The sequence below is a fragment of the Scleropages formosus genome, chromosome 19 (assembly GCF_900964775.1).
Source record: "Scleropages formosus chromosome 19, fSclFor1.1, whole genome shotgun sequence".
Taxonomy (NCBI): domain Eukaryota; kingdom Metazoa; phylum Chordata; class Actinopteri; order Osteoglossiformes; family Osteoglossidae; genus Scleropages; species Scleropages formosus.
Window position 1 is genome coordinate 25,053,911 of NC_041824.1, and position 112,219 is coordinate 25,166,129.

Below are 112,219 nucleotides of genomic sequence, written 5' to 3' on the forward strand. Positions count from 1 at the left end.
GGCCAAAACTGCTGACAAAGAAAGTGATGATTAATTGCCATGGCAACCTGCTTTTCCTAATAAGGGTAGAAGGATGAGGATATGTGAGACCCTTGGAGCAGGGAAGGACTTTAGAAAGGGCATTGCTGTTAATTAGCCGGCTTCATCCGCTATGGTAACAGAAGATCTGCATACTAACCAGTGGTTTAACCATGTCCCCAAAGTAATTACAATCGATTGTGGGCATAGTTAGTAATTAGTAGATTAACAGTAATGAGTCTTGTGTTGCCATGGCAACCACAATTGAAATGACAATTCACAAAGCCGAGCACGCAAGTGCCATGTAGGAAGGAAAGGTTCTGACTGTGGTGTTGAGCAACACAATAGGTTTTGGGTTTAATTGTATAAGTAATGACAGCCACACATTTCTCTTGCTCTGTCTGTTCTTCTAATTTTATTGAACTCAAACGAACATGGCAAGCAATTTACACTCCAGATCATTTTACTGGGAAAATGTCTACAGAATGGATATGAGAGCAGTATAGAGTTACGTGGGGATTTTTTTATAATGGTAAGTATACATACATGCTGTTTATGAATACATGCATTGTATTTACATTTATTAATTTAGTGGAACTTTCACTTTTCTCTAAAGTGCTGTTCAGCACAAAACAATGAATGGTGTATTTCACGAGTTTCCCCAAACAGTATCAAGCTGATGATCAGCCTGAAAAAACTGATCCAAATTCCTTAGAGCTGTCTTCCAGGGTTATTTTTTTTATACTTGCAGCGAAAAGATTATTTGTTAAAAAAAACAAGCCTTATGCTTTGCATGCCATTTCCTGGTTTAAAGCCAAAAATGTATATGAATAGCAAAATCCATGATGACAGTGGCAACCTGACAGCGGCCTGCATTTAATGAGTCAGGATGGGTTATTTCACATTTGCTGGAAATGAAATGAGTTAGGATGGTTATGAATGTGAATCAGTGCTGGGAAACATATTTACCTATATGGCAATAAGATCATATTATCAGGAAAATTAAAATGGTTTCAGGAAATTAAACAGCGCAGCCGTACTAACACAGTGAAACCATCGTATTTTCTATTGTAAAAAGTGGCAATGATAATACACTGCTATCTGTGCAAATAAAGGTGGTGAAAAAACCAAACGGTTATAGGAATATGGAGCGCTCCCTGTCTGTTCCTGCCTCTTTATTAAAAAGCCTGTGCAAATGGGATTGGAGGAGTCCAGGAATGATTTATGACAGCTTGCAGAGACAGCAGAGATTTATAAAGAGAAGCGCAGGGGGAAAAAACAGATTAGGTTGAAATCTTGGAAGATAAAGATGAGATGACTGTGGCTGAGGGCAGCAAGACAGCGCGTCTGAATGAGCACGCTCAGGGCCCTGTCACACAGTGCCAAGGCATCTCGGAGCAGACTGCGGTGGCTCACACAGACAGTGCGCACATGTTTTAGGGCTATGTCTTTTCGCAGCTCTCCCCTCATGTTGGATTTGTCCTGTTCCAGGACTTATGTTTAAATCCTTGGGAAGGACCGGTCACACTGTCACCACACAGCTCTGCCACACACCACATGAATACATGATTGTTTTGTGCAAAAATGGCACATTATGAAATCTGAATCGGACAGGACGCAAAAAGATTATGGGATATCTTTATGAGAGGATGCGCTGCATAATTATTTTTCACATGCGCCACAACCAAGGGTGGAGGGGGTGCTCTGAAAATACACACACACACACACACACACATTTTCGGAACTGCTCGTCCCATACAGGGTTGCGGGGAACCGGAACCTACCTGGCAACACAGGGCGTAAGGCCAGAGGGGGAGGGCACACACCCAGGAGGGGACGCCAGTCCGTCACAAGGCACCCCAAGCAGGACTCGAACCCCAGACCCACTGAAGAGCAGGACCCGGTCCAACCCACTGCGCCACTGCGCCACCGCGCCCCCCTGCTCTGGAAATATTTTTCTCCAAATTTTTCATGCCCAGATATTACAACCAGTCTGCCTAACTTCCTGGTTTGCTGAAACTCTCTCTCTTTGTCACATACATGCTCAACATACACTTTCAGACCATAATTCAACACTATTTTTTGTTAAACATCGTTGTCATGGATGTGGAAACACAGGGGAGAGGCACAACGTCCAGTCACAAAAGATTTAACTGTACATGCATCGGTATCTAATGGGATTCTGGGTTAAATTCCTTTACAGTGAGAGCGAGGTTGGGAGGGGTGATGTGAAAGGATAATTGTCAAAAAATGAAAAACAAGCGGTGGGTGAAATGAAGCCCAACTTGTTAAAAAAAAAAAATCACTTGATCAGGTGTACAGCTCTGAATACATAACATCAAAATATTTTTGAAAATGCAGAATTGGAAGGAATCCTCATATTCTTTGCACCAGCCTCCTCCCTCTCATTAGGACCACTGGTAATTGTTCTCATTAGTGATACGATACAGGCTGAAATGAAACACAAGGTGATAAAAAAAACCCCAGAAACTCTGATCTGATTTGAAGCAGAAACTTTAAAAAAAATCTCACAAATGACCCTCTGCCTCACCTGGTTACAACATTCTCTACACAACCTTTGAATAAAACCAAAATTTTGCCAAGGTGGTTGGGGGGGCATATCACCTTAGTTTCAAACGTGTACACACAGGATCACCCTGTCACATGGCACGTGAAAAAGAGAGTAACAACGGCACATACTGGGTTTAAAAGAGAAATCCATCACTGATGGGGGCATGCGATCCAAGGGAGGGATGCTTCCATAGTAGTGTGACCCCTGACCCAGGGTGTCCTAGTAATGAAATGAGGTTAGTTATCCAAGGAACCAGTTCTCGGGAAGACTGAATGCCAGCACTGGCAGTAATACTGTGGTATCTAATATGGATCAGAGCAACAGGTAACTGAGAAGATGTCTCGAAGATTCTTAAAAAAGAAAACAGGCTGGTAGATTAAACAACGTCATTTATTCATGCCTTTGCTCACTCTGATGGCAACGCGATCGTGTCACCAGGTGATCACAGGTGCTGAATCAGAGGTGTCATGATGTCAGTGTTTGCATCCTGCAAGTGTGGTTACTTTCGAACTGTACTAGAGTTTTGTAGTGTGTTTCACGTGTGGTGCTGGAGGAGCCTCTGATGGATGCCATGACTGGCAGGAAAACAAAGAGATGGACCTTGGTTCGAATAAGGCCAAAGTCTCAATGGAGGCTCTAATGACGAGACTGAGGTTGTCGTGATTTGGACGCATCATGGAAAGAGGGGTTCTGTGTAATGTTTGAGAAAGCTGAAGGAAAAAGGCGAAAAGGTTGAGGATCAACTAGACAGATGGACTCAGTTGCAGCGACAATGGACACAGCCCTTCCAACACTAAGGACAGAAGATTCTGGAAGCACTCTATCTATGTGGTTCAAACATCAAGTTGGAACAGCAAGAAGAACAACAGCACCAGCGTGTTGAGGCAGATATGCAAAAAGAAACCAGGACCCAGTGCAGTTTACACACAATTCTGTCGTGTCACGTCTACGCCCACAACACAAGCAACAACACCTGACTCTCCACTAGCTCCTGAGTAATCGCTCACCCTATAAAGACCCTCTTCAGCTCCCGTACCGTTGCGGAATCTCGTTTGGGACAACCACCTTTCCTCGTGTTACTCCAATCTCCGGTTTTCGACTCTTTGCTTCGTTTTCTCACCACGTCCATGGATCCTCGTTCCTGTCCAGTTCGCTGATCAACTAACCCTTCGCCTGTCCCTGGTTTTGAGAACTTGCCTCTTCCCTCAACTTCAGACAAACAACGTTGCACTTGGGTTCAGCCGTCCCGGCTCCCTGTGTTCCGCGTGACATGTCGAGGCCACTGACCACTGCCCTGATTTCTCTGAACGTTTTTAATAATCCTTTTTCACACCGGGCTCAAATAAAAATGGTCTCCGGCACAGAATCTGGTGTACCCACTTGCCCTGAGAAGACGTGTTTCTTTGCCACGTCTAAACAGCTGAGCCCAGGACTCTGGGTGACAGCGAACCTGGGAGAGATGCAAAGGCCTCCCCTAGGGCAAAGCGTGGAAGGAGCTGGGAGGGCAGCCTGGGGCCACAGAAAGCCCATTTGCAACAAGCACAGCTTGTTGCTTACATGAAAGCGGAGCAAACCGCTTTTCTTCACCGCACCTTGGTGCTTTCGACAGAAGGCTGAGGAAGCACCGTCGCAGCTCCTCCCCACCACAGAAGACTGAGGGGTTGTGCTGCACCTTCTTTCTCAAATGGCCTGCACATGGGCACCTGTCACGGTGCAGCACTGGCCATGGCCTCCGATCTCTGGCCGAGTCCCATCAGGTTCAATTAGGAGAGCTGCCATCTTCGCTCCAGCATGTTTGTCATAATCTATTGGGCAGAGAAAATTCCAGATATTGAGGGGAAGGACAGGAAATCGATAGTTACAATTGGGCTGCTGGGTCCAGAGGGAGAACTCCTCACCCCGGCGCTTCCATCCCAGCTCAAATCTCCTCCATCAGGACTTTATTTATTTATTTATTTATTTATTTATTTTTGTCCACTGTGAAATTCAATTTTGCTGTCCATTCTATAAAGTCCATTCCTTCCTCACTCTTCCAGTCTTCTTTCCTGCTTGGTGCCGATGCCAAGCTACAGCCTATTGTTTGTTACCCCATCATGCAGCACGGCTCCTACCTCTTTACACAGGGGAGTGTGCTTATCCTTGGACTGCACAAACATGCTTAGATTTGGCTGGGAACACAGAAGAGGTCCAGGCCATGTCCCAGCATCTGTGAAAACAAGCGCTTTCCTGAGCCATTCACACAAAATAGGGAAGAAGCACCGTCGAAGTTCAGCATCAGCTGCAGCAATGCTTTGGAATGGTTAAGTCTGCTTAGAATAACACATATAGTGTCTAACGGCCTTCATGGTACTGTTACTCTGTGCTTGGATTCATGATTAAATATTCACGGATTTGTTTACAAATCAACACACATTACATTGCACCATATTGTATTAGATATTATACTCGTTTTTATTCAAAAGGGACGAATAAGATATGTATGTTGTAAACACTTTTAATATTTTCAGAGGCCTTATCACATGAGAAAGGGGGTGTTACAGGTGAAGCTAGAGACTAACTTAAAGAGTGCTGGTTCAAAACCCATTCCCTGCTACTACGGTAACACCCTTACATTTATTTATTTAGCAAACTCTTTTCTCCAGAACGACTTCCAACAAACTAGGTAGTGTGATCAGCCCACACACCTTATTCAGCAAGGTGACTTACGCTGCTAAATACACTGCTTACAATGGGTCACTCATCCATACATCAGCGAAACACACTCTCTCTCAAACACACTATGGATGAACCTGAACAGCATGTCTTTGGACTGTGGGAGGAAACCAGAGCACCCGGAGGAAAACCAAGCAGATACAGGGAGAACATGCAAACGCCACACAGACTGAGCGAGGATCGAACCCTCGTCCTCTTGCACCACCAAGGCACCATGAGACAACAGCACTTCACACTGCGGCATGGCTACTTTGAATTGCTCTAGAACTGCCCATCTGTTTAAAAGGCTAAACATCTACAAGTCGCAGGATAAAAGGAGCCACAAATCAACAAAACTATAATAACACAAAAAAAGAATAAAAAGGACTTTATCTCTAAAGAATTTGCACAAATTACTGCGTGAAGAAGAAACACAGCACTGGACACACACTCGAATGTTTAAATCGCTGCAGAGCTTTAGTTATCATATTCCAGTAATTAGGGAGGGTGGTGTCCCTTGAAAATTTAAGGAAAAATAATATTGAACTAAAGTTACTAAGTAAAAATACAGGAAGAAATCACAAAGCTCTTTAAATGCTGCGCAAGATGAGCACTCCCTGCAAAATGGTCTGCATGTACCAGCAGGCTGTTACACACATGATATAGGGATTTATTTCATTCACTTGTATTATCATCTGGCGGCTACAGATCAAGCCCCGATTCTGGCTCGTACAGCGGGGAAAGTGACATCACCGCAGGAAAGGCCTCCATCCAATGAGGTGAAAAAGACAACAAGAAGAACAACACCACCATAAATCATATTTCAGCACAATGACATGCAACAACAAAATCAACACTTGCGATGCCAGTTTTTAAATGCATTTCAAAATTTAAATGCCCAGGAAGCTACATGGACAATTATAAATGTAGTGAAAAAAGTAATGCGTCCAGTTATGATGGAAATGAAAAGTTGATCTTAAGCCTCAGAGATGTCCGAGGTTCATAGCGTCAGAATTGTCCTTCTGTGGTGTCCACATTTTCGGTCTACTTTTTCTAGTCCATTTACTAGACTCAGAGAGGAGCCTTAATAGGCGTCCGTAACCTTGTCTGTGTCCAAAAAAGAACTTACGTTGGGCTGCTGAAAACCTCACTGGAGGTTTCTCACATCTGCCTCATGTTCCTTGAGGAGTCCGAAAAGTTGGGGTTTTCCCCAAGAACGTGACGTGTCAATTCCTGTGAAATTCAAACCTTTAGTTCAGAATGCTAAACCTGGAACACCAGCGAACCATGACGTTCTCCAGCAGTCCCAAACATGTGAGGATGAGAGGCAGTTTGTGCACAGTGTGGGCTTGGATTCGTACTGCATCATTTCTGAGAACATGACGCGTAGATCTGTGTCCGTCTGGATCGATGAGAAACACTCTGAGTAAATGATTGTAGTAGATGTAAAAATCAATGGCGGCCAACGGGGAGGAAACTTGACATGTAATTTTTAAAAAATAAATGTATCCCCCTTCTAAGTAAGATTCAAATGGGAGACATCGGGAGCCCTAAATAAGTGAGCAAGAGTGCAGAGTTGAAGAGGACACGGTGCTGCAGTTAGAGATCTCACGTTTACAATGAAAGGGAACATTGTCGTGTGTGTGGTAAAGACACAAATAAACCCCCCCCCAGCACCACACCCCTGCTGCCCTGTTGAGCTCTCCTTGTGCTGGGGGAGGAAAAAATAATGAAGCAAATGAAGGTCAGCGACTCCTTGACAACGGGCCCATCTGTGAGGTATTATCGTTGCATTAACAGTGTGTGTCGGCGACTGCTGCCGCTTTCTTTCAAACAAAATCTCCATAGTAACTATTGATTTGGGTTCGTAGGGCTGGTTGCTCCTGGACGATTAGCTCCTAATGGCACAATACGGCAAACAGCTGCTTGGTGTTTGTGTGTCGCTACCGGGCAGCCCTGACTGAACATGTTCGGTGGATGGCGTGACGAAAGCTGGAAAAGAGCTCAGATCCAAAGAGGCAAAGTGCAGTGGGGAGCCGTTCATTGTGAGGGAGCAGGGCGTGCGCTGGCTGTGGGTATGACAAGACCGTCCGCCATTCGGGAAGATGCACGAACCCTCACAGTTCTGCTTCTTAAGCTGTATTCCCGCTCCCGACACTGTTCTTCTCACAGGAGAAGCGTGGCAGTCCAATGCAGCCTTTCTCACCCTCCTCGTTGAATCCGATGAGTAGCATTCTCTTCACGTTCATGCCTCCAGTATAGACTCTGAGCCTCCAGCATCCTGCTTTGGGCAACTGGTTACCGATGGCTCTGAAAGAGACATGCTTTGAGACCCTTCTTGAATGCTGCAAGGGATTCAGCAGTTCTGAGTAAGAAAACAAGCTCACTGCACCACATTGGAGCCGAAACCAAGAGTCTAAATTTATTCATATAGTCAACACTTTTCTCTAAAGCAACTTGTAATGAATTATGCTTTAATACAGAGGGGTGATTTTTACTGCATCAATTCAGGGTACAGTAACTTCATCAAGGGTATCAAGGCAGGAGGTTTGAAGCGAACTAGTGATGTCGAAGACTGGGGGTAACAGCTCCAAACACTACGTCCCTTGTTGCCCCAGACTGTCCACAGACTTTCGTTTGAGTGGGACCACCAGGCAGCTCTTACCGTGGTGCAGATGGTGTCATGGAAGGTGTTGTGAGTCCATCTGAGTCCTGAGGAAAAAAGACTAAATCTCACACCACAACGAAGCATGGACAGCTCTGCCTTTGAAAACCGCATTCCTCATCTCTCCCCATAGCTGGATGACTGTGAAGTGGAATGTGGTGTGAAGAATGTCTTAATTGTACAGTGACCTGTGTGATGACCCAACGGACGTTGATGATAATGATGACAATGACAATTATGATGATGATGATGATGATGATGATAGGAGGGGGGCATGGTGGCGTGGCTGGTGCAGCCAGTGCCTGCTGTGTGTTCGAGGGTTCGAGCCCTCCTTGGGGTGCCTTGTAATGGACTGGCATTCTGTCCTGGTTGTGTCCCCTCCCCCTTCAGCCTTGCGCCCTGTGTTGCCAGGTAAGGCTCTGGCTCGCTGCAACCTGGGACAAGCAGTTGTTGACAATGGATGGATAATAATAATAATTATTATTATTATTATTAACCTCACATACACTGGGGGGTCTGTAACCCTTAAAACTTGTGTTATGTCAGTTATTTATTTGTCTGACACATTTCTACAAAGTGACTCACAACATTAAGCTGCTTACAATGATTTGCCATTTATGCAGCAGCGTAATTTTTACTGTAACAGTTCAGAGTAATTAACTTGATCAAGAGCACTACAATAAGAGATCGAGCTCCGGTCCGTCAAGTTCAAGGAAGCTCCTCTAACCACTACGCCTCCCGCTGCCCATTATGTGAAGATTTAAGCAACGGCCATTCGGCAGCGTTCACTCGGTGCCACTGGCATGAGCTGAGGGTATGAACCTGAGACAAAGCAGCAGTTAATATTCCCCCTCAACAACCAAAAAGGATTAACAAGCCATTTGATTTTCTGAAAGCACAGCACCGGGGGGATTTTACCAGAAAAAAGAGTGAAAAAGCTTAATTGGGAAGTGGAACGTAATGGACGGGCTGAAAACCAGACAGAGAGTCAGGAGGCTCAACGTGCCCCCAGGAACTTGGCCCATTAGATAAATATTTACCGTTTGCCTCTCTCATCACAACTACGGTTATTTATGGAGCAGAGGCAGTGCTGTCCTTTCATTCTGTGCTTGTGGCACCGCAGTGGCAGCTGGGCAGACACAGGTCCTGGCCATTGTGGGGCCAGTCAATAAATTAAGGGAATAATTGAGGTGCTAAGCCGAGTGACTGAAACCCACTCACTTTAATTACACCCTTGGCCGGGGTTGGGCCACGAGGAGGTCTTCGGCTCCGTGTTATTAATGGTTCCAGGTGTGTCTGCCAAGTGGGTTCAGGGCACATGGAGGGGTAGATGCTGTGAAGGAGAGGGGTGGCAGAACATGCACCAGGAGTCCACTGCTCGCATGGATTGCAATGGCAGCTCAGTGCAACTAGCAGCGCTGGGGGGACAATAAAAGAAGAATCAAACAAGAGAAGTGGAGAGAAATGAAAGAGAATTTTACAGGATGTGTGTTCTGTGGGAGTGAAGTATTTCGAACTTGGGGCACAGCGGTACACAGACCTGGGTGAGTGCGGCGAGATGTCGCCTGTGACATGTACTACGGCGTGCTGGTTGAATGTGCGGGGGGGGGGGGGGGGGGCAGGTCAGCCGAGGCCAAGGGTGACATGAGGACTGGTTATGAGATCTTTTGATGTGGCAGCCGGGGCGATGTGGGGTGGGGGTTGAGCCAGAGGAGCCCCAGGAGAGGCAAGGTGGGAGGGCACACGGTGTGACGCAGCAAGCGGGTGTGAGCTGATGACCAGGATAAAAGGTCAAGGGGGCGTTGAAGGGAGCGCAGCGGAAGGAGAGCGGCTCCATAGAGCAGAGCTTTACGAGGCCAGCAGCGGGGGGATTTTTGGCACACCTAGAAGGAGCTGAATCCGACCCCATAAGCTCCTGGGTCATTCGGGGAGAGCAGAGAAGCAATCGTCTGAGCTACATGTGGCCCCCGCCGACAGTCTGCTCACCCACCTCCAAACCCATGGCGATCGGGCCGAGTCCACTCTGATCCGACAGAGATACACGCAGACACACACTCACATCACATTTATTCACTCAGCTGACACCTTTTCTCCAAAGCAGCTTACACTGTTTTGTACTGCACTGCACCAAATCAGAGTTAGTATCTCGATCAACAGAACTACAGCAGGAGGTGGAATTCAAACCTGCAGCCTTCAAGTGCTAAACAGCAGTTCTAACCACTGCACCACCCACTGCCCTGAAGCATTTGTTCCTTTATAGAGCACTTAAAGTTAAATACTGTGTTACAGGGTGGTATAGCAGTAGTGAAAAGTGAGTTTTGAGCGGAATACATGTATGTATTAAATTGCTACATTGCCTGCTGCCACATGACATCCAAAGACACTAATAAAACACACACACACCACACACGCAACTCTGCAACCATTTACTACATAGACATGTAAGAATGCACAAATATGTACAGTTCGCTGCACATACCTGAATCTGGGGTCACCGGATTTTGGAATGATGGTAGAAAACCGTCAATGGATCTCCTCCATGATACATACAGAACCTCATCACTCACCACACCCCAACCCGACAGCTATGTCCCTCCACCTCTGGCTGCTTGTTGGTTCCACGCTCAAGAGGTCCAAAATCTAAAGTACAAAGGTTCTCAGTTCTATGTGTAGCTACTTGTGTAACGTGTGCCAGCAAAACAGTGGTACTCAACAAACTGAGTGCACTTTGAGAATCTCGTGTCTATATCTATATCTCTTTGCCTGCTGGTGAAATGCGCTTTTGTTCACTTGGAGTTGAACATCGCTTTGGAGATGTCATACCCACGCAGCACAACTACAAGCATCTGGTCACAATCAGCGCAGTTGGGTATAAAGAGCATCAGTCCACCGCTCCCCAGTTGCGGAATCTCTTTGAGACAACTGTCTCTCTCTCCTCTGTCCACAGCACCACCACGGCACCTTACTTGTCTTTTTCCATGTATCTCCCTTCTGGTTCCTGCACCCGTCTCCTTGTCCCTCTTCCTGTCCCCTAACCCTTGCTTCGCTTCATCAACCGGTTCTTTAGATTCTCCTCTCGAACAACGTTTCCACCTCAAATTGAACCCTGCTTGTCCCCGACTGCGAGTTTTGCTTTGCTCCTTGTACTTTTGCAATAAACAATCCCGCAACTGGGTCTGCAGCCGGGTCTCCAGTCCACTCTTTGCGACAGGAGAAAAGCATCTGCTAAACAAATCAATGTAAATGCAAACAATAAAATGACAATAGTGTGCAAATGATTTTAAAAATAATGCATATGACAGACTGGAACATCCGGTCAGTCGCAGATGAAAGAAGTGAAAAAACACACACTTGAGTCTGCTCCCACACACGGTAATTGGAACATGCACTCCCAGCAGCGAGATGTAAGTATGACACCAGAAGAGCGGCTGCAAAGTGGACCGAGCTTCATTGTTCCACACTACCATTTCACACGAGGTCACGTCAATTAAGACCCGAGCACGAACGGCCTCAAGTGGCGCCATAAATTACTACTAGACTCTGGACAATGGGAAGAAAGATCTTTGGTCCCTGGTCAGAACCTGTGGGCCACCCGACTGTGGGAGTGTGCTCTTTAAACCCCTCTAATTCTGTAAGAAAGGTCTGAGGTGAAGGGTGGAAGCTTTCGGAGGTCTTGGTCAGCTTGTTACCGCAAAGCCTTTAGACGAAGAAGTACGTGGTAAGACAGAAAAGAACCTTGACTGAAAAAGCTGACTGTGTGACACCCATGCTTCTCTTAAGGCCTCATAGGAGCCCCTGCTGATGCTGCGTGTGTCCTCCCCTCTTTTGAAGTTATGACTGACGCACAAAGACACCTCGGCAAGTGTCATGATTCTTGATCGAAAACAAATTGGCTCTACCTCTTCAAACACCATGATGAAAGGGAATTGTGTACCTGTGTCGCGGAGTTGGGGCTGGGGGGGTAAGGACACAGGTGACTTTCAGGTATAATTGGAAAACCAACCACTGTCTTATTTCCTCTAGAAAGCCTCTTCTTCGCTTCTCCAAGTTGATGTGCCTGTGTGAACATGTCAGGCCATCGTGTTGTTCTTCATTACACTTGTAGACAAAGACTTTGTTGTGGTTTTCTGCGCTCACCATTAGGATATGACAGTGTTTATTTGTTTGGGTTTGGTTGGTTGTTTTCACGTTTGTTTGTTCGTTTGTTTGTCACAGAAGCTTGATCCTGTTTGGAAAGCTGGGAACCCAGCAATCTAAGAGAGGCCCAGAAAGGCTGGAAATGAGGAAAAGCACTGTGTCCATTTTGTCTGTGGTCTTTCCAGACCACGTTGGCAGTGTGCAGAGCTCCTGGGAGCCCCGGAGGGAGATACACATATCGTCTCGTGCCCTTGCTCCAGGAAGGAAGGGTAATGATCCTGGCAAGTTTGCTCTATGCAAAGCTCCTCTTTACGCCTTATTTCCTGCCCATCTCCATGCTGCTTGGAAGTCAAATGAAAGTGGCACCCGGAACCACGTGCACCGGGAGGAGCCAGGTCCTGCACCGCGATGGAAGACAACGGCACCACATATGCAAAGGGCTTACAGTACATGAACCTCACATGCAACCTTTCTCGTGTAGTTAATGCTGCGATTAAAAGCCAAATACACACCGTTGGGTCTGTGTGAGTTTTCCGTCTCACGGCACTAGTTCTACGCGAAGCTTTGCCTCAACGTCCCTTTTCAGATTAGATATGAAACGTCCAGTCACTGTGTCCCTCTAGTATAAACTTCACCACACACACACATATAAGAATGAGGACCCTGCAATCGACTGTGTGTACCCTGACTGGCCTTGTGCCCCGTGCTTTTGGAATAGACTCCATATCAGCAGAGTGCTGACTTGGAAAAAGTCTTGTATGTAGAGCGTGAATCTGTGACTGTATGATCATTACAAACTCAGAGTTCTTGTTTATACAAGTTGTGGCCATTTTTCACCTTTATTAAGGTTTGTCACCTTTATTATTATTGGGACAGCTGGTACTGCCTTTGGATCCAAAGGCTGCAGGTTCAATACCCACCTCCAGCCGTAGTACCCTTGAGCAAGGTGCTTGCCCTAAATTGCTCCAGTAAAAATTACCCAGCCGTACAAATGGGTAAATAATTGTAACCTTAACATTGTAAGTGGCTTTAGAGAAAAGCATCAGCTAAATGAATAAATGTAAATGTAGGTCCCAAAGATTAGATTTGCAGACTTTACCTGTATTACACAACACATTGACAGTGAGTTTAATTTCCATTATAGTTCCTGTGTTTGGACTATAATGGAAAAGTTCTCTTTTTTACTAGGGAAAAAACATCTACTGTTATAGCAATGAGTTGTTCCTTCCACAGGGGTCTAGTTCCTCATCTCAGCCACCAGTGTACCTGCATACCGTGGTGTTCAGGCATCTAAAGATCTGGCGCTGGCAAGTTGGTGTGTTCATGCAAGAGGTCAGGACGACGAAGTGATCTCTCTTTGCAGGCTCCCAGGTGGACATGGCTCTTGACAGAAGCTCTGGGTTTAGACCCAATGACGACCTCAGGTCAGACACTTGGAGGGGTAACAAAGGACACTTTCATGTTTCCTATATGCTAGAACAAAACGGAACTAGCTGTGCTTTCAAACCTGAGCTGGACTGGACCGTTCCACCCGCAACAAATGTGTCCAGGTTTCCCTTCGACCTTCCTCAACCATCACACCTCCAGCAGTCCCTGAGAGTGCCCCTCAAAGCTTTTCTACTACCTTTTACCAGGAGCCAAGGCCAAGGCTACCTCGTTCTGTATGCGGTGTCCTTTCATTTCCTGTAACAGTTACATAAAGCAAGGAGAAATTAACACTGTGTAAAAATGGCAGTTTAAATGTAAAACATGTATTTCTCTGTGTAATAATACACAAGGATAAAATGTCAAGAGATTAATTTAGAAAAAAGGCCACTGACCCATGGAAATGGACCTATGAATCACACCAAAAAATCTAAATTTAATTAAGGGACTCTGAGCGCACGGTGTGACCTACACATATTTTTACCAGAGTATTAACTTTTTTCTGCCATGTGGATATTGACATTGAGAAACACTGCTCACCGGGGAGCAGGAAGGTTCAATCAATAACAGAACAATATGAAGTGTGTCTCTGGAGACCTTCACAGTAAGTGTTGCTTCTGGAGCGTCACCATAATAGGGCCTCCACAGGGGGGACCAGAGGCTCGAGGAGGCCATTGGGCACAACGATTCTGCTCCAATCCAGTGCAAAGGCCAGGGTGGGCGGCACGGCGGGGGCACAGACAGCATGATGTGCGGTCCCAGCACTGCGGCTCAGCTCCTCTGTAGGGTGTCCGGCATTGTTGCTTGACGGCCAGTGACGGCGCACCCTCCACCCCCAACGGTGGCATGTCTGGGGCCGCAAACATTTTCCTTGAGCTCAGCAGGGGTCCTTAGTAAAGGTGATCTTCCAACCAGGTTTCATTCCCTGTGGCCTCTAGCGCGTCTCAGTCTCTGCTCCTCGTCCTCCTACAGGTGACTCTCTTCAGGGGCTGCGATCCTCACCAAGCGTCTCCGCCATGGCTGGAAGTTCTCCCACTTCGCCAGAAATCCTCCTGCCTCAGTGCACCAAAAAACATCATGCACCACGGTTCCTTTAAGGGGAAGCGGCTTGGGGTTTTGGGCCCGTGGCGGCAATTAAGGAAAGAGATGCAGCCTTGTGTTAAAATGCGGTACCCCCATCAGGAGGGATTCCGGTTCACTTGAACACCTTCGACACAGAGGCCCTGCGTCTTCTTTTGCTTCACTGCTCCTGTCTGTTAGGATTTTTTTTTACTTTCAACAGCTTGAAACAGCTACAGAAGCACATACAGCCCTTTTCCTCCTTGCACTGCGCTACACGTGTAATCGGCTCCAGTAGAGGCCACTTCAAGGTGTGCTGGTGTCTTTCTCTGTGTGACACATCTGCAGAAATGTGTGAATCCGCTGCTCTCATTATACGTACAGCTCGGTTCGCCCCCGCTGTCCAAACTGGCTCACAACTTGTAGCTTTACGCGAGACTCTCCAAATCACTGGCCATCTCCAATGCTGATACCTCCCCAGAAAGGTGAGAAATCCTGGCTTTCCGAGACACTCACACAAGGCTCACTTACAGATTGCGCTATAAAGTGTGCAAAACGCAGAGAGCAGACAATTCAGCGGCAGCCTGCAGTCGATCAATCTGTCTCGCTTTCTGGTGACCTTGATTGATGCCCGGTTCTCAACTTCAAGGTGAAACGCAAGACAATACAGCTCCAGCTGCTCCCTGGTGGCTGTGAACAGAGGTTTATTTGGGAATATCTCACACCGGGGCTCTCAGCAATTGCCTATTTAAATTTAAAATTTCAAAATACACATTTGCCCTGCATGGTGGATTTTTTTTTTTGAGATATGACTTCTTTATACATGTGGTGGGGTTTTCTTTGCGCTTGTGGGTGGGACAAATCCTGTAAATAACTGCCCTTTGGCAATGAGAAAAATGAAAGTAGGTTTAAAGAATCAATAGCACTCAATGAATTGGTTTAACAGGCCGCCAATTACTTAGAGACAAATTTATAGAACAGAATGGATTTGTTTCCACTCGGAAAGCACGCTGCCAACAGCAATGCAAGTCAATCCAGCTCCTGGGCTCTGGACAATGACATGGCTTTGCTTTTAATTTCTAAATGGCGAAGGAGGCGTCTTTTCTGATCAGTCTGGTGCTGAGGGTGAGTCTCCTGTCCACGTGGGTTGTAGAGATGAAAGAAAGTCAAATAACAGCCAATCCTTTTCTTGCTCCATTAAAGCATTCGCAACACACAGTGTAACTGTATGCTGTGTTTGTTTGCTCACTGTTTTACAGTCTCAAGAATACATGATTCACGGCTCAATTTATTGCATATTTCTGTGTTTGGTATTTGACCTTTCTCAAGGGTACAGAGAGGATTGCAGTGATGGAAGGAGCTCTGCTCAGAGGATCCTACAAGGCAGGAGGTTTGAGCAGAAATGGTTAGCACAACAAAATAATTTCCCATCTTGGTATATTGACAGCATGTGTCTCAGCACAAGGAAGGCTGCGTCCAAACACTCGCCTGGTGATTATGACAGGTTTCCTGACACCATGTGCAACAGTCTGCCACCTCCGCTGCTTGCACAACAAAACTTTTCGCGACAAAGTTTCCAGCAAATGTTCTAAAATGTGGTAAAGCTCATGTAACATTCCATTATACCTTCTTGGGTTCATCTGGCCTGAATGTACATAGGAGAGCATGGATGTGGGGATCGAGCATTTGCGATTCCTTTGTCTCTGCTCCTTGATCCTTGGTCCGGCTTGTCGGTGTGCTGTGCAACGGTCAATCGCAGATAAAGGGAATCGATTCCGTTCCCTCAGGTCTCTTCATCTCTCGCCACAGAAGCTCCTAATTTCATGATGAAGGCCTGATACGGCATTCAGATCACTTTTCCAGGATACAGCCAGGCTAATGACACCTCAGTCTGTGCTGCTTCTGTGGAGGTGACCAAGACCTCAAAACCGCCAGTGTCCAAACCATGTTAACTTGTCCACTAAGTGTGAATTCACTTGCATTGTTTTCATTGATTTCTGTTGTCTTTACTGAATACAAACACTGAGTATCGTGTGTGTGTGTGTGTGTGTGTGTGTGTGTGTGTGTGTGTGTGTGTGTGTTTGATTCCAATCAGTGTGCACAGGAACACACACATTCAGTACTATGGAGTCATTCATAAAGAGAATCTAGTGTTATGTTAGAGTAATTACTAAGTAACTGTGCCTGTTTTCATGGTGTTTGGTGAAATTTTACCTCAACTGGGTGTTGTCACACCCACACCATCGAGCCAAGCGACCACACCTGTCGCAAATCAGACCAGCCAGGTATAAAAGGAGCACTGTCAACTCACCAGGTTGCGGAATGTTACAGAGCCTACCTGCTTGGCTTGTGATTCTGCACTACTTCTACCTCCTCTACATCCCTTGTGCCTCGTTCTTGGATTTTCCAGCTTCTGACCTCCTGCCCGTCCACTTGGTTTTGATTCTTGCCTCGCCCCTCAAAAAGACTTCCGCGCGTCAGGAGACCCACGCCCGCCCACAACCTCGATTTCTGTCTGTTCCCATGTCCCATTCTGAAATGAACAAACCCAGATTTGGGTCCAAACCTTACCTCTTGTCTCCCCATCTACATCTGTGACAGGTGTCAGTTTTGGGGCTCAGAAACACATAAAAATGTTTACCACTAAAACTAGTTACGTTATTATTGACCTTAAAAAGGCTTTTCCGGAATGATTTGTCTTTGTAATGTGGGGGAAGACTGTACATCCTATGTTGATGTTTTATAAGTTACAGGACGGATTCATGGCCTTCCTTTCTTGCCCCCATCTTTGTCCCCTATCATGTCTTTGTCCTCCACCAGTGCTGTCAGTGAATAATTTGTGCAGAAATACATGTCTTTGGGGTGTATATTTGACAGCATTCTCCAAAACTCTGTGGGCTCCTGCTGGACCAGTCCCCTTACCCACCCCCCAGTGAGTGCCTCCTCGAACAGGCCCCTGCTTTCCCATTGATTGGCACTTGCTGTGGTTCCATGAACGGGCCCTTCCTCTCCATTGATTGGAGCCGACTGTGGAGACAGCAAGACCACTCTTGCACTGGGGTGGCAGGGGCCAGATCAATAGTCCACCTGGTGCTGGGGACGGGGGAAGTTTACCAGGAGAGCATTCATCAACTGGAGCAGAAGACAAAGTCAACAAACCACCCAACAGCATCCAGATGAGCAAAAAAACAGTTGGGTGCCCCCACCTGATGCTGTTCTTGGCTGTCGTTCAGACTAACATGACAAATCAATTCAGACTTAAAAAGGAAAATTTCCTGCGAGGCACGATCAGGATGAGTGACCGAAAGAGGAAGCAGGTCGTTGGAGGTCGCTCTTCCTATGGATTGAGCTGTTGAGTAACGCAAATAACAAAAGTTGTTTGAGGAATATTGAGTGTTTTTTCTATATTTCTGCCTGATCTGGTCATCTCCAACTTCTGTGTACCCAGCTGTCCACAAAATACCACCTCCTAGCACTTCAGGAGGCCTCAAGGCAACAGGTACACACTCCATGGGTTCGAACCGGCTCTTCCTCCACACAATGAGCTACATAGCACTTTGCTTAACATCTAGAAGTTACTGAAGAGATGGCACTCATCTGAGCCCAGGTTCAGTGAGAGCTCCAGGTCAGTTGGCCAATTAAGCGGCCCAAACTCCAGCTGACCACAAGCTCCGTCCCAACATTCCATCATTTCAATGCCGAAACCCAGTCTTGTCTGAAAGATCAAGTGTTGCCTGTAACCTCTCTGGCCATAAACTCCCGTTTATTCCTATTTCATCCTTATGCACACTAACAATTAAACATGCAAATGTCACAGAACATTCTTGCACAAATCCAGAGCTTAGCACAAATTCCAGCAAAATGAGACGCAGCCGCATAAACACTCAGAAGAGTTCCTTTCTGGCCGTCTCCTTCTTTATTTACAAAAATCATTCTGGAGTGGAAGAAATATTTGAGCAGTGTGATTTAAGAGAAAGGTAGAGAGAAGAGCGGTTGAGAGACCAGAGGACGTTTACCACGCGAGAGCCACAAAGAGCTGGGTAATGAGATGTAGTCTAAGGAGAGGACATTCACCTTCACTTGAATTAAATGTCACAGAAAATTATAAGAAACTCCATTTTTATTCAATATTGATGCATTAAAAACCCTATTATTTTGCATTATGGAATAATTTGCATATTTTTTCTGGGCCTAATTAGTGGAGTGTAATGGGTTCTTTTGATCGGGGGTATATGTAAAACGTCTTTTTAAAACCTAGACATTGATTAAATTCAACTGGATATTTCACAATGCTGTTTAGGGGGGCTTCTCCTTTTCTGTTTGAGGTTTTTCTTCTACTTTCCTTTCATTTGGTTTTTTATGATTATTCAACATTTGAAAATAATGACTACACAAAGAAGAATACCTTTGATATAGCAATTACCAGGCTTCATATTTACACACAGGAAAAAGAAGGAATTAAATACATTTTCTCTTTGCATTCAGTCACTCAGCTGAATACATTTTGAGTGTATCTGAATTATAATTTTTACATAAATTTTAATTACTAGTAATATGCTAACATGTAAATGTTCTCCGCTAAAAGTCCTAAAAGCCACATAACAAAAATTACAGATTACATTGAGTTCTTGTGCCAAAGGAACCTAAAAAAGGAATAATGCCAAATCTAAAATGCTAAAAAGGGAGAGAGCAGAAAATAATTAGAGCAATTCTTTATTTGCTCAGGCCAATTTATGTAGTCTGTAGAAACTGGAATTTATTCTTTAGGCAATTAAAGACCTAAAGAGCATTTCTTTCCTGGACCTTGTGGTCGAACGTATCGAATAGAAAGTCTTGAAAGAAAAAAGCCAAGTGGACTGAAGAGCAAACCCTCTTTGTGGGACCTCCTCAGCACACAATGAGCTTTCCAAAGGATTGCCTTAACCTTCAAATCTGAATATGACTGTAGAAAGGGGCAAAAAATTCCCGTAATTCTCGTTCCTGGAAAATTCAAGATGTCAAAAACAAAGTGCACAAATGGGACCCATTCAGTCGCCTGGAATGTCTGTCATGTGTCATAAGTGTGTGTGTGTGTGGTGGGGGGGTCTGATTATTTCAATGAGTATATATAATTATATTTATCACATCTACGTTGGCATTATTTGAACAAGTTTTTCCATCAGTTCATCATATGATGATGGTGCGAGAGGATGTGGGTTCAATCCCTGCTCAGTCTGTGTGGAGTTTGTATGTTCTCCCCATGTCTGCGTGGGTTTCCTCCAGGTGCTCTGGTTTCCTCCCACAGTCCAAAGACATGCTGTTCAGGTTCACCCATAGTGTGTGTGAGAGAGAGTGTGTTCCACTGATGTATGGATGAGTGACCCATTGGAAGTAGTGTATCTAGCAGTGTAAGTCACCTTGGTGAATAAGGTGTGTGGGCTAATGACACTACATAGAGTGTATGAAAGTCACTTTGGAGAAAAGCATCTGCTAAATGAATAAATGTAAATGTAAATGATGGCCACCAAGGCAAGAAACATTAGCAGAGATCGCAGAAAATAACCATGTCATGCTGTTGACCTGTCAGTGTTTCATTCAGCTGTTGAATCTCCATAAATTGATCTTTTCTAATCTAATAGCAATAAGACATCTTCCCTTTGATTGACTTTTTCAGCACTATGGTCACAGGTCTAGAACAGTCAGACCCTGGGGACCACTCAGTGTAATACTGCATTTGTCCTGTCTTTTTACTCCTCTTTTCGACCTTAAAGCAGTGTGGAAGGTGCCGCAATGAAACAGCAAAGGAGATGAAACAAGATTGGTTTCCGCTGATTGGGACAGTTACTGTATGTCATCCAAAGTGTCACATCGTAGTTCCATTTCTTTCTTCCCCAAAGTTAACTGAAAAGATGAAGTGAACTGAGGGCAAAATGGGAGCTAAAACCCATGAAAGAGCAAAGACGCTCAAATCGCACCTGAGGAAGACAGCAAACCGGGACGTGTTTGGGGACGTGCCGCCGATGTTCTGCCAGCGGATTTCACATTTGAGATGTGTGTTACGCCGGGGGCCCTGACCTCGGAGGACACCACACGTGGAGCATGACAGGCTGGCCTCTGGGAATGCAGACCCGCTTCTACATCGAGTCAACACCCTGTCCACAGGAGAGAGACTGCACCGCCCCCCCCCCCCCAACCCCCCCAGTCCCCCGCACTGCATTGACACATCAAGTGAAGAGGAGCAGGCTAGACTGGCACATCAACGCTCATTACTGTGTCCTTCCCATGATGCCGCCAGGACGCTTGGCTTCAGGCTCTTCGTTTCTCATGGACCTTTTCGTACTAGCGTTCTTTACACGAAGGAACTTGGCATGCTCGGCTCCCCTTTTGCTGAGGCCCTTCCAAAATACCTAAATTTAACTTGTGTGTGTTTATTTGTGTGTGTGTTAAATAAGCAACACCACCCATAAAAATGGGCAACTTCACTGTGATATGATTTTTTTGAAGATTTTGCACATTTTCTAAATTACTCTTTTGATGAAGGCAGTTTGAAACGTTCAAGCTGAGGCTGACGTTAGGATGCCACACCCCCTCTTCGGCTGCGCAGGGCACTGATTTAAAGCTTGATCCTAATCAAATGACAACCGAGGCGAGGCCAGCAACGCTCTGTCAATTTATCATCTCTCGTCAGATAAGAGCCAGATTAATGCCTCTAATGCTATCAGCCATCGAGACTCTATCATCCGTTTCTGTTTCTCTGAAGGATGCACAAGGAAACACACTCACACACACACAAGAGGCGGAAAAATAATCACAGGGTGAAAATTTGCCCCATCACCAGTCCTCTCTGGATGTTCCTAGTCAAGGCTCCGGGGCACTCTGTGTATGTGTGTGTGTGTGTGTGTGTGTGTGTGTGTGTGTGTGTGTGTGTGTTCCTCATTGCACTTGTACTGATAACGGCAGAAGACCCCCAAGGCCCGACTGCAGCCCCCAGGTCCTCGCGAAGATCCCAATGGCAGATGGTCGGGGACTGGGGGTAAAACCTGACCTAAATGCCCAGCAAAATCAATCCCCCCCAACATTTGTCAAGATCCAGAAGAATCCCATCTGGGTCGGTTTGACGATATTGGCCCAGGCCACTGGGACCAGTCAGCACTGGTTTGGTGCTCACCAAGAAACAGGTCGTGTGCTCTCATCGCTTGTCCCATGATCGTATGAGCACAGCGCTCCAGGGCAAAGGTGCCAGATCACGCGTCATCGTCTCCAGCCACTTGCATGCTTTAATAAACCATCATCTATTCAGCTCACACATAATTGAACATGTTTCCTGCACACCCACCCCTTCCCCACAACTTGCACGTTCAATATCGAGCAGGAATGGAAATGATCAATTACCCCTGTGCGCCCCAACACTGTCAAGCAAGACACATCTGCAGCATTTTTTTCCATCATTTGCGTTTTATTACATGGTGAAGCAAGTCCAGGCACCACAAAGTCATAACCACAGCCTCAGAACACAGAGTGTGTGTGTGTGTGTGTGTGTGTGTGTGTGCGTGCGTGTGGTTTGCGAGGGCCACCTGGTAGGAAGCCCTGCGCAGCAGACCAGTGGGGACACATTTACAAACCACACGTCTTTATGTGTGGTTCCCCTTTGTCACACAGCACTGCGTGCAGAACACACACTTCCTGACTATGCAGAGAGGCCACAGGCTAATTTGCATGTACGCCATCACACTCTTTGTCTCATTCATATGTTCGAGCAGGGTCCAAGGAGGCTTTACTGGGAAAAATAAACAGTTACGCAGAAAGCTGTCAAGGCCAGAAGAAAAATGTGTTGTGAACACTTGGTAATTGTTTGTTTTTTTTCTTAACAGCAGAACAGAATTGGGTCAGAAACATAGAGGCAGAATGAACATAGTAAGAAAATGCAAATATGTACAGATACATGACAGAAGTGAAAGAGTTATCATAGTTGGTGTGTGGGGGGCATATGGCCCTGGAGATCAACTAATCTTAGAGTTCATTGAGGTCAATACTAACTTCTGCACTCAAGAAAATGACACCAGGGTCAACCACCTATTTAAGGAGGGAGATTCGGCTGCAGAGCACAGCAAAAAAACATGTTTCCAGGGCAAACATGTAGGAGTCATCAACCGACAATCCCAGAGTCATCAACAGACAATCCAAGAGTCATCAGTCTACAATCCAGCCGAAACAAGAACAGAATTGGTGGACAGGTACATGGAGGGTACAAATCAAATCAAACTTTGCTATTATCAGCGGTCGAGTGAACTGTACTGCGCTGAGTTTGTGTGCCACCTCATTCCCCTAAAAAAGGCGTCAAGGTGCCCACAATGGCTTTACATTTCAAACACAGATGAGATGTCCCCAGGAACAGCCTGTGAAACTGTACTGCGGTATGGTGGGTTCTGTGGATGGACATGGAGTACAGTGGGAATTCCAGATCATTACATTGGAAATACCTCTATTGCTAAAGCTGAGGGAAGAAAAGTACAACTGCAGTTACTAAAAAAATGAATGTGGACATCTGACATTTTTAAAATGTATAATGAAGGAAAACCATTTCACATCTGTCCATATTGCATAAACATCGAAGTGCCACTTCTAAGCCAAGGTCTTTCACTGCGTCGACTCTCTCTCTGTCTCTGTCACTCCCGAAGGCACAGACAATGTGTTATTGTCAACATACACTGAAGGTAGCATTCTTCCACAGGACCCTTGGATCTGCAGGGGTGGGGAGATGAGGAAGGTCACACTGAGGGCCCGCAAGGGAACGCCAGCGGGGACCCAAGTTGTAGGCCGGCCGCAACGCATCCATTGTACACATATGAATGGCAACTCTTTTGAGACCACAAATTGTGACACTTAAAGGCCCCTCCCTCCTCCCCTCCCACGTTGACCCCCTTCCTTTCCACGTTACCACATTCTACCACACAACTGATGAAGTTCATTCCTTTTGCATAAACCACAGGCCTCATCCCCAGAGAATACAATAGGAAGCTGGCAGGGTTTTGGGGGGGGGTTGCTTCTTTTTCTGTGCTTTGATTCAGTCCCTTTGTTGCCTTAACAGCTGGCATGAGACACCCTGCGGGGGGGTGATCGCATAGGTTCCAGCAGGGGCTCTGGTCGCTTTCAGAGGTGACTGCACAAACTTCATGCCATCACTATAAAGTTGACGGCATTGCTGAGCTGACCGCCGTCACTCCATTCACTCGGGTGCGGGAGGATGTGCACAGGGGGTGGAGCCGGTGGGGTCGCAGAAGGGGCCAGGACCGCCTGCCGTTCTAACCCCACCCCTAATTCCCTTGGCCTCACAGCTGAATGCAAACGATGTAAAGTGAAATTAATGAGTGACCCAGGCACGGACACTAGAGACTTGAACAAAACACAAAAAAAGGTTAAAAAACCAGAAAATCTAATTTTCCTGCTTATGTCACTGTTGTCTTTTGAACGGTGCACCGAGATGTGTTACTGACTTTAAATTGTAGGGGAATTTATGGTCATTTCACTGCAGATGTTGAAAAACAATATCCATATCCAAATGATATCTTCGTTCATTAGATGCAGGTTACCTTAAAGTATCCTGTGTTACAGTTACTGTCAGAAATGCCTTGTCTGTTTCTGTTTTCAAATCCCGACTAAAGACTTACATGTTCACTCAGGCATTCTACCTCGTAATGTAATTCGACCTGCCTTGGTTGTTTATCACCTTTATAAAAATGCATATTAAATTTACTTAAGTAACAAATTACTAACTCTGTCCTATCTTCTCGTTGAGCACTACCTCGCTACATAAGACCTGAGGAGGCCAGCCAGTGGTGACAGATGAATCCCGTGCTGACAGAGGATGATGTCCATCTGCCGTGACGATCGAGACGTTCCATGCCGAGCTGGGGATCCAAGATGCCATTTACCAACATTATCATTATTACTTGTTACATACTGGCTTACAAATTGTTATTTTCTAGAATGCCCAGGAGGGGTGGGCAACCACTGGCCCGTGGAACCCCAGAGGTTTTTTTCTCCCTCAACCTTCAGTTGGGAGTTTTTGTTCCTTTCCCCGGTGGCCAGTAGGTATACTTATAGCTCTATAATAAGTTCTTCATTATGGCAGCCATTAGTCGACTGTCTTCTTTGTTTGTATGTTTTTCTTGCTTTATGCCTGTGTTAAAGCGCTCTGTGTCACTGCGTGAGAAGAGTGCTCTATAAAAATAAACTGAATTGAATTGAATATCCCACCACTCTGCATTTAAACATGGTGCAGTTGCTAAACACCGTAATCTTTGTTCAAAATTAATTCTTCAAATGAATGAACATTTAATAATCCAGCTTTTCATCGTGAAAATTTAAAACTTAACAGGATATGAAATATATATTTATATTTCTGAAATATGAATACATATTTTTCAGGTGAACTTAAAAGAAAAGTATGGATTCCACACACATCGTCTGAACTGCTCGTGCCATATGGGGTCACGAAGTCTAACCCAGCAACACAGGGCGTAAGACTGGAGGGGGAGGGAACACACCCAGGACGGGACAACAGTCCATCGCAAGGCACCCCAAGTGGGACTCGAACCCCAGACCCAGCAGAGAGCAGGACCCGGTCCACCCCACTGTGCCACCACGCCCCCATATGGATTCCGGACATACAGATGTAGTATTTCCTATTTATATAGAATATATAGGAAAGTGGCATTGGGCTGTGTGGCATGGTGGCACAGCACCTGGGCTGTTTGGGCACAGGTTTGAATTCAGCTCGACAGCTAGAATAGCACTTGAGCTGGAAAGCATCTCTTTGGACTGTGGGAGGAAAGAGGGGGACGACGTGCAGATTTCACACAGACTGTGACAGATGGAAAGCCAGAGCCCCCCGCTGCGGGGCACCAGTGCAACTTGCTGTGCCTCCCACCTTCAACATACACATTGCTGAACATCCCAACGTGTCTTGCAGCTGTGATGTCCTAGCGTGTGCTTCTCTGGAGCGGGTCTCTTGTCCGCACGAGGTGGCAAAAATGGGTCACAGTCCAGGGCTGCCTCTACAACACGCATTTCACTGTTTCCAGCGCCTATCGATTTTCTGACCAAGATGATGAATTTATTAACATGAGCACACATCCACCATATCAGAAATTCTATTACTACTGCAGGTACCAAGGACCCGACAGCCAGGTACATCAAAGTGAAATTTCCAAACGTGCCCAATTTAAAATGCGGCTTTCCAATTTTAAAGTGGCAGCCGGCTTTTCGTCCTCTTTGTCGTTCAGTCTTAAATTTTCACTGATGAGGGTATGAGAACTGAACACATTGTGTAAACAAGTTACAAAAAGATTTTTTTTAAATTGTCATTGACTTATTTTATTATTATAATTATTACTCATTTAATGCAGGACATTAGCTTGGGCCCCCGCAAAGTAAAAGGGTGCTGCAGGAACACGTGGTAGAAAAAAGTAGCGAGCGAAGCTCTTTTGTAGACACAAAAGAAGAAGAAAGGCAGACGAAGGCGAAGGGGGAAAAGGAGCAGGATTTGAGATCTATGTTGCAACTGAAAATAGCTTTCGGAGATCAGTGACGGACAGAATGGGGCGACGGCAACAGGATATAGGAAGCCGAGCGCGAAGCCATGGCTCTGACAGCCATCAATGTCGACGACGAACAGGACACGCAGACGGCAACAAAAGCAGTGACACGTTCTTTTGAGGGATCATGAGGCCCTTTAATGAAACGCCGCATCACAGATTAAGAATTACACAGCAATATTCCAGCGCATTCCTGCTGTCACCAGTTCAAAGATGCTCCTTGGCAAACCACTTTACATACAGCGTCAGCAGGCACAATGGCAGGGTTTCCAAGTTTGCCGTTTCCGTCAGCTGGGTGTGATCCCATCGTGTGTCTGCTCGGCGCTCTGCTGGTTTCTTCTGATCCATTTGGTACCTATCAGCTGCTTGTCCTGAGTCTTCACCGTTAGCACCCGTTGCACTTTCTCTTTGGTGTCACATGTCCTCTCGAACCATGGCCCCTTTGTGGTGCGCAAAACAGCCAGGCAATATGTGATCAAGTAGTCTCCGTGCCATGCAGCACCCCTGCAGGCTCTGTTCATCCTACATACCTATATACACGTACATACACAATCAACCAACTTCAATAGCTGCTTGTCTCAAGCAGGGTCACGCCAAGCCAGAGCCTATGCAGGAGACACTGGACACAAGGCAGGGGGGAACCACCCTGGACAGGATGCCAGCCTACCACAGGGCCACAACTAGTTGCCCAGGCATACAGCTGGGCAAAGGTACTGGAGCAATCACAGGGCAAGCACCTTGATCAAGGGCACTACAGCTGGAGGCAGGGATTGAACCAGCAACTTTCAGAGCCAAAGGCAGCTGCTTCTGTCATGCCACCACCAGCCGTTCCTCCCATCTATATTTCTTTAAATAAAATAAAGGCCACAGGTGAAAAAGTACACAGTGATGTTTTCGGAGGCAGTTGATATGTGATCGTTGTGTTAATGGTGTTGTTCATGACCAAAACTGACACGATAAACGGATTTTAATGCCTCCTTCAGCAGGACAGAGGAGTCGATGCGAAGAGGCGACTTCAGCTGTCGAAGATCACGGGAGACGAAAGTCAAGGCAAAACAAGTGTGAAAAGAGCGGGACACGTCTATTGAAATCAGGCGATACTGGAGCCAGGGCTCCTGCACTCTACCCGAAGAGTTGGCGAATCGACCGTTTATCCAGGAAGTGGGGTTGAGGGTTCGAATACAGCCAGTCAAAGTAGCACCTGTGGCAGCCACAGCCACAGTCCTCCAGGGCTGCTGCAGCGCTCCGATCTCAGCGTTTGTTTTCTGCTTCATGGAAAAACATCCCTTCCGTGATTCGGCCCCGGTGCTCAGGGCCTCCAGGCAAACGAAACGCTTCGCTGAAACTCACTATATACACAGGCACTTCCGGATCCCACCAGTCTTCATCTTCCCATGGGCTGGGAGCGGTGTGTGGGGGGGTGAAATATGCAACTGTCCTCCAGCATAAATCAGGCCCTGCAGCCCGCCGCCGGGAAAGTGTGACGCGGTTGGACAGCGTGCTTTTCTGCGCCTCTCCCGCACCATAAATCACCGCCTTGTGGGGGGGTAAATCGGCCGGCGGCTGCACCAGCTGGCGCTGCCGTCATCTGACCGCCGAGGGCACCCCACGTGGCCGCGCGGCCACAGCACAGTAGAAACGGAGAAAAATGAGGGACGGAGGCAGAGTGCCGCCTCACTGCTCCCTCATCAGTCAACACCGCATTTCCCTTCCGTGAAGAACGGGTTGTCTTACCTCGGCTGCAAGGTACATACCTCAACTGCCAGCACCTTTACACCTTACTGTGAAATCCGGCAAAAGCTTTGAGACGTTTCATTCATTTTCCAGACGCTAGAGTGACTTACAGAGATTAGCGGCCGGTAGCGGGTTCGAATACCACCTCCAAATGCAGTACCCTTGAGCAAGATCCTCACCCTGCATTGCTCCAGTAGAAGTACCCAGCTGTATAAATGAGTAAATAACTGTAAGTAGCTTAACATAAGTGTAAGTGACTTCGGAGAAAAACGTCAGATAAATGAATAACTGTAAATGTAATTATTAATGTAGCAGCAGCATAAACAAAGAACGAGAGCGGAGGGAAAGAGTGGCACTCAGTGAACTTTATCTCACAACGCCAGAACTCACACACACACACACACACACACACACACACGCAGAGCCTACAGAGAGATCGACTCAGAGAAGTGTCTCTCTTGCTCGTACACTCTGTAAGCCACTCACACGCTTGGTGGAAAACGCCGACAGTTGCACTACACCAGTTGTTCACCATACTCTCCCACCAGTAGAGTTCGTAAACACAGCATCTACTCCGAGAGAAGGAGAAAACACCAGCATGTGACCCACGCCCAGTGCTGACCCCTTCACCTCCTCTGTTGTACCTCTGATCCTGGAGCAAAGGGACACGTGTGTGGTCCAGGACACTCTCGCTCAGCCGTGCTGTACATTCCACAGGTTCTTGTTTATTGGACAGAACAACCTTTAACCTCAGCAGCGCTTCACAATAATCAAAGAAAAATTATAAAACTGATTTTTCTCTCACATTAGCCAGTATTTACACACACTGGTTGAAACTGCTTGTCCCAAGCGGGGTTGCAGCAAGCCAGAGCCCAACCCAGCAACACAGGGCGAAAGGCTGGACAGTAAGGGGACACACCCAAGACCGGACGTCAGTCCATCACAAGGCACCCCAAACAGGACTCGAACCCCAGACCCACCAGAGAGCAGGTACAGGCCAAACCCACTGCAGCACCACACTGCTTAATTAGTATTTAGCAACACCGCTATCCAAGGTGACTTACAGTGCTCAATGCACTGCACAAACTCCATAATACCATCAACACCTCTGTAGAGCAGAGCAACATAACACACACACTATGGGTAATTTAGAATGACTGGTCCCACCGGAAACACACATCTTTGGACTGCCGTAGCATGGCCACACAAACACAGGGAAGACAAGCAAACTTTGCACAGACAGCTGGATTCAAACCCATGTCCACATGCACAGCCTATGAGAGTGCACCACCAGCACTACTCTCCAAACAGCTGTGGTAAAGCACCTTCCGTGACATCCCTTAATACGGACACCAGCAGAACAAACTCGTCTGGCGCCTGCAGCTCTGCGTCGACAGGACGGTGTTCTGGGTTGGCGTTGAGCCACAGTCCGTGTCATAGAAAACGACCCCACAAAGCAGATGCATTGTAACACCTTCACGTAACAAATAAGGCGGCAAACCTGCAGCTTTCTAATAAAACTCTCTCTTCGATATTAAGCAATGGTTTCTCATGGGTCAGCCCAGTGTAAGTAGTGTATCTAGCAGTGTAAGTCACCGTGGTGAATAAGGTGTGTGGGCTGATGACAATACATAGAGTTCATTGGCAGTCGCTTTGGAGTAAAGTGTCTGATAAATAAAAAAATGTAATATTTTTTCCTGATTACTATTTTTTAAAACATATTTATTTATCACGGGCACCCCCCAAATATTAGTGGCCCTGGGCGATTTCCTGCGTAGCACAGTCACCACCTGCACAATGCAGGTCAAGAATCTCAGAGAAAAAATAAATCAAAACAGCCATTGCTGTTGTTTGTGCACTGTCTTTTTACCAGGGCCCTTTCGTTGAAATTAACGGGTGCACCGGGACCTGGCTGTCCATGACGGGCAGCGAAAATTAGGTGATGAAGGCATTTTGGATTCGGCAGTGCCGTCGAGGGCCCGCTCAAAGCGGCGACCGTGGTGCTGTGGAGGAGATGTGGGCTGCGGATTCATCTGGAATGCGGCATGCAATTACAGAGGCAGGCCAACAAGAACATGACAGATGGCTGATGAAAGACTCGGTTTCCCTAAATCTGGATCGCCGAGGCCCACAGCCGTTCCGGAGAGCCACCCTGCCGTCCTACATCACCGGTCCCTCGGGCCGCAAGCGCCTGGTGGTGTGACTGCGGTGAATAACGGCTGGACGCCGGAACATCCAGGAAAGGAAAGCACCGATGGCGGCTTTAATCGCAGTCATTGTGGGAGTGGAGTGGTATTATTCCCCGTGACGGAAAAGGGCAATTATCTGCAATCCCCTTGCAGTTTTACCCTAATTTCATTACCGCTGCGTACGTCCTTCGGAACACCAAGTCCTTGCGGCCTTGCCGAATGGATTGGACTGCACCTTCCTGCGCTTCAGATAAATCTAAAGCATTGCGTCCTTGGCAAACGGCCCTGAGGAAGAGGAAGCTGACCCCAGGGGGGCCTCTGCCACACACGGTCGGGAAGGCAGCGGTCATCAGTGACCTGAGACCATTGTTTCATGAAATATTGCTGCGTTGTGTGGTTAGAGTTGTACGCTTGCAACGTACCTGAAATGTTTTTAAAAAGTTATTTTTCTTTCACCAGCTGTATTTCACTCACTGGGGAGAAAATTGCTGAGGGTCTCAATGAGAAGGAGGAAGAAATACAATGATTCTGCATTTACCAAATATGTTAACATTTACCTCATGCTTTTCTCCAAAGCAACTTACAGTGCTAATCTACTTACAGTTATTTACCATTTTATATAGCTGGGTAATTTTACTGGAGCAATTTTTTAGGGTAAATACCTTGCTCAAGGGTACTAAAGCTGAAGGTGGGAATCGAACCTGCAACCTCGAGTCTCGCCAGCTAGTAGTGTACTGGTTAGAGCTGCTGCCTTTGGACCCAAAATGCTTTTATGTATTCAGAGAATGTTTGGAAAATCGGTTTAAATATTTCATTTTTAATCTGGGTTTTATTCTTCTTGATTAACCAACCGTTTTTTAGATTTTTTAAGCCTGTAAAATATATGTAAAAAAATTCCACTGTGATGCCCTGGACAGTCCGGTCATTCCAATGTGCGGTCACCCACAGTCGGTCACGTGCGGACGAGCTCTACGAGGATGCTTGGGCCATGTAGCGCCCACTAGTGTCAGCGGAGTGGCAGAGCCCTAGGGAATAGTCATTGCCACTCACATCCACAGCTGTTGCTGTTTCCCCTTCACTACGACCATGTAACAGGGTAAATGTTGTGCAGCCAGGGGTTCCAGCTGAACATCACCTCCAGCTGTCAGAGTCCCTGAGTCGGCCACCTTGGGAAGGGGAGAGAGCTGTGATTTTCAGTTGTGCCATGTTGAGGGTGGGCTGTGCTGGGCTGGGGGGTACAGGGTACCCCATCAGAGTGTAACTCCAGTAAAGAGAACAAACCCCAGGTATGACAGCATTCACTAAGGGAAATAAATCAAGGTGACGGTTCTCCAACCACCTACTCATTTGGATGTGTGTGTCAGGGGGTGATGTAATGCGGGACAAGTTTTTCCACACTGCAGGTACCAGTACCTCGGAGACGTTCATAATTCACCATCTTCGATTTCTCACACCTTCCGCTGATTGTGCTGGAGGCCGCAGGGAGCAGGTCGCTAATGCGCCAGTGGGCATGCCAGCTCGCATCCTCCCACTGAGAGGACTGGGGGGGTCAGCAGCAGTCAGGAGCAGGAGTGTGTGTGTGTGGGGGGGGCACTCACACTGTGTAATGTGTAATTAGGAGCCATTCTGGAGCACCAGTTTTCCAAGACGGAAATTAGCGGCCTTTTATTAATCAAGTGCACCGACACAGCGGCACGTCGCCCCCCCACACCAACCCCCCCATGAGCCCGCCGTCACCGCTCACAGAATGCTGCTCTTAATTATGGGGCAGAGGAAAAAAGAAAAACGGCAGAGAACAACTGGCACAGAATGTAAAATTCCCATTTTCCTCAATTGTCAAGCCAATGTAACCCGTTACCGTCCCACCTCTTTGTCAGACATTGTCGATAATAACATAATAATCAACAAAATAATAAAACAATGAACAGTGGTCTTAGCAAGTATTTGTGCCCCATGCCATGGCTTTGCCCTGTTCTTCTTGAGCAGTAGCGTCAAAAGAAGAAGAGAAGGCAGCTGCTCCAAGCTCCGCACTGCTTGCTGCCCCATCAGACCTTCAAAACACCTACTGAGCACCTCTGCATTCGCACTTTATCTTCCCCTTTCATTCTTTATTTACAGCAGTCATTCACAAGCAGCCCTTTCGCACCCCTGCTTTCTCACAGGGTACACAGGGAGAGAAGTGGGAGGCATCTTCTGATGAGCTACTGTCAGACAAGGAGAAACATGGTGAGATCAGGGGGTCAGGACCCCGCTCGCCTCAATCTGACAGTCCACGGCAGGTCCCCGGCTGGACCCTGTCCTCCTCATTCCTCACTATATGCCTTGCCCAGGAGAACATCTCAAAGGGCATCGGTGTAGGCCGGTGGGGCACCGGGTTCGCCAGCTCAGGGATGCTGCTCCCCGCACAAACAGCACAGAAAATCCCTCATGTTCGTTAGCAGTAGTGTTTTTTTACACTATAATATTATTGTTATTACAATAATAACAATTATTTCTGTCTAGCCTGTGATGCCACACCCAACCCAGCCTCCCACCCCCTACAGCAGCGCAGGGACCCAAAATCTGACTTTTTTAGTGTTGAATTTATGTCCATATCTATGTGTGTCAACATACACCAAGTCTCCATTCTACAAACATTCCAGTTTTAAACCACATAAAAGATGAAATGGTCAACAATCGGCATCAAATAAGAACTTGTTGGGATGATGCGTTTTCAGTTGTTTCAGTTTTAATTTTAATTTGAAATGAAGTGAAAATGAAAAGTCTTAGAGGATAGTTCTATTACAGCTATATCTATGACTTCTGCAAAACCAACATGGTGAAGAATGAGGTATGTCCCTATTATTACGCTTTTATTGGTTTTACAGTTTAAAACGCAAACTAAAAGTGTCCAGACACTGACAAATGTTTACATTGTTTCAAGTTAATAAAAGATAATAAAAGTCCTGTGATGGACTGGCATCCTTCCTCAAGCCCTTTGTTTTCAGGAGAAGTTCTGAACCAATGCAAAACGGCATAATAAGAGTGGAGGATGAAAATGGAATACATAAAAGTCTTACAGTGAATTTTTGACTCATTACAGCTTGAGCTGAGTTTTTTTTTTTTTTTTTTTTTTTTTTACAAAAGCAGACCCGTGAATAAATTGAGGAATACCTAATATTATTGAGCTTTTAATGATTGTGGCATAACGGTGCGACTTACGAACAAATCAAATTATAAGGATCCCTCCGGTCCCAATAGCATTCGTATGTTGAGGGCCCAGTGTACAGCCTATTGCACGTAATGGTTTTCCCCAAACACCGAACTGACGCTCACATGACCCAAGGGCTGGACAGCTGAAAACTGAAAGCGGGATTTAACCAGCTTCCAATCCCCCCTCACTCCTCGTGACAAAATAAAAAGAAAGATTATTGACTCATTTTTGGTAATGCACTGATACCTCTTTAAAATAAAGTGGATACTGTATTTTCATGCCTTGTATGAATGCCTCTAGGAGGTACAATTGCAGTGGATGTATACAAAGACGGATGTTTAAGTCACTCCCCAAATGTATTATCCCATACCAAACTCTCCCGAGGCGCTGAGGCTTGAACCCAAGACTCTCTGACATATGACAGGGAGTCAGTTCTGCTAAGCCAAGGATAAAAGAGAGCAGGTTGGGGGAATGGCATGGGGTGGAAAGGGGTACAGTCTGCTTTCTAGTGCTGCCAGGTGCCCCGCAGGTTTGAGCACAAAAAGGATATTAACACAAGTGTCAGTTACACATAAATTTCTACTTAAATCACAGTACCATGTGAGAGCGGTTCGCAGATGCAACGAAGGCAGAAGAATTCAGCTTTATGAAGGACTCCGAGGCGAAGAGTGCTGGCGCTGCCCTCCTCCCCTTATCTTCCTACAGCGGTATTTCATCCCAGCTCCCTTGTGCCAGAGGGATCTGAATTGCTAAGCTGTGCTCACACTGTGCTGGACCAAAGTGTCATGGTGAGGCTGTGATATTGAGCATCACGATGCGGGTTTTTGTGGAGGCCGGAGCCCCACATTCTCCTGAGCGACAGCCTAGCTCATCTCCAGGAAGCGTGACAGGGCCAGGAGCGAGGAAGCGGCATTTTGTCATTCGGAGCCATCCGCCCTCCTTCTCCGCTGTCAAACGCTCCACGTGTCCCGTCGCAGGTCGACCCGCCCGCTCACTGGGTGTGACAGGGCCACTCAGATGGACACGAGTGCACGCTCTGAGCCATCCCCCACAGCACCACCTTCCACTTTCTCCCTGGAGGTTGTGGGCTCCGGCACTGAACGGCAACAGGAAAGGGTCGCGTCAGCTCCTGTGCATCACTGCGGTGCCACAGTGATGGGAAGGCCATCGTGCTGCTTAGCCAGAGAGGATGGCAAGCGGCGATTATTTATACTGAGATCGCTTAGGCTAAAGAGGACACCAATAATGGAAACCCATGGAAGAGAGCAGACTTTGTCTTACAGTGCCATTTACGAAAAAAGCGCTTTAATAAGTTGTAAGCCGCAGCCCCTCACTATGCCATGTGGATCACAGGTTCTCAGAGGAGCAGCTAGCCACACCATGGTAGCACTCATTATTTAAGCGGAGAAAAGGCAGCACCGGGCATGTTGAGTATGCAACAAGTAAGCAATCAAACACCGAGGCGAATGCAAATGGCACATATCCCCTCTGAACACCGCCGTGTGACGCAAAACAAATCAGCAAGGCATTTTTAAAAATCACCTGAAATATCAGACATCTGAAAAGTGGAAAAAAATGTGTCACCTTAAGTCTTGAGAAAAACCCTCTTGGCAAATTTTTATATATGAAAGGTTCCCTGGGAAATGATTACTAATCTATGCAAGAAGCAATCAGTGACTCATTCATAATGCATGAGCAAAGATAGCAATTTCAAATGCTTTTGGATTATTAGATGCTATCTCGAATACACAAGATGAAATATGAACACTCCTACCTGAACGGTAGTAATTACAAGGGAGAGGGAGCGAGAGGGAGGGCTCAGCATCACAGAAGACTCTTAGCCCAGCACCGCTCTGGTACCTGGGTTCGATTTGGCTGCCGTTCACAGTCAGACTCTTTGTTTCACTTTCAAGGTAAGCTTTCATCACAGAGACGGCAACAGCAGCTCAGTCTGAAGCTCGACTGTTTTATCTAAATTAATTCAGAGTGTAAGACTGAAATTACTCCAGGCGAGGATTCACAAAAAAGATGTCAAAGTGTAAAAAGAACTGATTTTTTCCTAAATGTTCAATGTTCAAAATATGCTAGAATAATTTAAAATACACACACTTTAAATGTTCCAGGGCATCAAAATGTTCAATACTTCATGATGTTTTTTATGACAGTCATGACAAGAAGTGCAGTGGTTAGCAATGCTGCCTTGCACCCGGAGGACCTGGGTTCAAATCCGACCTCCGACTGTAGGATACTTGACCAAGTTACTTAGCCTAGAATGGGATCTGACCTTCATCTTAGTCAGAATAATAAATAAAGACAGTCATATTTAAGAAACAACAGAGAATTTTACATTGCCATATCTTTACTGGACAAATGGTTGAAACAGCCAAGGTCAGTGATGAAAAATATACAGTATGTGAACCCTTATCTTTAGTAACTAATGGGACCTACTTCACTTTATTGGCAATAACCTCAACCAAACATGCTCTGAAGCAGCTCATTAGACCTGTACGGTGGTTAGGAGGTATTTTGCCTCATTCCGCTATAGAAAACTGTTCCAGTTCATGTATATTTTCGGGATTTGAACAGCCTGCCCACATCACACCACAACATTTTGATGGATCTGAGGACAGACCTCTGACTTGGCCATTCTAAAATAGGAAATTTCTTCTGTTAGAGCCTCTCTGTTGTGAATATACTTCTGTGTTTTGGATCATTGTTTTCTTCTGAGTTCCAGATCATACAAAGACACCCTGACATTGTGCTGTAGAAATATCTGATGGATCTTGGAATTCATTGGTCCCTCAATGAGTGCAGTCCATTCATACAATGAATCAGCAAAGCAGCCCCACATCACACTCCCTCTGCCATGTGTAACAGTTAGGCTTTGGTGTTGGCATGCAGTTTTGTTTTCACAACGTAATGTTGTGTGCATCGACCAAAGGAATTCAGCTTTTGTCTCACCTATGTGTACAACATTGATCCAGGTCTACTCAGCAACTACAAAAAGTGTTTGGGTGAAGTTGTCGCCAATGGAGGAGGTTCCACTAGCTACTAAACATAAAAGTTCCCTTTTTTCATCACTGACCTAGACTGTTTGGACTATTTTTTCAATAAAGATGTGGCAATGTAAAATGCCGGCTGTGTGTTCTGTGTTAAACAAAACTGTCTTTACTTACTATTACAAATTAGATGACGATATCACATTTACTTTCATGTAGAAATCTTGGAAGTTGCAAAGACCTTGTTTCTCACAGCTCTTTGTGTTCCTTGGGTATTTTTACAGTTTGACATAATGTGCATGCAATTTCGGGGGTGCGTTGTTGCATTGGGTTTGGCCGGGTCCCGCGCTCTCTGGCGGGTCTGGGGTTTGAGTCCTTCTTGGGGTGTGCCCTGTGATGGACTTGCGTCCCGTCCTGCATATGACCCCTCCCCCCTCCAGCCTTATGCCCTGCATTGCCGGGTTGGGCTCCAGTTTGCCATGACCCACACTTGGGATGAGCCGTTTTATACAGTGTGTGTGTGTGTGTGTGTGTGTGTGTGTGTGTGTGTGTGTGCACGTGATTTCATTTGTGAAATGAACATTGTGAATGAGCTGCTCTGTACTCACATTTGCCCTCTTCCACTAGCCACTTTAGAGCAGAGTGGAGGACAGTCTCCAGCTCTCCTGGGACATCCAAGGCTGTCAAGCACATCGCGGAATTTCACACTCTTTGAAAACTGGCCTTGAAACAGTTGACGCACTCCCAGACAGCGACAAAATAATTCATCTCATCTTTTGCACTTTAATACCGACGTTTAGAAAAAAGGTCCAGAAAGTCAAAGGGTTTTTTCAAAGCTTTGGATGGACTTTGTAACAGTGCAAGCAACTTCCACGTGAGCAAAATTTCATAGCAAAAAAAAATTAATTAAAAACACTGCCCTATTTTTGAAGAATTAATACAATGCTTTTACTAAGTTTCATGTTGATTAAACTGTTCCAAGACGGAGGATTTTCCTTCTATTTAACATTATATTTTTTACACCATCACTTCAATGGATCAACACAATCACTCTGTCGCCTTAAATTATTGGTATTGACAGCTTTTCATACATTTATTGACATATTTGTTCTTTTTAAATCTCACAAATTTGTGCTATATGTGTTGGTCAGCCATGTGGCTTTAGTCTTCAGAGTCTTCAGTTTGTTATTTATTTTATCTGTAATGTGTAAAAGCGCTGAGTCTGCCCTCAGGATAGAGCTCAGCTTAAGATCTTATAAGAAGTGCATTGTACTGAATCGTAATATATTTTATGCATGATCCATAAAAAAAAAGCTTCAGCAACAGATGCAAATACAAGTCATACATTTTGCTTGTACTGTTTTTCTTTTACATTTTAAATCTTGTATATTGTATTTTTATTACATATTAAACACTTCCCTTTTGTTTCATATGCCTTCTTCTGACACCCCATTAAAGGTAACATTAATTCAATTTTTAAAAACCCCAGAAAAGCTGAAAATGTATATATGGCACTTATAGCTGTTTTACTCCAAGTGCAAAAGCAAAATGTGGTCACATTACTCTGCTGAAAAGAGCAGTAAAATTAAGAAAACGTAACATTTCCAGAACCCTTCAGGATAGTTTATCATTATTTAATAAAGGGGGGAGTAGCCTGTGGGATAATTAAATTCTTTAGAGGTGCACACAGTGCAGCCAATGACAGCCTTTAACCTTTACAGTTGCACACATGGTGATCCCTAGGCACAGGCATTTGTGTTTTTACTACTACAACCACAATCTCTGAGAGTCCTGCACAGATTTACACTATGAACTAGCACCTTGGTGCAGGAACACCGATGTAAATTAGGTTAATCTGCCTTTTTCTTCCTCTAGACACTGCAGGTTACTGAGAATCATGTAGAACACAAAGCACCCTGGTCCTCTGTCATTTCCAGCAAGCATCAGTGGGCGAGCAAAACCCCAGAGATTAAAGCGCGTCCCGTTTCACACTGAAGGAACAAGGGACTGAGGGGACGCAGCAGGGGAATAAACACAGCAAACCAGATGTCGGACACAGCTCCTGCCCTTCAGATTCCCCTCTACAACCAAGCGCACAAGGCCTTAGTGTGGACTACTTCCCAGCTCTGGTTGGACCCCCTAAGGGTACACCTAGAAGGGACATGGTGACCTGGCAGGGCACGCACCATGGGCAGCCCCTCTACGTTGTAGGCCCAATAAGAGCTGACCGTTACTCCTTTCACCTCCGGCTGGACTTGCACTAACAGCTAGATGTGGTGCCAACCCCCCAGGCTCTCCCTCCCTTTGGAAGGCATTATTCTGGAGGAAAGAGATGGATTTCTACTCGAGGGCATGGCAGAGCACCCAGGCTCTAGGGCTTTGCTTGTCAGGAGGGCTCTGACAGACCCATATGAAAGGGGACAAGACAGGTCTCAGCAGAAGCACGGTGGCCACTGATATCAGGATCCTGGCTCAGATAGATAGAACACTGACTTGTCCTTCCCTGGTCTGTTCTGTTCTGTTCACACACACACACACACACACACACACACACACACACACACACACACACACACACACACACACTTTCAGAACCGCTTGTCCTATACGGGGTCACGGGGAACCGGAGCCTACCCGGCAACACAGGGCGTAAGGCTGGAGAGAGGGAGGGGACACACCCAGGACAGGATGCCAGTCCGTCGCAAGGCACCCCAAGCAGGACTTGAACCCCAGACCCACCGGAGAGCAGGACTGCGGTCCAACCCACTGCGCCACCACGCCCCTCCTGTTCTGTTCAACCTGTGGCAAAAAAATAAACATATATAATATTTATATACAGTATGTATTGAGCTGTTCTGTCCTGATCAGTACTGTCTGTTTCCAGGACATTAAGCTCACGTTTAAAGCTCAGGTGTCAACAGAACGGAGCTGTGGGGAAACTAAGAAAGTTACACTTAAAAATAAACAAATTATCTGTGTATTTCCTTGCTGACGGACCCGCCCGCGGTGCTGCGCACAAGTGAAGAAAACGACTGGCGCTCGCTGTTCTCCCGAAGCCTCGGCCCGAGTGCGCGATCCGGGCCCAGTTCCGCGCCGCCGACACGCTCTCCCCATCCTTGACCCCCTTTGCCTTTGCGCGCTCCCTCTGTTATCTGAAATAATGTCAGGGCCTCTTTACAATCTATTCATCAGAGCAGAAAGAAGCTGGCGCTGACATTGATAAAAAATACCATCTGTGCCTCGCAGGGGAGAGGGGAAGGCGGCGCTGCGCGGCGCGGGGAAGCGCTTCAAATGAACGTCTCGCTGCCCCCCCACCGCCCGCCGCTTCCATTTAAATAGAAAAGCGCAGCGGTAATTAAATTCCGGCAGGGGTTGGGGGCCGCAGCGCGGGGCCGCGCCTTGGCCGCCCTCGCGTGAAGCAGACTCGCTCGGTGCGCGCGGCGGAGGCCCTGGCGCTGCGAGGGAGGCGCGCGCGACGCCCGTCATTAATTCGCACGGGCTGCCGGGGCCCCAGCGCTCCATCTTCCTGACATTTCAAAGCGAAAGGAGAGGAATGCACTCGAACAAAAATAAAGGAAAATAATTACCTACCCCGCCCCTCCGCGCACGCACGCACGCACGCACACACAAAGATTTTCCAAACTGACCTTTTTTCAAGAGTCACAGCCAGTTATTAACGGAACTGCAACGCTGAGAACGAACCACAATGAAATCTCTCCGTTTTTCACAGATCTGTGCGTAAAAGACATTCATGACTATTCAAACGGCTCACTTTTTGTGTGTTGTTGTGTATGCACCGAGTGACAGGAGACCAGCTGGCCTGCTGGTTGGAGCTTTTGAATGTCGCGGGATCGAATCCCACTCCAGCTGTAATACCTCTCTGATCAAGGTACATACCCTGAATTACAGCACTAAGAATACCCTGCTATGTTAACGGTAAGTGGCAGCGTACAAAACAACCCTGAAAGCTTTCCCGGCGGACAATGTGTTAGCCATAGGAGAGAATGAACGAATGAATGAATGAGTGTGACTCTGTGTGTGTGTTTCCCTGCAAGTGACACCACTCCGGATTGCTATTCGGGTCGTGCCCGCGCAGCCCACGGTCGGACCTCTGCGGAAGGATCCGGCGTCCAGGTGAACACGTGACGCTCAGCAGCGCGAGGCGGCACGCGGCGACAGTAACACGGCGCACATGGCACTGCAGTTTGATTCAAAGGCCTGTCACTAAGAAGGGGTGGGGGAGCGCTACGCTCGGGCTCCGCCGCGTGCACAAGAAGACACACGCATTTCAATTTCACTCACAGTTCGTGATAATAGCTGGAGGGGAATACTTCAAAAGATGCCCTTTTTTATCTTTTCCAGCAGAATAAATAAGAGGGGGGTGAAGGAAGGAAAAAAAAAGTAAGAACTTGAAGCACAGAATTCACAGTGCGGCTCCAAGGCCGGTAAATCTGTTCCGCAATCGCTCTGACAAAGTGTTTTATTTCCTAATCGTGTTTGTAAATGAAGTAAAACTCCTTCTGGACGGAGGCCAGAGCTTGCGGCTCCCGCCGGATCCCCGCCCGCGTTAATGAGGCTGGCAGCGGAGCGGGTGACAAATGTCCGCCGCAGAATAAACCGCCCCGGCGCCCCGTCTTCGCGCTCCCGCACAGAAACACGAAGGAGCGCTTCGGCTGAGCGGGGATCAGTTTTTCCTCGTTCTCGCTTCAAAGGCGAAACGAGACGAGTTCGTGTGAAAGCAGCATATAATAAGCGTTAATGCCGCTCCTCTCTGTCGGTGAAATTGTTGAAAAACATCGGGGAAAACCCCATCCCCGAGTCCACTAACATTTGACAAGAATTTGGCACAGAATGTTGACAGCCCAACAAGTTCGATAAATTAATTTATTACCGTTAATTGTTCCCGCTCACATTACCATTAGCAGAGATACGCTCTTCCGCGCTGCGCCGCAGAATGGCTTTACTGCCACCTAGTGGAGCACGGGCGTCAGTGCGCGCAGGAGGGTCTGCGGAAACACTTTGTTCTCCATTTCTCTCAGAGGCATAAAAACGTGTCAGGTATGGCGGGACCTAAATACAGTATTATCGACAGTACGCTATTAACTTATATACACTGGGCTCCACTTTAGGCTTCCTGGAACACTCCCTCCCCCACTCTTCCTACACCTACCTACCCCAGCACACTTTATCCACCTTGATCTCTCGCTCTACAGCTGCATATTTATTTGGTTGAACATTTATGCTTCTCATATGTACAAAAACTTCCGTCTCCTTTGGCTTATATGCATTGGGTCCTCAACTTACAAACACAGCTGGGAGTGGAAATCTGTTCATAATTCAATTTGTTTGTAACGCCAAAGTAATTTTTACCACTACGTTATAATGAAAGATGAACAATTCAGACGTCCTTCCACTTATGAATGGATTAGGTTCTGTAAAATCCCCAGAGAAAGTTGGAACAATGTAACACTCGACTACAAATGACTGCTTGTCCCACACAGGGTCGCAGTGCTCTGCTGTACCTCAGAAGCGGGATGGAACAGAGGCTACAATCTGGATGTGACTCCACTACATTACAGAGTAACATTTTTACTTTTTACATCATCACTTAATCAACTTCAAATTGCATATTAAAACTAAAACTTGTTTAAACTTCCTGAAAATAAGAAATAGGTCATTTCCACAAGCTCCCAATCAGTACCACCGACCAGTTTGTCACACACATGTCCAATGTCTGTGAGCCACAGGCTGCGTCCAGTGTTCTTGGTGTATTTATGGTTATGGATACACAAAATCTTAGCTACAGCTCCAGTACATAGAAATACTCTAAAACACATTTTATTTTTACATATTCACTAACTATGAATCGCATTAAAACCAAAATGGAAATAACCGAAAATAAAAATACACTTGTTCCGCAAAGCCCATTCAGTGTAGAGTTGATGATTCATCCCATAAAGACGTGCAATGTTCTCTTTCTCATTACCGATCACAGACATTCGTAAACAGGAGACGAGCTGTAAACACTGTGGAACTGAGTTGACTGTAGGCATCTCCCCACTCCTATTCTGTTCCTATTGAGTATTTTACTGCCAGCTAAGAGTTGAACGCAGAAACACCGGTGGCTTTCACCCAGCAACAGACACAAATTGTAGGAAACTGAACTGTTTAGACTTGAGATACACTGGCATCCAGGGTGTACCCCCTCACCCCCCATCCAGCGCTCGGTAATTCCAGAATCGGTTCTGGACAGCTGTGACCTACAGTAAGAACTGCGAAGAAAACTGAATTAAAACTAAATCAAGTGGAAAATGTCTGTAACTTTGGACATTTGTTGCAGATCAAGTGTTTGTGACAGGGAAAGCCAGTGTGTTGCATGATTAAAACAAAGTGCTGACATGCACTGACCTTCAGGAATAGAACGTCCTGAATACAAGAACGCAGCGGGTAAGAATACACACCGCTTCTTCGGACTGCATCTCTTCTCATCTTCTGCTGATCCTGTGTCATCAGCAGTCCTTCAGCATAAAAGAGAAGCTACTGTGGGGACTTTTCCGAACGAACACAGGACACATGGTGGAGCTGCATTAAAATAAGCCGTGACTGCAAAGTAAATGCAAATGACCCGGTGAAACCCTGAATTCTGGTTCATTCACGGCCCTGTGGGAGAGCAAGTGTTCGAGCTCATCTCTCAACAGGCACATGCGTTTTTCAATAGCTGTTCAGCACGGAGAGCACGTCCCCCTTCACAGAGGATGCCGAGTGCAGCTGCACTCCTGGCACACCGATGCTCGTCTCCCAGCAGTCGTAGCCACAGTCTCTGAGCTCACGGGTGACGCTCTGGAGCACCAGACTGTCAGTGTCTGAAAGCCACAAGAAGGAAGGACAAATTAACTCTCACGAGAGGTCGCAACTGTGGGCAAACCAGCCACAGGTATGACATATGCATGACTTGCAGCCACACCGATTTACAGCAGCCGTTCCATTAACCTTACTGTATTATTTTTGAATCCCAACAGGTAACAAAGGTGCTCTGTCTGCTGTACAGTAACACTGGCTCGCCGCGTTGCCATATTCATGACTGTACTGAATCACACACACGCGCTTTACACAACATGCAGTCACGCATCTGCAATTTCCCGCTGGGATTAAGTCCGTCCCTCCATCCGCCCATACTAATATCCGTCCATCTGTCCATCTATCTATCCATCCACGCACTGGTATTTGAGCGGAAAATGTGTGCTGTGTGCGCCGTATGTTGCTCAGCATTCAGTGTAGAGTACCACCTCCCCAAGTGTAAAAACTGTTCCTGGATAATAGGTGCAGCATTCAGGACTTATTTGTCCCTGTGCTACTCACACATTCCAGAGGCAAACACAAGGGATTGTGGGTATACAAATATAATGGGAGTGTACAAAGCAGGCGGTCGTTTGGACACGTAAATCTCTCTAACAGGCTACAGAGGGTGCCCAGTGGGGGGTGCAGAGTAATGGGGCCCCAGTAAATGGTTGGCAAAAGAATGTCACATTAGGCCATGAATAAAAGGCCCCAAACACTTTGGGAAATGACTGCCTTAATCAGGGAAGCAATTTTCCATAATATCTGTGGAAAACTAATCCCGCTGTGCCACCGTAATGAGGGGAGAGGGCTCGCCAAGCCAGGAGCGACAAACAACCCCTGCGTGGGCAGTGGGGCCTGTGTTCACCACTGCCCCCCCCCACACACACACACACACACACACACACACACACACACACACACACACACACACAATGAAGGCAATATGAGATCACTCAGTGACGCAGACATAGCCGGTTTCGAACCCAAACCCAGTTAAAGTATAGGCAGACATATGAAAACATCGACTGCTCCCTGTATAAGCAAAGCTAACATATATCATGGAAAGGGGAGATTGTAAAAAATGTCTACAGATGCAAATGTACGGATACAGGAGGGAGAGTCAGACAGACATGCTCTTACCTGGCCTGAGCAGTGTGATGCCACAACCACCTCCTCCAGCCCCTGTTAGCTTGCTGTGGAGCCCTCTTGCCAGTGTGACACGGCACAGGTGGTCCAGGGAGGCATGTCCCACACCGACCACGTTCAGGTGGTGCTGATTGATGTCCATCAGCTCCTAGGCCCAAGGAAACCACGTGACACTGGACAGAAGGGGGCGTTACAGAACAGTATGAGGAGAAAGGGGGCGCTGTTTACCTCTAACACACTGTAGTGCTCAGGTGTGGCATCGTTGGCCATTTCCTGTAGTGTCTGCTCACAGGTGATGGAGATTCCATCTATTGAGTCCAGCACTGGAGCCATGATGGAGGGGAACTGGAAGGAGGGAGCGGATGGTTAGTAACAGTACAACTACAATGTAATAAATTAAAGGGAGGGAAACAGTCATTTTTACAGGAATCAAGGACAGAGAAGTGGTGAAAAAACTTCAGCTGTTACACTATTTTACCTGATTACATAGCAGGGCAGTTTTTACTGTATTAATTCAGCACAAATATCTTCCTCAAGGAAGCTAGAGCTGGAGGTGGGATTCTGAGCTTATTCACTCCCATGAAGGGAACCCACGTACCTGATGCTGTGTGAAGAGTTACAGGTACACAATAATGACAGTTTGCTGGGCTTACTTCACATTTTATCCCATTTTCTGCAACATCTGTGATGTTTATTTAAGGTCCTCAAAAGTGCGAAAGGGAGCGGTGGAGGGCAATGCGTTTGCACCCAGCCCTTTCAACCTGCACGCCATCACCCCCTGCAAGTCGCCCTCGCCGCAAACCCCGCACACCTGCTGCCGTCGCTATGGTAACGGCACACAAGGGCACTGCCGAGCGCTCTTCACATCTCGGCTCGTGGCGAGTGTACTCAGCAGCTGCGGCCGGCGGAGAGCCTTTCGAGCGGAGAACCGCCGTGATTGCGGTAATTACCCACCAGATCCAATGAAGCCCAGCTGCAACTGGCGTGCGCATGCACTCCTACCTTTTTAATCTTGTCCCTCACGCCGGCGACGAGCAGCTTGGTGCTGCGTGGGATTTTGGTGTTTGTCAGGAGGATTCTTAACATGGGGACCCTGCGAACGAAACAAACAAATGCAGCGAAACGTTATGAACACTCAAGTGCTTCTGGCCCACCGTTGTGTTCTGGGAAACGAGGCACGTCCATGAGTCACAGTCCCACTTAAAGCCCTACAAACCAATCCATAAACACACAAGTGCCATCGGCGTGCTCCTCTCACCGCATGAAAACTTTCATCACCGCATATCAGCATAAAAGTCTTTAATTGAACGCATTTTATTAGCCGCGATTAACGGGACCTGCTGACACTGCAGTGTATGATGGTGTAACACAGTGCCATTATGAGCTGCAGCGTTGTGCTCTACCTGCTCAGGGGGGTAATGTTTCCAGCACAGTATCTCAATATGCCCCCTAGGGAAAAAAGAAAAAAAAAACATGAAATATAGTATGTTAAATCTCTTTGGAATATTAATTTTTAAATTAACTGATTTCTGCAGATTGTTCAGCACACCACTTAAGAGGGGAGTAAGTCTGAGGACATACCCCAGGTTCCGACCGCATTGTCAACCCCTGACGGGGTGCCATGGATGACCCTCTCGCCCTGAAAGGCCCAGATGTTGATCAGCTCCAGCTCCTCTTTACGCCACCTAGGGGTGCAACTAAGTATAACTGAAACTGTACGGAAAAAATGATTTTACTAACATATCATATAAAATTTTTGCCAATATTCAAATATCCAGTCACCTGAGGGGCCTAGAGATGTGTCGATGAGCTCTACATTCAAATCCTGCACTGACAGCAGCTACTGTTGAGTAGACTATCTGTGTATGAGGTGATACGAAGCTGGGGTGCACCCCACACAAGGCACATTACCTTGCTGTGGATTCTGGGTGCACCGGGGGCAGGGAGATTGCCCCCTGGACTGACAGCATGGCTGCGGAGAGGCACACGGAGAAGGCAGCGCTGGAGCCAAGGCCAGCCCCGGTGGGCAGCTCGGAGCACACAGTCACGGTGAAGGCCGGAAGCTCCCTGTGCAGGCAAGACAGAGGCCCAGTCTGAATACACATCTTTCTTCAGAATTTACTCCCTTACCTCTCTCACTTGTGGTTACGGAGCTCATCAACCTTTTCACATTAATTTCTGACTGCTTTTTAAATTCATACACACTTGCACCTCATGTTAAGAACATCCGACTTATGAGTTTTAAAGATACTAGAGAAACGATATAAATAATTCCACCCATATGACCCTGAGAAGCTCATTATTAGAAAGGCATCACAGGTTTAAATTTCTTCTTTTACATTTTGCTGTGTGTGTTCAGTCTGTCCACTCGCAGACAAGTGGCCTTAGTACTGTCCAAGCAAACAGTGAGTTGTAGAGATTTTTACCGTGATTCAGCAAAGATGCTGAGGTAAATGTACAGGAAAGCCAAGACAGCCATACTGTGGGTGTCTGGGGCTTCATCTGTGAAGCCAGTGAAATCGTGAAGCCTCTGGAAAAGTGCCAGATCGAGCTTATTCAAATCCCTCGGGTCAGCTGTGAAAGAGAGGAGCAGACATAAAGGCAGACCTGCTGAAGTGCCATTCCAGACCTGTAGTACCATACCTGAACAAATCTATACGCTTGTGCATTTACAGTAATCATGTTTCTCCACACACACACACATCATTTATTAAATATTATCAGTTCAAATTACATCATATGACAAACACTAAAGAACATAACAAAACAGTGGCAAAATAAACACCATCCTGTGCAGCTGCATCACTACCTGGTTTGGAAATTGCACCGTGTCAGATCGCAAGACCCTGCAGTGGATCGTGAGGACAGCTGAGAAGACCATTGGGGTTTCTCTTCCCTCCATCATGGACACACACACACACACACACATTTTCAGAACCGCTTGTCCCATATGGGGTCACGGGGAGCCGGAGCCTACCCGGCAACACAGGGCGTAAGGCTGGAGGGGGAGGGGACACACCCAGGACGGGACGCCAGTCCGTCGCAAGGCACCCCAAGCGGGACTCGAACCCCAGACCCACCGGAGAGCAGGACTGTGGTCCAACCCACTGCGCCACTGCACCCCTCCATCATGGACATTTACACCATATGCCGCATCCATAAAGCCACCAGCATTGTGGATGACCCCATGCACCCCTCACACAAACTCTTCACCCTCCTGCTATCTGGCAAAAGGTACCGAAGCATTCGGGCCTCACGGTTAGATTGTGTAACAGTTTCTTTCCCCAAGCCATAGACTCCTCAGTATTCAGAGACTGGACTGACACTGGAACTATTGTCCTGTTTTAGCAATTGTTGTTATGTTTAGCAGTATTTGCACAAGTCTTGCACATGTGCACTTTATGTAGTCTGTGTCGCTAACTCTGTGTTCGTTTATGTAGCACCATATGTAAGTCCTGGAGGAATGCTGTTTTGTTTCACTGTATACTGTACCAGCTGTATATGGTTGAAATGACAATAAAACCTCTCTTGACCACACATTTACAAACAAACCCAGCTAATGTAAATAATCTGCTTCCATTATCATTTACTATTTGTCCAGTGCAGAGTTGTGGTGGTCCAGAGCCTATCCTGGAAGCATGGGGCATGAGGCAGGCAGGGTACACTATGGATGAGATGTCAGTCCAGTACAGGGCAATCAGAGACACACACAGATACACACACTGCGGGCAATTTAGGCTCACCAATTCACACATTATACAAACGGTGTATTTGGAGGAGACATTCTGTGATCCAGGGGAGACGAGTGGAAGCAGGCAGTGAAGGTGGGGTACAGGTGGAGGGAGGGGGGGTCCCACCTGCTCGTGGCAGCCGGAGTGGGAGCAGAGTGGACACATCCCAGCTCGCGAACACCTCGATGTTGGGCAGATGGAGCCGTAGGATTCCGCTCGAGCTGGGCTGCAGACGCAGGTAGGTGCGCAGATTCACACTCACCGCCAGGGCCACCTCACACACACACACACACACAGAGAGACACACAGAGTAAGGCACGGCTGCGATGCGGTCAACAACATGGTTCCAGAAGGCTGAGATTTGGGGTTCCAGGTGCCATGCCGCCGGCCCGGGTACCTACCTTGCCGTGGACCACGGCGTGTTCCCCGTGGAGGATGGCTTTGCCGGGGGCAGACACGATCAGCTCCGTGCTGTGCATCAGGAGACACTGGCCCTGCAAAACATGACACATGCTACTCGACATATTGGAATTTTGTTTTACCTTCTAACAAGACACAGTCTCATCATTTCTGTCCAAATTAATTTTCCATATTTGCTTACCAACACACCCACCACGTGCAGTGTGTCAATCACAGCGGTCGCGCGCGCACAGTGACAGTTCACTTAAGTCCTGCAACGTCCGGTCAAATTTATTTGCGACTTCAGAAACATTATTAGCGCTCATTTATTTAGTTGATACCTTTTTATAAGTTCATTAACAATAAGTTTGATCAGTAAACATGACAAGCTGTCGTCACAGATGCTAGCTTTTTTGAGTGTTCCTAGCGAGTTGAGTATGTTCTAACCACTCATTCGCGCTGCTCTCTAGAGCCGATTGTCAAGAGAAGAACGCGTCATCGGCTGACATCATCCAATCACAGTCGCGATTCCTCTGTACAGCCCTTCGATAGCCCAATCAGCAGAGCGCGTTCCACTTCGTGCCATCAGTCGTGTGATGATGTGATCGACGGAACTTCCGTATGGAAAGCGAAGGTGGCCAAACTTTCTGATTCCGTTCATTTGTTAGTTTTTTTCTTGCCCGTTTTTTAAAGATGGCTTCGATCGTTGTCAAACGTGTCCCGTCGCACTTCGCTCTGCTTTCTTCAATAACGCGCTTTCGTGCGCGCTCCACCTTACTGTTACATTCATCAGGAGCGCGCAGGTGAGCTTATATCACCAAGCAGTGAATAATTGCAATGACTTAGAGTTTGCTAGCTTCCTCCTGAATTGTGAATGTCTTGTTATAAACAGAGTAGATAGATGCAATCAAATCATGTGATTAACGTTTCGATAATATTTGCCAGTGTTAAGACATTTGTTTCTTCCATCACCAGTTACACATGTGCATCTGAACCCGGCAGCAGGACTCCTAAGATATACACGAAAACGGGCGACAAAGGTGCCTGTGCCACTTTCTCTTATCAAAGTTTATGTATTTCCGTGGAACCCACCCCCACCGCGTTTGAGTAGTTTTTACTGCACCACTTCAGGGTACAGGTCTCTCTCTCGAGGTTCTGCACCCTGCAGGAGGTGGCATTCGCTCCTTGCTCCTTGGAGTTCCTTAACCACTGCGCCACCTGCTGTCTCTTCACTCACTGGGAAACCGTGAACCAGCTTCCTCCGGCTCACTGCAGCTTTTACTGCTTCGAAAGGTTTCTCCAGCACGTTCACTGGAGAGAGGAGGCCGAAGGAGGACCCCGTGTTCGAAGCTTTGGGGGCAACGGATGAGCTGTCCTCAGCGATAGGGTAAGCTGTGGCACACGGTGCATGTTCACTCATTGTATACCATCATGGACGTTTATTTGTCATGAGTCACTGTAATTGTACTTTGTGTTTTTTTTCCTTTTAGATTAGCCCGAGAATTTTGCATTGAACAGGGACATCCCTTCGTCGAAGAGCTGGACAAGGTCCGACTTGACTGTTGCAAGCTCTTTGAGTCGACATCAGAACGCATTCTGGGTTGTAACTAACTCGCGCCTTGTGGTTTTTCTGTTTTGTTCTTGCCGTTACAGATCCAGTGTGTGTTGCAGGACGTGGGGTCGAACATTGCTACCCCCCTCTCTTCAGCCAGAGAAAGTCACATAAGTAAAGTCCAGATTTCACTACGGTGTCATACCTGCTGAGCTGCATCGGCACACTCGAAACACATTGAGCAGTTTGTGTGTGGGTGTATGTTCAGAGGCCTCACTCAGATGTTAGAAAGGTCAATGTAGTCCATGTTTACCTATTTTTTCAGCCTAAGTGTCTCCCTTTCTCAACTTCCCAGAGAAAACAAAGTTCACAGGACAGCCTGTCTCTGAGCTTGAGAGCTGGATCGACAGATACACAGAGGAGCTGCCTCCCCTCACCAGCTTCATCTTACCAGTAAGGCCACAGTTAAAGCGAGCCTGTTTTCGTGAACGCCCTCATACCACACATGCTAGCTGATTCTAAGGCACGTCGCATGGGGAAATGTTCTACAAAAGTCCGGTGCAGTTTTCTTGCAATAAACACATACCCAAAAACGAACTGCTAGTTACCCTGAGTTGTATGTCTCTTTGGAACAATTTGGTTTGGTAATACAATTAAATTTTAAAAATTTGTGTTTGCATTTTTTTGTTTTATTTTTTCCACAATTTGTTCCTGGAACAAAGGGCTGAATGTATAATGCTGTTTGTTCTCAATGTGTTACACTGCTTTTTCTTTATGGTGTTAGGCATCACTTGGGAAACAGTTGGATTTCTCCCCCCCCCCCCCCTCCTCCTCCCCCATAAGTAATTTCATTACCTAGTTTTGAATGTTTGGTCTGTGTTGTAGAACTATTTAGGACCTATGGGGGACAAGTGCATTAATCTGTTAGCTAGTAAAGGTGGGAAGGGGGAAATGACCCAGTGCAGATTCTGTGTTTTGACTGAGGGAGGCAGAAAAGACCATTGGGGAAGATGAGCAATTATCTGACTGGAGCCTCTATTGTGTTTCAGTCTGGTGGGAAAAGCAGTGCTGCTCTCCACGTGGCCAGGGCAGTATGCCGCAGAGCTGAGCGCAGGTCAGACACAGACAGAGACAGACACACACAGACAGACACACACACACACACACACACACGACTCATGCTAAAAGCACAACTCTTGTTTCAGGGTTGCTTCTATTGTGCGAACAGGTGAAGCTGACACAGATGTTGCCAGATTTCTCAACAGGTGTGTAAACAATCCCATCCCTCTTGTGCACCACAATGTTTAAAAAAAAAAAAAAAAAAAAAAAACCTAAATTGTACATTTCTAAATTTCTCAGATTGAGTGACTACCTATTTACAGTGGCACGGTATGCAGCCCTGAAGGAGGGCCATCAGGAGAAGATCTACAGGAGACCACAGTAAGGACTCTTGGGAACTGATGAGGAAACAAGTGACTTTCAGTTGTGGTACAGATTAAAAGTGAATAGTTTAAAATAAAAAGTTTTGTAAACATCTCAGTCCCCAAGCTTGAGCCCTATTGAAATGCTGTGCAGAATTGTGCTACCAGTACAAACCTACAATCAACCAAGATCTTGAAGTGTCCTGCATGGAGAAGTAGGCCAAGACTGTGCTAACCTTGTCATACTTCAGAGGAAGATGCAATAATTGCAGGGCTGCCCCTTTTGAAACCTACATTTTTTGCAGAAATTAGGCATACTCAAGTTAATACAGGGCTTCCCTGTGCTTGAGCCAAAAATGATCCCTTGTATTTTATACAATTGTTTCTGATCAGTTTTATGAAGGATACTGAGTTTTTCCAAGATGAGCAGTTACATTTATTAGAGGCAATTTACAACTTCAAAACAGTTACAAAAGGAACATTAGATCTTGTGAAAACCCACTTGCTGTATGGTATAAACAGCCACCACAATGTCACAAGGACGTGAAACATTAAATGTGCCATTTCTTAAATACATAAGGCTTTTGTGCAAGAATACAATGTCATGGAGATTAGTTCTCTTCAATATTAGCTGCCAGAGGAGATTGTAGTTCTGAGCCTTTAAGGCTAAGGAACAGTATTACTTAGACATGAAGTTAAAGATCCAGTCACCTCCAGTATCATGACACCAGTTCCACCTGTTTTGACAAGAATGGGCGATTGCTGTCAACAGGTGAAACAATCAGCATGATCATCCTGTCACAGGATCTGGCACCAGCCTTGGCTTCTGCTGGACAGGGTGCTGGCCCATGTCATGAGTGACAAATTGTGGTCCTCGTAGGGCGGGTAGCGCAGATAGGTGATGCATTCGATGCGTGTGCTGCGCAGCAAACAGGACTTCCTATGTGAGAAGGTGTCAAAGCTGTGCCGTCCATGGAATGAGCCCATTCCGCTGGCACCTACCCATCCAGATGAGCAGAAGTTAGGCAGGTTGCTCTCCAAATGCATTGGATGGACATAAAACATTAGGCAGGGAAAAAAATGCAATGCATCTTAAGTTTTAGAATTCCTGATGTTTTATTCCATGGGTAACTGAATACCTTTAGATAGATATACAGCTGATAAATGGGCAAAAGTTAATGGTAGTAGTGTGGGTTAAGGAAAGAGCAGTGCGCTTGTCCCTTTCTTACCAACACCTCCAAAGGGAAGCATCACCAGCAAGCTCTGCAAAATGCAGTCGTTGGCACAGAAGCTTCCACTAGATGTGTCCCTCATCAGCCGAGAAACGACCTGCAAAGGAGCCACGCTGCTGAAGGCCATCACCATTTGCAGCATACACCTGAACACACTGCATGCGTCCCTCCACAAGTGTCTACCTTGCTGTTGCTGGAGTAGACGTACACACACAGTGGCTTTTCTTGGCGGCAGATGATAGAAACTGCTTCATCCAAGTTCTGGACTGTGAGAATGGGAAGGACTGGGCCAAAAACCTCCTGCTGCATGATGGGGTCCGACTCCACCACCTCAGTCAACACTGTTGGTGCTTTGTAAAGGTCACAGTATAACAAATAACTTGAAACTACTACTGGGCTGAAATTCAACAGGTCATCTCACCTCATGAAACTGAAATATGCCCTTTTTGAGGACAGCATGCCAAGCCACAGCTGCTGTACCTCAGTGGAGTTTTCCAGCAAGCTTTTCAGTTATTAGCAACAGCAAAGTATGTATTGCAGTTGGAAGTAGCTTTTGCAAAGATCCACTTAATATGCTTTACCATTTTAATGTTTGTTCAGCTGACATCATCCAATGTGACTTACTGATTTCACAAGCATTCCATTTACACAAGTGGATAGTTTACTGTACCAATTCAGGGTAAGACACTGATCAAGGATATTGCAGCAGGAGGTGGGATTTCAGTTTGTATCCTTCAGGATGTAGTTTAAGATTCTGCTTTCAAAGGACTTGAAAACATGATTTTGGGGGGGGGGGACCCCATCCCCCACAACTCACCGATGTATCGCTCAGCCTCATTCACCTGTCCCCCGATCTCCACTTTCCCAGACTTCCAGATCAAGTCTCGCACACAGATGAAATTTTCTGTGGAGACCAGGCGACCAAAGCACCTGGACTCACGTGGGTCAGGGCCATAGAACTGGTGCAGGCAGTTGCGCAGGGCCTGCAACAGCTGCATTTGGGTGTCGGCATGACACAGCACATAGTCAGGGGCCACAGCGCTCTGCCCTGCGTTGTGGAAGCGAGCCCAGGCAATACGGCGTGCCGCAGTAGCCACGTCACAGTGTTGGTCCACGTAGCATGGGTTCTTCCCACCCAGAACCAGACTGACTGGCGTGAGGGTTCGGGCTGCACTCAGTGCCACCTTGCTACCAAGTGCACTGTTGCCTTGGGGAATCACACAAAGGCAAAGTACAATCAGGTTCTACATGCTGCTGAAAGTAGAAACCCCCCACACACACACACACACACACACACACACACACAAAGTGACAGCTCACCTGTCAAGAAGATGTGATCAAATTTTAGATCAACCATTTCTGGTAGGTCACTGGAGCCCGTGAGGATCACATGGTAGCATTCCTACAGACAAATTTGCATTTAGAGTCAGATGTATGGCAGACATACCTGCTCAAGGAAGTACCACAGCTCAGCCAAACAGACCACCCAAGCCTTCACCAGCTTGAATATTCAATAACTATCTGCAAAGATCTGAAAGGCTGCAACACTGTGATACCACTTCAAGCACCTCAGTATAGAGAAGTCATGGAACAAGTCACTTGCATTATCCAAGTAAGAGGGAATGATTCTGTCCAAAAGCTCTGCAGTGTGAGGGCTGGTTTCAGAGGGGTTGATGATCACACAGTTTCCTGAAGAGGAAAAAAAAAATTATTCAAAGAATTTTTATAAAAAGAACAGGCTGTTGAGGAAATCAATTCTACATTGCTCCACAAGTGAATGTGCGAGAGTGTGCCCTGTGCTGGCATATCCCAGCTCAGCCCTGTTTGAGATGTGATTGGCCTTGGACCACTGCAGACAAGCAACTCTATGCATTCCTCACATAGCAACAGGGTAAATTGGTCCCATGAACTCAACCAGTTAAGCTAGTCACTTTGGGAGGGTAGATCTTAAATTTTGCATAAATAAGAGACTATATAAATTTAACACTTGCATTCATTGATTACCAATAAGCACTTGCACAATGCAGGGTCACAGTGGTCCAAGCCCATCCCAGATATTTATGGGAGACAAGGTATGCCCTGGATGGAGAAACATTAATGCTTATGATATAAAGTAGTCAAGATTGCTGCCCATGTCTTTCACTCAAAGAGCACAGTAACTTGAAATGCACTGTGCAGCACCATGAAAAAAGTAATGTTCATTTAACAGCAAGATTACTGTAGTCATGTTCTAAAAAGCTATTTAACTATTTAGGGACTCAACCTAGGTTTGAATCCCACCTCATGCTATAGTACCCTGCGCTAAAAATAGAGCAGTTTTGAGAAGCTTAAAGACATTACTCATGAGAAATGTCAGCTAAAACTAAATTTGCCATTTGAGTTTATAGTGCATTTACCTTAATCGATGCGATTTGTTCACAAGGCCAGCACCATTGGATATATTATGTGCATATAGTAGTTTAGTTATGGAAAAAGCAAATACCTGAAGTAAAAATATCACTAAACCTGGTAAAAAACACATGCATTGAATAAGCTCATTGTAGTGGTTTTTGTTGTACAAGAGGCTGCTATTTGAGGGCTGGATGTATTAAAAATAAAGTGTTTCTGGACTGGGATGTTCAAACAAGAACCTGGGCCAGTTCTATAAACAGGTAAACCATAGCAAGTGCCAGGATCTAGGGATACTAAAACTGCTTCTAAAAAGGTTAAAAAACCATTGCCCAGTAAAGCCCCATGTCTTTGAAATTGTGGCATTTTAGAGGCAACTTCCTACTCAGTTGCATGAATTTCACACTGTATAACATGACATTTGTTACCTTAACCATGTTCAGTCTTTAGTATTCACTCCTTTTTCAGTTATTAAAATATAAAATTTGTGTTCTGTGCCTGTATAATGTTCAGATGTTTAAGTTACATGAAAACAATTTGTATCCATAATAATTTGTGCACCCATCTTTTATATATATATATAAAAAAAAAAAAAAGTCTCAAGAACCAGCAAAGGGAAATGCCCAACACAGGGAAATTCAGGGCAGCAGTTGACCACACACACTGCACCCACAGCTGCATCCTTGTTTCTTTACAGTATGAAGCAAAAATGTGTGGGGCAGATCAGTGACTGACATGTGGATGAACAGTTAACACACAAGTCCACTGACCTGCAGCAATGGCACCAACCAGCGGCACCAGGCAGTGCTGCACCGGGCTGCACCAGGCCCCCACCACAAGCACCACCCCAAGAGGCTCACTCACAACCATGCACTCATCAAGGGAGGTCACCTGCCACTCAGGATAAGAATGAGTAGTTAGTAGGAAACTGCCACACAAGCTAAGAAATCCAAAAATGTTGGTATGCGGTGGGGAACCACATGACAACCATCTGAGAGGGTTACAATGTAAACTAAGAGCCAGCCATAGGCAAGACCACAAAATAATCAGCTTTGAGCTCCACAACAGTCTGCTTTGTTTCTCAAACAAAGCACATTCCTTCCCCCCCCACCCCCCACTAGTGGGTCTCACACAAAGCTAAGCCACACCATACTGGAGTGCACTGGCTGTTCCTCAAACACCATGGTCTCACCAGGGTCCGGTCAATACACTGTGGCTCCATCCACCTCTTGAGGTTGCTGGTGGCATAAAGAGCTTCATTCTTCACCACAACCAGCTCTGACATCACAGTCTCGAAGCGGGGCTGCAAGAATGACAGCGTCCCCAGTTACATCCAAAAGGAAGTAACTTTAGAAAGTGTAAAAGCTACATCGCATTCCAGTGCAATCTTCCACATCATCCTGCAATAGCCATCAACACCTAGACTCCTCAGCAGTGCAGCTGTAAATTTTACACAGCATGGTCAGTCCAAACCTTGCGAAGATCCCTGGAGAGCGCATCCACGAAGTCGCACTCGTGGTCTACAAGCATGCGAACGAGGGCGTCCAGCTGGGTACGGCGGAAGCTCTCCGTCAAGGTGCGGCCCATCCGAAAGGCTCCTCTCGCCCTCTGCAGCAGTTTCTCGCAAACCGTCAGACAGCTCTTCACACAGGGGTCCCCAGGCTTGGTCCTGCAAGACAACACCAGCACATCTACAAAGCACCCAAGAGAAGATCCCCACCTCAGCAGGTCACGCAAACCATGTCAGCCCACCTGGACTCCAATGCCATAACCTGAGAACATTCTATCAGCAGCCCACAATGGACAACCTGTTTCTAAGTGAAACAAATATGCATCTAAACACAGTTTTCCCCACTTCACTTACTCACACACAGTAAGTCACTGTGCGTTTGTTTTCTATAGTTTCAGTTTGTTCTTTAAGCTGTTAGCTTGTTCATAGTTTTGTTATGTTGCCAACTCATCCTTCATGGATTGGGGGTTTGAACTGCACCACAGTATTTCACCCTAGACTGTCAAAGTCAGAGAACTTCTGCTCTGTACAAACCCAGCAATACCAAAGGCACCAGCTCAACAACTAAAACAACCACCACCACCACCACCACCACCACCACCACCACCACCACCACCCAGAGCAGGACTGTTAGTCCATAGCACATGAGGCCAGGTACACCCTGGACAGGACACCAGTCCATTTGCAAGGCAATTAGACTAGTCTCTCACACAGGGCAGTTTAAAAGAATCCAACCGAAATTACTTTGGACTGCGGGAGGACCGCAGTGAGCACGGGAGATCATGCAAAGTCTGGCAGATCTGAAGAGCCTTCAGCTACAGGACACACAGCAGACACTTTTGGCACCAACACGGCTGAACGGATGCTTGATTTGCGAAGTTCTGCTTGTTAACGGTTTAGCCCCGTAGCGTTGCGCTCATCAACAACGGTCACATGATAATTTATAAACACAAACTGTCAAACACTTGCTCCGATGAAAAACGCAACGAACAACAAGTTGTACCACTTTATCCTACAAGAGGAGAGCAACGAAAGAACTTTTACCTCCGGAGCGAGCGGAACCAGCGGCTCGGAGAGGGAGAAGGGTTCGGGTTCGTGTCCATGTTCACAGTCAGACTCGGTAGCGAACTCATGGTGCCGGAAGCTGTCTGGTCCGCGCGCCTCCCTATTTATCGCGGATTGAGGTGCCGAAGCCGTTCGTCACGTGCTCCCCCGAATCGAACACGACGTTCACGCAACTTCCAAACCCAGGCGCGAGAAACGCTAATAAAGGCTAAGAAATACCAATAAGGCTAATGAAGACAAAGGTCCGCCGCAGTTCAGCGGTTTTGTCCTGAGTCCCGCCTCTCTCAACACTTTGCGCTTTCACGAGATTGTACGGAAATAATTCGACACCGAAACGCGTTAAAAAGCAAAAAAGTGTTCATTTAACGTCCTCAGCCCGTGACGATGAATTAGCGAAGAGACGCCACGCAAATCACTTGAAAATTGCCACGTGAACAGAATAAGTACATATTACATTCATTTATCAGACGTTTTCCCCCCAGCGACGTACATCTCAAGAAAGTACACTTTGTGAATCATATTAAGATTAGCAGGAAGAGAAACATACGGAAAATGGAACGGAATTAAATGAAACATTACAACAAATCCTCCGTTTCCTTTATCTGGAACTTAGAGTTTAGTAGTGTTCTTGTTTTCAAGATACAGAAATCATTATTTCCGAACTGTGACGTCACGACCCCCCCTCCCCCAACGCTGTTTGTGTCCTTTATAGTAATATATTGTAGCGCTTGTTGATGTTTCAGTATTTTATTAGGAGTAGGTTACGTGACGCAAATTCTCTGTATTTTTAACAATATGATCTCGTTAAGAGATGATAACGGAGCTGTAAAGCCTCTTGCTCTTGGTTTTTTTCTTGCTGTTTGTTGTTACTCAGTTCGGCACTTATTTTCTGAGGTGACCGCACGTGCCGATATTGAACGTAAAGCCCCCCCCCCCGCATTTTAAACAGGTAATGAGTTAAAATTGATAGATAAAAGTCTTTGCGTAGAAACAAATATACTTACAGTGAGTTACCCATTTTATTTAGCTGAGTCGCAGCCTCCGGACTCAGTGGTTGCCGGTTCGGATCCCACCTAGTGGTGCTGTGGAACCCCTGTTGAAGGTCCTTACCCTGAATTGCCCCAGTAAATATTGCCCAGCTGTATATATGGGTAAATCAAAGTAACCAGTTTAACAGTGTAAGTTGAAGTAAATGTAAATGTGGGCATGGGGCAGCAGGTAGTGCAGTGGTTAAGGTGCTGCCTTGTAATCTGAAGGTTGTCGCTTGAAATCCCACTCTTGATGAAGGGATTTAACCTAAACTGATACATCAGGAATAGTATAAATGCTTCAGTAATTGTAAAGTTTATCTAACACTGTTAGTTGCTTTGGACAAAGGTTTCAGCCAATACCTTTAGATTTAGTAAATGGTCAGGGCAAAGTTGCAAAAAATAAGGCATTTCAGGAATAATATTTTCATTAACATTCACCCTGACTAGCAGAGTATTTCATGATCTTATGAAAAGATTGACGTTGGTGCCCAAGCTTTTACGCAGACATGAATCGCAGAGACTGGGACCCATGCTGAGGTTTGGCTCTCCCATGTCCCCCTTCAACCTGCCACTATGGGCTGTTTCGAACCCCTCTCCCACTGGCCCAGGAACACATACCCAGTTGTCTCCCCTGGCTGTGTAGAGACAATGTTTATTTAACAGCTCTTTTCAACACATCACAGTGCAACAGCAATGTTTTTTTTTTTTACTGTATGCTTAACATGCAAAAATCCAATTAAAAGTTTATCATATCTGTGCAGCAGTTTAGGACAATTAATCATGATAAATACATTTTAATTTTTCTTCCAACTGGAGTGCTGGAGTCTCACATATGCTTAAATAAAAGGAGTAATTTGAGCTTTATTTTACACAGATTCAGTATACATTAGAATGTGCAGTTACATATTAATGATGTTATCTCCATTCTGGAAAAAATGGCTTTTTGGGGGTGGGGGCAACCAAATAGGCCAGATAGATGGACTCTGAGCTGTATTGTCACATGTAGAGAGAAAAACACAACAGCAGACAATTCACAAAAAACACAGACACTAATCCAGTTGTATTTAAGAAAAAAGTTTACATGAGTAGTTACCAGTTTTGTTGTTATATTACAACAAAAATAAGTTGAATTATACACAATTTTTTCATTTTACAGTGAAACAGCCTTTAAAACAACTAGAATTTCAAACAGTGCAACCAATATTTTAACCGTCAAAGATGCTTTCAAAAGTTCAGAGGGAGACAGTACTTGAGACGTATTGTTTTTTCTCCTAGCTGCTGCTTTAACAAGGGAGAGCGTCAAATTTTATGACATCATTAAACACTGACGAGTAAGATCACAAAAGCACACTTGGCTTAGCCTGTGACATTACCTTTTGGGTATCGCCATCTTCGACCGACCGACCGACTCCCCCACATTATCTCAACAATCAGCAGCTTCATTCCAGAGCTCAAGCCATTTGACAGTCAATTGTGTCAAGGAGACACAAGCGTCATTCACCATCACCATTAGATTTGACATCAGTATCTATATTTGTGTAGAAGCCCTTGAGATGGCATTACGACAGGACTCATGTGACTACAGCATGCTGACAACAAAACTAAGCCCTTTCTTATAAAACTTTGGAGAAGTTCGCAAAATTTTGCATGGCAGAGAGCAAAACAACAGAAAATCAATCCGCTCACAAAAACATGTGGGACACCTCGGATCAGGTTCCTCTCCCATTTTCATACTGATTCCAATAGGATAAATGTTAATACGTATAATAATTTCCATATAGATACATATATCTCCATCCATCAGTACACTGTAGTCCAAATTCAGAATTGCATTCTAATGACCTTGAAGACAACTCACTCTTTACAGACTCAATATCAATGGTTATCAATAAAGCAACAACTTCTTTCCTTTTTGTAGTACACATGACTGTGATGAAGATGTGGGAACTTAAAATCAGAGGGAGACTCACGATTCTGCAGTTTGACATCTGCTCATCACAGCTGAGAATAAGCTCTGCTGTGCACATCTTAATTCGCAATAAATCACAACTAATACACTGTTCATTTTGCCAACTGCTGTGTTTGCAACAATGCATGACAGTCTTTTACAGAGAGGGATGTTTTGACACTTGTCCTCTAGACAATTTATAAGCAAAACAGATGGAGGCAGGAATCACATAAAACTTTAGTTGCTTGTTCCTCATGCACAAACACACTGAATAATTCTTCAGAAAGACAGATTTGCATAAGTCTGACATAAGCTATTGCTTTTTTTTCCCCATATTTTCCTGTGAACCTTTCACCTTCTTCAGCAGTTTTAAGAGATTGCACACGCATACATAACCAGCACAACACATCTCTTTGCCAGCACCATATAACCCTGTAAATGGCCAATTTTGTTAACACTCCACTAGGATACCTGTTAAAAAAGGGAAAAAATCCAACAACCCAAGTACATTCTCTCTACTGTGAAAAAGAGAAATGCAAAGTGAAGACCCTGCTTTTGCTTTCAAGGGACAGATCGATGCATTAAAAAAAAAAGACTAGAAACTAATCTGCCCATGTCACAGGTGAGGCATGTGTGAGTGCTGGCTCTTCAGCTTTTGGCTGAACAGTTTCATTCCAGGTTACTGAGGACAGGTGGGTAAACCCTACCCCTACAGCCGCATCTCATAGCTGTTCCAGCGGAACATCCAATGTGTCCAAACTCTGTAGCTGGAGGAATTCGGGCTCCTGCCCTCTTGTGTGGTTGTTTTGTCCCCACAATTTATGGCTTCATTCCAAAGGATTAAATTTGACATTTCTAATTTGACAATGTGGCACAGAACTGCCTTCAAGGAGTTGACGCATGAGCAGAAGCATAATGTAGATCCACTGAGTGGAGAAACAGGCTCTTGATCTGCTTGCCTGTACATACTTATTGCCTGAGGCAATAAAAAGGAGAAATGATGATAAGGAACATCACTTGAGCATAAAGCTATTTGGGAAAATGGCTTGATATTTTTTATCTGGGGTCTGAAGCAATTAAAAGCTGATCACAGAAATCTTCTGCGCAAAGGTGCAACCTTAAATTGGACTTGATTCAGAATAAAAACATAAAAAAGTACAAAAAAGTAGGGAATGCCTCTCTTATGGACCTTAGAAATTCGCTACTGGGAGGTGACAGATAATGCTGAGAACTGAAGTCCAGGATACTACTGTACACAATGCTGGGTTTCAGTTTCATCATATATAAAGCGGCAAATGACAGTGGCTTGTACTGGGGGGAATAACTATGGTACTGGGGTGGTTGTAGGAATATCGACCAATATGGAATCAGTAACTTCTTTCAAGGAAGGCAATGCTATTTAAAAAGAGACATCAAAACGCGTCCTCTTTCACTATGTAGGACATCATCTTTAAAAATAAAACATTTTTCCTCTTCAAAAAGGTGCTTTCAACATTATTAAAAAAAGAGAATTAGACTCAAAGACAAGTCTTTTCCCAACTCTAGCCTAAACAAGTTTCTATTTTCATCATCAATACCCAGCATTCCTTTGTTCATAGAAGTGTTTCATGGCTTGCAGCTGTATTGCTCTCCAGTTCAACAAACGTAGTGAGATCAAGAGAGTTGTTCATCTGCCTGAGGAATACTACAGTTGGAGCCATGGTTAGGCATGTAATTAAATTAATAGTTGAATTACAGTAATATACTATGTTTTAAACCACAGTTAAGGGTGGGTAGTGTTAGTAGAAGGGGATTAGCTCCACTGACACAACAGTCAGGTTTTTATAAATGGTCAAAACCAACACTTAAATGTCTGTGCTTGTCATATCCACACACCAGCCACCTTGGATGGTTTCAAATCAGATGCAGGAGTGTGGCCATACATCAGCATTGGTGCAGTCTGCTGTTTGTGGGAGTGTTGGGGCAGAGCTCCTCTGAATGTCAAAGGTCGGGGTCGAGTGCATGTATGCATTTTGATTGCTGAGAAGGGGGAGGTCACTCTAGGACAGTTCGAAGCCTGTGTTCATGCTGATGGCGTAACGGAGTTTGTCGCGCAACACGCTCTTCTTGCTGTAATTGGGCAGCTTAAGCAAGTTGAAGCAGGTGGAGGAGGTGGGCAGTCGGCCCCCAGGTTCCTTTTTCCGAATGGTGAAGAAACCCCTGAGGACACTGCCCAGTGTGTCTCCCGTGTCCTGGATAGAAGAACACACACAGAGGCACTCGAGTTCAGTTTCATTCTTTCTCATGAATAGGAGTGAAGCTTTGTGGTCTACCAATAATAGTGGTCTCTAAGCAGGTGCCACAGCTCTCACAAGTGCATTGCTTACAGGTCTATGACTAATAAGATCAATATTCATCAATTAATTGCAAATAAAGACCTAAAATGCTTTAAAAAACCCTGTCAACCTAGCCACACACAGAATTGCAGGTAGCAAATCTAGCTCAATTTCCTTAAAAAAATCAAAATATCTGGCAAAAGGTACCTTTGCCAATGAGCCTTTACAGATACCTTTAAAAAAAAAAAAAAAGACAAAATACAAAGATCACATGTTGCAACCTGGTCTCACCTGGTCATCAGAGACTTCCACACAACGGATAGAGAAGGGGGGCTTGAGGTAGGCAAAACCCAGGAGCGGAGGGCGGGAGCAGCTGGTGACAAACTGAGGCCAACAACCAACAACAACAGATCAGTGGAGAGACACCAGATCTGACACACAACCATAGCAGAGGGGCGTTACAGTGGGTCACCTTCAGGAACATGGCCCTCTCTTCAGCAGAGAAGTCACTGGATAAAATGTCCCAAAGCCAAATAATCACACGGTGGCTGCTGTGGAAACCTCCGTAGTACACCGTGTGTTTTCTGTAGGAAACAGGTCAAAGAGCTTTGTGAAAATTATATCAATACACAATGTATCTCTCTATTCCATAACACTACACACACACACACACACATTTTCAGAACCGCTTGTCCCTTACGGGGTCACGGGGAACCAGAGCCTACCCGGCAACACAGGGCGTAAGGCCGGAGGGGGAAGGGGACACACCCAGGACGGGACGCCAGTCCGCCGCAAGGCACCCCAAGCGGGACTTGAACCCCAGACCCACCGGAGAGCAGGACTGTGGTCCAACCCACTGCGCCACCGCACCCCCTCCATAACACTATCCATAAATTATTAAAAACCAAGAAAGAATGGGCCAGCAGGTGGGGTAGTGTTCAAAGCTGTCACCTTGTACTTTGAGGTTTGAATTCCATCTCCTGCGGGAGTACCCCTGAGAAAGGCAATTACCCTGAATGGATATGGTAAAACTTGTAAATACACACACACACACACACACACACACACACATTTTCAGAACCGCTTGTCCCTCACAGGGTCACGGGAAAGCGGAGCCTACCCGGCAACACAGGGCGTAAGGCCGGAGGGGGAAGGGGACACACCCAGGACGGGACGCCAGTCCGTCGCAAGGCACCCCAAGCGGGACTCGAACCCCAGACCCACCGAAGAGCAGGACTGCGGTCCAACCCACTGCGCCACCGCATCCCCTAACTTGTAAATATAATGGTAAAAAATTTAACATGTAACCTGGTTTGGATAAAATGAAATACAGGCTGTCCCCAACTTGCAAACTTTTAAATTGCAAACCTTTTGCCAATACAAACTTTTCTAAGAGGCATCAGAGAGCTAACATACCAACTGAAATCACAAGTGTCACGATGTACCAACAGGTAGCACTCGCAAATAATGAACAGTGCCTTAATTTTTTTTAAAAACTGGAAAAGACGGAAAAGAAGCAAACAGAATGTGTACAAGTTGTATAGGATCCTATACCTTCTACATCTACAAGTTTTGAGCATTCAGTGAAATGCTGCCTCTCCATTGTCCTCCATCTCCATGCTCGAAGTTGGTGCACAGTTATCGTTTAGTTCTGGCCAAGGTTCTTTATTGGGCTTTGTTATTTAGAATATACTGCAGATACCCCTGCCAGGGGGACGCCAAATGTCAAGGCACGTGAACCAGGTGTCGCAGCTCACCAGAGAAAGAGCCTGTCTGTCCCCATCAGTGCCTGAATGCTGCTAAATGGGAGACAGTCTGTTGTTCTGCTGTGTTCACATCTGGACATTCCTGCTACTGTGGAGCTGTGCTGTTCGGGTTGCCAACATTTACCTTTAGCTATTGAGGAGCCCCCAGCCTGCCTGTGTTATAGTCGACTTACAAACCTTGAGTAATGAAGCAACTCCTGGTTCCAATTAAGTCAGTAAACAGAGGACAGATGGTAACACAGAGGTTAGAGCTGCTGCCTTTGGACTCCAAGGTCACAGATTCAAATCCCACTTCTTACTGTAGTAGAGGAAGGTACTTGCCTTAAATTGCTCCAGTAAAATTACCCCACTGTATAAATGGGTAAATATACATACATACATTTTCAGAACCGCTTGTCTCTCACGGGGTCACGGGAAAGCGGAGCCTACCCGGCAACACAGGGCGTAAGGACGGAGGGGACACCCAGGACGGGACGCCAGTCCATCGCAAGGCACCCCAAGCGGGACTCGAACCCCAGACCCACCGGAGAGCAGGACTGCGGTCCAACCCACTGCGCCACCGCATAAATGGGTAAATAGTTCTAGGTAACTTAACACTGGAAGCTGCTTTGGAGAAAAGCATTACATAAATGAGTAAATGTAAACATAGGACCAGCTGTAACTTTGTAAAACAAAAAAGTTCAAGTTTTAGGAAAGGTGTTTAAGAATAAGTGTTTTACATTTAAAAAAGGAACTTATATTATGGGTAATCTGGACTGCTGGTAGCCAAACATGAAAAAATGAATGAATGAATGAATGATGTGGATGGATGATGGTCTCACGCTTACTTGAGGTCATCCAGGTCAATCTCAGCATTGTCCCCAGAGATGAGGCGCTGCACCTCTGGAGTGGAAAACATGTGCAGCCACTCGGGGTTGATGATGCAGCGGAAGCCGCGGATGAATGCCACCGTCTGATCCTTAATCTGTGTGTGCATGCGGAAGTGCGCCATCAGATGAATGTAGCTGATCCTGGAAAAGAGCAGATGGGCTTAAGATTTGGGTGGGGTTCGGTACGGCACTCACAGCCTGGTACAGACAATATGTATTAGTGTTACACAACAGACCATTAATATGTTTGGTTCAATAATTCTTAATATACTAAAAGATTACGGGGAAAAAAATTCATATACTCGTGCTAATGGGGAAAAGCTGGTTGCTTCTGAAAAACTCACTTATTTTCATTGGTGACAGGCATGGTCTTTCCCCCAGGAATCAGCTCGTGACAGACCAGCTGAGGAGAAATACCCATAGGTCTTTAACCCGGGTATATCACCTATCCTGGGTAAGCGTGTAACCATGTGAGTGAGCGACTGAACCACAGAACCAGACTGTGTGTGACCAGCTGATATTACCTGCCCCATGACATCTTCATCATACGACAACGTCAGGCCCAGGTCACTGACATCCCCATCATAGCGCTGTGATCACAGAAGAACCAGGTGAGAAAACAGGCAAAACTTAATGGAAACAGACGTGAGACTAAAAGGTTCCTGACCTTTATGGATGTGAGGTTTTTGTAGAACTCAGAATCCAGGGACGGCAACTCATCAATGGAGCTGTAAAAGGTGCTGTGGTGATGACCCAGAACTTGGCTCAGGAAGAAGGAGGCAAAGGGCACATCCACCACAATGCCCTGGTCAACACAGAAATTAGGGGCATGGCGAGAAATGTCCATCATCATCAACATTATCCTCATCACTAGGTCTGATTAGATGTTACTGGTGACTCAGGTACTCAAGGTCACATGGAAAATGGGGTGACCAGGAGGAAGAAGAGAGATAGAAAGGAGACTGGGTCTGTGAGTGGTCCTGCCAGTTTTAACCGTTGAGAAATTTTTAGAAAGAAGGTAAAGTCCTTTTTAGAATGTGACAGACTTAAGCATTAGGTCGCTATTTGTGATTATTTCAATTCTTAAAAATGATGTGCTTATAGCTGACTAAAAAGAAGAGAGGAAGAAAATGATGAAAGTCCATAGTTTTCAAAGTCTCTACCACGTTGTTTGCTTTGCTCCTGGACCACATTCCACTCCTGTTTTTGCAAATAAGTACAGTAAGCAGTGTAACCCCACCTCATACATAGCCTTGCCCAACATCTTCCCAACAAACTCAAAGAGCTGCAGGTGATTTTCATGGATATTGGATGTTGGTGAGGGGTACAGCCTTTCATTACCGCTGGTGGTCTAAAACAAATAAACAAGCAACTAAGAGTTACTTTGCCGAGTACCTTTAAATGACATTAACAGAGTCATAAAATTAAATAGATTAAAATTAAACAGATAATTTTAAAATTAAATAAAATTAACAGCAACAAGAGCAGGACAATGCACCTTGAAAAGGTTGAGTGCTGGGTTGAAGACCTTCTTTATTATCTCTTCCAGGAACTCCTTGAAAACTCCATCCTGGTCAATGCCAGCCTCGTCCACACCAAGGTCATTGACAAACTTTACTCGGATGACACCTTTGATGGAGTTCACAGGTAGCCGACGCAACTGGTCATAGCCATCCTGAGAGCAAAGAAAGTGTCGTTATGTTCAGTTGTCAAAACTGCAGGGCTACCAAAGTTTGATGCCACCAATGTTTGAAGGTGTTCATTACCTCCAGCATACGAGAGCGACGGATGGTGATATGGGTGACATGAGGGGAGGCAGAGCTCGTCTCCACCAATCCCAAGGCCTCCTTTTCTTTTGTCACAATGTTACGGAATAGCAGCACCCGCTGGACACAGGAAAATCATGAGAGTAATACACTGTGCAGTGGTGAAGTGTCTCAGAGTGGATCAAAAAGGAAACTGACAACAGGAACTAACAAACAATGTTTTTCCTTGAGGGTCACTCACATTTTTGTGTGGGATGACATGAGGAATGTACTGCAGCAGTAACTGGGCTCTTCTCTTGCCTTTCTCCAACTCTTGGAAGAGAAGACTTGGCTTCAAGTCCCTGCCATGCAGGCAAAAATGTGAAGACAGTCTTGTACCAGCAGAGGCCATTGGTAATTCTTTACTTGAACGATGAACCTCGGTGCAACAAGTGGTAGGGAACAAACTAGGTTTGCCTGAGACTTTCATGTCTGCAGCTATGTCTCCTTCTCTCAATGTAATGCATAAATTGTACTTTTGCTGAGATGTACGTCGCTTTGGACAAAAGTATCTGCTAAACAAATAAATGTAAATGTTAATTTAAACTAGGGGGTGCGGTGGCGCAGTGGGTTGGACCGCAGTCCTGCTGTCCGGTGGGTCTGGGGTTCGAGTCCCACTTGGGGTGCCTTGCGACGGACTGGCGTCCTGTCCTGGGTGTGTCCCCTCCCTCTCCGGCCTTACGCCCTGTGTTGCCGGGTAGGCTCCGGTTCCCCGCGACCCCGTATGGGACAAGCGGTTCTGAAAATGTGTGTGTGTGTGTGTGTGTTAATTTAAAAAAAACTATGACGATTGCTTTTTTACAGTACGTATATAGGCAGTCCCGGAATTACGAATGAGTTCCGTGTCCTCAGTCCGTCTTTAAGTTGGATTTTAACGTAAGTTGGAACAGTTCGTTATGATGGGTATCTATTGTCAGTTTGTCAAATGTTTGACTTAGTTTATTGTATATCATGTACCATTCTATGAATTAAAAAAAAAAAAAAAACATTAAAGAAACACTTTGGATACACTAAAACATCTTTAATATAACAACGCAGTAATAATAATAATAATACAATGTAATGATGTAATGATAATACTATAATGAAATGTGTGTCACTTTGGAGAAAAGTGTCTGCTAAATGAACAAATGTAAATTAAATAATAATAATAAATGTAACTACAGTTATTTATAATAGAGAGAAACATAGAAAGAGATAGTAAAAAATGTTACAACTGTCATGATGAACAGACCGGACCCAAGTGCAGGATCGTTTATTCATAATCAAAGGACTAAATGTGTTCTCATGGTTGGGGACAGGCAAATGGTTGGTTGATCGGCAAACTGAACAGAGGCGAGGATCCGAAATTGTGGTCTATGGACAAGGTGGACGGTTGTTATCAAAGAGACGTGGAATGGGACTGAGGAACGATGAGGGACAGGAGTCGGAAGCGCGGGGGGGTTGTCTGGAGCGAGATTCCGCAACTGGAAAGAAGTGTCTTTTGTAGCCGAGCGCTCTCAGAGAGCGAGAGACAGTGCATGTGCATGCATAAAGGAAATTTAATGATCACTTTTTCAATTGTTCATTGGCATTTCACCTTTCACTTTATTATTTACTCTTTAGTTTTAGTCGTGATCATTTCCTTTTTCTTGGATCCATCACCATCACTTGCATCACATTTACACTTTGGTGCCATGGTTAGGAGGGTAAAAACAAAAAAATTAAAGCCAAATACAGTAACACACGAGACACTGTCAATAGGAAAAAAAGGAAGTCTATCCTACCTCAGGATCACGCACCCACAAGCCGACAAACCGCTGCAGACGCACAATGTTTTGATCAGAGTCGTAAAGTAGTGCCCGTTTATTATTACAAACCACTGTACATACAGTAACTCTAATTTTTAATATAATAGGCTTAATTATGAAGTTTTAATTCGATCGTTACTTAAGGGTGACAAAAAAAAACAACAACATCCAGTCAGTAAGGGGGTGGTTCGTAAGTACAGGTTGTACTTAAGTCGGACGTTCGTAACTCGGGGACTGCCTGTAGTTATCGGTCTTTATGTGTAACCGCCTTCATAAAAACAAAACTTGCTGGACTGGGGGAGAGCTATTGATGGCTACCAACCAACACCTACAACCGCTTGTCCCGTGAGGGGTCGCGGCGAGCCGGAGCCAACCCGGCAAGACAGGGCACAAGACCGAAGGGGGAGGGGGCACACCCTGGACGGGATGCCAGTCCACCACAAGGTACCCCAAACAGGGCTCAAACCCCAGACGCACCACACAGCAGGCACTTGCCAAGCCTGCCATGCCACCGCGCCCCCTTCTAATACAGTTTCCTCTAAAATTCATTTACTCATTTAGCTGACATTTTTAATCATTTGAATGTCATGTTTCTGAATGTTCTTAGAGTTGTATGACTACTCCTAAATACAGGGGTCCTTAACTTTGAGTCATATTACATAGTGGTATGTTTTTTTTCCTAGTATAGTGATGATGTCTCTGTATTGCTGTGACCCACTTCTGTTTAGCTGCTACTATTAAGAAAAAATCACGGCAGATGAGGCTTCTAGTTGCTTCAATTACACTCACTTGCGTAGCCAGTGGTCATCAGGGGAAAACCTGCGTCGACAGTCCCTCTCGTAAAGCACCATTAGCCAGCCATGAACACTGTGAAAGAGGTCCAGCTTCTCACCCTTGGCATTCTCTGTCACCGCAGCAACACGCAGATATAAACAGCACCTATCACAGACCTTACTATTACATGTCTTGCTTCTCCAGTGCTCATTGGAGTAAGGTGGACTTACCCAGAATGCCATCCCAGATCATCTTGTACACAAAAGTATTCAGAAACGAAGAGATGGTGATAAGTTCTTCTGTTTTAAAAGAAATTTGTTCCTCATACAATTCAATGTCATCCAGGATTCTGAAATAAAGAAGGCAAGGTACCACCACAGTAAGTAAGTACCACCACATAGAAAATAAATCAAATCAAAATTATTGCAACATCTTTTGATACTTGTAACAGCTTTTTCCCCCTCATTTAACAGAAATGTTATGTCTGCGATGGTCTTACGTAATGAGGTGCCGTGAGCAGTCGCAGAAGAGCATTAACATGGCCAGCAGCTGTTTTGACTCATCTGTGTCATTGTTGAGACATTCCAGGAAGAGCTTGAGGCCTCCCTGGGGCCCCAGCTCACAGATGAAGGCCCATAGCTTAGGGAGCAGGTCATCTAGATACGTCAGGCCTGGGGAGGGCAGAGACCAGCCTGCGAGGTTCACACTGAAATCTCTCAAAGACGATATGAGTGACAGGACTGTGAGGCAGAGCAATACAAACTGACCGGTGAGAATCTGCAGCCTGATCTGGTTCAGTGTGGTCAGTGCCGTCTGATAGAGGACGCAAACACTGCAGACCTTCTGCACCTCAGCTGAGTCCACCCGTTTCCCCCCGACCGGCTTTAGGATGTTGCGTACAGACGCAGACTTCTGGAAAGCCCGCTTGAAGAGGTCTGGGCAAGAACGCATGCAAAATTAGCCACATCACCAATCCCTTTCACTCTTGGCGTTGTTCACTCTGCTCTGGTATTTTTTAAATCCCTTTCAGTACTCAACAAGGGTCTCCAAACACATCTCACATGCCCACTTCTCTCCTGATCTGATATTCACACCATAAACTTGCATTGCACCATCTGTCACCATCACCTTTGTATTTCCTATCAATTTTACGTGCAGCTGCTTGTGTGAGGTGCACCAGAACGAACGGTGGTGTTGGACAATCTGACTGTACTTCCAAAGTAGTCTGTCTGTATCGCTAACTTTCAGTTAATGAAAACAATTGATCAGATTCAAAATAATTAAAAACCTGTCAATCATAAAGCTGTGTACATGGGTTTCACCCTTACTCTTGACTGGCAAGTTGTTCTGCGATGTGGTTGGCTGCGCCGAAGGGGGTGTTGGCTCCTGGCTCTCCAGCTTTTTGCTGAGGACATCACAGAAGAGCGTTCGGATGACGGGCACACCCCACAAGTACTGAAGTTGCCGGGTGACCAGCGGCATGGACTCGTTCAGTCTGGACACGTGTACCAGAGAGGGGGACAAAAAACAGGGGATTTTCAGGCTCACAGGTGACAAGATGCATGGCTGAATGCTGAAGCGAAGCTCCACTGACCCATAATCCACTGTCTGGGAGAACCAGCCCAGCACAGGGTGCCAGTGTGTGAGATTAGACTTCTTCTGGGACACGTATCGCTGGCAATAGGACAGCATATCCGTCAGGTCCTTGACAAAGTGACTGGCTTCCTCTTCCAGCACCTTCTCATTGAGAAAGCCCAAGTGAATCAGGTTACCTGTAAATGTGACCAAAAAAGTACCACAAAGCCAACAGGATCAGACAGAGGTACTAATATGTATGTACATGACATTTAAGTGCTAACAGCAAAGTGTTAAAGACCCTGACAATCAAGAGATTCTTCTTGAGCGCCAATTTTTTGGCCAAGGGAAGGCTCCAGGCAAAGCACTTACCTAGAAGGCATAGTGTGTGACTGCCCTCTAAACAGACACAGATGTCAGCACACTGCTCCTCCCGGCTCAGGAAAATGACAAACTTTCGGAACAGGTCATGGGTCTGCATGGCAGCCATGCACTGTAGAAAGGAAAGGACCAAAAAGAAGCTCAGAGAATCGCCACAAGAAACTAAGGGCATTTACCATATCTCCGGCTGTTCTACGTTAGCCCAGAAACGCTTGAGTTTCACAGGCAACATTGTTTATGGGCTTTCTGCTTCATGCCTCACCTCAGGCGTTAATGTGCTGAAGTGGAAGACAACAGCCGGAACAGACATGATGTGAATTAAGAAAGATCTCAAGAGGTTATCAGAGAAGTGAGCAGCAACAACAGGCCTGCAAAGAATTAAACAGGTGCAAAATTACAAAATGTGCCAAGCACATATTCCAGAGATGAGAAATAAAATTTTCCTGTCTCTACTAGTTTACATTAGCATTTTGTTAAAAACTAGCAGCTGATTTTTATTAGTCACAAAAACCAAAGTGATCAGTGCAGCAATGCAACAATAGCTCAGTTTTCTGTAATTTCTCTTTGTTACATAACTGTACCGTACAGATGCAGTGAATAGAAGGATCAAATCTAATTGCAGGATTTTAAGACATCTAAACCATTTAAGAGCCTAGAAAGTATAGACAGCTGGCCGAAATGTATACCGTAGAATATCTAGCCTCCCAGCGCAATGGCCATATTATTTATAAATTAATCACATTTGAACAGATCAATCTTTAAATGATTAACTCACCTCAAAGAAAGTGTAAATATTGCAGAGAGGGTTCCTTTCGAAAGAGAGGGTTTAGAGCGCGCTAGTCCATTAGTTAGCAAAATCTGAAAAGCAATTAAAGAGAAATTGACCACAACGAAGTCTTGTTAAGGGAAGAAACAGGTCTCAGATGAAGGAATTTACACTACCTGCAGTATGGTGTAAAATCCTTTCTGATTGAGGTGGCCCATGATGTTCTCACAGATACGAGTGAGTGCAGGCCTGAGGCTTTCTCCTAACACAACAAGAGCAGAAACATAGGCACTGAGTTCCTCATCGAGGAAATGGCTGGATTATCTTCTATTTATTATTAATGAGGAAAACATGGCTGACCATATCCTCATGACCTTGGGATTCACCTTTGCCTTTTACGATTTTCCACGTTGAGGTGTCCGTGAACGTCACAAGCATAGTGAGATACAACGTCACCAGTTTACTGTCCTGCAGTATGTCGGGCTACACAACCCAAACAGAAAGAAATACGTTAATTAAAACTTTGTCGATCCCAAAGAAAACTATACAAGGCTACCAATTACCTAAATTGCACAGTACAGGAATTTACAGAGCTTTTACAGAACTTTTAATGCTTTTTTCCTAATAACTGCAAAAGACGTTCTATCCACAATGACCTGAAAAAAGAAATTTGCACCATCTGATACAGGTGTACCCTGCTATCCACCCTTCTGGTATCAGTGCTTCCGCTATAAAGACTCTTTAAAATTAATACCTTTCTTCACTATCTGCCCTGATCCCTCCCACTACAATGCATTTTTGTCAAAGCGTCTTGGGAAAAAACATAAAAATTCAGCTCTATAAACAAGCTTTCTTTTTTCTCACTCAGACAAAAAAATGCAATAAAACATACTGTAGTGTCAGGAGCAGTAGTGCTTCTACAATATGGCACTGCCACTGTGGATGTTAGTGTTTGTTGGGCAACCATTGTGCGGCGTTTGCTCCCGTGTTGTTCTGGTGTTCGAGACCTTTTAGGCTTTTACATTTACTCCTTTAGCAGACACTCAGTGGCGCAGTGGGTTGGACTGCAGTCCTGCTCTCTAGTGGGTCTGGGGTTCGAGTCCCGCTTGGGGTGCCTTGCAACGGACTGGCGTCCCGTCCTGGGTGTGTCCCTTACGCCCTATATTACCGGGTAGGCTCCGTGACCCTGTATGGGATGAGCGGTTCTGAAAATGTGTGTGTGTGTGTGTGTCCTCTCCAAAGTGACATACATCTCATACAAACATTATGAGGAAAAAGAGACATAGCTGCAGATATATATATGTGTGTGTGTTAGTGCTACTGTCTAACAATGCAGAGGTGCAATAAAGCTCATGTTCCAACACTTCTGTTTCCCGAGCAGTCTTTTTGTAACGTCCCTGACAGTGTGGTCTGGGTGGTTTCTTTACGGTATTTCTGGGTAACTTAAATACTGCATATTGTAATGTTGTACTTCATTATAATAATTTGATTTTATTAAGCGTTTTAGGGGGCGCGGTGGCACAGCGGGTTTGGCTGGGTCCTGCTCTCTGGTGGGTCTGGGTTCAAGTTATGCTTGGGGTACCTTGCGGCGGACTGGCGTCCCGTCCTGGGTGTGTCCCCTCCCCCTTCAGCCTTGCGCCCTGTGTTGCTGGGTTAGGCTCCGGCTTGCCATGACCCCGCTTGGGACATGCGGTTTCAGTCAATGTTCGGTCAGCGTGTGTTTTTATATCATTTTTAGAGATTCTGTCAAAGTTTTTAAGATAGGCTGGGAAAGACGATCATTTTGACCCTTGAGGAATAACGGGAAATAGGCCCCCGCTGTACACATTTTTGTTATCCACCCCATTTTTAAAACGTATTATGGACGGATAGCAGGGTACAGCTGTAATCCCGCAGCCAAAGGAAACTCACCTTCAGTACTTTAAGGAATTCGCAGCAAACCCAAAGGATGTCTTTGATCTGTTTGATCCAAGGGATGGTGAGGTCTTTGGACAGAGCCAGAGACACATACCACACCTGAGGGAAAGGTGTAAAATGAGTTACAGAAATGAGACAATCATTTCAGTCCTTAAACCACGTTCAACTTGTGTTGTCAATTCTGCACTTACCTTTGGTTCATTATCAACATCCATGCTTCCAAGTATTAAACGGCAGAGTTTCTCGAACCTCTGGAAATTAAAATGTAGAAATATTGCATCTATACACATTGCATTACACATTTCTCAGTGATGGAATAAAATTAAAAAGGACACATTTGTAATATGAGTAGACAAAACAGCCAATGCAAATAGTTGCACGAGCTCACAACACAAAAAATAAGCAAAGCAATTTTTTTATCTGCTTAAAAAACTAGAACTAAAACTCACCAACTTATCTTCTTTGCCAAATATGAACAACAGCTTTCTTGCTATTTTAAAAATGGAAAGTGCATTTCTTTTCGAGGTTCCAGCATCACAAGCTTCAAAGAAGTCATCCACCTCTTTCCTGCAATATGCATAATGTTTTATAAACATAGGGGACAGCTGGTAGCACAGTGGTTAGAGCACCTGCCTTTAGACCCAAAGGTTGCAGGTTCAAGCCTCACCTCTGGCTGTAGCACCCTTGAGCAAGGTACTTACCCTGAAATGCTCCAGTAAAAATTACCCAGCTCTCTCAATGGGTAAATAATTGTAACCTTAACATTGTAAGTCGCTTTGGAAAAAAGCATCAGATAAATGTATAAACACCCAGACTGATGAAGCAATGAACTAAAAACACTGTTATTCCACATCTCAATTTTAGTCTGGAGTATCACTGGGGACAGGACAGACCATGACTACAGTACAGTACTGCTACTACGTGCTTCAGCCTATTTGGAAAGGTACCCTCTTTTATGCATAGGCTGCAGACTATACCATCTCCCCACACAAGAAAAATATCAGCACCTTTCAGAATTCACCCTGTTACGTTGCTTTATTTAGCTGACATTTCTCCACAGAGACTTCCAATAATTTAACCATTCAGACAGCTGGGTAATTTTTACTGTATCTATTTGAGGAAAGTAACTTGATCAAACTTAACAGTGTAAGGGAAGTTAGGTTCCCTTTTTTAGTTTTGCCAAGTTCTGCAGAGAAACACAGAATCATCCCCAACACAATTAAAAGAAGACCACTCCCAGGAGTCCGTCAAACCTGATTTGCCTCTGTAAGCGGCAGCGGCAGAGGAACCTCCTGATGAGCGCCTGGATTTGTGTGGCCGCCCTCTCGCGCTCCTTCTGCCCCTTCCTTTCCTCGCGCGCCTGCCTCGCTTTGTCCAAGAACTGGGACTTGGATGTCTGGGCTACACTGAACATGTTTTCCTGCTGTAGAACAACAAAACAACATTACAAGGTCAAAGGTGACTGCTACACCACAACATACGGCATCCTCAACTTACAAACATGACAGAGCGGGAATCTGTTTCGTTCCCAAATCCAACCACCGCGTCACAATCAACAGATGCTTACTAACCAAACGTGTTCCAGTGTGTGTGAAGAAACAGAGCGCGATCACACTCCTCCTTCGGCGCTCACAGTCATGGCGAGGAGCGCGGCGTCACCAGCAGCGTTCAGAGGAGCCCAGCAGAGTCATCACTGTAACGTTAAGGACAACATGGCAAAGCAAGCAAAGTGAGACACAACAGTCTAAAGTGTTAACAAGTTCAGCTAAGTAGGTACAAGTTTTCAGACATGAGAACGAGCCCAGGGAAGAAGAGTCCTCCTGCGACACTTGTGTCACTGCCAATCTCGACCTCACACAACCTGGACACTTTCGGCGCCACGTTAACGAGCAGAAGCACAAACAAATCCGGGGGGTAGGGGCAAAACTAGTTATTACAAGTACAAACTAAGTCTTCAGTGAACACGCGCTCCGTGCCACACACATGATGATATATGTGATATATATCGGATCGGATCAGACAGACAGACAGACAGACACACACACACACACACACACACACACACACGTCACGCAACTTACCTGGCTGTGTTGAAAGAGGTCACGTACAGCATCAAAATGCGACGGACGGGTGGTGGTCGAGCAGACTGCAGATTACTAGTTAGCTGCTAGCAGGTTAGCGCGCGCTCGTGGAACGGAAACTGCGCCCGGTAAACAGCAACAGCATATTACTAGCAGGAGAGCGGAGATATGAAGTACAGTGACACGCCGTCTGCTTGTTTGTGTCACTTCGCGAACGTCAACAGTGACAGCGAGCCCGCACACACAGACCAGCCATTAATTCCTCCCCCCTGCGGTGTCACTGAGAAAAGGGTCCGGGGAGAACAGGGCGAGGTAGGCCGCTGGTTCCGGGAGGGAACGAAAAGCTAACAGCGCTCGAGTCACACTCTTCGGCTACATTCGTCACGTTCGTCCCCACACTGTTTGGGTCGAATTCCCTTTGGAACCTTTTCTAAGGTTTTGATCTTTTAGTGTTTCGCCCCTCTTGTTAGAAGTCATGGTCATGACAACATAACTTATTGAAAGAGCAATCTGAATTATTCAGATTTGAATGGTTGTGTGAAAGAGAATTAAAAATGGACAGAAGCTGAAACAGTGCTGCACAAGCACAAGGTTATGAGAGAAACTGGCATGTAACTGGGATTCAATAGTAGGCTGTGAAGATTATTTTATTCTCGGTGGTTTTAAATACTTTTACTTTTAATGGAGTTGCGACTTCATTAAAACAATAAAATAAAACAAATAAAAGTAAATATAAAAGCCTTGCGCCCTGTGTTGCCGGGTTAGACTCCGGCCGGTTCGCCGCGACCCCTCTCGGGACAAGCGGTTTCAGACAAAGTATGTGTGATAAAAGTAGTTCTTGATAATTTATTGATGGATGTAAGCGTTAAAGTTTTTTTTACTTATAGATGTTTGTCGGGTTTTTACAAGACGAATAAATAAAAGGAGGTTTGAATTATGTAGCTTTTTACTAATTGTGACTCAGAAGTAAAAGTGACTTTGGAGTTTAGAACAAATCTAGTAACAAACAGACTTCCAGATGACGCGGCTGGGTTACATCGTGTGTTTTGTTTCTTTTTTTTTTTTTTTTGTACTACCTGCTACCTCTCGACTGCGATTTCATTGGGCACCTTTTGAAAACCTCTCTCTAGTATCACCACTGGGGGGCGCTGCTATATACTGTATATACTGTATGTGCACGTACATAGTACAGTAATGACAGAACGACAACAGTCACCCAGGAAGCAAATAAATGTCTCGTTTACACAAGTATCCACATATAATAATAAACAAATAACATAAATAAAAAGGGAAAAGAAACGAAAGTAAGATTTCCTACTTGGACAGCAGTTACCCTGGCCTTATTCCTACAAATCTTCATTCCTGTAAGAGGTAGATTGAGTCCTCTCGCAAGGGAGAAATCCGGTTTAGAAAATTATGTGTGACGTCACATCCTGAGCGGAATTTGCTCATTCTGACTGCTGGTCTGGAAGTGCACGATTGCCTGAATGTTTCTCGGTATCGGGAGTGTTTCTGGATTCTATGGTAGACATTATTATCTGAAACTTATTGACCACGTATTTTATGTTTGTCATTGAATGTGATGTGTTTTTACCGCCTAGTCAAGGGGGGGGACTCGAAGTGCGTACGAGGTGTTCTGTCTCTGTGTGGAATCAGGAATGTGGCTAGCGCGGGCTAGCAGTGAGTGAACACAGTCGTGTGGGTTTTAACTGTACAACCGACTCGCTTATAACTACACAATAGGAGTAAAAGAGATCATAACGCGTGATGGAAAGGTAGCTAACGACCTTTCGATTAGACTACAGTTTGATTTATGTGTCTACGCGGAGAAGTACGCTACTGCTTTAGTTAGTTAGCGGTGACGCATGCCATGCATGCGCACACACAGGTTGCCTCATAATTCGCGACAAAGTTAATTTATGTTTCTTGAGGTGGATCGATGTGTTTTTCATGTTGTGTATTGTAGAGTAGCGGGCACCATTTGCGGTGTTCATACGGTACATAACATATTTGCGGGAGTTATCGAAGGCCCCTTGATCTGAGATTTCGGTCTTATCATCAGCCCTGTCTTGATAGAGGCGTGTTCTTTAGCCTAGGCTAGGGAGCGTCTCAGAAGTGCAGTTCGCGAACGAGCCGTCTTTCCTCCACAGTGCACATACATAGTATATCACACCTTTTCAAAGTTTGCCCTTTTAAAATCATCATGTGTGTAATTTACAGATGAAAACACTTCTCTCAGATCGTGAGTGAGTGTAGTCCTGTGCCCCGCTTTGTGTATAACAATGGCGCCCAGGCCTGTAGTTAAATAAATCTCCATCGAGTTGAGCGCGTCTTCTGCCATTTAATTTTAATCTTTTTAATAAACTTTATCGAGGATTGTGTTGCGCTTACTCTCACTGGTTTATGTGTATAATACTTTTTCACAGAGCAAATGTACGTGATACGATCCACAAATCTATTTATTTTCTCTCATCTTTAAATTTGCTTCTCAGAAGCAAGACTTATTACAAGTTGTTATTTTATAAGTTATTACGTTAAGAAAACCGTGGAGGTAAATGCCAAATGACTGTAGCTGGATCTGTAATACTTCAAACAACAAGTGAAAACAGAAAAAAAAAAAAAATGAAATGTCTGTTGCTATATTTGTTAATCCTGGATTGGTCTGATTAGCATGTATGATCAACTGTGTAGGATTAACAAACAAGATTACATGTAAACGGTGTGTCTTGTACAGCGTGCAGCACTGTGTAATACTTTAATTGTCAGCTGAGGACACGTGCCGCAAGCTGTTTCCCTAATATTTCACATCTCCCATTTTTGTGAATTTTTCAAAGAGCATTTTAAAATGTGAAAATAAATCTCTGGAGTGATTAGTGGAGCGCTCACAACCCTGCGGTGTGTTTCCGCAGGAAGAGATGTCGGGAGAAAGTGTGGTGAGCTCAGCAGTGCCAGCGGCCACGACTCGAACCACCTCCTTCAAGGGCTCCAGCCCCAGCTCTAAGTATGTAAAGCTGAATGTGGGCGGTGCACTCTATTACACCACCATGCAGACGCTCACCAAGCAGGACACCATGCTGAAGGCCATGTTCAGTGGCCGCATGGAAGTGCTCACGGACAGCGAAGGTATACACCGGGGGGGAACACCCTGTTCTTTAAAAACTAATTTATACAAATGTTAAGGTGGTATGCAGCAAAAGTCAGCGTTCAGTCAGCTTTGCTATAATGCGATAGTTGTGTGCATGTGAAAAACTGTGTTATGCTAATTCTCTCACACACACGCACACTGGCTGAAACCGCTAGTCCCGAGCGGGGTCGCAGTGAGCCGGAGTCTAACCCGGCAACACCAGTCCATCACAAGGCACCCCAAGCAGGACTCGAACCCCAGACCCACCAGAGAGCAAGTTATGCTAATTCACGTAATAGAAATAAATTTCAGTGGGGAAAAGATGGGTTAGGAGCAAAGTACAGTAATATCAGGAATAGAAAACTCACAACACACCCAAAATTAAATTAGAATTTAATTTCAAAACCTACAGAACCATAATCTAATTGCAAAAAATGGCAAAACACATGAAGAATATGCAATTTGATTCCTATTTCTTTAAAAGTGCTTTATAACATCCATCTTTAGTTCTGTTGATATAGACTCTTTTATGATCCCCACTTCGACTCCCAGAATGCCTTTTTAATTAAAAAAAAACACTCTTTTCACTTTTGTCTGCCACACTTGATTGTAATATAGAAGATCAAAATGAAATACTTAATGCAAAAGATGTATAACACGAGTTTCCGTTATCAAAATTGGAACGCATTATTCCCAAATCACACCTGCAAGTTTACAGTTGTGTTCTTCTGTTTATTCATTACATTATATCCAATTTGTGTAATTAAAATGTGCAGCAAAGCAGAACTTATTCTCTTGACTTCAGTAAAACAAGAGTGAAAATCCAGACACACTGCCTCAAAAAATCTGCTATGGCTAAGGGTTGGAAGTGTGTGTGCTTTTTTTGGTGGAGGGGGAATTATTTGTATCTGGAGTGTTTCATTTGTAAAAAGGGACTTTTATTAAAGCGTGTTTCTTCCTGGGTTGTTGTAAACCATTTATCATGTGTTCTGTGATGCCAAACTGGAAGCTGAACCATTGCTCCCTCACACCGTCTCTGGAAGACCCATGTAACTATGTTCTGAACCTGATTTATGTAACCAGATTTACTCTGCCTAGTGTTGGAGCTTTTTTTTTTTTAATTGGTTTAGTAACTCAATCTTCAGAGTTTTTTTTTTCCATTTAGCATTCTTCGCTTTTAACCAGATTATGCCTAATCGCTTCTTTCTGAGCAAGGCTTTTTCTGAGGTGAAGCCTCACCTTCAACTTCCCTTTGTTTTTCCTTTATGGGCACAGTGGAATTTTCAGCATTATGCTGGACATAAATTTTCAACAAGGCTGTGGGATACACATACTTTCTTTCAGTGCAACTCAAGCATGACTTTGCCTTGAAAATGGAAGAATATATTTTTTAAAAAATCAGGAAGATTAGACTCTTACATGACGTAGAAGCAAAGGTCGCAACTGAGGAGTGTGATGTAAATGAAATTCAGTGATTTCTGAGTAATGAGAGGGGGGTGGTTTTTACTATAGTTTTCATGCTTACTGCTCACATTGTTTCTGCCAATTTTAGGCTGGATCCTAATTGACCGTTGTGGAAAGCATTTTGGGACGATCCTCAACTACCTCCGGGACGGTGCTGTACCGCTCCCAGAGGGCCGGCGAGAGACCGAGGAACTGCTGGCTGAGGCCAAGTACTACCTGGTCCAGGGACTGGCGGACGAGTGCCATGCAGCACTACAGGTATTTTCCCACATAGAAGGAGCAATGTCACAGCTGGCTGGAGCTTAGACTGCAGCAAGTGTTCTGGCATCTAATATAGTTAAATACAGTATAGTTTAGTAAAGAACCCAGATACAAATGAGGAATGCACTATATGCGTGGTACTAAAATTCAGTAGATTAATATTGTAAATTAGTTTTAAGAAAAGCATTGACTAAATAAATAAATGTAAATGTATGATTTTCCACTCTGAAATATTCCACTTTCTCATACAATATATCCAGCTCATCCATCCACCATATTAGTTGTAGCTGTACATTTTATTTTTAATTATATTCTTTGTACAGCTCAATATCACTACAGAAGTCATTAGGAAAAAAAGAATTACTTAAGTCTTAAACTATGAAAGATCATCTCATATGCAAAATCTGTTGCTGCATGTATCTCATATGGTCTCATTAATGTTGTTTAATAATTCGTACCATTTCAGAACAAAGACACGTACGAACCATTCTGCAAGGTGCCCCTGGTGACATCATCAAAGGAGGAGCAGAGGCTAATAGCAACTTCTAACAAAGTAGGCACTTGGCTGTGACCGAGGGCAAAACACGCTGGGTCAGTGACATGCAGCTGCTTGACATTGTGTTTTGTGTTCCTGTTTTCCTCAGCCTACTGTCAAACTGCTGTACAACAGAAGCAACAACAAGTACTCCTATACCAGGTGAGAGGGAGCAGTTGGTGGTGACACAACTTCATAAAAATAAGGAGTTGTTTGAAATAAGGACCCAGAGAATTGGGGCAGAATACAGGATGGAACGTGCACACTTGTAGCTCTTGTATGCAGTTGTGGGATGTGCTTTTGTTTTCTCCAAATTGCATGTAACTTTGGAGAAAAGTTTCTACAAGATGCAAAAGTGTGGCGTGTCATTCATCACGTACTAACAACACTGAGGCTGTAGGTATTGTATCACCGTGTATTTACCTGCTTTGTGTGACCCTGTACCGTTCCGGCTGCGCAGCAACTCAGACGACAACATGCTGAAGAATATTGAGCTCTTCGACAAGCTCTCACTGAGGTTCAATGGCCGGGTGTTGTTCATCAAGGATGTCATCGGGGATGAGATCTGCTGCTGGTCCTTCTATGGGCAGGGGCGAAAGATCGCGGAGGTGTGCTGCACCTCCATTGTTTACGCCACAGAAAAGAAGCAGACCAAGGTACCATCAAACTGTGTGGTTATGTGCAGTGTCCCTCACAGTGTGCTACAAAAATCCTTACAGTATTTGACAGGTTTCTGCTTAACAGTGAGTGGTGATCTCTGCACAGCACACTGCTCTAAAGAGCTATTATTAGGCTTTTTTTTGTTTAATAATAAGGTGATGTTCTTAAACTGGCAATTTGTAAATTATTTTCTGTTTTGTTTGATGGGTTTTGTGTTGAAATCAGTCTCTGATGTCCACTGTGTCTACCGGGTCACTTGTTCTGAATTTCTGCTCATGCCATCCTGAGCACAGAGGGAGACCCATTGCTCAGACCATGAAAATGTGACTGACTGGGAGAAGCACACTTATTTTCCACGACGTTTCACACACACTGATTTTGCCTCCTTTCTGCCTAGGTGGAGTTTCCAGAGGCCCGCATCTATGAAGAGACCCTCAACATCCTCCTGTACGAATCACAGGATGGGCGCGGTCCTGACAATGCCCTGCTGGAGGCCACAGGGGGTGCAGCTGGCCGTTCTCACCATTTGGATGAGGACGAGGAGCGCGAGCGGATCGAGAGGGTGCGCCGCATCCATGTCAAGAGGCCGGACGATCGCACTCACCACCATCAGTGACTCCCCCCCCACTCCTGTCTTGCACATGTATACACACACGTATGCACACAACGAGTAAGCCCACACCCCGTGCCTTATGACAAGCAACATTTGCCCCACAGAATCCCGGTTCAGTAGAGAACAATGGAAGCAATAGAGTCACCCCAGGGACTCCAATTAATGCTGGTTCAGTGCGACTGGTGGGATGCGACCCCATTATACAGTCAGTAGCGCTTAACCTGGTCACTCCCACCATCCCCAGTGCAGACAGCAACTTGACCTCCAGCAAAGAACATCTGGTCTGCTTGAGACACTCATCCTCTCCTCAGAGGAACTGTGAAGGGGTCAAGGAGGACACTGCCTGGACTCCACCGCTTGTGGTAACAATGCGGATGGAAATGTTCATCTTCTCATTCAAGCAAATACTCCAGATCAAAGGCAAGGCTACTTTTACACTGCTGAAGCCCCTGCATGGTCCAGGTCACAGTCAACATATTTGACATGGATAATTTTAAAATATGTAGAGTAAATTTTGTATTTGAGAGTTGTGTCAGTGCTGTCACCAGGTGTTGCTTAGCATCAGGTGGTGTGTTAAGAAGAACCGCAAGTGGATTTCAATCTCCGCAGTTGTTTGCTCGTCCTGTAAATGTGTGGTGTATGTCTCATTGTACCAGTCTAACTGCAGTCCTAGCAGAGTTCAACACTAGAACAAAAACAAAATGTGTGTAATTTAAATCTGCAGACCAGTGGTTTCAAGTGGGAATTTGACTTTTTGCCAGAGACGTGCAGAAAAATTTATCAGCAGATTGTGAGCAGAGTGTCTGGAGTTTGAAGGCTTGTTTAAAGTTGAATCTGAGGAAAATGACTCATCTGAAGACTTCTTAGTCCTGTCATGTTTAATTATATTATATATATATATGTTTTTTAGTTGCGTACTTAGCAGGGAGGTTGTCTTGAGGAAGGTATAGTAGTCTGAGGGTGGTAAGGATATTGTGGTGAAGCGTACCAGTGTACTGTTGGTGTGGACCATAGGAGGGCGATGTTAAGTCACAGAGGGCTTTAATGACTGCTGAAGAGGATTAAAGTTTTATTTTGAGAACAGTGGTCGAAATGTTGCACAGTATTTCTTCTTTCCCTTATCCATCCTACACTTGGAGCTTCACCGGATTCATGAGTCTTCCCAGTGAGCTGAAATGTAAGTTAAATTTGGAACGAGTAATCTGAGTGTGTTCAGGTGTCTGAGTAATTCACACATATGTACCTCTGTAACAGTTTTCTGTTTGTAGAAGTTTTTATGGTGACAAATGAGGTTTGGTTCATTACAGCTCTCTAAAGCTATGTTTTAGTAGATTCAAGTATGTTTTTTACATTTCTTTTCCCAATGAAAATATCTTTGTATAGATATGCACAATGAAGTGTTTTACTTATTTATACGTACATAATCACAATAAAGATTTCTATAAATTCACCTTTTGTTGTAGGTGGAAATTTTAATCAGAGATGCTCTCAGTGTTTTTAAAATCACTTTAATATATGACTGCTGAATACCAGAGCAATTAAACTCTAGACACTGATCTTATGAAGATCTGTTTATTCTTTGTACATTACCAGACATAACTGTATTACATGTGCTATCATTTACGTAAGAATAACGTATAGTTTTTTTTTTTTTTTTTGGAGCACACCCTAATGAGGGATTGGCCAAAAGGAGACCTTCATACAGTCAAGGCAGATGCGTTTGTAGTTTAGCATTTTGACCACAAACGATCACCAGGCAGAAGTTTTTGGAACTTCCAACTGTCAGTATAGTCCATTTAATAATTCTAAAGTAATTGCGTTGTCAAGATGGCATTTACGTTCATTAGAAAGTGTGTCTCTTATCCCCTTGATGTGCCTGAAACTTCAGAGCCTTCATGAGAATAGACACAGCAGGGCTACCGGGATTTGGTGCGTGTCGACACCTGGAATGAAACCCACACCAGAAGGCCGTGAACTTCATTGCCTGTTTGAGTTGTGAGCAGGTATAATGTAATCACCTGATCATCGGTGCAGTTGAAGATGGGCATCAAGCGTACTCTGCAGAGGTACACTATTGGGTATTGTGTGAGCAGAGTGTGTTTGAGGTGTTCTCCACTCATATGGTGAGTATAACTAACACCTGCAGCAGCCACACCACAGGGAAGCACTCACCACCATCAGATGTCCATTCTTGGCCTTGTAGGCCATGGCCTCCTGGCCACTGCCAAAATCTACAAATCCTTCCTTTCCTGGCTGGATATCAAACTTTATACTGCAAAGGCAACATGGCATGCAGCAGTTACAGGTGGGCCTTGAGTTACGACATGACAACTTATACAGCCTAGAATGGCATGGACTGACGACAGCCCTCCCATTTATTTTATTACGTTATTTTTCCCACGTTTGGTCATAACCTCTAACATCTGCTGTACGATGCTACCAGCTGGGGTGTCTAACAGCGCCTGCATTTTGCCTACAGAGCTTTTCGTTTTTGATTCCATTTAAGTTGCTTTTTATTTGAAATGGCTGGTATAGAATAAAGTGAGCATTAATTATTAATGAATGAATGCGTACAGGATTAACTGCAGTATTCATAACTGCACTGCATTTTATAATCACTACTGTATTATTTTTATTCTGCATTATTTCAGCATGTATAATATGTGAAATTAGTGGAAAAAAATGTCACATGTAATACAGCAGAAGGGGATTTTCCACTAAAAAGAAAGTCAACTCACACCAGGATTGTTTGAACAGAACCCCATCCCAAGTGGAGGAGCACCTGTATGCCCTTGGCCACACATCCATCTTTAAAAAAGGCCATGTAAGCCATGTAAATTTGGGCTGAACGAACAGTAATTAATAGGACGGGATGTCCTGGAACCTCACCTGCCCTGGACCACCTTCACGATGTTCCGCTTGTTGGCCACCACACACAGTTTGGTCACAGCCTCAAAGAGATGGTCACACTGCAAAACGAGGTCCCCCTGAGCAACCAACGTTGTGAAGAAAAGCGGCAGTCAGTCCTTCACAGGTGAAAGAGTTCTTTGCACAAGTAACGTACACACAATGTCATATTTTCACTGTTAACTGAAATTCAATACTGCAGTCAGCGTCAGTCACTCGGAGACCGGTAACATCTGTTGAATCGTAAAGCTGACGCCATTTGTGCAGGAGAGATACACACCTTCTTTTTAGCGCTGTCAGGCATTACGTGGAGGATCAGGATGCCATCACTCAAGTTGCTAACAGACACACCTGCAACCACAGGAGGAGTTATTTCAGTTCCCCCCGACAAGCTGTCAGCAGCGTAAAGATTCAATATAATTTTTACCCAGGAATTGTAAGTGACACTCAAATCAGGGTGGAACATGTCGCCATCCCTTGAGTCCCATCAGCCCCGAGGACAGGCTACCGGACACACTCCTGTCACCTTTGAGTGACCTGTACTCTATCCGCTGTTTCATTTTGGCTTCCTCCACAAGGTAGGCAGCAGTCTGAGTCAAGATGAGCTGACGGGGGCGGGGCTTGAACCCATTTCTGTCATACTTTACCACAGGGATGCTGTACTGTGGGTTAAGAGGGGGAACAGCATGATGGTGTTTTCATTCTGCTCAGGGATTATGAATAAAAAGACTTGCTCACATTAATCCAGTATTTGATGCCATCTTTGGGCGTTCACACCATTTGTCCAGTACTTATTACACTTGACATTCACCAGTGATCCGCACAGATAGCCTTCAATTGTCTTTCTACCTTGATGTGTTGCCTACCTAACTTAGCGCCCTGAGCTTCCAGGATAGGGTCTAGACCACCACAACCCTGTCCTAGGACAAGCAGTTATCGGTGATCAATGAGTGTGAGCAACGACCTGTATGAACGTTTTCATCCCTATTATTTTATTTACCTTGATGCGTTCATGGCGAATCATCTGGAGGACCCTCATATTAATATCCTGTTCACCTGCACACACACAGAGGGAAAAATGAAACAACCACCTTACATGTAGAGACATCACCACCACAGTTTAGGTGTACATGGAAATGTCCGGAAGAGCCACTGACTGAGCCTGGTGTCCACAAAGGGCCTGGAGACGCTCTGGGGATAGCTGTCCTTCTTCCCCTTGAACAGCTCACTGGTCAGTCCCTTCAGCTGCAGCTGAGGAGGCAAAATGTGACCATCGGTCACTGGTCAAAAGGCACTTATGCTACAACAGTATTTAGGTTCTTTAACGGAGTGAAAGCAGCACCTGTGTACAACTCGTACTCATGTTTAAATCACAGAAAAAGTAATTGTTTACATTTATATTTATCCCTTTAGCACTTTTTCTCTAAAGCAACACATAATGATTATTAAATATTGTTTAGCTGACACCTGGGGGGGGTGCTGTGGCACAACAGGCTTGGCCTGTGCCTGCTCTCTGTTGGGTCTGGGGTTTGAGTCCTGCTTGAAGTGCCTTACAATGGACGGTGTCCCATCCTGGGTGTGCCCCTCCCCCCTCAGCCCCATGCCCTGCACTGCCGGACTAGGCTCCGGCTTGCCGCAATCCCACTCAGGGCAAGCAGTTTTGGTCAATGTGTGTGTGTAGCTGACACCTTTCTCCAAGGTGACATAGTATTAGGTACAGTAAATTCCCTACAGTCACTCACACATTTACACAGCAGAGCAATGTCTCTCTCACACATACATTTATTCACTTAGCAGATGCTTTTCAGCACAGCAACTTCCAATATTAAGGTTACAGTTATTTACCCATACTTACAGCTGGGTAATTTTAATGGAGCAATTTAGGGTACTACAGGCAGAAGTGGGAATCAAACCTGCAACCTTTGGATACAAAGGTAGTAACACTAACCACTCTGCTACCAGCTTTCCCATTACATACACACTAATTCACCTGAAACAGGTCTTTGGGCTGTGAGAGGAAAGCAGAACCTGTGGAAGGAACCCACATGAACACAGGGAGAACACACAAACCATGCACAGACTGAGTGGGGATCTAACCCACGTCCTAACACACTGTCCAGGAGCTGTGGGACACCAGCACAGCCCGCTGCGCCACCATGTGGCCCGTTGTTTGTCGATATTAACCAGTCATCAGTTGTGAGCGAGCAGAATGAAGCAGTGCACCTCACGTACTTGTGTTTTCTGTGCTGCAGTAATCCCCCTGACATACTTTCTAACCATGAGTCGCATGTGAAGCTTGCGCAGCATCTCAGAGGCCTGTAAAAGACAGATTTAATCCAAAGAATAAGTGTTAGCAACCAGCACTGGAACAGTCATCAGCTTGGCCTCATATAGTGGTTTGAGGCTCATGAGTGTCATCTCAGTGACCAATAGTGCAATGCGAATAGTAGAATACCACATGCAGAACGGGGTAATTTCAAGAGTTGGGTTGTAATGTGTTACTTTTACACTGTTATTTGTATTCATGTAAAATTTTGGAGAATATCCCAGAAGCGTTGGACACAAGGCCGAGGGAGGTACACCCTAGACACCAGTCCATTGCAGGGTCGCCACTCACACATAGTCAGTCACCCATTCACACACTAAGGGCAATTTAGCATCACCAGCCCACCTGAACTGCAGTCTTTTGACTGTGAGAGGAAACCAGAGCACACAGGGGAAACCCTTGCAAGCACAGAAAAGCTACACAGACTGAGCGGGGATGAAACCCGCGATCTCTTACACCACCCAAATGCTGTGAAGCAGCAGCACTTCTTGCTGTGCCACCCGTTGAATATGATAAATTCACATACAAATTGTGATTTTTGTTCCTTCTTTCTTGGGATGTAACTTTTGTGTGACATTCTCTTACCTCCTTCACCACAGGCGGAGGGGTCAGCCAGGTGCTTTTATCCAGAACCGTTTTGGGTAGATGGTCTTTCAGTCTAGTGAGATAATTGTGTCTTACAAAGGTGAGGTATTCCGAATTGTCTGTGGTGGCTGCTTGGTGTCTGGTCATGTAACCCTTGATGAACCTGCACACAGGAAACGGTCATTCCGGCGACTGCAGGTGACGATACACAGAGAGGTGTGAACAGTGCTCAACAGCCGTGGCTAGTCAGTACGAACACAGCTTATTGTGTAATATTATATCAGATAATGAAATTGTCTCCGAAAGGCACAACAAACAGTCCTCTGCGTTGGCCGATAAGCATCGTTTGCTCTCCACCGTGATCAGAGTGTCAGTTCAGTGAACGAACGGTACCATAATGTGAAAATAAATATGTGAAGCTTCTGATTACTTCTTGATAACCTTAACAGCCCAGGCCCTCTTCTCCCGTTCCTTCCTGGCCTGCACTCCTCTCCAGCAGGTCTCGATCTTTGTGGCTTTGGAAGCAACACAAGGTCACATAGACAACATTCATCCTGGTGGTGTTTCAGCCCAGCGCGTCTATTCCATACAGCACTTGCAAGATGACGAAAAGAGCAAACATGTCGTCACGTTCACTTGTTGGAATGCACTGATTTCTGCAATCAACTTTCACATCTGCTATCAAATTGATTACACAGAAGGACAAATCCAGCCACTATGCACTGAAATCACTGTTATTCCTGTTCTGTCCTCAAGCCAACAGCATTTACCAAGAGCTTGTAACTCTCTCGACTGGTGCTTTTGTCGAGGTCCCTGGATTTAGAAACAAATACAGGATGGCTCGTACCTGCTTCTTTCTTCTTCCTGTACTCTCCTTTTACCTTGTAGCCTTTGTACTTGGCCTGGATTTTTGCAGCTGCAATGTACAAGTGAGGGTCACAATGACAAATAGCTAAAATAATGAATGAACGAACAAACAAACGAACTGATCTTTTCATGCAGTTACTTTTACATGTACTTCTTTTTTGGAAGTAAACAAGCACGTACCCAGTTCGTGTTTACAGATCTCGTAGGCATCTTCTATGGCAAAAAGGGTCCTAGGATGACGGATAAATATCTTGGTCCTACATCAAAAAACAAAAAACAGTTCATCTAACAAGTCACTGTGGCTTCAGTCAGAGGAAAAAAGTAAAATCAACACATGGTAGGTCAGGATTGGGATACTAGTCCTCAAAGTGGCTAGAGATCATTGGAGATCGTTCCAAGTGATCGAGGTGGAAAGATCCATCTGCTCTTCCTCTATCCTGAGTACCTGCCCATTTTGTATTCATCTTCCGAGTAGCCCAAGTGCTTCAATATCCGTTCTACTCCATCGGCCGGCACCCCCCTCCAGTGGGGCCAGGTGGCTGGACAGAGGGGTTTATACCTGCCAACACCACCAGACAGCAGAAAAATTCAAATTGCTGCCTTGGCTCCCCATTCAGATCATGCCACAAGCACTGTGTGTGTGTGCGGAGCACTCTTACGTGGTCTCTAATACCTGTGCAGAAAAACCTCATATCGCCGTCGATAGGCAAAGCCAGCTCTTCTGACCCTCAGGTGTTCCATCAGGCCCAGATACTTCACCTGGTGTCTCACCAGCACGTGGTCGAAGCGCCCTGCAGGAGTACAGAGTATCAGTATGGGCACCATATGCTGGGTCCACTTTCAGAGGTGGTCTTGAGCAAAACTGGTAAATCAAGGGTAGCAGTTAGCGCAGAGGGTAAAAACCTTGTACTGAGAGAGTTTAAGTCCCAGTTGAGACCTTGCTGCTATATACCTCTGTGTTACATTATAGTAATTATATTATATTACAATGATGTATTACAAACATATACAGTATATATGATATGCGTGTGTGTCTGTGTGTGTCTGTTTGTGTAAACACCACCCCCAATCCTGGCTCTACTACTAAGTCCAAATAATTCTTACTACTATTTCAGATGGATGGAAGGTCGTTCAATCGGATCGCTCTTTGTCTGTTCCCTCACCTTCAACACAATAAGCTAGAGATCTCAGAATTCCCACCTGGGTAAAGTAGATAGTGGAACTAGAGCATGTGGTGCTGGTGTCGTCTTATACATCCATCTAGCAATTAGCCAAGCAAATGAAGAAATGAAACAATGAGAAGATGGGAGACTTGGGGCATCACCTGGCTGTTTGTCTTCATTAGACTTCAGGCACCGCACATACCAGGGCTCCTTGGCTGTGAGGATCTTCGTCAGTCCCATTAGGCTGCTCTTAAACTGGGTGGCCACCTGGGGAAACAGGTCTTGAGTCAAGAATTGAATTGACTTGAGGAGCCTGTCCACAGCAGTACACGTGTGAACAACTGAATCAATGACAGCAGATGGTTTTCGTCCATTTCCTCACTGTCTCCGGTCTCTTCTTGCTGTCCGCCTCAGTGGGTGGGAAGCAGTGTTTGACGATACTGTTCTTGGCCTGGTGCATAACCTGCAGGACAAGCACAAGATATAGTCACACATTTAAAGAGGTAGTCAAGACTCATCAGTGTATTTCACAGCAATCTGCTCCTCTATTATTTACATCAACTCCACTGAATTATTAAGAAGCCAGTTGGGAACAAGTTCCTCACACCCCTCGTATTTGCATAATCTCTCATCTGAATGTGGCACACTTACGTCTTTGATGTTTCTGTACAAAAGATCATTGTTTTTGTCTATGAATCCTGGAATCAGAAGCAGGGAGAATGAGCTGAATTTATAATAGAAACTATCAGGAACTGAAAGTGACACCATGACCTAACTGCTGCTCTGGACTTTGTGTTTACGGCACAGAATTGTAATCTATCGCAGTACATCTACCACAGTACTTATTACTTTCAACTCTGAATACAGTTGTGTCAAATATTTTGAAGAGTTATACATCTTAAATAGACATTTCACACATTTTCTACAATCTGAGTTGTGTTACTACATCTTGCCAAAAGTTTTTACTTGCTATAACAAAATCATGTGGCCATCTGCTTTCCTTCCTCGGGTTACTGCCGATCTAACTCACACTACCCCAACAAGTGGTACGGATCAATAGCTGATCAGAGTTCCTCTCCCAGTGAACTCACCAACAACACAGTAAGTGACTTCTCCAGCATAGTGCAGGAGACGAAAATCTCCTCTGTCCATGGTTTTGCGCGTCTTCTGATCGGCAAGCCTGTGTCTGTTAGCCAGAAGACATACTGAGAAGCAGCACGACACAACAGGGTCCACATTAATTGATTAACCGTGGGAGACGCGGGCGTCTAGGATTAGATGTATCTGTAGGCCAATGGACATTTGGAGGACAGGAAACACAGGTAGATTACACTTGATGAGGTGAAGGTGGTCCGTGCAGAACTCACGTGACAAAGTGAGGGTGATTCCCCAACCTTTCCTCCAGCCTCTCCAGGAAGGTGAGGTCAGTGGCCTCCCCTGGTCTCATGCACTCTTCATCCTGAGGGATGGAAAAGGAGACTGAAATGAGACCCAACAAGTCAGACACCTTCCACATACCATAACTCTCCTTTGCTTCCTTCAGATCTCCAGTCATGACAAGACTCTCTCACGAAGAGCAATGCACTACCACAACATCCAATGTCTGTGTCAATTGTGCCCGTTCCTCACCAGTATAGAGATGATTCCACTGTGCCTCTGCTCCACCAGGTCACAGATGATCCTGTTGTTGAAGAACTGCACCGGCTCCCACTGAAATGGGTGAAAACAGGTTTGCTTGGACTTGGCTACTCAACCACCTTACATCAGTGAAGGGTCATTGTGAACATCAGCCCAGATAGTCTTACCCCATTGCTTAGCAAAGTCTTTTACCCAAAACCTCCTTTAAATCGTTACCTATTTAAGTGATGCAGGTCAGGCACCTTTTGTAAAGATATTATAGGAATTTACGTTCCTCCTGGGACTTGAACAGGAAACATTCTACTTGGAAGGCTGTCTCCTTGAGCACCACACTAGCAACTCGTCTGATTCCCCCATATCATTTACATTTTGGCAACCCGTTTATTTGGCCCCAACTGCCACACACACACACAATAACAGTGACCTTCCATGCGCTACACAGCCAATCCAAGCACCGTGCTGTGTCACTGTGTGTGGGTCCCCTGGAAAGAACGTCACCTCAATGTCTTCTGCCTCATATTCCTCCTGTTCTGACTTGAGGGTAAGCTGGATGAAGAGCTGCTGCAGCTTCTCATTGCAGTAGTTGATGCAGAACTGCTCAAAGCTGGACAAAAAGACGCTTTTCGTTAGCACTAGGATGCATTAAGCCAGCAACTATTGAACAACATGAAAATAATTGTACCATGCTGTGTAAATGTTAATGATTTTGTTTTATGGATTTAATCATAAATATGTTTCTATGCAAAACACACACACACACACACACACACACACACACATACTCTGTCTGAAACCACTTGTCCCAAGCAGGGTCGCGGTGAACTGGAGCCTAACCCGGTAACACAGGGTGCAAGACTGGAAGGGAAGGGGACACACCCAGGAGGGGACGCTAGTCTGCGGCAAGGCACCCCAAGCAGGACTCGAACCCCAGACCCACCAGAGAGAGGGACCCCCAATGCAAAACAGTATATTTTAAAACCATCTCTAGTAATTAAGCTTTTAATAATGTAGGTTGAATTGATGCTCTGTGTGCACTGAGAAAAGCGGAAATTATCAGTAGTGCTGTTTACCATTGGCAGAGTGCCATTTTTCACCTCGCTGACATGGTACAATATGTAGCCATACAGAGTGTTGTTCAAATCCTAGTGACTCTCAAGTCCAATGACAAAGGCAGGAACTGAGAAGAAGAGCAGGTGGAATGGAAAACCCTGAAAAAGTCACAGCACTTACCTGTTCACATAGAAAACTTCAAAACCATAGATGTCCAGCAGGCCGATGACGGTTTTCTTTGTTGAATCCTGTTTGTGTAAGAGAGACAGACTGTGCAGAACATCTCACTAATAAAATGCTTTGCAAAATAAACATCTACACACATTTAAGAATACATACCTTATTTTCCAAAGACTCGTTGATCTTGTTTACCAGCCATGTGAATGTACGGTCGTAGAGAGCTTTGGTTAAGGCATCCCTGGCGTATATGGCATGGTCCACTGAAAAGGGGCTGAGAACCTGGAGGCCACAGGATGCAAAATGAGTGTGGTGGAATATGACAAGAAAGGAGGCTATCTGTGCGGACAGGTTCTGGCAGCTGCCCCACCTCCTCAGTTTTGGCTTCAATCTTCTTGAAAGTCAGGGCCTCCTGCAGCACCTGCACATGGACCCCCAGCAACTGAAGAAGGATGCAGCAGGCAGTCAGCTGTCAGCAGCTGTAATTGCTGGTGTCGTTATGTGGTAGAAGAGCACAGCCCTCTCTCCTCACCTTTGACACCCATCGCAGTTCAGCCTTGCTGGCCGGGTGGGCGTAGCCCTTGCTGTCGGCTTCAAACTGGACATTGCCTAAGTGGAGAATGCTGCCGATGATCCCAAACAGGTACTGCATCACAATGGGAATGGAGGATTTGTTACATCCAGGACCTGCCGTGAGATATCTCTCCACCTCTGCGATGCTATGGAAGATTGGATTCACCTTTTTTAGAGTAACCGGGCGGATCCTCACCTCAGTTTCCTTCTCAGAGAAACCCAGGACAAAGAGGGCCTTCTGCATGGTCTTCCAGTCATTCTTGTAATTGACAGTGTTGAGGGTACCACCCTCCCCCTGTTGGAGGGAAGAAAAAACAAGGTTGACACTGATGAAAAATGGCATGTTGGACGTGCCTGATTGTAGTATTAGTCCTTCACAGGTTTCGATCACTGGCAGCAGATAGCCTGGTGGTTTAGGGTTAGGGCTGATAACTTATAGTTCCGAAGGTCCCTAGTTGGTCTTCTGCTCCTGTAGTAGTACTTTTGAGCAAGGTACTTACCCTAAATCGATGCAGTAAGTATATCTTCGTGTGCAAATGGGTCTTCAACATACAACACAACTGGATTACATTTTAGGGGCCATTCATGCAGAGATCCAGATAAATCAAAAGGGTTCACAATTTTTTCTCACTGATATAGCTGGTCTATTTCAGCTGGCTAAATGGTGTCTGACTTTGCTGTCCAAGTTATACTCCACAGCTAATGTTCACAGTGAAATTCTGACTGGAAGCCTTAGAGAGTTTTCACCTTATTAGCGAGGAGTTAACAAGCTAGCCACACAATAGGAGAAGAGTAACAGTGTACTGTAGATGTTAAGTTGTTCAGAGTGGATGTGGAGTTGATGGGTGTCGTTGAACAGCCAAATGTTAACCCCTTAAGGTTTTTAACGTGTTGTTAATGCATTATGTTGTTTACTGATGACGCAATAGTTTTATGGTAGGCAATTCTTAAAAGTTCACAGAGAAAGTGACTTGACTGGTTTTATGAAGACAATGTTAAACCTTCAGATGTGAAAAATTCAAAAGTAACCAGAATACAATGACAGAAATACAACACATTTTTTTTTCCTTTATATAAATGTGCTTGAGTAGAATAAAAATGTGTCTGTGGCAAAAAGTCGGAAAAGTACCATTTCTACAGAAATGTACTAAAGTACAAAGTAACTCATTCATACCCACCTTTGGGGATCAGACACCCCTGAGCATCACACTTACTAATGGAGTGTATGGAGTGTACATCCGGTGAGTTCAGTAACCTATGGTATTTTAACATTGTTTTCTCAGGAATAGCCACAGAGCACCTTAAAGCGTAGTATGAACCCATAAGTGCAGGAGACAGGACAATAACTCACAACAGTGATTCTAGCTGCCCCCCTTCCAGCAGAGACAGGAATACAGCTGATTTTCAGATCAGAGGGCTCCTTTGCTGTCCTCACCTGCACCAAGTAACAGTAATGCTGGCAGTTCCTCTCTAGCCCAAGCAAGCGCAGGGTCTCCTCTTCTCCACCCTCCACCAGCTGGTAGAAGATGTGGAAGTTCCTCTCCCCGTGGTTCTGGTAGACCACCCGGGACTTCTCCAGCAGGTAACTGAGGATGTGACCACCCACCGCTTCCCCCTTAAGAAGAGCAGAAAGCATATTTAATGCGTTGCTGCAACATCACCAGTGGTGAAAAGCGACTGTTCCCCTGTATGGTCTTCTACCTCTCTGTTGAACTGGATGTCCATATACTTCCCAAAGCGACTTGAGTTGTCATTCTTCAGTGTTTTGGCATTCCCAAATGCCTAGAGGAAAAGGGAGACCACAGGTAGTTCGGGAAAAGAGAAGGTCTAAGTACCTTTTGCTACGTTCAGTGTGGAAGCGTGTTGGTCTGACCTCCAGCACTGGGTTTGAGACAAGCATCCGGTCCCTCGCTCTGTCCAGGAGGCTGGTGCTTGGACAGCTCACTGCATAGAACTGTAGGATCCTCTTGGAGGCCTCTGTCTTACCCGCGCCACTCTCCCCTGAGATCAAGATGAAGTGGTTGTTCATCTCTGTCAACATCGTATGGTAGGCGTTATCTGCCAGGGCGTAGCTGCAAGATGACAAAGTGAAGGCTCAGAGTGAAGGTAAGAAATAAGAAGGATTGAGAAGTGTCCAAGATACACTTATCATGGTACACTTGTCTGCCAAGCAACTGACACATGACCCAACATCAACATGAAAACTCATGGGCAGTAGACTCACATGTGTGGTGGTAACTCAAAGAAGTTGACTCCCATGTAGTTTTCCATTTGTTTCTTGGTATATATGCCCAGTTCTTTGTAAGGGTTCACTGAAACCAACAGTGTTCCAATGTAGGTCTGGAGGGGAGAGGCCACTGATGTTGAGGATTAATAGCTTTATTTGCACACCACAAGCCAGCATGCAGGCACTGGATACAGGTAAAGATGTCTCATATCGCAGACACAACTGAGGACTTTTGACATAGGGAATTTGGAAGAGACTGAGTACATCTGGCTGTCCAATATTCAAACTTGTTGAGTGAACTTTTTAGGAAAAGCAGGGTTATCTTATGTGCACTAAGCTTTGGAAACAATAAGAAATCTCAACTATTTTTATATTCCTGATACAGGGTCTCTGGTGCATATTTGTACTTCAGAAAATCTAGTTTTTAAGACAAAACACACAATTAATTGAGCAAATAAAGGATGGCAGTAGTTACATAAATGAGGTTTTCATTGAAACGTTTCTTCAGGTTGTCCAAGAAGGCAGTTTCACTGGTGATGGAATCGAGCAGCACAAAGTCCTGGATGCCCACTTGATCCCGGGCTACCAGCGCCCCCTCCATGTTCACTCGAGCCTTTCGTCTCTGCAGCCGATCACAATTCAGCATCACTGTTTGATCAATCTTAGGTCAGTATTGCCGGCTCACACACACACACACACACACACACAGAGCATTGCCGGCTTGCTTATTAGCCACACTCGTGTTCGGAATTACAACTGTAAGTGTATATCCAGGTTTATCTAGTTTTTAAAACATGGAAATAGAGTAAGCACGTCTGTCCTGACACACAGAACCAAAAGGCCATGAGCATAACATACTGTGATACGATTAATAAAAATATTGAGGTTTAAATTTTCAGAAACAAGTCAAAATGCACAGAGCACAAAGAAAATATGAAAAATAATGTGTACAGCCCTCTACCACAGAACAGGACCCCACACAAGGAAAATTTGAGTGGTATTTAAAAAACGTGCATAGACTTATAGGATTTTTGCTCATTACATGGGCCATATGTTCCCCTATGATGAACTTAACTTTTACAGTGGGTGTGGTGGTAAAAATATACTGTACATTAGCTATACTGTTTTGAAATGCAAATACAGTGCAGACTCATTGAAACGGTGGATTCATTTAAATCATGGTAAGATCATGTCCCCCTACACTTACATCTTAAGATACAGTATTTGTTGATGTGCAGTGTGTGAAACCTCACGACAGTGCTAAATATGTGCTCAGTGATTTATGAATATATCTTTGGTTTTTATAATCAAATGTAAAAATAATATTTGGCTGAGCAAGATCAGTTTGTGGTGCTGGGGGTATCCCATGTTATGTGCTGTGTGGGTTCAATTAAACATGGATGTAATAACTGAAACATTCTGGTGCTGCCAAGTGTTTGCAGTGACACAAAACCTTCATACATCAGCAGCTGCTGTGACACATCCTGTCTTTATGCTGCTAGCTAGTAAGATAATAGTTTGTCACTGTATTTGCATTTGCATTTTTAATTGAACAGACTTACATTATTACCCTTGCTAATCAAACTAATTTAACCTACAGTCTCAGTCCTGGCTGTTCAGTGTTTGTTAATGGTTTAAAGGCAGCTGGAACACATGCATATGTTGGGAATTCCCAGTATGAGGATTAGGAACTTATAATATAATGTATTCAGTCTTCTTTAGATATATAATTACTTCTAAAAAAACATTTTCTGTCTGGCATTGTCACTGACATCATTTACCCCATTTACCTATGTTTCTTTTTATTTCCTTAGTGCACATTTTGATCCAAAGCAACTCCCAACGTTTCTCCATCTGCCATACATACAGGTAAATATGTAACTGAGTTTATTGAGGCAACCTGCTCGATGGTACAACAGTGGGACAAGGCCTGGGATTTCATCCAGCAGATTTTTACGTGTCTTCAATTGCTGTACTTTTGTTTGGTCATCGGGAGTGTAGTTGTGCGTTTCATCTAGCTGGCAAACACCAATTAAAACTGTATAGTGAAGTACACACACACACATACAAAAAGGTGTCAAATGCATGACTGATACAGATTTACACTCATTTCTCTGTAGCTGCTTCCTTATCAGCAAGAAGAAACATTCTGCTGTGTAAGAGAAGCATCAGGTTGCAACTTATGGAACTCAGCAAACAATGGAAATGGACCAGACAAGATTTAATGAGCAGCTTGAGCATACACAAGATACCTGATACAGGTGTAACACAATGAAGGCACCTTGAGTCTGTGACATTGTACAAAGGCTTTGTTGCAGGAGACATGAGAAAATCCAAAGTATGATACACAAATGCACAGCAAAACATAACTATTTAAACTGCAGAAAGGTTCCATCAGTGCAGTTTAGACCAAACCATCCAAAGATGTTGATGCACAGAGGCCATCAGCTTAGCCAACTTTGCAATTGGAAGTTCAGTATTCTCTTAACAGGACTAACTATCTACCAAAATGAAGAGTAACATTCAGCTGGGTCCACAAAGATGTGTATAAACGTATTTACTTCTACAAATAGAGGATACAAATGTTAAAATGATTTATTAATGATATTAATATCAGAGGGGGCTCCTTCCGGGTCAATTCCTGTCATGGTGGTAGGGCAGGAATCTGCTGGTGGACATAAACTGCAAAAGAATCTGTCAGGTTAGGTCAGAAGACATACTGCGCATTAAAAGCATGAAGAACTACGAGTTTTCAGAAAGGAAGTGAGAGATGGAAAAGACTATTATTGCAGGAGATGCAGAAGCCCTTACATGGGAAAAGTCTGGAGAGGACATAGAGTGATTTTGACTTCCCCAAACAAGGTCTGGCAACCTATCCGGCCGAACAGAAGTGGAAAACAGAATGCCCTTCAAGCTGATCTCTGCAAGTGTGGAGCTGCGCTGAACTCAAAGGGTAATATCAGAGGCAGGGAGTGGAAGCACTGTAAAGAACCCCTGAACCCAGTGGAAGCAAACCATCTCTTGGGGTAAAATTATTGCGGTGGTAAGACAGTTCCAGTGTGTCAGGGCAGAAGGGGTGGCAGAGATTTGTCTAGAACTACTGAAAGCACTGCAAACTGTTGAGGTTTCTTGGCCAAAACATTTCCTCATCATTGCTGGAGGAGCATACCTACAAAGTGACCAGTGGTTCGCATCAAGCATGTGATAGTTTGTCCTCACCAGCTGGGGAGAACCTTAGTACCTCAGAGGCCTTTTCATGAGGAATAGCAGGGGGGATTGTGAGATCAACCAGCGGCTTGGTGCAGCAGTTGCTGTAGTGCAGTTTTGCCAGAGCTAATTCCTTGGACCAAGGTTATAATTTACAGGTAAGTCTACATGCCCATCATCATCTTTATTCTTGAATTTTGCATAGTGACTAAAAGAATAGCTTATTGTACATCACTTTGAAGAAGAGGATCAGATAATGAATTAAAATAAATGTAAATGAGGTTTCTCCATAGCATGATGGGGGGGGTGGTTCAGCAGGCAGGAAGACCTCTAGAGTAGCCATTGCTGCTCAAGGTCAAGAGAAGCCAGATAGAGGGGTTCAGGTATCTGGTTAGAATGCCAACTGGGCACATCCAGTGGAAGGTTTTCAGGTATTAACTAATGCAGCTCCCAAGGCAGACCCCAGATATTCTAGAGTTTTCATCTGTAGTCTGGTGTGGGAATGCCAGGGGATCCCTGCTTCTGAAAGAGGATGACCTGACCTGCTTGGCTTTTTGCTGCTGTGACCTTCACATAGATGGATGGATGGATGGCAAATGAAAAGTGTACTATGTATAAGAGAGACAGTATTTTTCAGACAATATGTATTCAGAAAAGTCAATCAAGTTATGCTGGTTTTATGCTGAGCAAACTGCATGCAGTACAAAGCTGGAGGAGCGCTCTGAAGATAATGTCAATTTGGAGGTGATAAGGAGTTTGAAACAACTGCTGGTTGCACCAGTTCCGTAGCTTCCATAGTGATGTTGTATATCCAGGGGTCACAAGGGATGAGGGAGGATGCCAAAACTGCCACACCTTTGAGAAGCAGTGCAGTGAGAAGAATCCCACGATTCCTTTTCTCAGTATCCCAACATGCCCCCCCCCCACTCCATTTCAGTCACAGGCTTTCATGGCTGCCAGTTCCCTCGAAAAAGTAAAAGAAAAAAACCCTTTATTTACTTTTGAGAGTTTTCTGAGAGGCCAGCGATGCTTTGATTTTCAATTTTCGCTGTGGAAAAAACTTCTAAAAAAGATAATCCAATGGATCAAACTGTCACAAAGCTCCCCCATCCTCCTCATTACTTCTGTGAAAGGCGACTTTTTTTTTTGTCCTGTAAATACGGTGGGGAAGAGAAAAAGGACGTTTTTAAAACGCAGTCTACAATCCATTACATATATTCCCCCAACATAACCTTTCAGTAATTATTCATTAGAAAACATTTAACGTCACAGTGAATTTCACACTGGGCAGTCGCGACACAATAGAGGAGATTTGGCCTATTTAGTTGCGGGGGGTGGGGGTGTGGAGGAAGGGAGAGGGCAAGAGAGGGTGGGGGACTGGGGGAGTGGTATTTGTCTGATCTGAGAAACCCTAAAATGAAACCTCCTTGAGACAACGGGTGGACTAAATTGCACAGTAACGGTCTCTGCCCTGCGACTTGCTGTGACACTCATTTAGTGTGCACACCGAACAATAGAGACTTGTTTCTGGCTGTCCCGTGCTGTAATTTGGACTTCATTACTCGGACCCGGGGCCTCGTGGAGGGGCAGGAGGGGGGCTCATCGGGATAAGAGGTTTTATTCCACCTGTCAACTACTCTAAATCTAGCCCTCTACATTGTCCCCCTCCTCACAACTCTGGCCACCTACCCCCCACCGCCACCCCAGTACCCATAACCCCCTCCTCCAAGCACCTCGTCTCAGCCTCTCCCCATTTTAAGCCAACGAGACAGGTGAACAATATCACTGACGGCGCCCCATTCGAGACGTCAGAACCGATCTCACAATGGGCTGGTGGAGTTCACAGGCGCTGTTCACCCTGCCTCGCAAAAACATGGGAACTAGACCCGTCCCCCCCACCCCCGACAGAAGAGTCAGAGGAATGGGAATAGGGACCTCGAAGGAGCCCTGAGTGCCACATTCTGATGGTTTGAACCGGAGGCTGGGTGGCATGAAGGCTCAGTCAGCTCAGCTCAGCCCAGCCCAGCAGACCCCGTGGATGCTCTCGATGTTGATATAGAGGACATCAGGTGCTACCTGGGCCATATTGTATTTGCTCTTTTCACCTGGTTAAAATGCAGGAAACGCTGCAGAAATTGTGTGCAGAACATTCACAGCTGGAAAGACAATACTGCTGGCAGTGAGACATATTCAAGCATTGAAGAGGATGAAAAAGAATATTTCTGTGGTGTTATGAGTTCTCTCATCAGCTTTTCCAAATTGAACAATGAAAATGATTTAAAACTGTCAACATATATAATATACAGGTATGTGGGGGCTGACAGGGGGTGCGGTGGCACAGTGGGTTGGACTGGGTCCTGCTCTCTGGTGGGTCTGGGGTTCGAGTCCTGCTTGGGGTGCCTTGTGACAGACTGGCGTCCTGTCCTGGGTGTGTTCCCTCCCCCTCTAGCCTTATGCCCTGTGTTTCCAGGTTAGGCTCTGGCTCCCCACAACCCCGAATGGGACAAGCAGTTCAGAAAATGTATGTGTGGACTGATAACACTACATAATATCCATTGGAAGTTGCTTTGGAGAAAAGCGTCTGCTCGATAAATAAATGTAAATATACACAAATTTATATATGTGCGTTGTACAGAGGATGCAATAATTTATCTTTTAAAAATATCGTATTATGGGTATTTTATTAAATACTGTTTCAGCTGTCAATTTAGGAAATTTGGTCTGTTTCCTTGAAAGCGCAGAATAAGAATTGGTCTTTCATCTGCACTGAGGTGTCACTGTTGCCATGTTTGGGTGACTTCACCTGTGAGGCAGTGAGAAGTTATAAGACCACATCCCTTTTCCTTTTTTCACCTGATGGATCTGTTTTCTTCTTTTCATTAGTTTTCTCAACAGCTCTGGGTCACAGCAACATAGAAACATGCAGTATGCTGAGAAATTGCAAATACTGTATGTTCACATATATAAAACAATGGAAGGTCAAAAAGTTTCAATATGTCACAGGTGTGATCATGCATCACTATTTTGTGATTTCCACATTCTCGAATTTCTTCCAATTGTCATGCAGATCAAACAGTTTGCTTGTCTGCATATTTACAGTGGGAATTTTAGGTGTGCACCACAACAATGAAATACATTTGCTTTGCCAAGTATGTAAGAGCAATAAGCCGATGTTCATAAATTCATCGAAAAAAGAATCTGGGTTGTACTTCAACTAACAAAACACACACACATTGTCTGAAGCCACTTGTCCCAAGCAGGGTCGCGGCAAACCGGAGCCTAACCTGGCAACACAGGGCACAAGGCTGGAGGGGAAGGGACACACTCAGGATGGGATGCCAGTCCATCATAAGGCACCCCAAGCAAGACTTGAACCCCAGACCCGTTGTGCCACCACGCCCCCTAACAAGAAAACAGATGGGGACAAATTAAACTTTTCAATAAAGATTTTTAGAATGGTTGTACGAACCCCTTTCCAGTACACTCCTATCTTGCCATATTCCATCCATCTACTTTCAGTAAGTGCTCGTCCTGACCAGGGTCACGGCGGTCCAGAGCCAATCCTGGGTTCACTGGGTCATTATCACGTTCCCAAAATAAATGCACCAAAGTTCTTGGACAGGCTCTCCATTTAAAGCGCAGCTGAGGTGTGTCTGGGAACATAAGTGTGTAGTAGAGTGATGCAGATTCTGTGAATGAGACTGAAGTTTTGTTCAAGGATCCTGAGAGAAGTGGGGGCAGAGAAGACTTTAGCACATAGTATATGTGACCATTCAGAAGTCAAGATCCTGTTCCTGTCTCCCTCAGTGCACCAAGAGAACAGGTACCAAGGTTATAGCATAATGCTGAACCCCTGGAATTGTTCAATGCAATAAGTTGCTTTTCAGCCACAGTTAATTCTTCCTGTCGACTCCTTTCCTAGGGCTACAGCAAAGTGATATAATTGCAGGTATTTAAAAGCATCTATATGTGAAGGTCAAAATTATTTCTTAGGTGGTTCAACCTTACCATTTTTTGATCTGCAAGTAAAGATGACTTATATAAGAAGACCCCTTTAGACAACAATTTCTGGAGCCCAATTTCACTAATATTTGGAGAGAGATTTGGGCTGACATCAACAGGAGACCATAATGCCAGTCAGTTTGGGAGCAATAGGCATCTCTTAACGTCTCTCCAAACTAGAGGTGTTGAATACGACAAAGTGTTCAGATAAAGATGCAATCTTTTGAATCAGAGATCTTCATAGCCTTGGGTACCATGAAACTGACTCCATACCTAATTAAAGGGAAGACTCAGACTCATCTGAGAACACCCATGAGGACTGAGCCCTGGAGCCTCCAGCCAGATCCAGTTACTGACACCCACAGTGCCACATTCCGGCCTTCACCTGTGTGAACTGCCTCCTGCAATTTGAACTCTGGAACACTAGAACAGTGACTCTCAGCAGAGTGTCCACCAGTCATCCACAACCAACCCCAACCTCAATGTTTGCCCTCATCCCCAGGCTCCTCCAATAATCCTAGTCACATCTATTCTCATCACCTTTTCCTTCTTTAGAAATATAGTAAGCGATATCTTATGTGCTATACATTGATCGAGTCCAAACCTTCAAAAACTACAGTCTCAGCATGTCCAGTATGAGCATCTGCCTGTCTGTGAATGTACAGAATAGCTGTTTATCTACAGCCCAGCCTTCTCCTTGAGGGATTTTGTTGAGGCAAGCAGCCGTGAGCAGACTGCGGATTGGTCACTTGGTCATTTAATGGAATAGATGAAGGGAATGACCATGGTTCACCATGATCTATGAATGTCACTCGTTTCGAGTCCCCATGCAAAGAAGACACAAGACTGCAGGGAAAAATCATAAATGCCAAATACTCACACTGACAACAGCTGTCAGAGCCACATGCACAGCATATTATTTATTTAGCAGCTAATTTACATGCCCCAAAACAACTACAGTCATCACACAATAAACACTGAATGAACATACTTGGTATAAAAAGTATGGAAAAGTGCAATAAGAGACAAACAAAGAAAATGAAAACAAAAGCAGCAAAAACAAAAGAATATGCCATTGCTGGGTTTCCAAATTGTGCCATTTTCAGGTCAGGACAGTCAAAACTTGCTCTAGATAGAACTGAAGTTTATTTAACATCTCAGGACACAACCAAGGTCCATTCTTTTGTGGACAGTGAGGCAAAAACTCAAAAAACTACTGCTGGGGCAACCCCCCCCAAAAAGAACAGTACATTACTAATAGAGAGCATTCAAGCAAAAGAGCAATCAGGATTTTACAGCCCAATGGAACCCAATACGCAACAGCAATGAAGACTGAGACACTTACTTCTAATAAAGCATTCCATACCTCAGACACTCATATAGCACAGAATCATTGCTTTAGCTCCAAACTTGATCACCGCAGGAATAGATGTCTTTTCCACTGTTTGGACTTCATTTTACAAAGCACCATCAGGGCCAAATAATCACACACACACATACTTTTTGAACCGCTTGTCCCATACAGGGTCACAAGAAACCAGAGCCTACCCGTCAACTCAGGCCGTAAGGGGAGTGGACACACCCAGGATGGGACGCCAGCCTGCCGCAAAGCACCCCAAGCAGGACTCGAACCCCAGACCCACCAGAGAGGAGGACCCAGTCCAACCCACTGCACCACTGCGCCACCGCACCCCCTCGCCCAAATAATCCTTTTCAACAAATCAGACAAGGTATGTTCATATGGCCTAGGTCAAGCGGAGCACTGTGTATTTTTGTCTAAATGAAAAAGCCCTTTCAGTCTTCAGTGGACATTTTCTGTGAAAGTAGTGAAGAACCAGCACTAACAGCTCATAGCAGTGATCGCCTGATGTAAAAATGTAAAGACGTGAAGTAGAAGCCTTGTGTAATACCTGCATATCTGCAGCGCTGTGTTCCAGTGTCCACTTGCGTACACACCGACTGCCTGTTGAGATGCCCGGGTTAGCAGAGCTGCACAGAGCTGTGGTACAGTGTCCTCCGGGTCCTGGTCTCTCCCCAGACTGCGTCAAGCCACCAGATTGCAGAGCCACTCCAGTGATTGAGCCAGCAGTTGAGTGTTAAAGCTTCCTACAGGCCGTCTGCTTGCCTCAACAACGTGAAACATTATCCACTCGCAGCCCCCCCCAGCCGAAAGCCCCTGTCAGATGCATCACACCGGCATCCCCTTTCGGATCTTAGATAAGGTAGATGCATTACTGACTAATTACAGACTGCTCAGGTTTTCAGGGATGCTCCGAGTGTGGCTGTCGGGCTCCTGAATCCTGCAAAAGAGCTGCCTGTTGATCCATTTGCTTGTCTGACACACACTCTTCCATGACCACAGTTTCTGCCACTGACATCTCCCAGCTACACCGTCATTTACTTTTACATTTACATTAATTTGTTCAGCTGACACTTTTCTCCAAAGCGACTTACAATGTTAAGCTTCCTGAAGTTATTTATCCATTGACCTAGCTGGGGAATCTTACTGGAGCAATTTAGGGTAAGTACCTTGATCAACACGCCAAGTCCAAAGGAGGTAGTTTATAACCAACACACTACCCTGCTGCCACCACTGGTCCACTTATTCTGGTGGTGCTATGGGTTTTGGCCTATGTTTGTGTGATGTTCCAAAGCTACAGGATTTATGATTTGTGACTGAGTTATTTGAAAGAACTACTGGCCACGTTCCACCGTGCAAACACACTTTAGTGGAATGGACACAAGGCTATTGAGACAAATCCAGAATTGGTACCAGGGTGTGGCTGTAATCCACCAGAATAAGAATGCTGATATGAACTTGCCACTTTCATGACAGCAGTTTAGTTTTCTAACTGCGGTACTCCTCTTTGTGTCAGTGAGCACTTTGTGAGTGAGCAGCACTGGCAGAGGACCGATGGCACCTTCAGCAGTCCACTGACATGCTGCTCTCTTGCTAAAACCTCTTTAAAATTTAACATTGAGCATCCTGTAAACACTGCAGAGGACTCTAGTGTTACACACACTCAGGGTAAGACAGAGGAGCCACGTGGTGTTTGCTACAGAGAAAGCAGTTGGCCAGGAAGCAAAATGTCTCTCTTGGTACCATTAGATAAGAAGCATTCAAAAAAGAAGAAAAAAGAATCAGTGAACTGAGAGAGACAGATTCCTGGCCGTTAGCAGGTCCTAACATCTGTCCTGGTTAAAAACACCAGGTGGGGGGACAGGTGTGGCAGTGATAGGGCTCATTTTACCCCTTCCTAGCAACCTAGCTGCCCATGTGGCCACACAAACGAGACTCTTGTTCCCACAGTAAGTGTCCAAAGAGGTGTCCCTTACGCCCATCCCACTGACCTCTCATGTCTCCCCTTTCCTGAGAGTGGCTGCAGCACAACATCCAGCTGAGTTATGCTGCCCAAACAGGATATACAATTGCGGCATTTGAATTTTTAGCTCTAACATGACTTTAGGGGATTTGTGTCTATCTGCACTATCTACACACAAATACACAGCAAGACAGGCGGTGTGTGGAGAGTACGCTAGCTCTAACGAGACCTCTAATCTACTAGAGGTACCGGGGCATTAAGTTCCCAATTCACACTGGCATGTTTTAGTGTAGAACTGAGCTTGAGAACAGAATAAAGATAGGAGATGAAATCCTCAAGTGGGCCTTGTTGCTGGATGCCAAGAAGAGCATTTCACATGAACTGTCCAGCTTTTTCTAATTGTTTAATTTTCAAATAAACATGACTGCTCTGAAAGTAAAATCATGGGTCGCTTAACGTCAGGGATATGTTCTGTTCAATAGGATGTTAGGCAATTTGGACATTGTGCGAACATCATATACTGTATACTATACAAGCCTATTATGGTATACTGTACCTATACTGACTAAATAGCAAAGATTCTGTACTGTATTTCAACTAATACAGTACAATACTACTGCATACGTGATTGTCGAGTGGGACGTACCTAACTCACGAGCAAAAATATTCACTCCTTTTCCACCTTAACGTTGTTTAATCACCTCTACTTTCATTTCCAAATCAATAATCCTCCTTTTCCTCTTGTTGGCATAATTAGTACTGATTTTGGTATGTTTGGGGGCAATGATGCACTTTATTTCATAAGATGAAAGATAACTGAGATGCACACAGTGAGAGGCAGGATACACAAGACAGATTCTGCTGCCTACGGGACGAAACAGTGTTAAATGGTAAACTTTTTATTTGTAAGTAAGGAGAGTTCACATTAAAATAACGATAAAAAGTACGGTACAGTAAATACACAAGCCAGTAACAGATGTTTAATATCGCTATCGAGTTTTATGTATACATCTCTACTGTACCATTATATGCCTGGCAGAGCAATCACTTTGCAATCATTTTGTTTACATAGGATACACGTGTTGTGGGAAGATGCACTCCAGCAACTTACGTCTGCTAAGTCCCATTAGCCAATTGAGATTTTTCAACTCTAATATAACCTTATGGGACCTCGGACGTATATGCAGTCGGACGTTGTGCGGAACGATGTTAAGTGACGCGTACCTGTACATTAATTACTCTCTTAAAATCTCTTAAAATAATTAAAGTCTCTTAAAATAATTATCAGAGAGGCAGTGGAAACTGTCTCAGTCTTTGATATTTTAAAAAGCATAATTTCATGGTCACTGAGGAGAGTAGATATTAGACATAGATATATAAAAGTGTCTGCTAATTTGATAAAATCCTGGTGTTGTATCCTTCAGTAAGTTACTTAACAACGTATGTTCTCATTAAAATACACATTTTTGTGAAAGAGCAAAACATGAAGTTGCTGTAGACTGGCTAAGTACTAAGTAGTCATAGTAATAAATATAATAATTGGCAATTCAGGGTCTCTCCTCTTTGCACACACTGTCATCAGGAATATCCCTCCGCTTTCAGCAATGCATGTCCAGATTTAACAAGCTTTTTTGCTACCCACTGGGTCCCGATTTAGCACGAGCCCCAGCAAATCCAATTACACAGGAGTCCGATGGCTTGATTTTCCCATTAAAGATGTCATGCTGAGTATAGGGTAGATGATAAGACTCACATAAGCCAGTTCTCGCCAGGTCTCTCTCTTCATCCATCAGTGTAATGGGTGGGATGGTGGGGGGCTCCGATCACTTACTCATCTGCTCTTGAACCTGCAAAGCAACAACGTTATAGACACAGCACACTAGGAATGAAAACCTTTCAGTTAGAATCCTTCAGTTTTTAAACTGGAACTACAACAAGTCCAGATATTAACGCAAATATATATGTCATCATATTTAATATTTAAGGTTATTGACCTTATGACTAATTGACAAGTGTTACCATGCAAATACTTTCAAATAAAATCATTTGTAAATTATTAAAAGACTCAGACCTCTTACTTAGTTTCCTGCTAGTCAGATTCATCTCACTTCTATTTTACAGCAAGATTTGGCTTGATTTCTCTAATTCCGGTTCAGGAAAAGCAAAGTTTTGATCTAACACCATAGCTGTGCTCCCATCCAACACCATGTAAACATTGTTTACGTTTATGTTACTTCATTTAGCAGACACTTTTCTCCACAGTAACTTCCAATGAACACTATGACCCCACAAACCACTGGACAGAACATATCCCGGACATTAAGCAATGCATGACTGGCTATTTAATCCACATCCTATGTGGTCCTAGGTCCTGTCCTAGGTGACTTACACTGCTAGATGCACTACTTACGAGTTACTCATCCACACATCAGTGAAACACACATTGTAAGACACTTTGGAGATAAGTGTCAGATAAATGAGTAAATATGACTAACTGTCTTTCAACTCCCAGGGGTTGTGGTGGCGCAGTGGGTTAGACCACGGTCCTGCTTTCCGGTAGGTCTGGGGTTTGAGTCCCGCTTGGGGTGCCTTGCAACGGACTGGCGTCCTGTCCTGGGTGTGTCCCCTCCCCCTCCGGCCTTACGCCCTGTGTTACCGGGTAGGCTCCGGTTCCCTGCGACTCCGTATGGGACAAGTGGTTCTGAGAATGTGTGTGTGTGTGTGTGTCTTTCAACTATCACTGCTCAAGGTACTACATGCATGTGTTGTAGAAGGAGACCATCATTAAAAATGTTATGCAAAAAAAAACATACAGTAAATTCTTATAAATACAGAGAATTTAAAATTTGAGAGCATTCTTACAAATTGTCTACATGCTCTTTTGACACTCAAATTTCTTTTTTTCTTAAAGTTGCACATTTCAGTCACCCTGTTGGCACTAGTTCAAGTCCCCAGTCTTCCATTGTGTCCTAATCCCTTAATTGGGGGTAACAACAAACCCCTAGATCCCCCCTTTTCCTGGGTGTCTCTAACCGCTGGCTCCAATTGCTGCTGCCGGACTACCAACAATTATTCATCACTAAGTGTCAATAGTACTCTGAGAAGTACTGCCAGTGACCTAATTCTGCTGCCTGGGGTTTGAGTTGTGGCCCAGAGAGAGCATCAGACAGATGACGTTACAGAATACAGAATAGCCAGAATGTGGATGGGTTCACTTAAATCCAGATCTAGTTCCACTGTTTTAGTAGTTAGATTTAATATACAAACTACAAGTTTTGTACAAATTTGTACTAACCCTAACATTATGGACAATGACACAAAAAACCTAGCACTCATGTAAGAGGACGGCACAGCATGTAGCACTGCTGCCTCAGAGCGCCTGGGTGGTGGGAGAGGATGTGGGTTTGATCCCTGCTCAGTCTGTGTAGAGTTTGTATTTTCTCCCCATGTCTGCATGGGTTTCCTCTGGTTTCCTCTCACAGTCCAAAGACATGCTGTTCAGGTTCCCCTGTAGTGTGTGAGTGATACAGAGAGAGTGTGTTCCACTGATGTATGGATGAGTGACCCATTATAAGTAGTGTATCTAGCAGTGTAAGTCACCTTGGTGAATAAGGTGTTCATTAGAAATCACTTTGGAGAAAAACATCTGCTAAGTATGTAAATGCAAGTTGTTTTGGTGAAAAAGCGTCAGCTAATAGGGGGGTGCGGTGGCGCAGTGGGTTGAACCACAGTCCTGTTCTCTGGTGGGTCTGGGGTTCGAGTCCCACTTGGGGTGCCTTGCGACAGACTGGCGTCCCGTCCTGGGTGTGTCCCCTCCCCCTCTGGCCTTACGCCCTGTGTTACTGGGTAGGCTCCGGTTCCCCGTGACCCCGTATGGGACAAGCGGTTCTGAAAATATGTGTGTGTGTGTGTGTGTGTGTGTGTGTGTGTGTGTGTGTGTGTGTGTGTGCATCAGCTAATAGACGAAGTGGGTAGTGCAGTAGTTAGTTGTTCTACTGACTACTAGTTCTAGGTGTTGGTAATTGTAGTAGGTGCCTTGTTTTTTTTCCAAGTTTTATTTGTCACATACACAACCATACTTAGTACGACGTGCAATGAAATGCTTTTCCGACTGTCCGTAATACAGACTAATAGTAGAAATAAGAAAAATAAGGCAATACAAATACAGTAGAAATTAGAACTTGTGATCAAATGCCCCAGGTTTGAATGCCTACTCCTGTTATAATAACTTGGATCAAGGTACCTTACCCTGAACAAGTCTGATAAAAATTACCCAGCTGTGTAAATCAGTACTGACAAATGTACTGCTTTGCAATTTATTGTGCTGCACTTGATTGGGGATGTCAACATACCAACACCTGCATCTGGTTACTATGCCTCCCTAACACATGCATCTGATTAAAGAAACATAGTTGGTGTGGTTCGCAATTTTACTCTTTAAAACCTGGCCTCACAGTGAGAAGGTGCAAACTGAAAACAGAAACAAAGCAACTAGAGACCACAGTTATGCAGTTCAAGCTTCCCCATGTTGACTCTGTTTTACCTTTTCACCAGTCCATATTCTGGTTCTGTGTTCTTGCAAATAAAGCATACTGTTGAGTTCATCAAACCTGGGTCCAAGCATCATCCAGTGAGAAAAATTAGTTGTACTCTTACATTTTCCACATACTTTTAGAAGTGTTATACACTGCAAACATAGAAACAAAAAAGCATTGCATAAAAGGTATTGTAAGTATACAAATCTAATACAAGTCATCTTAGATAAAGGGGCTAGTTAAATACTGGTTAACAATAATAGTGCTCATGGTGTTTATGTACTGTGAATACAGTAGCTCTGAAAAAGCTTTTATACTATTAACAAAGGAGACAACATTGAAGCTGGGTTTTGAAAAAAATTACTGAAAGTATTTTCTATACTTCATTCTTTGTCCCTTCGTTTAACAACTGTCTCCTAGTT

General features: G+C 45.0%; 6 protein-coding genes across 10 annotated transcripts; 2 read left to right on the forward strand and 4 right to left on the reverse strand.

Moving 5' to 3' along the window:
• Positions 1 to 39,146: 39,146 nt before the first annotated feature.
• mvk (mevalonate kinase) lies at positions 39,147 to 48,843 on the reverse strand. The gene is made up of 11 exons (XM_018748956.2): positions 48,577 to 48,843; positions 48,377 to 48,469; positions 48,102 to 48,249; positions 46,671 to 46,818; positions 46,156 to 46,311; positions 45,826 to 45,929; positions 45,648 to 45,693; positions 45,247 to 45,337; positions 44,473 to 44,589; positions 44,239 to 44,392; positions 39,147 to 43,121 (listed from the first exon to the last, which is right to left on the reverse strand). Exons 2-11 carry the CDS (start codon positions 48,452 to 48,454, stop codon positions 42,970 to 42,972), a joined length of 1,194 nt encoding a protein of 397 aa, XP_018604472.1. The 5' UTR covers positions 48,455 to 48,469; positions 48,577 to 48,843; the 3' UTR covers positions 39,147 to 42,969.
• A 131-nt stretch (positions 48,844 to 48,974) lies between these two features.
• On the forward strand, positions 48,975 to 51,473 carry mmab (metabolism of cobalamin associated B). The gene is made up of 9 exons (XM_018749160.1): positions 48,975 to 49,177; positions 49,350 to 49,414; positions 49,668 to 49,761; positions 49,865 to 49,922; positions 50,028 to 50,100; positions 50,282 to 50,379; positions 50,976 to 51,040; positions 51,132 to 51,191; positions 51,286 to 51,473. The coding sequence occupies exons 1-9, from the start codon at positions 49,068 to 49,070 to the stop codon at positions 51,368 to 51,370; spliced, it is 708 nt and encodes a 235-aa protein (XP_018604676.1). The 5' UTR covers positions 48,975 to 49,067; the 3' UTR covers positions 51,371 to 51,473.
• Positions 51,474 to 51,664: 191 nt separating this feature from the next.
• Positions 51,665 to 58,592, reverse strand: aldh3b4 (aldehyde dehydrogenase 3 family, member B4). 4 transcript variants are annotated; one of them, XM_018749157.1, is made up of 10 exons: positions 58,090 to 58,186; positions 56,441 to 56,636; positions 56,160 to 56,270; positions 55,738 to 55,858; positions 54,183 to 54,268; positions 53,900 to 53,981; positions 53,397 to 53,786; positions 52,763 to 52,929; positions 52,577 to 52,676; positions 51,665 to 52,345 (listed from the first exon to the last, which is right to left on the reverse strand). In XM_018749157.1, the coding sequence occupies exons 1-10, from the start codon at positions 58,116 to 58,118 to the stop codon at positions 52,146 to 52,148; spliced, it is 1,482 nt and encodes a 493-aa protein (XP_018604673.1). In that variant the 5' UTR covers positions 58,119 to 58,186; the 3' UTR covers positions 51,665 to 52,145. The 4 variants fall into 4 exon arrangements, with proteins under 4 accessions (XP_018604673.1, XP_018604674.1, XP_018604672.1 ...); XM_018749158.1 differs by lacking the exon at positions 58,090 to 58,186 and adding an exon at positions 58,547 to 58,592 and having other exon boundaries at positions 51,666 to 52,345; XM_018749156.1 differs by lacking the exon at positions 58,090 to 58,186 and adding an exon at positions 57,522 to 58,067 and having other exon boundaries at positions 51,667 to 52,345.
• Positions 58,593 to 62,011: 3,419 nt separating this feature from the next.
• ube3b (ubiquitin protein ligase E3B) lies at positions 62,012 to 77,957 on the reverse strand. 2 transcript variants are annotated; one of them, XM_018749151.2, is made up of 28 exons: positions 77,879 to 77,957; positions 76,051 to 76,172; positions 75,733 to 75,902; positions 74,929 to 75,046; positions 74,671 to 74,730; positions 74,474 to 74,578; positions 72,949 to 73,045; positions 72,739 to 72,824; positions 72,572 to 72,654; positions 72,059 to 72,164; positions 71,788 to 71,908; positions 71,435 to 71,612; positions 71,169 to 71,335; positions 70,608 to 70,775; positions 70,340 to 70,511; positions 70,071 to 70,189; positions 69,856 to 69,970; positions 67,479 to 67,578; positions 67,238 to 67,357; positions 66,970 to 67,146; positions 66,712 to 66,822; positions 66,139 to 66,276; positions 65,996 to 66,061; positions 65,816 to 65,874; positions 65,430 to 65,612; positions 63,309 to 63,420; positions 63,128 to 63,220; positions 62,012 to 62,752 (listed from the first exon to the last, which is right to left on the reverse strand). In XM_018749151.2, the coding sequence occupies exons 3-28, from the start codon at positions 75,891 to 75,893 to the stop codon at positions 62,561 to 62,563; spliced, it is 3,207 nt and encodes a 1,068-aa protein (XP_018604667.1). In that variant the 5' UTR covers positions 75,894 to 75,902; positions 76,051 to 76,172; positions 77,879 to 77,957; the 3' UTR covers positions 62,012 to 62,560. The 2 variants fall into 2 exon arrangements, with proteins under 2 accessions (XP_018604667.1, XP_018604666.1); XM_018749150.2 differs by lacking the exon at positions 77,879 to 77,957 and adding an exon at positions 76,561 to 77,803.
• A 40-nt stretch (positions 77,958 to 77,997) lies between these two features.
• On the forward strand, positions 77,998 to 84,609 carry kctd10 (potassium channel tetramerization domain containing 10). The gene is made up of 7 exons (XM_018748941.1): positions 77,998 to 78,084; positions 79,470 to 79,683; positions 81,237 to 81,406; positions 81,876 to 81,962; positions 82,054 to 82,106; positions 82,405 to 82,600; positions 83,002 to 84,609. Exons 1-7 carry the CDS (start codon positions 78,082 to 78,084, stop codon positions 83,218 to 83,220), a joined length of 942 nt encoding a protein of 313 aa, XP_018604457.1. The 5' UTR covers positions 77,998 to 78,081; the 3' UTR covers positions 83,221 to 84,609.
• A 518-nt stretch (positions 84,610 to 85,127) lies between these two features.
• On the reverse strand, positions 85,128 to 106,528 carry myo1ha (myosin IHa). The gene is made up of 32 exons (XM_018748992.2): positions 106,513 to 106,528; positions 97,206 to 97,336; positions 96,728 to 96,843; positions 96,377 to 96,575; positions 96,205 to 96,285; positions 95,939 to 96,118; positions 94,700 to 94,798; positions 94,463 to 94,576; positions 94,301 to 94,372; positions 94,093 to 94,212; positions 93,934 to 94,001; positions 93,202 to 93,307; positions 92,695 to 92,775; positions 92,433 to 92,524; positions 92,157 to 92,251; positions 91,717 to 91,763; positions 91,448 to 91,528; positions 91,227 to 91,332; positions 90,576 to 90,693; positions 90,348 to 90,461; positions 90,083 to 90,159; positions 89,883 to 89,951; positions 89,466 to 89,550; positions 89,036 to 89,198; positions 88,357 to 88,440; positions 87,282 to 87,375; positions 87,125 to 87,180; positions 86,651 to 86,786; positions 86,405 to 86,475; positions 86,107 to 86,204; positions 85,390 to 85,489; positions 85,128 to 85,160 (listed from the first exon to the last, which is right to left on the reverse strand). The coding sequence occupies exons 2-32, from the start codon at positions 97,329 to 97,331 to the stop codon at positions 85,134 to 85,136; spliced, it is 3,075 nt and encodes a 1,024-aa protein (XP_018604508.1). The 5' UTR covers positions 97,332 to 97,336; positions 106,513 to 106,528; the 3' UTR covers positions 85,128 to 85,133.
• Positions 106,529 to 112,219: the final 5,691 nt, after the last annotated feature.

Coding starts and splice junctions, on each gene's coding strand:
- mvk (XM_018748956.2), bottom strand. CDS start 48,454: ATGCACAGCACGGAGCTGATCGTGTCTGCCCCCGGCAAAGCCATCCTC. Junction 45,338..45,647: donor AACATTACCCCCCTGAGCAG/GTAGAGCACAAC, acceptor TTTCGTTCGCAG/GGTCCCCATGTTAAGAATCC. Junction 43,122..44,238: donor CATCACACTGCTCAGGCCAG/GTAAGAGCATGT, acceptor TGTGGCTTTCAG/ACACTGACAGTCTGGTGCTC.
- mmab (XM_018749160.1), top strand. CDS start 49,068: ATGGCTTCGATCGTTGTCAAACGTGTCCCGTCGCACTTCGCTCTGCTT. Junction 49,178..49,349: donor CATTCATCAGGAGCGCGCAG/GTGAGCTTATAT, acceptor TTCCATCACCAG/TTACACATGTGCATCTGAAC. Junction 49,923..50,027: donor TCGTCGAAGAGCTGGACAAG/GTCCGACTTGAC, acceptor TTGCCGTTACAG/ATCCAGTGTGTGTTGCAGGA.
- aldh3b4 (XM_018749156.1), bottom strand. CDS start 57,610: ATGAGTTCGCTACCGAGTCTGACTGTGAACATGGACACGAACCCGAAC. Junction 56,637..57,521: donor TGGTTCCGCTCGCTCCGGAG/GTAAAAGTTCTT, acceptor GTTGTCTTGCAG/GACCAAGCCTGGGGACCCCT. Junction 53,787..53,899: donor TGATCACATCTTCTTGACAG/GTGAGCTGTCAC, acceptor TGATTCCCCAAG/GCAACAGTGCACTTGGTAGC.
- ube3b (XM_018749151.2), bottom strand. CDS start 75,893: ATGTTCAGTGTAGCCCAGACATCCAAGTCCCAGTTCTTGGACAAAGCG. Junction 74,731..74,928: donor TTGGCAAAGAAGATAAGTTG/GTGAGTTTTAGT, acceptor TTTAATTTCCAG/AGGTTCGAGAAACTCTGCCG. Junction 71,336..71,434: donor TCCCAGACAGTGGATTATGG/GTCAGTGGAGCT, acceptor ACACGTGTCCAG/ACTGAACGAGTCCATGCCGC.
- kctd10 (XM_018748941.1), top strand. Junction 81,407..81,875: donor AGTGCCATGCAGCACTACAG/GTATTTTCCCAC, acceptor GTACCATTTCAG/AACAAAGACACGTACGAACC. Junction 81,963..82,053: donor TAATAGCAACTTCTAACAAA/GTAGGCACTTGG, acceptor TGTTTTCCTCAG/CCTACTGTCAAACTGCTGTA.
- myo1ha (XM_018748992.2), bottom strand. CDS start 97,331: ATGGAGGGGGCGCTGGTAGCCCGGGATCAAGTGGGCATCCAGGACTTT. Junction 92,776..93,201: donor ATGAGGCAGAAGACATTGAG/GTGACGTTCTTT, acceptor CACCCATTTCAG/TGGGAGCCGGTGCAGTTCTT. Junction 85,490..86,106: donor GTGAAGGTGGTCCAGGGCAG/GTGAGGTTCCAG, acceptor TTGCCTTTGCAG/TATAAAGTTTGATATCCAGC.